Below are 144,179 nucleotides of genomic sequence, written 5' to 3'. Positions count from 1 at the left end.
ATTGTAGAAAAATGGCAAGATACGCTATGTAATGGAAAACTATTTTTTATGTTAGACCTGTGCTTGTGGTTTGAATCATGCGACCCATGTATTGCAATCACCAACTACAGCTCAGAAGATATACAGCAAATTGTGTGTCACAGCTTACTCTATATTCAATAGAAAATGTTCGATTCGTCTGGGTGGATTGAAAAGTAAATTTGAGAGTATCAATCATGGAACAACATAAACAACGTGCTCTATTACAAGGAAAAGAACCCAGTGTTGATTTAAGAGGAATTTGAATTTCAATATTGCCATTTTTAAATCTATTGGGGGCTATTAGACTCTGCAAATTTCTAGACCGTTGAAATGTCACACCTGGATTAGTAGATATAATATTTTGCAAGATCGGGTCACCACAAAGAATAGGCCAATTATGTTGTAAAATGTTTTCAATTTCACTAGTCCGACAATTATAATTAGTAATAAAATAATATTTTAATTTATTTTAATCTTTAGTTTTGGTCTTGTTTTTTTCTTTGTCCTTTTCTTTTATTATTATAGTTGTGTTTTTCTGAGGAGTAACCAATTCTGACTGTTTCATATCTTTTACCTTTAAGTATTCCTTCTTAAGTAGACCTTGAGGATATCCCCTGGCTGAGAAGCGGTCCCTAAGGATAGCTGACTGCTGAACAAAGTCAGCATCTGAGGTACAATTCTTTCGTATTCTCAGATACTGACCATAGGGGATGGCTCTCAGCCAGGCAGCATAATGGGCGCTTTCATACTGTAAAAAACTGTTTACATCTACGGACTTGATATACATCCTGCTACCTTCAGAATTTCCAAGTCCAAGAATTGGATAGCCTCAGAAAAATTAAAGGAGAACTACGGGATTGAAAAATTGATCCCCTATCCTAAGGATAGGGGATAAGTTTCAGATCGCGGGGGTCCGACCGCTGGTGCCCCCGCGATCTCCCGTACGGGGCCCCGGCTCTCTGGTTAGAGAAGGCGTGTTGACCACCGCACGAAGCAGCGGCCGACAGTCCCCCTTCATACACTGCTATGGGAGAGCCGGAAATTGCCGAATGCAGTGCTTCAGCTCTCCCATAGAAGTAAATGGAGGGCGCGTGTCAGCGGCCTCTATGAAGAGAGCCGGGGCCCTGTACGGGAGATCGCGGGGGGCACCAGCGGTCAGACCCCCCGCGATCTGAAACTTATCCCCTATCCTTAAGATAGGGGATACATTTTTCAATACCATAGTTCTCATTTAAGGGATAATTTCAATCCCCAAGAATTAGAATTCAAATGTTCAACAAAATCCAATGCTTGTGTATAGGTCCCTGCCCAAATAAAAGTTAAATCATCAATGAATCATCAAATAAATGCAATATGAGGGGAGTAGACCAGGGACTGTGCTTTGTGGAGCGCCTCAAAACTACCCGTAAACAAATTTTCATAACTGGGTGTGAAGCGCGTCCCCATAGCACAGCCCCTGGTCTGCCTATGAATTATATCAGAAAAGGAAAAAACATTATGTTCCAAAATGAATGAGACTGACTGCAAAAGAAAATTGGCTTGATCCATATTCATAAGAGGATCTTGAAGAAAATATTCCTGTAGGGCTGACAAACCTAAATTAGTATTAATATTAGAATAAAGGGAAAAGACATCGAGTGTTAAAAAAGAAAAAGTGGATGATAATGTAATATTATTTAATTCAAAAATGTATTGCGTTGAATAAACATTATAGATTTCTCAGTTAAATTACTGAATTTTTTCATAACTAAAGTATAAAAAGTACCTATAAAATTACCACGATGGTAGATAGAGTTGGAAAGAGGAATGAGGTCTGACGTTGACACGTTTCACTGGGGTGGAATTTACACTACTGATGGATTGGTCTGATAGATTAGATAGGGTAGAGAAATGTTGTGCAAGTGTTAGTTTTCTAACATAGTGAATTGAAAATCATTGGGGTATGTGACTGGGCAGAAAGAAAGACCTTTGGTTAGTAGAGTAATTTCATTTCCGAGTAATAAGTAGGAAGATAAGTTAAATAATTAATTTTTTTCTTTTTTATCCATCGTTTTTTCTATTTCAATTCCTGGTTGTGAGGAGGCTTTAAATGTTTTGTTTTTTCCTTCTCTACAACCCCGGGATTTTCTTTTCTTTTTAATGTGGTTCTGGTCAGTGGGGTGAAATATTGAGTGAAGGGTAGGGGCAGTGGCACAGGTGGGGATAGGCAAGGATGAGTGGTTGCAGTGTGAACAGAGACCGGTGTTAAACATAAAAAAGAAGGAGAAGTAGGTGAAGAAAAAGACTTAGGCACAAGTGTGGAATTAGAAGACATATTAGTACTATTGAAACAGGATGGAGACACTTGTGAATGGACAGTAAAAATAGATGTATTTATGTTAAATGATGAGTCAGATGAGCAGACAGGAGTAGATGAAGATGATAATGTGGTTAATGAATGGGATGTAACTAAGGGTGGTAGTAGCGGACAAATCATGTTCTTGTCCGGTGGGCATTTAGATAGATCCAATCTTAAATCTAAATGTTCTATATTGTTAGGTGCATGTAACAAGCTATTCCTGGTAGTAACATGCAGAGGTTTCCAGGATTGTGAATCCTCTGATGTCAGCAAGGTAGTTAGTGTCTTATTCAAACTGGTCATTTTGTCAGCTATCGCTGCGTTTTCCATCATTTCCCTAGGTTTTTGGAGTGCTGGAGTGGAAATTTTAGTAGATTTATTGCGAGAAGAGTTTCTAATAACCCGAGAGGTTATAAAATTAGGGGTTTTCCCCCGATTCGTGGTAGTATCAACTCTAATAGGACTGGAAATAGGTACATTTTAATATTTGAGAAGTTTCACCCAATTTTATTGAAGTATATTGTGCATAGTTTGTATTATTTTTCATATTACCAAGAATACCTTTTGGCCACTTGTGTATTTGGCCGCATGCATGATCATGTTTGTCTCTGTTAAATTGATGAATATATATATATATATATATATATATATATATATATATATATACTGAATTATGTCCCCGAGGACACATAAAACGCCAGATAGCCAAAAGAAAATCCCTTGCCAGTGTTCACACAGAGCAGGCGTTGGCGATCAGGCATTCCTTGACCCGCTTTTCAAATATATCTGAATATAGGAAATTAGATAGTATCATATAATAGATTACACAAACTTGAAATTGAGAAGATAAATAAAAAAGTTCATAAATTTAACAAAGACAAACATGATTACTGTCTGTTCCATGATGGGGATAGTAGTTCAAACACTAATGTAGCCTCCCCAGCCACCGGCAGACTCCCCCAGGGAACTACTAATCCCATCATAGAAACAAGTCTGTTCCATGATGGGAGTAGTAGTAGTCCCGGCTGCGGAAGTGTGTAAGCAGAGGTGTTAAAACGGCCATAAAATAATGGTACATGATGGATGTTATAATGGGTCTTAACGGATGAATATGCCAGTTATTTTTACAGACTTTATTCAACCGTTAGCACCCGTTATTTCATCCATTATTATACATAAGTCTTTTAATTATACAATACAGAAACCGGATGTTCAATAACAGAAGAACAATCTTTAGTGTGAAAGAAGCCTTAGATTGAATTCACTGTGCAATGCTGTGCTATTGCATAACATTGTGCAGTGTGACCGACATTCTGTTGATATAGCCTGGCTCTGGCTTTTAAATCACTACATTTGTGGTGAGTGCCCAACTACTGATAGTAGCTGTCACAGTCACCACCTATCAATATAGACACTAAACACTTCATGTTGTACAGGAATGTCCTGAGGCATTAAGTCCCATATGGCAAGAGAGTACAGGTGCGCCGTGTGTTATCTAGGGGTTACGGTCTATTCAATAATTCTGATCGCCAATAGTCAAGGTCTATTTATTTTTTTTGCTGCCCTATTCAGGTTGAGTGTTTGACAATCACTTTCTTCATTTTTTCCATGTACTTCAGCATCGAGTTACAGGACAAAGAAGGAAAAGTGAGAGAAGCCGCTCAACATGTCGCAAAATGTAACCTCGAGAAAGAAAATATAATGGATCCGGTGATCTTACCACCAGCAGATTGTATCATCAGCGCTTGGCTCCTAGATGCTATCTGCAAAGACCAAGATGACTACAGGAGATATATCAGGAAGTTCTCACAGTTACTGAAACCTGGAGGACACATTATATTAGTTGGAAATGTAGATATGACATATTACACTGTAGGGAAAGACAAGTTCCATGCTATCGCATATGATGAGGATTTTGTCAGGAAAACTCTAGTTGGAGAAGGATTCGTTATAGATTACTGTGTGAGTAAGAAGGCAACAGGTGTGAGTCCCCTTGTTGACCATAAGGGTATCCTATTCATTTCAGCTCACAAGGAGAAATAAGTCTCAGCAAAACCTGAAAGTTAAGTCTTCATGTCCAGAGTTTATATATAAAGTTATAACTAAAGAAATAATAATTATTATAACAGGGCTCCCTACATGACTTTATTTACCTACAATTATTTATTCATTTGTGTCTAGTGCAATATTTATGTGTATGGGAATATAATTGTTCAGTCTTTAATATAAAAAAATATTGTGTATCATGATCCCAGGAGATATATATATATATATATATATATATATATATATATATATATATATATATATATATATATATAGGATCCCCTTTGATTATAGGACTTATTGTGGACCAATAATGACCCCTAAATCCTGATCATTTTGGTCTCTGAAGAGCCTGATATTAGCATAAGTTGCTTTGTTTTGTTCCCTGTTTGCTTTATATTACTAATACAAATAAAGTGAATCTGATCACATTTAACTGTTTGTTTTCTTTATTGGGGGTGGGGTCTTTATCTATCTAAGCTCTTAAGGACCTAGGGCGTACCTGAATGCCCTACGCCTGGTCCCGGTATTTAATACCGGGTCGGTCCAGGCAGCTGATGATAACCGGGATCCTGGGCTAATAGCGTGCGGCACCGATCATTGTGACGCGTGCTATTAACCCTTTAGACGCGGCAATCAAAGTTGATTGTCGCGTCTAAAAGGAAAGTGAAAGCTTCCCAGCAGCTCAGTCAGGCTGATTGGGACTATCGTGATAAAATCAGCTAGCACGCGAGCGGAGGTCTCCTTTCCTTGCTCCGTTGCGTCCAATCGGCAATTGATTGCTCCAAGCCTGAGATACAGGCTTGAGCAATCGACCGCCTATAACACTGATCCATGCAAAGCTATGGCTTTGCATGGATCAGTGTAAATGATTAGTGTGTGCAGTGTTATAGCCCTTATGGGAACTATAACTGCAAAAAAAAGGGGGAGAAAGTTAATAAAGATCATTTAACCCCTTCCCTAATAAAAGTTTAAATCCCCCCTTTTCCCATTAAAAAACTGTGTAACTAAAAACAAAAATAAACATATGTGGTATCGCCATGTGCGGAAATGTCCAATTTATAAACATATATTGTTAATTAAACCACACGGTCAATGGCGCACATGGCAAAAATTTCCAAAATAGCGTATTTTTGGTCACTTTTTATACCATAAAAAAATGAATAAAAAGTTATCAAAAAGTCTGATCAATACAAAAAGGGTACCAATAAAAACTTCAGATCACAGCACAAAAAATGATTCCTCATATAGCCCCATACACGGAAAAATAAAAAAGTTATAGGGGTCAGAAGATGATAACTTTTTATGTATACATTTTCCTGCATGTAGTTATGATTTTTTTCAGAAGTACGACAACATCAAACCTATATAAGTAGGGGATCATTATAACTGTATGGACCTACAGAATAAAGATAAGGTGTCATTTTTACCAAAAAAAATGCACTGTGTAGAAACAGAAGACCCCCAACATTTTCAAAATGGCATTTTTTCTTCAATTTTGTCGCACAATAATTTTTTTTTCCATTTCGCCATGGATTTTTGGGTAAAATGACTAATATCACTGCAAAGTAGAATTGGTGGTGCAAAAAATAAGTCATAATATGGAATTGTATGTGCAAAATGGAAAGCGTTATGATTTTTAGAAGGTGATGAGGAAAAATGAAAATGCAAAAATGGAAAAACCCTGCATCCTTAAAGGGGTACTCCGCCCCTAGACATCTTATCCCCTATCCAAAGAATAGGGGATAAGATGTCAGATCACCGGGGTCCCACTGCTGGGGACCAACAGGATCGCTGCTGGATAGGGGATGAGATGTCTAGGGGCGGAGTACCCCTTTAAGGGGTTAAGATGCCTTGTATTTTTTTTTTTATCAACCTTGCTTTATGCACAGTAATAATATTGGGTGGGGTGTATCATACAGTGTTTAAAGGGGTACTTCGGTGTATTTTTTTTTTTTAATCAACTGGTGCCAGAAAGTAAAACAGATTCTTAAATTACTTCTTTTTAAATATCTTAACTAGAGATGAGCGAATCGAATCTGATGAATCAAAATGTGTTACGAATTTCATGAAAAATTAGCTTTGCAACAAATGGGAATATCACCATGATTCTGTGGCAGAAATCGCTTCATTTAACTCCATTAAGTGCGGTCCATGCTCCAGGGCATCTAAAATGACCCACATGTGAGGACATGGGGCAAGGAATCCTGGGAAGGCAGGAGCAAGGGTAGGAGGGATGACCCTGAATCACATGTAGGATGCATCTTATAAGCAGCCAGTCACCTCTGTGATGTCACAGCCCTATATAATCGGCAGCCATATTGCGGCAAATCACTTCAGCCTTTCACTGCAGAGAGACAGAAAGGGACAGACAGCGCTGTGTGTTGCACAGACAAGCTTTTTCCAGCAGCGTTTCACCTTATAGTTACATCAGCATTCTGGTGGACAGAGAGCAGTGCATTTTTCACAGAAAATATTTTTTTCTGCAGCCATTAACCTCCCAGTCACTTTCTACAGCATTGTATTACAGAGAGGGGCAGAGAGCTGTATGTTGCCTCATACATTTTAACAAGCTGACTCAGCTTGAGAAACAGCAGAGGATGGTGGAATAATTTTTCAGCGCAACTATGTGTCTTTGTTTCACAACAAATGGTTTGCTGGTTATACTAGTCTGTAGATGGTATAATACCCAGCAGTCCATTCCTAATAGTCTTAGAGAGAGTGAAATGTTGGGTTTAGTACACAGCGACTGTGTGCTGCAGCACTGTTGTGTACTGTTGGCGTTGCATACTGTAGCGCATTTTTCTGCCCTCATCTAAGTAGTGTACTATTTTGTACCTGTTAATCAGTCAAGGGCCTAGATACTGTTAAAGGCCAGGCAAAAGTAATTACCGGCTGGTGTTTTACTCCAATAAGTTTTTTAAGCGCACTGTAGCGCATTTTACTGCCCTCAAAAGTGAACACCTCATATGTACCATCTAAGTAGTGTACTATTTTGTACCTGTTAATCTGTCAAGGGCCTAGATATTGTTTTTAAGCGTACTGTACCACATTTTTCTGCCCTCATAAGTGCATACAATATACCTACATCTAAATAGTGTACTATGTTGTACCTGTTAACCTGTCAAGGGGCTAAATACTGTGAAAGGACAGGCAAAAGTAATCACCAGCTGGTGTTTTACTCCAATACATTTTTTGAGCATACTGTAGCGCATTTTTCTGCCCTCATAAGTGCATACCACCTACCTAATAGAGATGAGCAAACTTTTCAAAAATTTGATTTAGGCCGAAAAATGTGTTTCGATCTGAATTTTTTGCGGCAAAACTATATTAAAATATGGCCTACATCTGGCCTACATAGAGCCTCAATAGGGGTATAGAACCCAAATAGGTTTGCTGTGTTCTAACATGCATATGGAGTGTGCTGGGGTAGTGAAATAATACTGTTATTCAGAATAACATGCAGATTACCGGCATCACTTTTAGAATCACTGCCGCAGAGTGGCACAATGACAGAGCCTGGAGGTTGCATCAGTATGAGGAGACCATATAGTGGCTGAATGACACAGCATGGAGGTTTTGGCAGCAAGAAGAGACCATATAGTGGCTGAATGACAGCGTGGAGGTGTTGGCAGCATGAGGAGACCATATAGTGGCTGAATGACACAGCATGGAGGTGTTGGCAGCATGGGGAGACCATATAGTGGCTGAATGACAGCGTGGAGGTGTTGGCAGCATGAGGAGACCATATAGTGGCTGAATGACACAGCATGGAGGTGTTGGCAGCATGGGGAGACCATATAGTGGCTGAATGACACAGCGTGGAGGTGTTGGCAGCATGAGGAGACCATATAGTGGCTGAATAACACAGCTTGAATGAGGCTGAAGCATGAGGAGACCATATAGTGGCTGAATGACACAACGTGGAGGTGTTGGCAGCCTGAGGAGACCATAAAGTGGCTGAATGAAACAGTGTGGAGGTGTTTGCAGAAGGAGGAGACCATATAGTGGCTGAATGGCACAACCAGGAGTTGGCAGCAACATGAGTAGACACTAGGCCTTCACAATCCCTAAGATTAAAAGAGGAATTTAGAAATTTTAATTTCCAGACCCAGGCCCAGCAGCGGCATCAGTAAACCATATATTGCCTTAATGACACACCCTGGAGTTGGCTGAAGCATGAGTACACTCCAGGGCTTCACAATCCCCAAGAAAAAACACAACAATTTTTTTTTTATTTTAAATGAAGATTTTGGATAGCTGGTGCTTCCTACCATAACAACATTTTTATTCCCAGACCCAGGCCCAGCAGCAGTATCAGTAAACCATATATTGCCTGAATGACACAGCCTGGAGTTGGCTGAAGCATGAGTACACACTAGGGCTTCACAATCCCCAGGAAAAAACACAAGAATTGTTTTAATTTAAAATGAAGATTTTGGATAGCTGGTGCTAGCTATCATAACAACATTTTTATTCCCAGGTCCAGGCACAGCAGCGGCATCAGTAAATCATGTATAGCCTGAATGACACAGCCTGGAGTTGGCTGAAGCATGAGTACACACTAGGGCTTCACAATCCCCAGGAAAAAACACAAGAATTGTTTTAATTTAAAATGAAGATTTTGGATAACTGGTGCTACCTATCATAAAAAAATTTGTATTCCCAGATCCAGGCACAGCAGTGGCATCAGTAAACCATATATTGCCTGAATGACACAGCCTGGAGTTGGCTGAATCATGAGTACACACCAGGGCTTCACAATCCCCAAGAAAAAACACAACAATTTTTTAGTGTCAAAAGATGTATTTATTGACAAATAGAATATATGATAATGTACAATATAAGTACAGAAATATAAGAAAGCATACAAAAATATCCAATAACAGAACAAACCATAATTCCCCAAACAAGAACAGGGTGGGGCGGGATGTGGAAAAGTGGAGTGGGAGGTGTGGGCGAGGGGATAGGGTCATCACATTGGTACTGCATAGATATAGCAAACAGAAAAGGTAGCATTTGGAAAAGGTAACTAAAATTATGTACTCAAAGAGACAGGTAATGGTGCATGTCTGGGGCATGAGGAGAGGAGATCCAAGGTTCCCTAACTTTAGAGAACAATTCCATTGCGTCCGCTCTGAGTGCATTCAGCTTTTCTGAGATGAGGATTTGGTTAACTCTAGAAATAACCATTGGTAATGAGAGAACGGCTGAGCGCCATTTAGAGGCTATGTGTATACGTGCCGCCAACAGAATAAACTGAGTCAATTTGAAATGAGTAGAAGAGAGACCTGGGGGTGTTCGGCCCAATAGGCACACATCAGAGGATAATGGTACATTAGCACCAAGGACTGACGAGACGAGATCCACGACTCCACCCCAAAAGGTAGCTACTAATGGGCAAGACTACCATGTGTGGAGCATGGACCCCACCTCCAAACAGCCCCAAAAACATAAGGGAGAGACCACCAGGTAAATAGCATGGAGGCGTGCAGGTACATAATAGGTGCGATGTAGGATTTTGAGAGCAGTTTCAGCAAGGGATACTTGCCAGCTGCCCTTGCTAAGTTGACAGCAACATCTATGCCAATCGGACAGGGACATAGATACCCGGAGATCCTCCTCCCACTGAGACATAAACTGCAATTAAGTATTGCCTGGTGGGCTATTGAGGAGGGAATAAAGGAGAGAGAAAGACCCTGATTGAGCAGGTGTGTAGAGAGCCATCGCTTCAACAGGAGTAGGGGTAATCGGAGTAGATTGGCGGAGAAGAGAAGTCAGAAAGGAAAAGATTTGGGAAATACGGAAAATTTCTGAAATTGGAGGTCGGAACTGGGATAGAAAGGCATCTTTAGTAATAAGCTTCCCCCTCAACAGGAATCGGTTGACATTTGTAAGTTTATCAGAGATCCACCAGCCAAAAGAGGTAGAAGAAAGACCTGGCCGGAAGGAAGGGTTATGGAAGAGGGGACGGGGGAGAGAGGGGAAGACTTTGCGAATATAATCAGGGGCCTGGAGTCCCAATATGAACCCTACTTGGTCCCTATGAATTAAATCGTGAAGAAGAGAATTCAATCTGCGGGCTAGAATGGATGTAAAAATGTTCATATCGAGGTTAATTAGTGAAATGGGGCGGTAGTTGGAGGGGAGGAGAGGGTCCTTATTAGGTTTAGGGATAACTACAATGGTGGCCATAATAAATTCTGAAGGCATAGGGGAGCCAAACATTAGTTTGTTACAGAAGGAGACTATATAGGGGAGAAGGGTAGAGCTCATCTTTTTATAGTATAGGGCTGAGAGGCCATCCGGACCTGGTGCTTTACCTGATTTCAGTTCGGACAAAGCCCGATCAACCTCCTCGAGCGACACAGGATCATTCAGGGAATTTCTAGCAGAGGGAGAGAGAGAGGGCAAGGAAGCAGAGGCAAGAAAAGCATCGAGAACAGCAGCAGAAGGGGGCGAGGAACATTCTTTCTAGAGAGAGAAGAAGAAAGAGTGGAAAGTGTTGTAAATACTGGAAGGGTTAGAAGAAGGTACACCAGGTTTCATCTAGATGGTGTGGACTCTATTGAGGCGTTGTCTCTGGTGTAACATAGAGGCTAATAATCTATCCAGCTTATTAGCCCATTTATAATAGGTAGCTTGGGTCCAGCGAAGAGCTTTTTCCATGCGGTCTGTGAGAGCAGCATCTAATTGTAATCTCATATTTTTAATAGTGTGCAGAAGGTAAGGTTGTGGGTTTAGCTGGTGGGCGGTAACCAACCTAGCCAATTTATTTTCTAGGGAGGATTGGGTTCTAGTCTGTTCCCTCTTCAAGGTAGAGGCCAGTTTAATAAACTGGCCTTGAATAAAGGCCTTATGGGTCAGCCAAGTCCAGTGAATGTCAGAGATACAGATAGAGTAAGGGTGTGTTCACAGGGAGTAAATCAAGAGTAATTCACGCCCAAAAAATTTACTGGCGGAAAAAAGAATTGTATTTTCGCGCAAAATTTGCGCGCAATTTGCACGGAATTTTGCGAGGAATTGCAAGTGGAATTGCGTGCGGAAATGGGGGAGAAAGAAGTGAAGGGTTTTTCAGCCATTTCTGTGTGAATTATGCGTGAATTATGCGCAAATTACACGCAAATTGCGCGCGGATTCCACACGAAAACGTCGGGCGGAATTTTTTTTTACCATTGACTTCTATTGATTTCTGCTAGCAGATTCCGCTTGAAGAATGAACATGCTCATTGTTCAAGCGGAACAGAATTCAATGTCGGAATTCCACTAGCAGAAATTCCGCAGTGTGAACAGGACTGCGGAAAAAAACATTAAAGTCAATGGGCAGAGGAGATGTGCATTAATTTGGAGCAGAGAATTCAAGAGGAATTACTCAAGTAAATTCCTCTTGAATTACTCCGTGTGAACGCACCCTTAGAGGAAAAGAAAGAGCCTCCTCAATAGCCGTACAGACATGTGGACGTGATAGAAAAGATTCATTAAGTATCCATGAATAGGGAGTGGAACATCTTGTGCCAAAAGCAAACTGGGTATATACCATATCGTGGTCTGACCACGCACATGAGATGTGCCTAGAATAAAGCAAATGTGGGAGAGAGGGGGTAGACGCAAGGATCCAATCAATCCTGGTATATAGTTTATGAGGTAGAGAATAGTACGTATAGCCCCTCTGTGCCAGATTGTGCTCTCTCCAGGTGTCAGCTAGGTCATGTGTGGCAAAAGTATCTAGGAGGAGTCGCTGCTGTGCACCGGAATGTCAAAACATAGAGGTATGAGACCTATCAAGTACCCCATTAAGCACCATATTAAAGTTTTCACACCATATAAGGTGGTCATAGGTCAGGGTCGGCAATTTAGCAGCTATGGAGACAAAAAAATCCAGTGGATTATCGTTAGGTGCATATGAATTAACGATACACAGCCGCGAGTCCCGGTAGAGACCCTTTAGAATGAGATATCTGCCTTCCAAGTCAACATGAGTTTGTTCCACTGTATATGGGAATGAATTATGCAGTAAGACTACAACACCCCTAGACTTAGTGGTGTATGAGGCCATAAAGAAACGGGAATACATAGTGTGGATATGTTTGGGGAAAGACGTAGTGGTGAAAAGAGATTCCTGGAGACAAATTACATCAGGGTTATGCCGTAGGTAATCTATCATAGCCTTCTTGCATTTTAGTGTGGAATTAAGTCCCCGGACATTATGGGACATTACAGGACACATGGGGGAAAAGAGAGAAAGGCTGAGATAGGCACATATAGGACAGGTAAAGCATAATAGTTACCAAGGAGACAAGTAAAGAGGGAGGGGAAGGTAGAGTACCAAAGGGAGTAGCGTACCAAGGGGAGGGGAACAAATTAACAAATCCAAACAATAGGAACACAAAAAAAAAATACAAGATAGACAATGGTTTCCAGAGGAAGGTCGACACGGGTACACCAATGGGTACACAGTCCCCCCCCCCCCCCCCCGTCCACCAATACCCCATTAGAGTAGGGCAACAAGGTAATCCATCCTCGGGATCGCCTGGTAGTCAGGTGAACCCTCACACAATAGGATGAGCAAAGTGTACCTCATGAGCAAGATGAATAAACCCATTATGGAAGGACAACCCAAATAATACAACAAGGTATAGCAATAACATCAGAGCACTCATAGGACCAAAAAAGAGAGATCTTCCAGGTCCTGCGATGGCATAGGGATCACGGGAGAGAAAATACCCAAAGATCAGGATGAGAGTCAATAACAGGATAGCGTCCCGAGAACAAGAAAAAATATTAAATCAAATCAAACAGTAAAGTAGGAGGACAAGTGGAGTAAATACCGCACAAAGTACCGCATACTGTCCTTCATCCAGGTGTTTGAGGTGTTTGTTTGACGGAGCCTCTTGTAGGGAGATTCCACTCTCTGCCATGTCTTCCTAGCAAGGCGCTGGGGTAGTGGCACTGGGTCCTCAAAAGGCACATTCTCCCGGCAAAGAATTTCCAAGGCTTCTTGAGGGGTACGGGCTGTGAATAATGGAGATCGTAAATGAAACTGCAAACTGAACGGGAAACCCCAAAGGTATTTTATCTGTGCCTTCTGTAGAGCTAGAGTGAAAGGTCTCATGTGCCTCCTCCGTTCCAATGTGGAAGGGGCTCGGTCGGCATACAGGTGAATCGAGGTCGGCATACCCGACAGGGGTCGACATTTCTCATTGCCTGCAGGAGACGGTCCCGTGCTTCGATATAATGAAAACGGAGTACCACATCATGTGGAGTTTCAGGGTTCTTCGGGCGGGCCGGAAGAGGAGCGGGTCGGCCTGAGGCATGAGGGCCTTTAACAGTCCTGTGACCACCAGCTGAAGGTCGGAGTGGGATTCAGGTAAGCCCCGGATTCTAAGATTGGCCCGGCGGGACCTGTTCTCAAGGTCCTCTATCTTAAGCTCCAACATGTCCAGGCGGTCGGTATGATCCGCACTGGTCAGGCAGTCAGCTTCAAGGGTCCCCGCCAAATCATCTGTTTTCAATTCTAGGTCCGCAACTCTCTGGCCCAGGTATCCTATTTGTTTAGTAAAGTCAGCCACCGTCCTCACCAGCTCAGTTTAAACATATCCTGGATAGTGCGGAAGAGGTCAGCAGGGGTAAGCGGAAGGTTGAGCAGTGGGTCTAGAGGGGATGAGTCTGTAATGTCTTCCTCTGCGTCTTGCCCCTTACTCGGAGCGCAGGAGGGAGTCGGCACCATCTTGGATTTCGGCCCCGTCCGAAAAATCTCGGGAATAGTTTGTGATATCGACCTCTGAGAGGAGCCAGGTTGAGTCAGGTCCTGGTTAGCAATGAGGACTGCCTGTGAGCGAGGTTTCAGAGCTAAGGAGCTGATATACCAGCGCTAATTAGGCAGATTTCCTGCAGGTGGCACAGAGATCACAGGAGATGCGTCCTCACCAGCGAGCCGCACGCATATGCCCCCCCCCCCACTATCATTTTTTTAATTACCTATCATAACAACATTTTTATTCCCAGACTCAGGCCCAGCAGCGGCAGCCCAGAAGCAGCATCAGTAAACCATATATTGCCTGAATGACACAGACTGGAGTTGGCTGAAGCATGAGGAGACCATTGAAATGTATGATTTTTTTATTTGAAATTTAACCCCTTAAGGACCGAGCCCTTTTTCACTTTAAGGACCAGAGCATTTTTTGAACATCTGACCACTGTCACTTTAAACATTAATAACTCTGGAATGCTTTTAGTTATCATTCTGATTCCGAGATTGTTTTTTCGTGACATATTCTACTTTAACTTAGTGGTAAAAAATTTATGGTAACTTGCATCCTTTATTGGTGAAAAATCCCCAAATTTGATGAAAAAAATGAAAATTTTGCATTTTTTTTAACTTTGAAGCTCTCTGCTTGTAAGGAAAATGGATATTCAAAATAATTTTTTTTTGGGTTCACATATAAAATATGTCTACTTTATGTTTGCATCATAAAATTTATTTAGTTTTTACTTTTGGAAGACACCAGAGGGCTTCAAAGTTCAGCAGCAATTTTGAAATTTTTCACAAAATTTTCAAACTCACTATTTTTCAGGGACCAGTTCAGTTTTGAAGTGGATTTGAAGAGTCTTCATATTAGAAATACCCCATAAAAGACCCCATTATAACAACTGCACCCCCCAAAGTATTCAAAATGACATTCAGTAAGTGTATTAACCCTTTAGGTGTTTCACAGGAATAGCAGCAAAGTGAAGGAGAAAATACAAAATCTTAATTTTTTACACTCGCATGTTCTTGTAGACCCAATTTTTTAATTTTTGCAAGGGGTAAAAAGGAGAAAATTTTTACTTGTATTTGAAACCCAATTTCTCTCGAGTAAGCACATACCTCATATGTCTATGTTAATTGTTCAGTGGGCGCAGTAGAGGGCTCAGAAGGGAAGGAGCGACAAATGGTTTTTGGGGGGCATGTCACCTTTAGGAAGCCCCTATGGTGCCAAGACAGCAAAAAATAAACACATAGCATACCATTTTGGAAACTAGACCCCTCAGGGAACGTAACAAGGGGTAAAGTGAACCTTAATACCCTACAGGTGACTCACAACTTTTGCATATGTGAAAACATTTTTTTTTTACCTAAAATGCTTGGTTTCCCAAAATGTATACATTTTTAAAAAGGGTAATAGCAGAAAACACCTCCCAAAATTTGAAGCCCAATTTCTCCCAATTCAGAAAACACCCCATATGGGGCTGAAAAGTGCTCTGCTGGCGCACTACAGGTCTCAGAAGAGAAGGAGTCACATTTGGCTTTTTGAAAGCAAATTTTGCTCTGGGGGCATGCCGCATTTAGGAAGCCCCTATGGTGCCAGGACAGCAAAAAAAACAAACACATGGCATACCATTTTAATAAACTAGACCCCCTCGGGGAACGTAACAAGGGGTTAAGTGAACCTTTATACTCCACAGGTGTTTCACGACTTTTGTATGTGTAAAAAAAAAAATTTTTTTTTTACCTAAAATGCTTGTTTTCCCCAAAATTTTACATTTTAAAAAGGGTAATAGCAGAAAATACCCCCCAAAATTTGGAACACAATTTCTCCTGAGTACGGCGATACCCCATATGTGGCCCTTAACTGTTGCCTTGAAATACGACAGGGCTCCAAAGTGAGAGCGCCATGCGCATTTGAGGCCTAAATTAGGGACTTGCATAGGGGTGGACATAGGGGTATTCTATGCCAGTGATTCCCAAACAGGGTGCCTCCAGCTGTTGTAAAACTCCCAGCATGCATAGATAGTCAGTGGCTATCTGGCAATACTGGGAGTAGTTGTTTTGCAACAGCTAGAGGCTTTATTCTGGAAACAGTGGCGTACCAGACGTTTTTCATTTTTATTGGGGAGAGGAGGGGGGCTGTGTAGGGGTATGTGTATATGTAGTGTTTTTTTATTTTTATTTTATTTTGTTAGTGTAGTGTAGTGTTTTTAGGGTACAGTCACATGGGCGGGGGTTCACAGTAGTTTCTCGCTGGCAGCTTGAGCTGCGGCAGAAAATTTGCCGCAGCTCAAACTTGCAGCCGGATACTTACTGTAAACCTTCGCCCATGTGATTGTACCCTGTACGTTCACATTGGGGGGGGGGGGGGACATCCAGCTGTTGCAAAACTACAACTCCCAGCATGTACGGTCTATTAGTGCATGCTGGGAGTTGTAGTTTTGCAACAGCTGGAGACACACAGGTTGTCAAACACCGAGTTTGGTAACAAACTCAGTGTTTTGCAACCAGTGTGCCTTCAGCTGTTGCAAAAGCTACAACCCCCAGCATGTACGGACAGCGGAAGGGCATGCTGGGTCTTGTAGTTATGCAACTGCCGGAGGCATACTACTTTGGCTGGGGATGCTGGGGATTGTAGTTATGCAACAGCTGGAGACACACTGGTTTGCTACTTAACTCAGTGTGCCTTCAGCTGTTGCAAAACTACAACTCTCAGCAGTCACCGACAGCCAACGGGCATGCTGGGAGTTGTAGTTATGCAACCACCAGATGCACCACTACAACTCCCAGCATGCACTTTAGCTGATTGTGCAAGCTGGGAGTTGTAGTTATACAACAGCTGAAGGTACACTTTTCCATAGAAAAATGTGCCTCCAGCTGTTGCAAAACTACAAGTCCCAGCATGCCCATAAGGGCATGCTGGGAGTTGTGGTGGCCTGCCTCCTGCTGTTGTATAACTACAGCTCCCAGCATGCCCTTTTTGCAAGCTGGGAGCTGTTGCTAAGCAACAGCAGGAGGCTCTCACTCACTTCCTGCTGCTCCACGATGCCGCCGCACAGGTCAGTCCCTCGCCGCCGTCGCTCCTGAGACCCCGATCCCAACAGGGACGCCGGGGATCGGGGTCCCTAGCACCCGGGGTCTTCTGCCCGCACCCGCTCACGTCCTCTGGAAGAGGGGCGGAGCGGGTTGCGGGAGTGACACCGGCAGCAGGCGCCCTGATTGGTCGGCCGGGAAACCGGCCGACGAATCAGGGTGATCGTGAGGTGGCACCAGTGCCACTTCACCCCTGCTGGCAATGGCTGTTCGGAGCCGTCTCTGACGGCCCCGATCAGCCAGTAATTCCGGGTCATTGGGTCACTGGAGACCCGATTGACCCGGAATCCGCCGCAGATCGCTGGACTGAATTGTCCAGCGATCTGCAGCAATCGCCAACATGGGGGGACATAATGACCCCCCTGGGCGATATGCCGGGATGCCTGCTGAACGATTTCAGCAGGCATCCGGCCCCGGCTCTCCTCCGGCTAGCGGCGGGGGCCGCAAATGTTCAGGGCGTATCCATACCCCCTCGGTCCTTAAGGACTTGGAAACGGGGGCCTATGTCCTTAAGGGGTTAAATCAATTATTTTGAAATTGAACTTTTGACTCCCAAGTTTTAGTGTCGCGGACCCCGACGTGTGGGTACAAAGGACCTAATCTAACTTGCCCCCACAGGGCTCATGTGGCCGTGAGATGTAGGCGCAATGTCTCCATTGCACTGACCGGACATTGTTTCCAACACTTTTTGCCAAGGCAAACCATGTGAAGAACAGCGTGACACTGCAGTGCCCTGCACACATGGTATGCTGAAGGGTCACTGAGACTTGTCCGGGCAGTGGAGGCTGAGGACATGGAGGATGTAGAGGTGGAGTCGCACACTGTCACAGGACCAACGGGCTGACAGAGTGGAACAGAAAGCAGCATTAGTACACAAGAGGGGTTCACAACCCCTAAAATTAAAAGATGAACATTGAAATCTGTAATGAACATGCATAGTAGTTAGTGGTACCATCAAAAATGTAAGGCCCAAGCCCAGAAGCATCAGTAAGCCAAGTAGTTCCTGAAAGACACAGTCAGGAAAAGGTATCAGCAGTACACAAGAGGATTTCATAACACCTAAGATTGAAAGATTAATGTTGAAATCTCAATTAAGCAAGTATGTAAGCTAGTGCAAAACATCCACATTTAAGGCCCAATCCCAGAAGCATCAATAAGCCAAGTAGTTCCTGAAACACACAGTCAGGAGTAGGCATCATCATAACACAAGAGGGTATCACAACCCTTTACATCGAAAGATCAAAGTTGAAATTTCTATTAAGCATGTATTTAGATTGTGATAAACATCCAAAAATGTAAGGCCCAAGCCCAGAAGCATCAGTAAGCCAAGTAATTCCTGAAAGACACAGGAGCAGGCTTCAGCAGTACCCAAGAGGGTTTCATAACCCCTTACATTAAAAGATTAAAGTTGAAATTTCTATTAAGCATGTATTTATCTCGTGCTAAACATCCAAAAATTGAAGGCCCAAGCCCAGAAGCATCAGTAAGCCAAGTAATTCCTGAAAAACACAGGAGCAGTCAGGAGCAGGCATCAGCAGTACACCCGAGGGTTTCATAACCCCTTTACATTGCAAGATCAATGTTGAAATTTCAATTAAGCATGTATTTAGCTAGCGCTAAATATCCCAAAAATTGAGGGCCAAGCCCAGAAGCAGCATTAAGTAAATTAGTTCCTGAAACAAACAGTCAGGAAAAGGCATCTGCAGTTCACCGGGGGATTTAATAAGCAATAAGATTGAAATATTAATGTTGAAATTTCTATTAAGCACTCATGTTAGGTAGTGCTAACATCCAAACATATTAAGCACAGGCCCAGCTGCATCTCAAAACAATCTAGTTGCTGAAAGACACAGTCTGGATCTGGGAGGAGGATGCGTACATAAGAGGGCTTTAATTTAAAAATGTCAAGTTTAAGTGTCCCAGGACCCAGCGTGTGGCTACGAAGGACAAAATCGAACAAGGAGCCATATGTCACATGGTGGCACAATGACAGAGCCTGGAGGTGGCATCAGTATGAGGAGACTATATGGTGTCTGAAAGGCACAGCCTGGAGGTGGCAGAAGCAATGTGAAGCCAATATGGATCACACAAATAGGAAATTGGTCCATCCAAAGAAGCAACATGTAATTCATTTGAGGATTTTATTATTTTACTCAAGATTCGAAATGTCGCAAATTGTTCGCCGGCGAACTGGTCCCTGCGAGAATAGCTTGTTTGCGTTCGCTGCGCCGTGCGAACATATGCGATTTTCATCATCATTGCAGAAAACTTTGACCCTGTGTGTCACAGTCAGCAGACACATTACAGCCAATCAGCAGCAGACCCTCCCTTCCAGACCCTACCACCTCCTGCAAGGACTTTTTTTTTTTTACTGTGAAATAATAAATAATATCAGTCACTTTCCATCTCACAAGTGCGTTTCAGTGCCTGCAAGGGCACAGTGTTACACCAGTACTACTCATATCTGGTGTAACAGTAGTGTACATTTAAAAAAAAAAAAAACTTTTTTGACTGTGAAATAATATCAGTTACTTTCCATCACACAAGTGCATTTCAGAGCCTGCAAGGGCACAGTGTTACACCAGTGCTACTCGTGTAATAGTAGTGTATTTTTTCCACAAGAAATCATCTGCTGCTTATACTAGTCTGTAGACGGTATAAAAACCAAATAACCAGCAGTTCACACCATTTTTAATACTCTGTCACAGAGTGCAATTTTGGGTTTAATACACTTTTTTTTTTTTTGTGGTACTGCACTGTTGTGTCCTGCTGCTGTGCAAAAATAAGTTTTTTCAGCGGACTGTAGTGCATTTTTCTGCCCTCATACGTGCATTTGTATCTGTAAATCTGTAACAAGTCTAGATACTGGGAAAGTCCAGGCAAAAGTAATCACCAGCTGGTGTTTTACGAAAGTATGTTTTCCAAGTGTACTGTAGCGCATTTTTTTTGCCCTCATAGGTGCAAACCACATACCTACATCTAAGTAGAGCACTTTTTTGTACCTGTTAATCTCTAACAAGCCTACATACAGTGAAAGGCCAGGGAAAACTAATCACTGGCTGTTGTTTTATGAAAATATGTTTTCCAAGTGTACTGTAGCACATTTTTTTGCCCTCATCCATGCATATCGCATACGTACATCTAAGTAGTGTACCATTTTTACCTGTTAATATGTCAAGGGCCTACATACTGTGAAAGCCCAAGCACTAGTACTCACCGGCTGATGTTTTAAAAAAAAGTACAGAGTTTTAAATGGTATTGTAGCGCATTTTTGTGCCCTCATCAGTGCATACCGCATACGTACATCTAAGTAGTGTACCATTTTGTACCTATTAATCTGTCAAGGGACCAACATACTGTGAAAGTCCAAGCAATAGTACTCACTGGCTGGTGTTTTACAAAACTTACAGAGTTTTTAGGCTCACTGTAGCGCATTTTTCTGCCCTCATAAGTGCATACCACATACGTACATCAAAGCAGTCTACTATTTTGTATCTGTAAATCTGTAACAAGTCTAGATACTGGGAAGGTCCAGGCAAAAGTAATCACTGGCTGGTGTTTTACAAAAATATGTTTTCCAAGTGTACTGTAGATAATTTTTTTTACCCTCATACGTGCATACCACACACCTAAATCTAACTATTGTACAATTTTGTACCTGTTAATCCGTCAAGGGCATACATACTGTGAAAGTCCAAGCAATAGTACTCACCGGCTGGTGTTTTACAAAAATAAAGAGTTTTTAGGCATATTGTAGCACATTTTTCTGCCCTCATTAGTGCATACCGCATACCTACATCGCAGTAGTGTACTATTTTGTACCGGTTAATCTGTCAAGGGACTACATATTGTTAAAGTTCAAGCAATAGTACTCATCGGTTGGTGTTTTACAAAAATACAGATTTTTTAATGCATATTGTATCACATTTTTCTGCTCTCATCAGTGCATACCGCATACCTACATCTAAGTAATGTACTATTTTGTACCTGTTAATATGTCAAGGGCCTACATACTGTGAAAGTCCAGCCAAAAGTATTCATCAACTAGTGTTGTACTCAGATACTTTTTTAAGTGTACTGTAGAGCATTTTTCTACCCTTATCAGTGCATACCACATACCTACATCTAAGTAGTGTACTATTTTGTTCCTGTTAATCTGTCAATGGCCTATATACTGTGAAAGGACAAATACTGTTTTAAGAGTAGTGAAGCATATTGTACTCCCCTCATATACGCACTAATATACGATCTAATAGAGGACAGTCAGCAGCTGCTGCCCAGCAAAGAAGGGGAGGAGACATGCGCTGCTTCCTCTGCTAGGCGGCCAAGTAGTGATGAGGAGAGTGACGTGGGAGGTGGTGTTGCCAGGGTTCAGAGTCCTGAAGCAGACACTGTTGAGGAACCTGAGGAGGACATCAGTGACATGCAGACCCCTGTTGATGATGATGAAGCTGATCGCAATTGGGAGCCGGGTGCAGAAGGGACTTCATCATCATCAGGAGAAGAGAGTTGCAGGTTGCCCTTGAGGCAGCAGCTGAGCCAGCAAGGCGGTAGCATGGTTGGCAGTCAGCGTGGTGGCAGAAGTGGAAATTCTGGAGCCAAACTTGCCTGGGGAGACCACCTGCTTCGCGGCAGCCAACCTTTCCAGGAGGTAGTGGAACAGGGGTTCCTGGAGACGACGGCAGTAGCAGTCAATTTGTTCAGACTGTGGTGGGAAAATCAGCTACTCGGTGCTGTGGCAGTTTTTCATCAAGCATCCAGAGGAGCTTCAGGTAGCCATATGCAAGATATGTTGGCAGAAGGTGAAGCATGGCCAGGGTCCCATTGTTGGCACCACGGCCCTGCATCAACACATGCTTCACCACCATAAAGTGACCTGGGAGAACCGTGGCTCTGATGTAGTGGTCCAGCTTGCTGCATCACCCAGTGACTAGCTGCTCCGTCCTTCAGTTAGCCAAGGATCCACCATCTCAGCCGAAGGGAGCTGTGTGTCATACCCTCCTTCTGTCGCTCCAGATGCTCCTGCTTCTCCCACTTTTAGTCAGCCATTCTGCCAACAATCCATCCACGAAGCCATGTCCAAGAGACAACAGTATGCACCCCTTCATCCAACGGTGCAGAAGTTGAATGTGCTCCTGTCTAAGTTGCTGGTGCTGCAGTCCCTCCCTTTTCAAGTGGTGGACTATGCACCTTTCAGAGAACTGAAGGCTTCTGCCGAGCCAAGGTGGAGCGTACCAAGCCATCATTTCTTTGCGAATAAAGCATTACCAGCCCTGCACCATTTTATGGAAGAGAAGGTGGGCCGGTCCTTGCGCCTGTCGGTGTGTACCAAAGTGCACGGCAGCACCGACGTCTGGAGCTGCAACTACGGTCAGGGACAATACATGTCCTTTACGGCTCACTAGGTGAATATGGTTCCTGCACAGCCACAACCCCAACTTGGACAGGTCACGCCGATTCCTCCTCCACGCTGTCAGCCCGTTGGTCCTGTGACAGTGTGCAACTCCTCATCCTCCACCGTGTCCTCAGCCTCCACTGTCCGGACAAATCTCAGTGGTCCTTGAGCATACCATGTGTGCAGGGCACGGCAGTGTCACGCTGTTCTTCACATGGTTCGGTTCTTCACATGGTTTGCCTTGGCGAAAAGAGTCACACAGACGTGTCTTACTCAACGAAAACTGGAAATGGGAAACATGGGAAAACATCTTGTTCGGGCTACTACAAGGAAGGGTGAAACATGCGCCCTTCATGGCCCACGTGTCAAATCTGGTTGTCAATCAGTTCCTGAAGTGTTCCCTCCATTTGCAAGACATCCTAACAATGGGAAGGAAACTTTGTATGCACTTCATTCACTTGTACACCGAAAAACACACCCTCCGTGAGCTGCAGCATCAGAATGGTATCCCCCAACATAGTCTGATTTGTGACATTGCCACACGTTGGAATTCCAACCTGCATATGTTGGACCATCTGTACGGACATAGAAAAGTCATCACTGATTTCTTGATGATCCAAGCTGATAGGGGTAATCTCGTGTGTAACTTCAATGTGAACCAGTGGCAGCTCATATGTGACACCTGCCGTTTGCTTAGGCCCTTTGAGGAAGCCACATTATACGTAAGTCGCCAGGATTATGGGATGAACAACGTAATTCCACTGCTTCTTATCCTACAACGAGTGTTGGAAAGGATGGCTGCTCAGGGCAATGGAGACATTTCGCCTACATCTCATGGCGACATGAGCCCTGTGGGGGCTGAACTGGAGGAGGATGAGGGGCACAGTGAAGCACAGTTTAGGTTTGATGAGATGGGCGGTGTTTCTAGTCATCTGACAGGAGAGGAGGAGCATGATGAACTAGAGGAGCTAGAGGGTTATGAGGAAGGCAAGACAGAGGACCCAGACACACCGTGGCAGTATGCAGTGGAGATGGAGGCTGGGAGTTCCTCTGAGTTACTTGCACAAATGGCACAATGCATGCTCACTTGCTTGCGTAGTGTCAGCTGAATTGTCACCATTCAGCAGCGGGATGACTTCTGGATGTCCACCTTATTGGACCCTCACTACCGGCACAAAATGGTGGACTTTTTGACACCCACTGAGAGGGAGGACAAACTGACCTACTACAGAGAGATCCTACATAGTCAGTTGGCCGATGCCTATCGGCGCCATCGACCACACACTAGCAGGTCTTACTTGGGGGGCCCTCTGCGCTCACCTTCCACTGCCATGGCTGCTGGGGAAGGGTGGGGTGGCAGGAGAAGTGCCAGCTCAATCAGCAGCAGCCTGAGTCTACAGTCACTGATGAGTACCTTTCTTCACCCGCATAGTGAAGTAACTCATCAGCAGCAGGAAGACATGGAGCAGGATCTGAACCAGCAGCTGATGGCATACCTTGACATGCCCATGCCAACACACCTTGAAGATCTGCTGGACTTCTGGGCAGCCAAACTTGATTTGTGGCCACAACTTGCAGAGTTTGCCCTGGAAAAGCTGTCCTGTTTAGTGTGGCAGGGGCCATAGTCACCCCAAGGATAACTCGCCTGTCCACGAAAATGTGGAGAAACTGACCTTTGTGAAGATGAATCAGACGTGAATCAGCCAGGATTTCCCCCCACCAATGCCACATGCATCAGAGTAGATTTACCATGGTGCTACACCAACACTGCACAAATATGGATAGTGCCAAACAGATTTAAGTTACTGCTTCCCAGTTACAAACAATCCAGCCACCTTCATCACTTGGCACTGGTATTGCCACCCACTGTACGACTCTGACACCGGGTCACTTTCAGGACTCCTGATGCTGCTACTGCTACCTCCAGGCTGTTTCATTCAGCCACTATTTTGTCTCCTTATGCTTCTGCCAACTCTAGGCTGTGCCATTCAGCCACTATATGGTCTCCTCATGCTTCGGCCAACTCCAGGCTGTACCATTCAGACATTATATGGGCTCCTTATGCTTTCCCCACCTCCAGGCTGTGTCATTCAGCCAATTTATTGATTTCGAATGCTGCTGGGACGGTCTTGAATATTACAATTTTTTATGTTACCACTAGCAAACATACATGCTCAATTGAGATTTCAACATTGATCTTTTAATGTTAGGGGTTGTGAAACCCTCTTATGTACGCATCCTGCTGCCTGCTCCAGGCTATGGGTTTCAGCAACTATATGGTTTAGTGATGCTGCTGGGCCTGTGCTTAAAATTTTTTGAGGTTAGCACTAGCTAGCAAACATCTTGTATACAGATTTCAACATTAACATTTTAATGTTAGCAGTTGTGAAGCCCTCTTGTAAACTCATGCTGATGCCACCTCCAGGCTCTGTCATTGTGCTTCCATGTGACATGTGACTCCTTGTTAGATTTGGCCCTTTTTTACCACACACCGGGGCCCGGGACACTAAAACTTGGGAGTTAAAACTTCACTTTCAAAATCCTTAATTAAATCTTAAATTTACATAAAAAATCATACATTTCAATGGTCTCCTCATGCTTCTGCCAACTCCCAGCTGTTCCATTCAACACCATATGGTCTCCTCATGCGTCAGCCACCTACAGGCTGTGCCATTCAGCCACTATATGGTCTCCTCCTACTGATGCCACCTCCAGGCTCTGTCATTGTGCTTCCATGTAACATGTGACTCCTTGTTAGATTTGTCCCTTTGTATCCACACACCGGGACTCGGGACACTAAAACACGGGAGTTAAAATTTCAGTTTCAAAATCCTTAATTTAAATTTCAAAATCTGAAATTTAAATAAAAAAATCATACATTTCAATGGTCTCAACATGCTTATGCCAGCTCCAGGCTGTGTCATTCAGGCAATATATGGTTTATTGATTCTGCTTCTGGGCCGGGTGTCTGGGAATAAACATTTTGCTATGGGAGCACTAGCTATCCAAAATCTTCATTTTAAATAAAAAAAATTCTTCTGTTTTTTGGGGGTAATGTGAAGCCCTGCTGTGTACTCATGCTACAGACAACTCCAGGCTGTGTCATTCAGGCAATATATGGTTTACTGATACTGCTGCTGGGCCTGGGTCTGGGAATAAAAATGTTGTTATGGTAGCACTAGCTACCAAAAATCTTTGGTTTAAATTTCTGAATTCATCTTTTAATCTTAGGCATTGTGAAGGCCTAGTGTCTGCTCATGCTGTTTCCAACTTTTGGCTGTGCCATTCAGCCACTATATGGTCTCCTCATGCTGCCAACACCTCCACACTGTGTCATTCAGCCACTATATGGTCTCCTCATGCTGCCAACACCTCCACGCTGTGTCATTCAGCCACTATATGGTCTCCTCATGCTTCAGCCACCTTCAGGATTTACCATTCAGACACTATATGGACTCCTTATGCTTTCCCCAACTCCAGGCTGTGTAATTCAGCCAATATATTGTTTTCTGATGCTGCTGGGATTGGGATATTAACTCCAAATATGTTATGGTAGCACTAGCTAACATAAATGCTTGATTGAGATTTCAACATTGATCTTTCAATGTAAGGGGTTATGAAACCCTCTTGGGTACTACTGATGTCTGCTCCTGACTGTGTGTTTCAGGAACTACTTGACTTACTGATGCTTCTGGCCTTGGGCCTCAAATATTTTGGATGTTTAGCACTAGCTTAATACATGCTTAATAGAAATCTCAACATTGATCTTTCAATGTAAGGGGTTGTGAAACCCTCAAGTGTACTGCTGATGCCTGCACCTGACTGCCCATGTGTCATTCAGGAACTACTTGGCTTACTGATGCTTCTGGGCTTGAGCCTTACATTTTTGGATGGTAGCACTAGCTAACATGCATCTTCAATAGAGATTTCAAAATTCACCTTTTAATGTTAGGGGTTGTAAACCCCTCTTGTGTATTCATGCTGCTTCCTGCTCCACTTTGTGTGTTTCAGGAACTACTTGGCTTATTGATGCTGCTAGGCCTGGGCCAAAAAACTTTTGATGGTAGCACTTGCTAACATACATCTTCAATAAAGATTTCAGCATTCCTCTTTTAATCCTAGGGGTTGTAATCTTTTCAAGACTGAGGCCCATTGGCCGTCGATGTCATATTACCTGTGGAATTATCACAAGAATCCAATTAAACATGTTGGAGCAATAGCAATGAACCATAACTGATTAAATGAAACATTCATACTTTCATAATCAGGGGGGCACTGAGAGGCAGGGATTGGAACAGGTAATATCTCCCCTGGCAGAGGACCACCAGTTCGATGCTCACCAGAATGGGTAACATAAAAATGTAATTTTCAAATCAAATTACATTAAATATGACATAAAATATCGAGCTGCAGATATTTCCCAGATGTTTTAAACATCAGGCTGCCCAACCAACTTCAAGGTAAAGTATTATTTACTTGGCAGGCTGGTGCAGAGAAGAGTTAGTGGGGGGGAGGACAGGGGAGTGAAGATTTATTGAGGGCTGAGAAAAGAGTAAGGATGGAGAGAAGACATTAGTGCGGAGGCAGGGAGAGGACTTGGCGGCGCTGCAGTGCAGGGAGGACAAGCAGCCTATCATTGCTGGGGCTTAGGGAGACTAGAAAAGCTGAGTGACATGCATACTGTGTGTATCCCAGCTTTCTCAGTCTCCTGAAGAGCTCCCATATGGCTGCTTTACCAGATAGATATTCTCTTCAGGAGATTGGAAATGCTGGGAAATACTGTGAGTCCAGAATGGTTTTGCTTTTCCAGTCTCCTGAACAGCTCTAATATGGCAAAGAGTGATTAAACTGTCCAGCAGGCAAGTGCAGAGAATAGTTGGTGCAAGTTAAGGGGGGAGGAGCAGACAGGGGAGAAAAGATTTATTGTAGGCTGAGAGAAGAGTGAGGAGGGAGAAAACAGAAAACATGGAAAGCTTGTTGGCAAGCATACCGAGTGCCACAAAGTGTGCCCAGCTTTCCCAGGCTCCTGAAGAGCTCCCATATGGCAGATATACTGTTCAGGTGACTGGTAAAGTTGAGGAAATATAGTGAGTCCTGCATTCTGCACTGCATGCCACCAAGCTTCCCCAGTTTCCTGAAGACAAATATTCTCTTAACTGGTTAAGGACCATGGACGTCCATACTCGTCCATTGGCCGTTAACTGGGTATGACGCTGGCTCCCGACTCAAGCCCGTGTCATACCGGCTGGCCCCTAGCTGATTCTTGTAGCTGGGGGCCGGCGTTAATAGCCAACATGCGGCGATCGCCGTGGCCCGCAATTAACTCTTTATATTGCTGTTGTCAAAGCTGACAGCGGCATCCGAAGGTGCCGGTATCCCGTACCTGGTGGTCCAGTGGGGTGGATCACCACCCCCCCGCAGCGCGATCGTGGGGGGAGGGGGGGGCGATCCACTATGGAGGTAGCCTGAGGGCTTACCTCTCTTTCTATGCTGGCTCTGAAGCTCCGAATGATAAAGCCTGGCAGGACCAGGCTTTATCAATCGAGCGTGGAGCACACAGATGAATGTGGTTTTATAGAACCACATTCATCTATATGAGGAATCAAATTATTCCTTCTAAAAGTCCCCTAGAGGGACTAAAAGTGTTAAAAAAAAAAGTTTAAAAAAAGTTAAAAAACACACACATTAACCCCTTCCTTATTAAAAGTTTAAATCACCCCCCTTTTCCCAAATTCCATATAAAAAATATATAAACATAATAAAAATAAACATATATGGTGTCGCAGCGTGCATAAATGTCCGAACTATAAAAAATATATCATAAATTAAACTGCACAGTCAATGGCGTACGCACAAAAAATTTGTTCAATTTTTATACTAAGAAAAAAGTAATAAAAAGGGATCAAAAATTCAGATCAAAACAAAATTAAATTAGTTAAAACTTCAGATCACAGAACAAAAAATGAGCCCTCATACCACCCCATACGCAGATAATTAAAAAAAGTTGTAGGGGTCAGAATATAACAATTTTAAATGTATTAATTTTCGTGCATGTAGTCATGATTTTTTCCTAAAGTATGACAAAATCAAACCTATATAAGTAGGGGATCATTTTAATTGTATTGTATTGTATTGTATGACCTACAGAATAAAGATAAAGTTTCATTTTTACCGAAAAATTTATTCCGTAGGAACGGAAGCCCCCAAAAATGACAAAATTGTGTTTTTTTTTTAAATATGATCACACAACAATATTTCACAATTGTGTTTCTTTTTTTCAATATCAACCCCCAAATCATTGTTTAGAGATGGATTAAAAAATGTTATGTTAGAAAGAGAGAGGGGTAAAACATTTAATTCATCAGGTCAGGAAGGGATTAAACACTAACACACTGTGGGGGAGATTTACTAATCTAGTCTATTCTGGGTATGCTTATAGACCAGCGTATGTGGTAGTCTCCTGTCTATTGTGCTCCTAATTTATCAAGGTCTCACAGCCCTTGATAAATTCTGTGCTCAGACTTCAGGGTCTACAGCTTACACTGCATTTAGACCTGCTCCAACATGGTCTGACATTTCAGCATATTTTGGGCAGATGCGACTTGTCGCACAAAAGTCGCACTTGATAAATTCAGCACCAATGCATTTTCCAATGCATTTCCGTCTAAAATAGACTTGCATGCATCATGTTCTAAAAATCCTCTACAGCAAAAGTCACAGAAAAGTCACACATATTTAGACTGCGACTTTCTGTGCGACAAATTTAGACAGGAAAAAACAGTCTAAATCCTTTGATAAATCTCCCCCTGTATGTCTGTCCTAAAATAATGTGTGGAGATTAGTTTTCCTGAAGATCATTAATGCTCCATGGGAATCTCTATCACATATTCACATATTCCCATGACTTTCACATGAAGACAATAGCACATGATGTGATAAATGATAATATAACCTGTATGCTGATTCCTGGTAATTATATAAAGACCTGTAGCTCCGGTGTAGAGACAGTCACTTGTCTGTGATAGAAGATTACACAATGGATTCCGGCTCCCGTAAGCTCTATCATGTACATGGATTTGATTCCAGACAATTCCTGGAGCATTATGTTTCAGATAAACCTGATATGGTCTTTGAAGAGGACTTCTTAATATTTCCAATTGAAAATTTTGTGAAAACTTTCAGGCCTGGTATGTATGCTTCTGTGCTTTTATTTATTTTTTACACTTTTATTACAATGTTTTTCTTTTTTTTTCTTTTCTTTGCACTTAAAATGGTTGTAAACAATTGTAAATAACTAAATGAAGAACTTGTTTTTTAGTTGTTAAGGAGCAGACAACCATGCTCCTCTATATAATTCTCCTATCATTTAAAGGGAGCAGAGCAAGCCTAGTCATTAAAGTGCTACTCTAATTGAGGTCCCGGAGGCAGGATATGAGCTTAGATTTTTCTGCCGCTTCTGATTCAGTGACTTGCTGGAGACTATTACAATCCGTTGACACATTTGCCAGAATTCCCTTGAAAGTCTGCATTTGTCTTGTATTTTTTGGTTATTGGTTTGTTCTACTGTCATTTCCTGATTTATTCTAAATCGTTTTTTGATCAAGTAGACAGTTGTTTCCGGGTTCTAGATTTTAGTGAAATGTATCAGTTCTTAGAAACACAATGCATCAACAACTGTTCTATGCTCAGATTAATAGTTATAGAATAAAGACACATAGTACTCACCCTTGAGTTTCCCATTGATTCATCTTGGCTTATTGTAGCGTTCTCATTTCATAGATTCATATTCTAATGCTTCTTCCGGTTGCAAGAGTGTGCAACACAGTCTGTAGTCTCAGTTACTGTCCCTGCACCCCCTCCCAGCGTGCCCACCAGTACTGTGTTGTCTATGGAATGAGAACGCTACAATAAACCAAAACAAAGATTTAAGAAAAACAAGGCTGAGTGCTATCTGTCTTTATTCTAAATCTATTAATCTATTGGAAAGTCTGACACAGAGTAATGTTTGAGCACCCCCTAGGAAGGTTTGGTGTGAGTAGATTCAGGATTGTGAGCTGTCAGCCAACTGGACCATGGTCTGACTATTTGTTTGCCTCAACACTTTATTATATGTTCAGGTTATCACTTATGATAGAAATATTGGCCAGATTGAAAGAGGATTACAGAGAATATTGTTTACTTTGTAGAGCCTGTCCTATTCTGTATTACACAGACACTACTAATGGGGATTCTACAATGATAAATGTTCCCTTTGGTGACACTGTAGGAAAATGAAACTCATACTGCTAGATTCCCCCATTGACTAGAGCAGATAACTGCCATGACAGTAGGATATTTAGGTGTGAAAATTTGTTCCAAAAGGCTTCACTTAAAACTGATGTCAAATGTATTTAGTTGTATTTTGATGGCCAATTTGGATTCAGCCCTACACTCAATGGGACAGGTACAACAGAAGGAGTGTAAGGAGCTAAGTAGAAATGCAAAGCATCGCTACCTAGCTCCATGAGACAGACAGGAAGCAGCAATACATAGTGTATCACTGCTTACTGTAGAGTAAGCAGGACTTCTGTCAAAACTACAGGAGTCCCTATTCTCTAAATGGTTTCCTTAGTGCTATGCTAGTACAACATAAAAACTACCCACTGAGCATTTAGGCATATTTTGAATGTCTTTCTGCTCAGTTAAAAGTTTGGGGAGAGATCAATTAACCCCTTAAGGACAATGGATGTACTCCTACGACCCCGTTTCCGAGTCCTTAAGGACCGAGGACGTAGGAGTACGTCCTGTCCTTTCCCGGCCCCCCGCCGCTAGCCGGAGGGGAGCCGGTGCCCGATGCCTGCTGAAATCGTTCAGCAGGCATCGCGGCATATCGCCCAGGGGGGTCATTATGTCCCCCTATGTCGGCGATGGCCGCAGATCGCTGGACAATTCAGTCCAGCGATCTGCGGCGATTCAGGGTCAATCGGTTCTCCAGTGACCCGGTGACCCGGAATTACTGGCTGTTCTCTGACGGCCTCGAATAGCCAGAGCCTGTAGGGGTGAGGTGGCACTGGTGCCACCTCACGATCGCCCTGATTCGTCGGCCCCTCTTCCGGAGGACGTGAGCGGGTGCGGGACGTGCACCCCTGGTGCTGGGGACCCCGATCCCCGGCGTTAATGTTGGGATCGGGGCCCCAGGAGCGACGACGGCGGCGGCAGCGGGACTGACCTGTGCGGCGATCAAGCAGCAGCAGGAGGTGAGTGACAGCCTCCTGCTGTTGCTTAGCAACAGCTCCCAGCATGCAAAAAGGGCATGCTGGGAGCTGTAGTTATGCAACAGGAGGAGGCAGACCACCACAACTCCCAGCATGCACTTATGGGCATGCTGGGACTTATGGTTTTGCAACAGCTGGAGGCACATTCTTTCTATGGAAAAGTGTACCTTCAGCTGTTGTGTAACTACAACTCCCAGCTTGCACAAACAATTTAAGTGCATGCTGGGAGTTGTAGTGGTGCATCTGCTGGTTGCATAACTATAACTCCCAGCATGCCCGTTGGCTGTCGGTGACTGCTGAGAGTTGTAGTTTTGCAACAGCTGAAGGCACACTGAGTTAAGTAGCAAACCAGTGTGTCTCCAGCTGTTGCATAACTACAATCCCCAGCATCCCCAGCCAAAGTAGTATGCCTCCGGCAGTTGCATAACTACAAGACCCAGCATGCCCTTCCGCTGTCCGTACATGCTGGGGGTTGTAGCTTTTGCAACAGCTGAAGGCACACTGGTTGCAAAACACCGAGTTTGTTGCCAAACTCGGTGTTTCACAACCTGTGTGTCTCCAGCTGTTGCAAAACTACAACACCCTGCATGCACTGATAGACCGTACATGCTGGGAGTTGTAGTTTTGCAACAGCTGGATGTTCCCCCCCCAATGTGAATGTAAAGGGTACACTCACATGGGCGGAGGATTACAGTAAGTATCCGGCTGCAAGTTTGAGCTGCAGCAAATTTTCTGCTGCAGCTCAAGCTGCCAGCGAGAAACTACTGTGAACCCCCCGCCCATGTGACTGTACCCTAAAAACACTACACTAACACAAAATAAAATAAAAAGTAAAAAAACACTACATATACATATACCCCTACAATAAAAATGAAAAACGTCTGGTACGCCACCGTTTCCAAAACGGAGCCTCCAGCTGTTGCAAAACTACAACTCCCAGCATGCACTTATAGACCCTACATGCTGGGAGTTGTAGTTTTGCAACAGCTGGATGTTCCCCCCCCCCCAATGTGAACGTACAGGGTACACTCACATGGGCGGAGGATTACAGTAAGTATCCGGCTGCAAGTTTGAGCTGAGGCAAATTTTCTGCCGCTGCTCAAACTGCCAGCGAGAAACTACTGTGAACCCCCCGCCCGTGCGACTGTACCCTAAAAACACTACACTACACTAACACAAAATAAAATAAAAAGTAAAAAACACTACATTTACACATACCCCTACACAGCCCCCCTCCCCTCCCCAATAAAAATGAAAAACGTCTGGTACGCCACTGTTTCCAAAACGGAGCCTCCAGCTGTTGTAAAACAACTACTCCCAGTATTACCAGATAGCCATTGACTGTCCAGGCATGCTGGGACTTTTACAACAGCTGGAGGCACCCTATTTGGGAATCACTGGAGTAAAATACCCCTATGTCCACCCCTATGCATGGCGCTCTCACTTTGGAGACCTGTCGTATTTCAAGGCAACAGTTTAGGGTCAAATATGGGGTATCACCGTACTCGGGAGAAATTGTGTTACAAATTATGGGGGGTATTTTCTGCTATTACCCTTTTTAAAAATCTAAAATTTTTGGGAAACCAACATTTTAGGTAATTTTTTTTTTTTTTTTTTTTACATATGCAAAAGTTGTGAATCACCTGTGGGGTATTAAGGTTCACATTACCCCTTGTTACGTTCCCCGAGGGGTCTAGTTTCCAAAATGGTATGCCATGTGGTTTTTTTTTTTGCTGTCCTGGCACCATAGGGGCTTCCTAAATGCGGCATGCCCCCAGAGCAAAATTTGCTTTCAAAAAGCCAAATGTGACTCCTCCTCTTCTGAGACCTGTAGTGCGCCAGCAGAGCACTTCTCACCCCCATATGGGGTGTTTTCTGAATCGGGAGAAATTGAGCTTCAAATTTTGGGGGGTATTTTCTGCTATTACCCTTTTAAAAAAATGTAAAAATTTTGGGAAACCAAGCATTTTAGGTAAAAAAAAAATGTTTTTTTTTTACATATGCAAAAGTCGTGAAACACCTGTGGGGTATTAAGGTTGACATTACCCCTTGTTACGTTCCACGAGGGGTCTAGTTTCCAAAATGGTATGCCATGTGTTTTTTTTTTTTTTGCTGTTCTGGCACCATAGGGGCTTCCTAAATGAGGCATGCCCCCAGAGCAAAATTTGCTTTCAAAAAGCCAAATGTGACTCCTTCTCTTCTGAGACCTGTAGTGCGCCAGCAGAGCACTTTTCAGCCCCATATGGGGTGTTTTATGAATCGGGAGAAATTGGGCTTCAAATTTTGGGGGGTATTTTCTGCTATTACCCTTTTTAAAAATGTAAAAATTTTGGGAAACCAAGCATTTTAGGTTAAAAATTTTTTTTTTTAACATATGCAAAAGTCGTGAAACACCTGTAGGGTATTAAGGTTCACTTTACCCCTTTTTACGTTCCCCGAGGGGTCTGGTTTCCAAAATGGTATGCCATGTGGGTTTTTTTTTGCGATTCTGGCACCATAAGGCCTTCCTAAATGTGGCATGCCCCCAGAGCAAAATTTGCTTTCAAAAAGCCAAATGTGACTCCTTCTCTTCTGAGACCTGTAGTGCGCCAGCAGAGCACTTTTCACCCCCATATGGGGTGTTTTCTGAATCGGGAGAAATTAGGCTTCAAATTTTGGGGGGTGTTTTCTGCTATTATCCTTTTTAAAAATGTAACATTTTTGGGAAACCAAGCATTTTAGGTAAAACATTTTTTTTTACATATGCAAAAGTCGTGAATCACCTGTGGGGTATTAAGGTTCACTTTACCCCTTGTTACGTTCCCTGAGGGGTCTAGTTTCCAAAATGGTATGCCATGTGGTTTTTTTTTTGCTGTCCTGGCACCATAGGGGCTTCCTAAAGGTGACATGCCCCCCAAAAACCATTTGACGCTCCTTCCCTTCTGAGCCCTCTACTGCGCCCGCCGAACAATTAACATAGACATATGAGGTATGTGCTTACTCGAGAGAAATTGGGTTTCAAATACAAGTAAAAATTTTCTCCTTTTTACCCCTTGCAAAAATTCAAAAATTGGGTCTACAAGAACATGCGAGTGTAAAAAATGAAGATTGTGAATTTTCTCCTTCACTTTTCTGCTATTCCTGTGAAACACCTAAAGGGTGAATACACTTATTGAATGTCATTTTGAATACTTTGGGGCGGTGTAGTTTTTATAATGGGGTCATTTATGGGGTATTTCTAATATGAAGACCCTTCAAATCCACTTCAAACCTGAACTGGTCCATGAAAAATAGCGAGTTTGAAAATTTTGTGAAAAATTTCCAAATTGCTGCTGAACTTTGAAGCCCTCTGGTGTCTTCCAAAAGTAAAAACTCATCAATTTTATGATGCAAACATAAAGTAGACATATTGTATATGTGAACCCAAAAAAAATATATTTTGAATATCCATTTTCCTTACAAGCAGAGAGCTTCAAAGTTAGAAAAATGCAAAATTTTTATTTTTTTCATCAAATTTTGGGATTTTTCACCAAGAAAGGATGCAAGTTACCATAAAATTTTACCACTAACTTAAAGTAGAATATGTCACGAAAAAACAATCTCGGAATCAGAATGATAACTAAAAGCATTCCAGAGTTATTAATGTTTAAAGTGACAGTGGTCAGAATTGCAAAAAACGCTCTGGTCCTTAAGGTGTAAAATGGCCTGGTCCTTAAGGGGTTAAAGAAGCACTAATGGTTATGATAGCATAAAATATAGCTGCCCTCTCCAACCAAGTAAGGGCTCAGCCACAGCTCCATTCATATGGTTAATAATTACATAACCAGTAGTCAAAGAAGCTTAACAGAGCTGTAGCTGAGCTGTCAGGTGACTAGAAAGGACAGCTATATTGTACATAATTGCAGCTATTAGTATTTCCAGTATACAGGAACAAGGATTTTTGTTAAACTAAGAGGAGTCCCTGCTCCACTATGAAGTGTCCATGGTGATCTAAGTTAGGGTGCTCTAGTAACTATTTACTATGAAGGAGGTATACACTCTCAGCTCGGCACAGAGTTCAATACATTTCCACAAGTTTGTACATTTGTGTTTCTGAATGTGTTCACTCTGCTTCTGGCTCTAGGGAGTCAAATTTATTTACCTTTTCCAATTCTTTGTATTTACTATGATGCATGACATGAATATCTTGTATGGTGTTAGAATTGACCTATAATTAAGGAGGGAGCCCCCCCCCCCCCCCCCCCACACACACACACACACCACCCAATACATGTCAGGACAAGCCTATTCTGCAATATACTGTAGGCTCTTATAAAGTTCTATTTACCTGAAAGTAGTATTCTTAACAAGTTCTGTTCAAAGAATCCTTTTAACGTGATACTAAAAGTTATTGTATTAAAGGGGTACTCCGCTGCCTTGTGTCGTAAGCTCCGCTCCCCAGTGTCCAGAAGTTTATTGTTCCGGATGCTGTGTGCGGGCTTCCGTGTTCAGGGCCGCCCGTCGTGACGTGACGCCGTCCCCCTTTGGGACATCACGCCCGCTCCCTAAGCGAAATTCTATGGGAAGGGGGCGCGATTCCCATAGACTTTCATTGAGGGGGCGGGCGTGACGTCACGAGGGGCAGCTCTGAACACGGAAGCCCGCAAACAGCGTCCAAAACAATAAACTTCCGGACGCTGGGGAGCAGAGTACCCCTTTAATGCCACCAAATTCAATAAACAAAACATATCAGGGTTAATTGTACATTTAGTTATTGTTTTTTTTTTTTTTTTTTTTACAACATATATAATAGTTCATCATATTTGATGTTTTATTATACTGAATTTCTCTCTACAGGTCATATAAGAGGAGATGTCCTGATTGACCTCAGCATTGGTTCCATGATTCACTATCTCTATGCACCCAGTGAGTTTTTCAAACACATCATAATACTGAAGGTCCGAAACAGATGTATCCTGGAGCTAAAAAGATGGCTGAACACACGTACTGGAGCATTTGAATGGGGGCATGCCACAAAGATTCATGTAGACATAGAAGGAAAGAGGTAAATTATTTGTCCAAGTTATTGGGGAAACCCATTGCCATAGTCATTATTGTAGACAACACATTGTAGAAAGTAGATCAAGGACATGTTTAGGCATGAGATCATTCAAGAAACACTAAATTTGACCTCATATCCTGTCCTCATATTTTGATTTCATATCATGTCCTTTTATCTTGTCCTCATATCCCGACCTCATATCCTGTCCTCATATTTCATATCACTAATAGTGTTGAGCGGCATAGGCCATATTCAAATTCGCGATATTTCGCGAATATATGGACGAATATTCGTCATATATTCGCTAAATTCTCATATTCGTAATATTCGCGTTTCATTTTCGCATATGCGAAAAGTCGCGCATGCGAAAATTTGCATATGCGAAAATTAGCATATATAAAAATTTGCATAAATGAAAATTTGCAAATGCAAAATTCACACGCCAGTCTCACAAAGTAGTATTAGAGCCTTCTTTACACCACACAAGCTGGAAGCAGAGAGGGGTGATCACTGTGATGTGTACTGTGAAAAAAAAACAAAAAAACAATATTCGCAATTACGAATATACAGTGCTATATTCGCGAATATTCGCGAATAAAATTCGCATTGCGAATATTCGCAAACAACACTAATCACTAAATATTCTCTGCACCTATCTGCCTGGTAGTTAGCAGGATAATTAAGAGTCCCGGGCAATCTCTGCAGCCCGAGAGCAACACAATGTCAACAACAACAACGAGAGCACCAGAAGTCCCATAGACTCGCACAAGAGGGTGGGTTAGTGGTAATTTAACTATTCAATATTTATTTAGCTGACATATACAGTTATTAACATATCTACAAAGTTTAATTTCGAAATTATGCTAGAGAATACATACATACATACACATGTGGAATTTTATATTTATAAATAAGTTTATGGGGCCGTCCTCTAAAGCAAGACAGAGATTGTTACAAGCCGGAGAGTGAAGCGTCCTATGGTGTGATTCCTTTGACTCATTCCAATGGCCGACAGATCAGAACCTTTAACATATCTCTGTAACATGTTGTCTAAGTGAATTGGAACCTGTCAGCAGATTTCTTATTGTAAAATCTTCTTCCTCACCATGCCGAGAGTTTTCCTGTCTGCAGGGATGGTGAGGAGATGAAATTAGAAAGTTTCCCCAGTCCTTGAAAAAAATTCAAAAGTGTGTTAGGTTTCTCTTGAGGTGAGTATGGTTTCCATTTTATTTCTATACAACCCTGACCCACCTAAAGGGGTACTCTGCTTCTAGACATCTTATCCCCTATCAAAAGGATAGGTGATTAGATGTCTGATCGTGGGAAGGTCTAAAGAACAGATATCTCTGATTAATTGAGTTGAATCCTTCAAATAAGAAAGAATTTGTAAAACTTAATATTGTAAAAACAAATCAATATAATGTGATAGATTACAAGTAAGAGAACCAACCCCAGAGATAATAGGATGTCCCGGTGGGTGAGTAATAGATTTGTGTAATTTAGGAACATGATAAAAACTGGGAAGAGTATAGTGCTTAATGTTCAAAAAATCCTATTTTTTTTATTTAACAAAGAATAATCAGCTGATTTTTTAATGATAATTTTATACTCAGCAAAATATGAAGGGGAGTATAAAATTGTGTTGAGTATAAAATTCTCATTAAAAAAGCGGCTGAGAGAGCGAGAGTAGGAACTTAGATGACAGGACTATTAAAAAAACTATTCAAATATAATTTTATTACTGATTTAAATTGTGCTGCAGACAACATTAGGAAGACCCTAGATAGGCACTTGAGCATTCTCAAAGATGACCCGATTTTAAGTAAAGTATTACCTTATCACCCTAAGTTAACCTTCCGTAGATCAAGTAACTTGCAAAATGTGGTTGTACCGAGTGGGTTAAAATCAAATTCCCCCATAAGTGAGCCAATACAATCTGCCCACAGGAATACATTAGTGGGTACCTATTTGTGCTTCCATACTAAATGTTTGTGTTGTTCTATGGTTGTGGTTGATACTAAGGTTTTTTCCTCTAATAATTTGAATAAAGAATACACGATCAAAGAAAATAACAGTTGCGACAGCTCCTATGCCATCTGTTTATTAACCTGTATCTGTGGTTTGCAGTAGGTGGGCCGCATGGTTCAGACCGTGCGGTTCTGCATGAACACAGAACAAATATTAATCATAAATTCATGCTCTATAGTGTATCACGTCATCTTTCCTTAAAACTTAACAGCGATATTAGGGTACTAAAATTCATCATTATTGAGATAATCCCTTTACAAACCAGAAATAGATTCCAGAAACTCATTAATAGGGAATCATTTTGGATTTTTATTTTAGGGACTTTATTTCCAGGGGGTTTAAATTAAACAATTGAGAATGCTTGTTGATCTATTGTGGGTACGGCAATATCTTTAATTAATTTTACATATAATTGTTGTATAGTTAGCTGGGGTTTCATATTAATATTAATTTTAACATTAACCCCTTAAGGACTCAGCGTTTTGCAGTTTTTGCATTTTTTTTCTCCTTTCATTTTAAAAATCATAACCTTTCAGTTTTGCAGCTAGAAAATCCATATGATGATTTTGGCCAATTCTACTTTGTAATGGCATAAGTCATTTTACCCAAATATGTACGGAGAAACGGGAAAAAAAGCCATTTTGTAAATTACGTTTCTTCCATTTCTACGCAGTAAATTTTTCGGTAAAAATGACACCTTATCTTTATTATGTAGGTCCATATTAATAAAATGATCCCCTTCTTATATAGGTTTGATTTTGTTGTACTTCTGGAAAAAATCATAACTACATGCATGAAAATTAATACGTTTAAAATCGTCATATTCTGACCCCTGTAACTTTTTTATTTTTCCACGAACAGGGTGGTATGAGGGTTCATTTTTGTTAATTTCAGCAATTCTGGAGAGGAGGCCTCCGTTTCTGGCGTAAACATCAGCCATATTGTTCAAGGGCAACATTTCCCCTCAGAGGTCCCCTCAACAGAGAAGCAAAAGAGACCACAGAAGAGGTGTCAGAGTGTGCCCGTAGAGGGATAAGAAAAGATGTTACATATCAGTATAACACGTGTCCCTCCAAACCTGGCCTTTGCATGAAAGAATGCTTCTAAATTTACCATACATCCTTAGAATACATTTTTTCCCCTTCTTTTTAGTATTTTATACCCCATTGGCCATTTAAAATTCTTTTTCTGTGTTTTAACTTGTACACCCCACTGAAATTTTTATTAATCCCCCCCAAGCTAAATTTCAAAATCTCACTTTACCCCCAGATGAATACATCCCTTCCAATTGGTCACACTAAATTATAATATGTGTAAAACAACGTACACATTAGGAACTCTCACTATACCCCTAGATGAATACATAGAGGGATGTTCCTTTCCAATTGGTCACACTAAATTACAACATGTGTAAAACAACCGTGAGACTGACAGACGGAGTTGTTGAGGAAGTGTATATTTCCACTACAATGCTCTCCTATGTGGCTTTAGGCAGTTTGTTAACAGATATGTGTCACCGAAAGCCCTGGGTTCGGCGAAGGAAATCCGAAGGTTTTGTGTGTCAGTAATACTATGTTACTGTCCAAGTTGTTTTATAAGCGGTCCCAACACGCTTAGTCAGGGTGAGTCTTCTTGGAGTGGCCAAATGATGGGTGGGAGGTCACTCCCACGTACCAGGTGAGGCTGAGTTTAGGCTCTATAAAGCCTGGGTCTGTAGGCCTGTGTGGGCAGCTGGTGGAATGCTAAAAAGTAGTGTTGTGAGTAGCCCGTGTTGCTTCTGTTTGTTTCATGTACAGGGGCACTCAGTGTGTCTCTGGTGTAGTGAGGGTCGCTCGTTGTTTAGGTAGAGCTCAGCAACGTGGTCATAAGCAACTTTTTGGGAAACTTTCGTGGGTAAGCAAAAAATACCAGTCAGCCCTACCTAAGCAGTTTTCACTTTGCAGTGTCCGGAAATGTATCAAGTACGAAAGTTGCACGTAAGCAAAACTCCCTTCAAAAAGTCCCAAGTGTAAGCCAGGTCAGACCTGGCTTGCAAAACTTGCTTTTGACAGCATATTCAAAAAGTCACACAAAAAGTCGCTCCCGACACTCGCTCACATCTACCACCCGTCCACAAGCTGTTGGGACTACAACTTCCAGCATGTCCTCACTGTAAGGGCATGCTGGGAGTTGTAGTCATGCAGTAGCTAGCAGGTGGGTGGTAGGTGTGGGCGGGTGGGCGGGTGGCCAGAGAGCTGTTTTGCAAATAGTTGCACAAAAAGTCACAAGTAAGACTTTTCGTGCAACTTTTTGTAAAGCCCAATTCCCCGGCCACCCGTCCGCATTTACCACCCACCCGCTAGCTACTGCAGGACTACAGCTCCCAGCATGCCCTTACAGTGAGGGAATGCTGGGAGTTGTAGTCCCAACAGCTTGTGGGCAGGTGGCCGGGGAGTGGAGCCGGCTGACAGGAATATGAAATTACAGTACTGTAATTTCATATTTCCTGCGCAGACCTGTGATTGGTGCAGACCTCCTGCCAGAGGGAAACATGAAGTTACAGTGCAGGAACTTCATTATCCCCACTGGGAAGCAAGAGAGCAAAGCACAAGCCGCCTGCTTCCCTCGCTTCCTTGTCACCCGTGCCGCACTACTTCAGCTCCCTGCATGCCCTTACAGTAAGGACATGCTGAGAGTTGTATTCCTGCGGTGTGGGTGGGAGATGTGCGGGCGGATGACAAGCTTGTTACCCGCCCGCACATCTTCTGCCCGCCCGCGCTGCACCACTAGAACTCCCAGCATGTCCTTACTGTAATGACATGCTGAGAGTTGTAGTAATGTGGCGGTTGGGAGGAAGATGTGCGGGCAGTTGACAAGCTTGTAACCTGCCCGCACATCTCCCGCCCCTGCAACATGACTACAACTCCCAGCATGCCCTTAAAGTAAGGACATGCTAGGAGTTGTAGTCCTGCAGTGAGGGCGGGTGACAAGTTTGTCACCTGCCCCGCTACTTTTCTACAACTCCCAGCATGTCCTTACTGTAAAGGCATGCTGGGAGTTGTAGTTATGCGGCGGGGCAGGTGACAAGCTGTCACCCGTCTGGCCATCTCCCGCCCATGCTGCACGACTACAACTCCCAGCATGTCCTTAATGCAAGGGCATGCTGAGAGTTGTAATCATGGAGAGTGGGCAGCAGGAGATGTGCGAGCAGTTGACAAGCTTCCCTGACTTGCTGGTCACCCGCCTGCACATCTCCCACTAGCCCATTGTTGCATGACTACAACTCCCAGCATGCCCTTACAGTGAGGACATGCTGGAAGTTGTAGTCGTGCAGCACGGGTGACAATAAATGTACTAACCTATTTCCCGTGTTTTTTTATTCTCATTTAAGTTTTGTGTATTCTGTGGATTACTTTGGATTTGGTGGACTACTTCGATGACCATGACCAGCGTTTTTTTTTGTTTGTTTGTTTAATGTTAGTAAAATGGTTAATGAGGTCTTGTTGGGGAGTGTTTTTTATTTTATTAACAAAAAAGTTGTTTTAAACATGTTGTGTTTTTTTTTTTTTTTCATTTACTTTACAGGCTTAGTAGTGGAAGCTGTCTTATAGATGTTACCTGGTGGGTGAGGACCATTATTACTCCCCAGCATAAATAACATCAGCCTGTTACCGCGTAGGCCCAGGAGCGCCATTTTTGACGCTCCGGCCTGTTAGTACCAAGTCTTCCCGACACCCCTGTGGCGGTGGGGAACCAGGGAAATAAAATGTTTAAAAACCCCACCGGGAGCCCTGAATGGCTTCTCCGTACCGTCCATTAAGGGCTCCCTGCGGGGAATTTAAAAATGAAAGTAAAAATACATCGTACATTGCAGGGGAGTGGAGCATGCCGCCCGCTCCCCTGTTTAATACTTCTGATCGCATCGGGTCTCAGAAGTGCAATCAATCCCTCAGCCCCTGTACTACAACTTCCATGATGGGGGTATTAGTAAAAACGCTAATGTAACCTCCCCAGCCACTGGTAGATTCCCGCAGCTGGGGAACTACTACTCCCATCATGGAAACAAGTATGTTCCATGATGGGAGTAGTAGTAGTCCCGGCTGCAGTAGTCTGTAGGCAGAGGTGTTAAAACGGCCATAAAATAACGGTACATGATGGATGTTATAACGGGTCTTATTGGATGAATATGCCGGTTATTTTGACTGACGTTATTCAGCCGTTAGCATCCGTTATTTCATCCGTTATTATACATTCGTCTTTTAATTATACAATACAGAAACCGGATGTTTAATAACAGAAGAATAATCTATAGTGTGAAAGAAGCCTTATATTGTATTCACTGTGGAATGCTGTGCTAATGCATAACATTGTGCAGTTTGACCGACATTCTGTTGATATAGCATGGCTCTGGCTTTTATATCACTACATATGTGGTGAGTGCCCAACTACTGATAGTAACTGTCACAGTCACCACCTATCAATATAGACACTAAACACTTCAGGTTATACAGGAATGTCCTGAGGCATTAAGTCCCATATTGCAAGAGCGTACAGGTGCGCCCTATGTTATCTAGGGTTTGCGATTAATCCAATAATTCTGGTCGCCAATAGTCAAGGTCTAACTATTTTTTCTTGCTGCCCTATTAAAGTTGAGTGTTTAACAATCAATTTTTTTCCATGTACTTCAGCATCGAGTTACAGGACAAAGAAGGAAAAGTGAAAGAAGCCGCTCAACATGTAGCAAAATGTGACCTCGAGAAAGAAAATATAATGGATCCGGTGATCTTACCACTGGCAGATTGTATCATCAGCGCTTGGCTCCTAGATGCTATCTCCAAAGATAAAGATGACTATGTCAGATATATCAGGAAGTTCTCACAGTTACTGAAACCTGGAGGACACCTTATATTAGTTGGAAATGTAGATATGTCATATTACACAGTCGGGAAAGACAAGCTCCATGCTATCACATATGATGAGGATTTTGTCAGGAAAACTCTAGTTGGAGAAGGATTTGTTATTGATATCTGTGTGAGTAAGAAGGCCACAGGTATAAGTCCCCTTGTTGACCATAAGGGTATCCTATTCATTTCTGCTCACAAGGAGAAATAAGTCTCAGTAAAAATCTGAAAGTTAAGTCATGTCCAGAGTTTATATATAAAGCTGTAATTCAAGAAATAATAATTATTATAACAGGGCTCCCTATATGACTTTATTCACCTACACTGATTTATTCATTTGTGTCTAGTGCATGATATATGTGTATGGGAATATAATTGTTCAGTCTTTGCTATAAAAAAATATTGTGTATCATGATCCCAGGAGATATATATATATATATATATATATATATATATATATATATATACCCTATTTATCGGCGTATAACAAGCATTTTTTAGGCAAAAATGTTTTGCCTAAAGTCTATCTGCGTGTTATACACCGATAAGCTGCTGCAGTTCGATGATTTAAAGCGGGTGCTTTAAATCAATGAACTGCAGCGGCTTTTGCAGTTCCAGGGACCTGCCATCGCTGCCCGCTTCTCTGCCCCTGCCTATCCTGGGGTCCAGAGACTGCCGCCGCCACTGCCCCATTGCCTCCCCCATCTCCGGTTTTATAATTACCTGTTCCCGTGGTGCGCGCTGCTTCTGGCTCAGGCGATCTCCTGCGTTGTTGCTATGCGCTGCGCAATGACGAGTGACGTCTTCAACGCTACGTCACCGTCAGTGGCCCGACGCACAGTGACAGCAAAGGACGCCTCCGGAGCAAGAAGCAGCGTGGACCCCAGAAACAGGTAATTATAAAACCGGGGATGGGGGAGGTAATGGGGCAGTAGCGGCGGCAGTCTCTAGACCCCAGGAAAGGCAGGGGGAGAGAAGCAGGCAGTGAAACAGACTATCAGGGTATACACATGCACACACACGCACCCTCATTTTACCAAGGATATTTGGGTAAAAAAATGAGGGTGCGTGTTATAGGCCGGTGCGTAGTATACCCCGATAAATACGGTATATATATATATATATATTTTCTTTTGATAAATATCTCCAAGAATCCTTATTATTTCAATATTTTACCTTAGTTAATATGTTACAAATATATTAGGACCCTCTTTGATCATAGGACTTATTGTGGACCAATAATGACCCCTAAATCATGATCATTTTGGTATCTGAAGAGCCTGATCTTAGCAATAGTTGCTTTGTTTTGCTTCATTTGCTTTATATTACTAATGCAAATAAAGGGAATCTGATCACATTTAACTTTTTGTTCTCTTTATTGGGGTTGGGGTCTTTATCACTTATATGCCTTGCATTTTTTTTATCAACCTTGCTTTATGCACAGTAATACTATTTTATTAACCTTGCTTTATGCACAGTAATAATATTTTATTAATCTTGCTTTATGTATAGTAATAATATTGGGTGGGGTGTATCATACACCCCTGACTGCTAGAACCTTACTCCTGGGACCCCCGTGATCTCCTGGCCCACATTCTGAATCCGGGTTCGGGTGGCTGTAATCATGTCATCACGCAGCGTTCTCTCCATTCATGTCTATGATGCCAGGACGTCAGGATCATGGCCGTAAGAACACTGGGGTGCTGTCCGAGAGATCACGGGGGTCCCGGGGGTCAGATTTTAGTGGTCAGACCCCAGCGCAGCAATCAGACATCTTATCCAAAGGATAGGGGATAAGATTTTTCACAGCAGCAAAGAACTGTCAGGTAAAAGGTTCCTCTCTATGTATCACAGCAACTGAAAATAACCTTTTTCTAAAACATATATACTTTAATGATATGCCTTAAAATACGAATAACTAAAGCAAAGAAAATTAATAAACTATAATTAGTGACCTATAGGTGAATAAATAAGTCAAAAAACGGGAGACACAGGTCCTATTAATAAATGGGCAGCCCCCTATGAGAGAGACAATGTACCACAAGCATCGATCACTAAGGATATATCAGTGGCCTAATTAGATACATTCTCATATATGTACAATGGTGCTGCTCATTACTTAGGACCTCTCCCCACACCACGTGAGAAAAGTGATAAGATAAATATTACAATTTGGTATCCGTTCCGACGCGTTTCCCCCCAACTTGTGGGGTTTCTCAAGGAACTAATGGGATACAATCATCAGTCATAAAAATCGTCTCTGGTGTTTTAGATTGTCTCTGATGCAATAGGTGCCTGAATAAAAGAATACATGAACATACTGTTTGCATCTCTCTCAAACCAGCTTAAAAACTGCTAAATATGTACATGAAAGAAATGAAAAAACAAGGATATTTAAATAGAAACTCTCCCCAGGAGGGGTACATACCATAACTTGATTGACACCACTCTCAAGGCAGATAACTTATGGACAATGTATTGTACTGCATCTCCAAAGTAGAAACACTAGATAAACAAGCAGCAGTACATGTCCGTCAGTTTTTAAACTACATTGCATTAACAGAATAAAGCAGGGGGGGGGGGGGGGGGGGGGGGCATGGTATAATAAAGTACCCAGTAATGATACATACCTATCTTATGCCCGCCTTGTACCAACGATGGATACCTAGCGCCAAGATGAGCGCATTGTTTAAACACAGGCGGCATGTATATGGCTCAGTATCCTGCCATTATATACACACGCCGGCATACATTTCCGGGGTAGCGCCGATTCACTTCCGGCGTCTACCCGGCTGTGTAATGCGCATGCGTGACTTCCCTGCTTCTAAAGGTGTATACTATGATGTGACTCCGAACAGGCGCAGGCGCACTCGGATAACACTAAGATCGCAATAGTGTCTCCGTGTGCGCCTATTGCGCATGACCAATAGGCGCACACGGAGACACTATTGCGATCTTAGTGTTATCCGAGTGCGCCTGCGCCTGTTCGGAGTCACATCATAGTATACACCTTTAGAAGCAGGGAAGTCACGCATGCGCATTACACAGCCGGGTAGACGCCGGAAGTGAATCGGCGCTACCCCGGAAATGTATGCCGGCGTGTGTATATAATGGCAGGATACTGAGCCATATACATGCCGCCTGTGTTTAAACAATGCGCTCATCTTGGCGCTAGGTATCCATCGTTGGTACAAGGCGGGCATAAGATAGGTATGTATCATTACTGGGTACTTTATTATACCATGCCCCCCCCCCCCCCCCCCCCCCTGCTTTATTCTGTTAATGCAATGTAGTTTAAAAACTGACGGACATGTACTGCTGCTTGTTTATCTAGTGTTTCTACTTTGGAGATGCAGTACAATACATTGTCCATAAGTTATCTGCCTTGAGAGTGGTGTCAATCAAGTTATGGTATGTACCCCTCCTGGGGAGAGTTTCTATTTAAATATCCTTGTTTTTTCATTTCTTTCATGTACATATTTAGCAGTTTTTAAGCTGGTTTGAGAGAGATGCAAACAGTATGTTCATGTATTCTTTTATTCAGGCACCTATTGCATCAGAGACAATCTAAAACACCAGAGACGATTTTTATGACTGATGATTGTATCCCATTAGTTCCTTGAGAAACCCCACAAGTTGGGGGGAAACGCGTCGGAACGGATACCAAATTGTAATATTTATCTTATCACTTTTCTCACGTGGTGTGGGGAGAGGTCCTAAGTAATGAGCAGCACCATTGTACATATATGAGAATGTATCTAATTAGGCCACTGATATATCCTTAGTGATCGATGCTTGTGGTACATTGTCTCTCTCATAGGGGGCTGCCCATTTATTAATAGGACCTGTGTCTCCCGTTTTTTGACTTATTTATTCACCTATAGGTCACTAATTATAGTTTATTAATTTTCTTTGCTTTAGTTATTCGTATTTTAAGGCATATCATTAAAGTATATATGTTTTAGAAAAAGGTTATTTTCAGTTGCTGTGATACAGATAGGGGATAAGATGTCTAAGGGTGGAGTACCCCTTTAATTTGGGATTTTACTAGACATGTTGACGGAAAATAGTATGAAGTGAGTGCATATTCTTTCTTTACTGGATCAAACAGCAGCAAAAGAGTTAACAAATAAAGAAGAATAAACTTTACAGGTAGTAACGGGTATGTCATTAGGTAATGAGTCCTCCAATCAGCAGGCAGTAGAGGTGATAGAAGGAATGCATGTCTCATTCAGACCCTCTTTCTTTGGTGTGAAGGGAGAAAAGGTAAGCTTGTCAACACCAGAACGTGGGAAGAAGAATAACCGGAACTAATAAACATCCTTACAAACTATCAAGGAAAGATAAAAAAAGACAAGATTAAGTACAAGGGATGGGAATATGGAGGGATAATACTTGCCTCTTGTCATTAATAAAATCCACATTTTCCGTCAACAAGTCTAGGATAAACCCAAATTATTTTGCAAGACAAGAGACTCCTATTATAGTGCAAGTTTAAAGGATTTCAGAGAGAGAACCCCCTGCCTGAAATACCTTTAGTGGGCATCGCTCCTCTAGTGGAATAAGCACCAAATTGTCTATTCCAAATGTCTATACCGGCCAAATGTATCGTAGATTTACCCATCTGGCTAAGGTGGGGGGGAAAACTGGAAGGTGAGGTTTGTAATAAGATATAATTAGTTGGAATGCCTTACGAGGTCTAATATCAGCAGTTTTTAATTTGTAAGCTTTTAGGCAACGTAATATGCATAATTTTTCCTATTGAGGGAAATCTGGATAGAAATAAGGGCAAATATTAATTTTAGTGTGTCGGCCAACTGTGAAATGGACACCTTGAGGGGAGAATGACCTGTGAGAAATGTCTAATGCTCTAACATCTGACACTCTCTCGAAAGAGATGAGGCGAAGCAAAACTGTGAGTTTAAAGGAGAGGAATTTCAACGATAAAGAATCATTGTTTTCTCAAGAATTGAACAAATGACATGTCAAAGAGACGTCCCATGTAGAATGATATCCAGGACAAGGAGGTCTCTTGAAACAAATTCCTTTTAACAGTTTACAAACTAAAGGGTGTTTACCTACTGGAAAGTAGTCAATAGGAGAGTATACAGCGGTATACATTAAGGGTGCAATATGCTTTACCTTCTTGAAAAGAGGAAGAAAGGAAATTTAAGATATGGGGGAGAGGTGCCCAGGCTTAAATTTCCTGGAGCCCAGGCTTCAGAGAGGATGTCTTTAGTGTCCTGTGAAAGTTCTGAATCAGGTCCTGTTGCCTTAAGATTAACCAAGCCACCAAAGAGAGAAGTCCTGATAGAATTAAAGGATGGGGATTCCCTAATGGGTCCCGAAGGAGATGAGTTGAATGAGGAAGGATTCGTGGATAATCTATGGTCATCCCCAAAATCTGGGGAAACCATGATTGAGTCGGCCATCATGGTGTTATTATTACTAAATTTGATTGTTGATTGATGGAATGAAGTAGAACTCTCGGAAAGGAGGGAAAGCATATAGGGTTGTCGATGGCCAAAACTGGAGTAAGGCATCTATCCTTTGAGCCTCTGGATCCGGATGCCAACTGAAGAACTGAGGAAGTTGACGGTTGAGATCTATGGTGAGAGGAACCCATAAGGAATTTATCTGATGGAAAATTTCCGGATCAAGTTTCCAATCACTGGAATCGGTTAGGAACCGGGAGTTCCAATGATCCACCGTGTTGGATAACCCTTGTAAGTATTCCGCTTTGAGGTCAATATTTTTGTCCAGGCAGAAATGCCAAAATTCCTTGGCTCTTTTTGCCAGAAGTTTTTAATTTATTACCTCCTAGATGATTGATATATTGCACTGCCGAAATATTGTCCATCCTTAAAGGATGCAGCAGTGAGATTTGTCCTTCACGAAACTCTTGAGAGCAAAAGAACCTGCTAACAATTCCAGACAATTGATGTGGAGAGAAGACTCTTCCATTGGCCATTTGCCTCCAGTGGATGAGGATCCACAATGAGCAACTCATCCAAGGTGACTCGCATCCGATTCTATGATAAGATCTGGAGTAAAATTGAAGATAGCTTTCCCATTCCATTCTTGAATGTGGTGTAACCACTAGAGATGAGTGAATCGAGGCTGACAAACCTGAATTCGTTATGAATTTCAGGAAATATTCGATTTACAATGAATGCAAATATCGCCTCGATTCTATCTCGCGAATCACTTCATTAAACTCCATTTTACAGCTTTCCAGGCTCCAGGGCATCTAAAATGGCAGATTGACATGTCAGTACATGGGGCAAGAGATGCTGAGAAGGCAAGGCGTGAAGGGAAGTATGCGATATGACCCTTAATCACATTCAGGATGCAGCCTCTCAGCAGCCAGTCACCCCTGTGATGTCACAGCCCTATATAATCCCCATAATGCAGACAGCCACTTCATTCATTACACTGCAGAGAGATAGGACGGAAACCCTGTGTGTGTGTGTGTAACAGCAGAGAAAAGCGCATTCCAGCAACGTTTAACATCCTCCTAGTCACATCAGCGTTCTCGTGGACGGAGAGTATTGTTTTTTTCACTGAAAAGGATTTTTACTGCAGCTGCAGGCATTAACCTCCCAGTCACTTTCTTTGGCATAGTATTACGGGGAGGGGCAGATACCCAACAGTCCATTCCTAATAGTCTGTGACAGAGTTTAATTTTGTGTTTAGTACACAGCTTTTTTTGGCTGATGCACTGTTGTGTACTGCTGGTGTTTTACAAAAATATATTTTTTAAGAGTACTGTAGCGCATTTTTCTGCCCTCTTCAGTGCATACCGCATATGTACATCTAAGTAGTGTACTATTTTGTACCTGTTAATCTCTCAATGGCCTGCATAATGTGAAAGGACAGCCAAAAGTACACACCTGCTGCTGTTCTAGACAAATACTGTTTTAAGCATGGTGAAGTGTAATGTACTCCCCTCATATATGCACTAAGTATGTCAAGCAGAGAAGTGCCAGGATGTGCACAGAGGAGTGTCAGAGGCCGAAATCCTTCAGGTAGAGGTTGAAGCAGACTAGAGGCAAGTGGCAGCAGGAGTCGCTGAGCTCCCATTATCAGCTAGCGGTCGTGTCTCCACCAGCAACCCATCTGCAGTTGTCGATTGGTTAACATTGTCATCAACTTCATCACAAGTGACATCTGACACCCCCAGTCAACAGTCGGTGAGTTCCTCAGACACAACCCTCAGTTGGCATGGCCCGGAAGCAGTCCCTGTCCTGCCATTGCCTCTGCCCTATGCTGTTCCCTCTCCTACAGAAGTATCTAATGCTGTGGGTTCAGCTCCATTATTCCCTGATGACGATCTAATAGAGGATAGACTGCAGTTACTGTGCAGCCAAGAAGTGGAGGCAACATCTGCCACTTCCTCCACTAGGTGAAGTGATGAGGAGAGTGACGTGGGAGGAGATGTTGCCAGGGTTCAGGGTCCTGAAGCAGACACTGTTGAGAAACCTGAGGAGGACATCAGTGACGTGCAGACACTTGTTGATGATGAGATGAAACCGGTCGCAATTGGGAAGCGGGTGCAGAAGGGGCTTCATCATAATCAGGAGAAGAGAGTTGCAGGTTGCCTGTGAGGCAGTAGCTGAACCAGCAAGGCGGTAGAATGGTTGGCAGTCAGCATGGTGGCAGAAGTGGAAATTCTGGAGCCAAACGTGCTCTGGGGAGACCACCTGCTTTGCGGCAGCCTACCTTCCCGAGAGGTAGAGGAACAGGGGTTCCTGGAGATGGTGGTAGTAGCAGTCAATTAGACTCTTTTCTTGGGAAAATCAGCTACTCGGTGGTGTGGCAGTTTTTCATCAAGCATCTGGAGGAGGTTCACATAGCCACATGCAAGATATGTCGGCAGAAGGTGAAGCGTGGCCAGGGTCCCAATGTTGGAATCACGACCCTGCTTCAAAATATGCTTTGCCACCATCAAGCGGCCTGGGAGAACCGTGGCTCCGATGTAGTGGTCCAGGCTGCTACATCACCCAGTGGCCATCCGATCCCTCTTTCAGTCAGCCAAGGCTCCACCACCTCAGCCGAAGGGAGCTATGTGTCATACCCTCCTTCTGTCTCTACAGATGCTCCTGCTCCTCCTACTTTTAGTCAGCCATTCTGCCAACAATCAATCGGTGAAGCCATGTCTAAGAGACAACAGTATGCGCCCACTCATCCAATGGTGCAGAAGCTAAATGGTGTGGTGGACTCTGCACCTTTCAGAGAACCGATGGCTTGTGCCGAGCCAATGTGGAGAGTGCCAAGCCGTCATTTATTTGCAAAGAATGCAGTACCAGCCCTGCAGAATTTTTGGAAGTGAAGGTTGGCCAGTTCTTGAGCCTGTCGATGTGTACTAAAGTGCACGGCAGCGCCGACGTGTGGATCTGTAACTATGGTCAGGAACAATACATGTCCTTTACGGCTCACTGGGTGAATGTGGTTCCTGCACAGCCACAACACCAACTTGGACAGGTCACGCCTCTTCCTCCACGCTCTCAGGCCATTGGTCTTATGACAGTGTGCGACTCGGCCTCCTCATCCTTCACCATGTCCTCATCTTCCATTGCTCAGACAATTCTCGGTAGTCCTCCAGCATACCATGTGTACAGGGCACGGCAGAGTCACGCTGTTCTTCACATGGTTTGCCCTGGCTAACGTAGTCACACAGGGGAGGAACTGCTAAAAGTAATTCGTAAAGAAATCAGAGCATAGCTTACTCCAAAAAAACTGGAAATGGGAACCATGGTGACTGACAAAGGAAAGAACATCTTGTCTTCGCTGAGACTGGGAAGCCTGAGACATACGCCCTATATGGCACACATGTTCAATCTGGTTGAGAAGCAGTTCCTGAAGTGTTCACCCCATTTGCAAGACATCCTAACAATGGGAAGGAAAAGTTGAATACACTTCAGCTACTCATACACCGTAAAGCACACCCTGCTTGATCTGCAGAGTCAGAACGGCATCCCCCATCTGATTAGTCTGATTTGTGACATTGCCACATGTTGGAATTCCACCCTCCATATGTTTGACCCACTGTATGAAAAGAGAAAAGCCATCACCGATTTCTTGATGGTCCAAGCGAATAGGGGTACTGCCCTGTGTAACTCCAATGTGAACCAGTGGCAGCCGTCTGCTCAGGCCCTTTGAAGAAGCCACATTATTAGTAAGTCGCCTGGATTACGGGAGGAACGACATCATTCCACTGCTTAATTTCTTACAACACATGCTGGAAATGATGGGTGGCACTAAAGACATGGCACCTACATCTCATGGCCACATGAGCCCTGTGGGGGCTGAACTGGAGGAGGAGGAAGAGGGGAAGGGGCACTGTGGAGCACAGTTTAGGTTTTACCATATGGGTGGTTTTTCTAGTAATCTGACAGGAGAGGAGAAGCAGGAGCAGCCAGAGGAGCTAGAGGGTTATGAGGAAGGCGAAACAGAGGAACCAGACACACAATAGCAGTATGCAGTGGAGATGGAGGCAGAGAGTCCCTCCGAGTCACTTGCACAAATGGCACAATGCATGCTCACTTGCTTGCGTAGTAACAGCCGAATTGTCACCATTTGGCAGCAGGATGTTTTCTGGATCTCCACCTTATTGGACCCCCGCTACGGCTACAAAATAGGGGCCTTTTTTATACCCACTGAGAGGGAGGACAAAGTGACATACTACAGAGGCATCTTATGTAGTCAATTGGCCAATGCCTATCGTAGCCATCGTCCATCCTCACGCAGGCCTGAATTGGGGGGCCCTCTGAGCTCAGCTTCCACTGCCATGGCTGCTGGGGAGTGGTGGAGTGGCAGGAGCAGCACCAGCTCCATTAGCAGCAGCCTGAGTCTACAGTCGCTGATGAGTAGCTTTCTTCACCCGCATTGTGAAGCAACTCATCAGCAGCAGGTACACCTGGAGCAGGAGCTGAACCAGCAGGTGGTGACATACCTTGAACATACTTTGAAGATCCGCTGGACTTCTGGGCAGCCAAATTTGATTTGTGGCCTCAACTAGCAGAGTTTGCACTGGAAAAGCTGTCTTGCCCAGCCAGTAGTGTGTCATCAGAGCAGGTGTTTAGTGCGGCGGGGGCCATAGTCACCCCAAGAAGCGCTTGTCTGTCCATGAAAAATGTGGAGAGACTGACCTTTGTGAAGATGAATCAGGCATGGTTCAGCCAGAATTTCCCCCAACCAATGCCTGATGCATCAGAGTAGATTGACCATGGTGCCACACCAACACTTCACAAATATGGATAGTGCCAAACAGATTTAAGGCACTGTTCCCCAGTTACAAACATTCCTCCACATTAGACCTTTTTTCACCCACCTTCATCACCGGGTACTGGTATTGCCACCCACCGCACCACACTGTCATCGGGTTACTTTCAGGACTCCTGATGCTGCTGCCACCTCCAGGCTGTCTCATTCAGCCACTATATGGTCTCTTCTCATGCTTCGGACAACTCTAGGCTGTGTTATTCAGCCACTATATGGTCTACTTATGCTTCAGCCACCTCCAGGCTGTACCATTCATCCAATATGTGGTTTACTGATGCTTCAGCCAGCTCCAGTCTGTGTCATTCAGCAACTACATGGTTTAGTGATGCTGCTGGGCCTAGGACTTTACCTATATATGTTTATGGTAGCACTAGGTACCATACATCTTCAATGGAAATTTCAAAGTTCCTATTTCATTCTTAGAGATTGTGAGGCCCTATTGTCTCCTCATCTACCGCCAACTCCTGTGCCATTCAGACACTATATGCTCTCCCCATGCTGCCAGAAACTCCAGGCAGTCATTCAGCCACTATGTGGTCTCCTCATACTGATGCAACCTCCAGGCTGTCTCATTTAGCCACTATATGGTCTCTTTTCATGCTTCAGCCAACTCCAGGCTCTGCCATTCAGACACTTTATATTCTCCTCATACTGATGCCACCTCCAGGCTCTGTCATTGTGCCACCATGTGACTCCTTGTTAGATTTGGTCTTGTGTACCCACACACCGGGGCCCGGGACACTAAAACTTAGGAGTTAAAATTTTAATTTAAAAGTCCTCAATTTCAAGTAAAAAATTTCAATGGTCTCCTCATGCTTCTACCAACTCCAGGCTGTGCCATTCAGACACCATATGGTCTCCTCATGCTTTAGCCAACTCCAGGCTGTGTCATTCAGCCAACATATGTTTTACTGATGCTGCCTGGCCTGGGCCTAAAAATTTTTTATGGTAGCACTAGCTACCCTAAATCTTCAATTTAAATTTCGAAATTTGTCTTTTAATCTTCGCTATTATGAAACCCTAGTGTCTCCTCATGCTGCTGCTACTGCATGGTCTTCTTATGCTGCCAACACCTCCCCGCTGTGTCATTCAGCCACTATATGGTCTCCTCATACTGATGCCACCTTCAGGCTCTGTTATTGTGCCATTCTGCAGCAATCTGCATGTTTTTCTCAATAGCAGTATTATTTCACTACCCCAGCACACTCCATATGCGTGTTAGAACAAAGCAAATGTTCTACAGCCCTTTTGAGGCTCTCTGTAGTCCAGAAATAGCCATTTTTAATATAGATTTGCCACAAATTAAATGGGTATTCCAGGAGAAAACTTTTTTTCTTATATCAACTGGCTCCAGAAAGTTAAAAAGATTTGTAAATTATTTCTATTAAAAAATCTTAATTCTTTAGATAATTATCAGCTGCTGAATTTGAGTTGTTGTTTTTTGTTTGACAATAGTGCTCTCTGCTGACATCTCTGCTTGTCTAGGGAACTGCACAGAGTAGAAGAGGTTTGCTATGGGGATTTGCTTCTAAACCAGGCAGTTCCTGCACTTAGAAAAAAAAAACAACTTCAGCAGCTCATAAATACTGAAAGGATTAAGATTTTTTAATAGAAGTAATTTACAAATCTGTTTAACTTTCTGGAGTTAGTTGATATATATATAAAAAAGTTTTTTTCCTGGATAACCCCTTTAATTTGGATCAAACTAATTGTTTTTTAAAAAAATTTGATGAATCAGTCGAATCAAATTTTTCGAAAGTTCGCTCATCTCTAGTAATTAGGGAGATAAAAAAAGAAAATAAAGATGGAGATTCCTCGCATGGTTGTATCTATTTTAAAGGGGGTAAGAGAAGGAGTAGAGAAATACTACGCAAGGTTAGTGATATTAAGAAATTGGGTGAATCCCAAGGGACCACTAATTGAGGAGTGGAGGAATGAGGTGAATGCGTTTAAAAACAAAGAATTAATGTAGATAAAGGGAAGAAGAAGGCTAAAGAATTGGGATAAGATCTGAAGATACTGGTAGGGAACCCCGGAGCACGACCATTATAATGTTATAGTTACAAATATTAATTTTTCTTTTCATTTTTTTTCCCTTTTTCTCCACCCAGGCTCGAAGAAGGGGTGGGAGGGCTTTAATCAGTTTTGTTGATAATATGATGCATGGATTTTTAATGCGAAACAATGTAAGGATTGTCATTTATAACTAATCAGAGATGCATCATGTTTTTTGGAAAAACTGTTGTTTTTTTGTATTCTGAATTGTAATAAAAAAAAATTAAGAACTAAAAAAAATCTGTTGAATGGAAAATAAACAGGTTTAGAGTAACTTTCCAACAATACAATATTGTATTTTCAGGCCCATCAGAGATTCTCTCTCTCTCCCTTCTGCCTGTGCTGATCAGTGGACCTTAGTAAAAGCCTGCATTTGTATTCTGGGTATTCCATGGTGGAGGTTGATGCCTCAGAAGATAGGGTAGGAACAGTGTTGTCACAGGGAACACTGACCCATACTCACTTATGTCCTTGTGCCTTTTTCTCAGGTAAGTTCCCTGCTGCAGAAAGGAACTATGACATGGGTAATCGTGAGTTGTTAGCCATCAAATGTGCATTTGAAGAATGGAGACCTTATCTAGAAGGGGCCGTGCATCAGATTTCAGTCATCACTGATCACAAAAATGTAACTTTTTTAGAGTCTGCCAAACAACTTAACCCATGTCAAGCTCGTTGGGCTTTGTTCTTTACAAGGTTCAATTTCACTATTACTTACAGACCAGGGTCTAAGAATATAAGAGTGGATGCTCTATCTAGGAGTTTCAGTGTCTGTGAAGGCCTTGGATTCTGACCATGACACTATTCTGCCAAAAGGTAATGTGGTATCAACCATCTTCTCAGATTTGACATGTGAGATCCAAGCCAATTAAAGTTTGGTACTTCCTGATGCTCCTCAGGACAAAATATTTGTGCCTAGTCAATTTCACCTTCGTATAATTGAAGAGGGGCATAGTTCTCCCTTTGCAGGTCACCCAGGTATCATAGGCCAAAAGAAATTAATTCAAATGAGTTTTTGGCCCACTCTCAGCACAGATGTTAATGCCTTTGTGTCAGCTTATGAGACTTGTGCCTAGGCAAAGTCTCCCTGATCATGCGCTGCTGGTGAATTATGTCTACTTCCTATCACAGAGAAACCTTGGACCCATATTTTCATGGATTTCATGATTGATTTACCCAATTCCAAGCGTAAAACTGCTCTGTGGGTAATAGTGGGCAGATTCCGCAAACAAGGCCATTTGGTACCACCCAAGAAACTTCCCTCTGCTCAAGTGTTAGCGGACTTGTTTGTCTGACACGTTGTCCATTACCATGGGTTACCTGTTAACCCCTTAAGGACCCGGGCTTTTTCCATTTTTTCATTTTACATTTTTCCTCCTTAACTTTAAAAAATCATAACTCTTAAAAATTTTCACCTAAAATTATATATAATGGCTTAATTTTTGCATCACTAATTCTACTTTGTAATGACATTAGTCATTTTACCCAAAAATCTACGGTGAAACGGGAAAAAAAATCAATGTGCGACAAAATTGATGAAAAAACACTATTTTGTGAGTTTTGGGGGCTTCTATTTTTACGCAGTACATTTTTTTTTATCAAAAATGATACCTTATCTTTATTCTGTAGGTCCATACGGTTAAAATGATACCCTACTTGTATAGGTTTGAATTTGTATCACTTCCGAAAAAAATCATGAATACATGCAGGAAAATTTATACGTTTAAAATGGTCATCTTTTGACCCCTATAACTTTTTTATTTTTCTGTGTTCAGGGCGCTTTGAGGACTCATTTTTTGCGTCGTCATCTGAAGTTTTTAGCGGTACCATTTTTGTTCTGATCAGACTTTTTGATCACTTTTTATTCACTTTTTTGTGGTATAAAAAGTGATCAAAAATGCGCTATTTTGGACTTTGGAATTTTTTTGCTCGTACGCCATTGAACGAGCGGTTTAAAAAGCGGTATATTTTTATAAATCGGACATTTCCGCACGCGGTGATACCACATATGTTTATTTTTATTATTATTTACATAATGTTTTTTTTTATTTTTGGATTTTTGCCGGGTGATTTAAACTTTTATTAGGGGGAAGGGATAATTGAAAGGGTTAATGATTTTTTTACACTTTTCTTATGCAACATTATAGCTCCCATAAGGGGCTATAACATTGCATTTACTGATCTTTTACACTGATTGATCCATCTCCATAGGAATGGATCAATCAGTGTTTTCGGCGATTGAATGCTCAAGCCTGGATCTCAGGCTTGAAGCATTCATTCGGCGATCGGACAGCACAGGAGAAGGTAAGAGACCTTCCTCCTGTGCTACAGCTGTTCGGGATGCCGCGATTATACCGCGGCGATCCCGAACAGCTCCCTGAGCTAGCCGGGCACTTTTACTTTCGTTTTTAGCCGCGCGGCTCAGCTTTGAGCGCGCGGCTAAAGGGTTAATAGCGCGCGGCACAGCGATCAGTGCCGCGCGCTATTAGAGGCGGGTCCCGGCTTCACTATGACGCTGGGCCTGCCGCGATATGATGCGAGGTCACCGTGTGACCCCGCGTTATATCGCAGGAGCGGGACCCATGACGTATGCATACGTCATGGGTCCTTAAGAGGTTAATGTTGTTTCTGATAGAGGGGTACAATTTGTGTCCAATTTCTGACAGGCGTTTTGTAAAAGACTGGGGCATTTTGTAAAAGACTGTGTTTCACCCTCAGTCCGAACGGCCAAACAGAAAGAATGAACCAGAGTATTGAGCAATATCTTCAGTGTTATGTTAATCACAAGCAAAATTAGTAGGTTTCATACTTGGCACTGGCCGAATTTGCGATCAATAATCAAGAAAACTTCTAACGGTATGTCATCATTCTTTTGTGTTCAATCCTCAGTTCACCTCTTGTCCAGAAGCTTCTAGTAACAACCCAGAGGTGGATAACTCAATAAACAAGCTGTGCACATTTTGGGCAGAGGTTCAGAAGAACCTGGAAAAAGCCCAAGAAAAACAGAAGAGGTTTGCCAACAAGAGACACACTTGTGGCAGAGGGTTTAGCCTCTTAAGGACACAGGGTGTACATGTACACCCTGCACCCGCTCCCCTGCTATGATGCAGGGTCAGCTCGTGAGCCGCCAGGACCCATGTCTAATTCCATCCATCACCGATCGCAGTAATGCCTGCCATTAAACCCTTAGACGCGACAAAGTTTGACAAAACTAATCCCTCATAAACCCATGCTGATATAGGGTCATACATTTATTTTTATCAAGATACTCCAAAATAGCATCTCTTAGAAAACCCTCAAACAATTTATATACAATGGAGGTTAAACTAACAGGACTATAATTCCCAGGGTCACCTTTTAAACCCTTTTTAATTATTGGCACCACATTTGCCATGTGCCAGTCCTGGGGAACAGTCCCTGTTACTATAGAGTCCCTGAATATAAAAAATATGGGTCTATCTATTACATTACTTAATCCCTTTAGAACACGGGGTAAATTCCATCTGGGCCTGTTAGACTGAAATGGTTATGGTCCAGAGGAGAGGTCATGGGTTCCATGTTCTGCTATACACGCTCCTAGGCTTATCAGAAGCTTTCACTCCTTTCATCCGGACAAACCTGCACCCGATCTTAATGGTCCAGTGGCCCCTCGTAAAAGGGGGGTGGGGGTACTGTAACGTCTGGCTCTGGCCTTACACGAAGAGTTAAATTACTCTAGTTGGGCTGGAGCTACTTGGAGCTCACCTGTGTCGTCTGGGTGTGCTTCTCAGCTCTGCTACCTATCAAGGAGGTGTATCCCTGATCACCTGCCTATATAAGCTAGGAGCAGCAATCAGTTCATTGTCTGTGAAAGGTTATACCTTAGCTGACACCTCCTGCTTACTAGATACCTGCTTGTTTATTGATCTTTGGCTGTTCCTTTGACTGTTCTCTGGCTCTGCCTTCCTGTACTCCGCTATTTCCTGGTACTGACCTTGGCTAGCACTTGTAAGAACTTGCAGCTTTTACCTGTTTGTATCCTCATGTTGATGAATAAAAGCTGCAAGTTCTTTCAAGTGCTGGATCGGATGTGTGATTTGTCTTGGAAGTTTTAGCACTGGGCCGGGTGCGGATCCGTGCACTTACTAAGGTGGAGGTGAGCTGAACATTCATTTATTTGCTGTTTACCGACCTTGGCTAGTCTGACTTCGACTTGACTGTATGTGTCTCTTAATGTATCTCTGTTAGTTTGTGTGCCTTTAGCTATTCCCCGACTCCTTCTGTTTTTTGTATTTTATTATTTTGACAAGCCTGCCCTAGCACTTAGCAGAGAGGGTTTATCGTTGTGGTTGTCGATCCATCACTTAGGGCGGATAGGCAATAGGTTTGGACAGTGGCTGTGGGTGAGTTAGGGCTTCACTGTTCCTTGCAAATACGTGACAGCAACAGTTTTTTAAGATCCTGTATAACTAGTACAGTGCTACAGGTAATAATCTTTGACACACTCAGAAATATTATGTTATTATGTAATACAACAGGACCCTATATTATGTTTAATGTTCCCTCTTATCACCCCTTACTTATTCAAAGATATGTGTTATTAATTAGAGAACATTGCCAATATTTAACAAACAAATCACTGTGTTAGTTAATAAGCCCCTTGAAGACTACTAACTTAATACACAGAAAAATATTCCTTAATATAAACGTTTCATAAATTATTAATTATAATTGTTAGGAAAATGTGTTAATTTGGTTATTAATATTCATAACACCTGCAAAATCCCATTCTTGTCACCATTTGTTGTGGTTTGTGGCTTGGGGTAGAATTAGCTTTGGGGCACCCTTTTGGGAACTAGAAATGAAGAAGGAGTCCAGCACTGCAGTGAAGGCAGCTTTATTATGTGAGGAGCAAGCATTAAAAGCACACTAGTCAGACATGTTTCAAGCGCGAACGCTCTTCCTCGGTGACATCAGTGTGAGCACAGGTGAGCCATTATATACCCAATTCAAAGGGTGGGGCAAGGTGAAACAACGCCCATGTACCTGACATCACACTGATAGACAGGGATCGAGGTATACAGGTAAAATGCACATGCAGGATACAAAATACAAAAGAAGTATATATATAAAAGTGTATCAAAATACATAAATAAAATGTATAATACCACATACCAAAAAGGCTAAAAACTAACAAAGGGTAACAGGACTAACAGGACAAAATATGTGAAATTAATAACGGAACAACAGTTCCCGTCGGATATTTAACCCTGTGGGACTGCGTGTTTCTAAAGTGAACTGCCAGAAAGCTTCTCTGTCAGCTAATTTTTTCCTGATACATCCTCCTCTAATGTTAGATTTAACAAGTTCAATAGCATAGATGGTAAAGCCACTCGTATTACCATGATGCACAGTTTGAAAGTGAGCAGATGCAGCTGATCTGTGTCTGCTCGATGTAGTGGTACTGTCATTCAAATGCTCTAACGCTCTGGTTTTTAACTTTCTGGTTGTGTAACCCACATACTTAAGTTGACAAAGTGAGCATTCTATGATGTACACCACATTGGTATAATTACAATTAATATATGACTTTATGGAAAAAGTCCTGGTGCCATCGGCAGAGGTGAAAGTTTTTGTGGGTCCTTTTGGGAGTCTAATTACATCTTCACTACTGATAATCCATTTGCCAACTGCATACAGTGGTACGGTCGCTTCATTGACGACCTCCTCCTCATTTGGAAGGGGGACGCCGCGACCGTACCACTGTTTGCTGCATATCTGAATGATAATCCATATAATCTTAAATTTACATACCAGTTTGATTCACAGACCATGGCATTTTTGGATTTAACCTTCACCACCAACTCATCAAGTCAAATTTCCACCTCAACTCACCGCAAGCCCATCTCCGGTAACACTGTCCTCAGAGCTGACAGCAATCATCCATTACACACCACCAGATTCATACCAGTAGGGGAGTTCACTAGACTCAAGAGAAATTGCTCCGATATGACCACATACAAATCTCAGGCCGAGGATTTAAAGAATAGGTTGTCTAATAGGGGTTATTCCCATCATACCTTAAATAGGGCTGAAGGTATTGTAGCCAACAAGGATAGAAATGCTTTTGTTAATCCACAACACGCACCAACAAAACAAAGTAAAAAACCCATTGTGGCACTCACTTATTCACCCTATTTCAATAACATCAAACAAATTATTAATAGACACCTTCACTTCCTCAGGAGGGATGAAACGCTATCATCCCTTCTGAGTGAGGGATGCCAAGTAGTGTCCAAAAGAGCCCCCACACTTGGTGATCAGCTATCGCCAAGTGTGGTGGTGAGTGAAAGATCCAGTCACTCACACTGGTTAGCCCAAAAGGGTTTTTTCAAGTGCGGACAGAGAATATGCCGCACTTGTAATTATGCAAAACCCACAAAAACTTTCACCTCTGCCGATGGCACCAGGACTTTTTCCATAAAGTCATATATTAATTGTAATTATACCAATGTGGTGTACATCATAGAATGCTCACTCTGTCAACTTAAGTATGTGGGTTACACAACCAGAAAGTTAAAAACCAGAGCGTTAGAGCATTTGAATGACAGTACCACTACATCGAGCAGACACAGATCAGCTGCATCTGCTCACTTTCAAACTGTGCATCATGGTAATACGAGTGGCTTTACCATCTATGCTATTGAACTTGTTAAATCTAACATTAGAGGAGGATGTATCAGGAAAAAATTAGCTGACAGAGAAGCTTTCTGGCAGTTCACTTTAGGAACACGCAGTCCCACAGGGTTAAATATACGACGGGAACTGTTGTTCCATTATTAATTTCACATATTTTGTCCTGTTAGTCCTGTTACCCTTTGTTAGTTTTTAGCCTTTTTGGTATGTGGTATTATACATTTTATTTATGTATTTTGATACACTTTTATATATATACTTCTTTTGTATTTTGTATCCTGCATGTGCATTTTACCTGTATACCTCGATCCCTGTCTATCAGTGTGATGTCAGGTACATGGGCGTTGTTTCACCTTGCCCCACCATTTGAATTGGGTATATAATGGCTCACCTGTGCTCACACTGATGTCACCGAGGAAGAGCGTTCGTGCTTGAAACATGTCTGACTAGTGTGCTTTTAATGCTTGCTCCTCACATAATAAAGCTGCCTTCACTGCAGTGCTGGACTCCTTCTTAATTTCTAGTATCCGGGGCGCCTGGCCGGGCACCGGTCCGTGCATAGCACGACACGGGAGGTGAGCTGGACTCTCTTCACCCTTTTGGGAAGTATTAAACTGGAACAAAGGCAGACATGGAGAAATAGCTTCATTTCTTTGTTTGATAATCAGGTCCCACCAGGAAGTTGAAAGGAAGTTTGTGTGATTGTTGGCCGGAGGAGGAAGAGAGTTTGGATCTCTTTTAAACTCCCCCCACCCTCCCTTTCCCATAGGTATATGCAGAGCACCCCCCTCTCCCTCTCTTTACCCTAAGGTATATGCAGAGCACCCCCCCTCTCCCTCCCTTTCCCATAGGTATATGCAGAGCACCCCCCCCTCTCCCTTCCTTTCCCATAGGTATATGCAGAACACCCCCTCTCCCTCCCTTTCCCATAGGTATATGCAGAGCACCCCCCTCTCCCTCCCTTTCCCATAGGTATATGCAGAACACCCCCTCTCCCTCCCTTTCCCATAGGTATATGCAGAGCACCCCCCCCTCTCCCTCCCTTTCCCATAGGTATATGCAGAGCACCCCCCTTCGCTGTAGGTATAGGCAGGGTTAAAAAAAAAAAAAAAAAAAGGATGCTCACCTGATATCCCACGCAGCGATCTCCTCAGCAGGGGACCGCATCTTCTCCCCTCCACAGTACAGGCGCCGGATGAGTGACTTCATCATCGCCTGTACTGCGTGCTGTGTGGGGGCGGAGGTCACGTCTCCTCTGTGTAGCTGCAGATGTGGCTCACACAGAGGGGACGCCTTCTCCTGTATGTGCATGTATCGTGCATACAGGAGAATGTAGCGCTGTCTGCTGGGGATCTGGGACGAGTGTCCCAGATCCTCAGTAGTTGCGGCGTCAGGTCAGTCCCTTGAGAGTGGCACCCGGGGCGAGCCCCCCCCCCCCTTGGTACGCCACTGCCTATAGGTGGTCTTTTGTAAACAAAGCCAACACACAGGTGGTCTTGGAAAAGGCCAGAGGGGGGGAAGAGGGGGGTGTAGCTCTGCATATACCTATGGGCAAGGGGGAGGTGTAGATCTGCATATACCTATGGGGAAGGGGGTTGTAGCTCTGCATATACCTATGGGAAAGAGGGGGGGTAACCCTGCATATACCTATGGGAAAGATGGGGGTTGTAGCTCTGCATATACCTATGGGAAAAAGGGGTAGTGTAACTCTGCATATACCTATGGGAAAGAGGGGGGGGGGTGTAACTCTGCATATACCTATGGGAAATAGGGGGTTACCTGGCTACCTACCTACCTGCCCTTTTACTGTGCAGGACACCAAGGAGGGCATTATTACAGTTTGTGGGCCTATAGATGGAAAGATTGTGTAGAGGAAGGGAGGGCACTGAAAAAAATGCTGACATGTCTGACATGTTTTTCCTGCAGTTGTTAAGAGATCCACGTGGCGGTCTTATCTGGATGGAGAAGAAAAGGAAAGAGGATGCCGCTGATCAGAAAAGACGTAATTGTGAGTCCCAAAATGTAACTGTAATCACTTATATGGTATACACATCCTGTGTACAGCTGATATCTACCACCATATGGTCCTGTATATAATCCCTTATATTGTATACAGATCCTGTATAGTATTCTGGTCTGTGTATAGTGGTTTAATTCAGTACAGTATGGTGGTATTATCCAGTTATTGTGTGGTGGTATATAGTTGCTCCTTGTATACCAGTATTATTGGTCATGGAAATTTACCTACATTAAAGTGTTTCTTACATATATAAATTTTAATTTATTGTGTGTGGGATTTGGGTAGAATAAAAGCGTGGCAGAAGATTGACGAGCTGCAGAGCCTAGCAGGGGCCCTTGCCTTTTTTTTGATCCGGGGGCCCTGAGTGTTGTCAGTCCGCCCCTGGGGGGAGGGGAGGGAGGGGGTGTAATTAAGTGTGTGTGTGGGGGGGGGGGGGGTACCAAACAAAGGGTCCGCCCCGGGTGCCAAATGCTCTAGGCACGCCCCTGCCTATAGGTCCCTGCAAACTTGCCTGAGGAACCCCATTCAGGAAAGATAGACTCTATTTGGCCTTTGTTTAAACTCACTCCATGCAGCTTTCTAATCTAGGAACACAAAAGTAGACATTCCATAACATCCTGTCTCCGGAAAAGCTTCAATATATCCATACATCCAGACAAAAATTCTCTTGACCTCCCCCGTCTCCTATATCTATTCTCTGCAATCCCTCTGCACGCTCCCAGCTCCTTTTTTCGTGACACCACTAGACTGTTCACAGGCTTCGTTTGGTCCCATAAGCACCCCAGAGTTGCCAGACATATCCTGATCCGTAGGAAGACGGAGGGCGGACTCGCCCTGCCAGACTGCCTGTCGTACTACCTGGCCGCGGTCCTTACATGTGTGCTAGATGGCTTTCATCACCAATAGTATAAACAATGGATACACCTTGAGATCTCTACCGCTGGTTTGGATCCAAGGTCCATCCTCTGGCTTCCTACCCAGGATCTTCCCAAATCAACCGTCTCTGGCCTACCCCCGATTCTACACTCCATTGTTACTGCCCGTAACTCCTACTTAAGGAGGAGTTACTGATCTTGCCAATGGGTCCCCTGACACCTGTCTTTGGTCTGAAGGTTTTCACGCCGGCTTACACGTCTCCTACCTTTTTGGGTCATGATAGAAGAGATGGACTGACGTTCTCAGCTCTTCTTAGCGATACGTCCCTGAGGCCCCTACCGGACCTACTACCATCCACCCCTCCCTCTGCCTCCAACCATCTTCAATACCTTCAGTTAGGCCACTTCTACTCCAAACACAAATCTGAACTCAATCTGCATCGCCCAATGACGGCCTTTGAAGCATTGTGCACTTCTGCGTCGCCAGTGCCTTGCCCGGTGAGTGTCCTGTATGGTCTCCTCATAGAACAATTCCGCGACTCCCCCTTACCATATAGGCAGGGCTGGGAACGTGAATTAAGGAGCCCGATCACTGACCGTGAGTGGTCCATGGCAACAACCCTGTGCCATAAAAACTCCCTCTCCTGTAAGGCTCAAGAGACTAATTATAAAATCCTTACGAGGTGGTACAGGGTCCCGGCCCTTCTCTCCCGCATTTATCTGACCCTCCCGGACAGGTTCTGGCGATGCGGAACTAGTGGGGGGAACATGACCCATATCTGGGTGACTTGCCCTGCGCTGACGACCTTCTGGACGCAAGTCCTGGACGTGATTTGCCAGCTGACGTCGGTAACCTTGCCCTTGGACCCGCGCCCTTTACTTCTTAGTATTCTCCCGGGCTCCCCGACCAAATGGTCCAAATCTGTACTGCGCTTTCTCCTACTGGCCGCTAGGGCTGTCCTCCCCCTTTTATGGAAATCCACCCCCCCCCCTTTCCCTCTCGTCTTGGCTTCGGGAGGTGTCCCACATACATAGAATGGAGGAACTAGTTGCTGACTCCAGGGGAAGAATGGATGCTCACTTCGCCCTTTGGCGCCCGTGGACAGAGTTCATTTCTTCCCCTGAATTCACTGTTCTCCATACACCCCTCTCCTCACAACCCTCTTGACGCCCACTCCCCATTGGGCCCACGTCCGTTTTTGCTTATGTCGATACAGCTGCTAGCATTTCCCATTACATGGTGTCACGGCTCGTTAATCGGAGATCCGGACTTGTCCTGCAAGGTAATCTTCCACCTCCCTAGACCTCTGCCTCCCTGGCTCCTGCTCTCCCTCCTTTGCTCTCCCTTCCATTCCCTCTTCTTTTGCCCCCCTCCTTCTCCCTCTCCTCTCTTCCTGGTTTTCCCTCCTTTCTTTTTTTTTTTCTCCCTCTCCTTTCGGTTATAACATATTATTGCCACGACCTTCTCTCAGATATAGTTGCCTACATGGCATTTGTCCTCTACAATAGTTGCCATGGTTGTACAATTACTTTTTAGACTTCAATGTGTGTGTGGCTTCCATGGCGATTTATGCACCCATTATTATGTGGGCCTACATACACTGTTCTATTGGGTCTATGGACTCATGCCATGCTGTTATGCTTCATTTGATTGTTTTTGTTGATTTGTTTTCTGACATCCTGAAAACTGAATAAAATTCTACTTAAAAAAAAAATTCTCTTGACTTCAACTAGTAATAAAAGAAAACAAAAAGTATGCAAACTTATCATATCCTTATCATACTGACCCCAAGAATAGCCATTTTTACTATACAATGAAATAAGAGAAAATGATCACAACAAAATATTGAACAATTTAGATTTTTTTTACATAAACCCACAAAAAATAGTGTGGATAAATAATAACATTATGAGTTTTAAAAAGAAAGTAGGAAAAGAACTCAAGAAAAAAACATTTGAATTCACTAGGTCGGGAAGGGGTTAAACACAAATGGACAGTATTTTTTATCCTAAAATTATGTGTGGAGATTTGTTTTTCTGAAGATCATTAATGTTCCAGTGAATTTCTAGCACATGTTCCCATGACTGTCTCATGATGACAATAACACATGATGTGATAAATGATTCTTACTAATGTAACCTGCAAATACATTCCTGTAATTATATATACAGAACTTTAGCTCCGGTGTAGAGATAGTCATCTGGCTGTGATAGAAGATTACACAATGGATTCCGTCTCCCGTAAGATCTATCATGAACATGGATTTGATTCCAGAGAACATCTAGAACTTTACCTGTCAAATAAACCTGATGTGGTCTTTGAAGAAGATTTCTTGATCTTTCCCATGGAAAATCTTACAAAGATTTTCATGCCTGGTATGTGTGATTCCACTCTTCTTCTTTTTTTTTTTTTTTACAGTTTTATAACAATGTTTATAGTTACAGTTATAAACTAACACTAAATACCATCGGTGATGTCCTGTATTAGCGGCTGGTCCCGGCCGTTGATGGCCGCAGGTATTCGCCGTATAAGATGCACCGACTTTTCCCCCCAGTTTTGGGGAAGAAAAAGTGCGTCTTATACGGCGAAAAATACGGTAGTTTTTAGTGAAATGTATCAGTTCTTAGAAACAAAATGCATCAACAATTATTTTATGCTTTGGTTATCACTAATGATAGACATATTGGTCAGATTAAAGGAGGATGACAGCGTCTTTCTTGCTTTGGAGAGCTTTTCCTATTCTGTATTACACAGACACTACAAATGGGGATTCTACAATGATAAATGTTCTTCTGTGGTGACACTATAGAAAAATTCAGCTCTTACTGCTAGATTAAACCATAGATTATAGAAGATAACTGGGGACCATGGCAGGGGGACATATATCAAGGGGCAGAAATTTTTTAAAGCATCAAACAACCTCCCTGACTTTTCGCCAGTATTTGGCTTTGTCAAGGGTTTTGAGGTAGCGAGCATCCATTGTGGGGAATAGACAAAACACTGGTAGGTAGGCAGTTAAGTGACACTGGGTTTTTAACTTTTTAAATTGAGTTAATTGGAGGAAAGTTTCCTCATGTTAAAGGATGGTAATAAAAGTAAATTTTTAGAGGGTCCCTAGATATAGTTTTTTTTTCTTTTTTCTGGAGGGGCTGTAGTTACTTAATGTATGCTCTGGGACTCATCATGGATTTCTGCCTTTGGTGAATGGTAGCTTCTGTATTTGGCTCACAAATCCCTATGTCCTGCTGCTCACTCATTCTGACATCCATTGCTCAGAAAAGGCTGTATCCAAGGCAGCCCTTTGCCCGCCCTCACTCACCATGCATTCACTTCCTCCCTGACTCCACTGTTCTGTGCTGGGTCTCTTTAGCCAATCACTGCAGGCTGCTTTGTAACCCCTCCTCTTTTGGCATATGATTAAGGGGATAATCCCCCCCCCCCCCAAGCCTGTTCTGTATCTGCAATGTACTGTAGGCTTTTATGAAGTATTAATTTACCTGGAACTACAAGCGCTGAAAAATGCTTGTTTTCATTTTTATGTGTCACAAAAAACATTTAAAGGTTATGTGTGCTTTTTCTTCTAGTTATTATTTATGCCCTATACAATAGTTTATCACATGATGTTCTAATATTCAGAATTTCTCGCTACAGGTCATATAAGAGGAGATGTCATGATTGACCTCAGCATTGGTTCTATGATTCACCATCTCTATGCACCCAGTGAGTTCTTTAAACACATCATAGTGCTGAAGGTCCAAGACAGATGTATCCTGGAACTAAAAAGATGGCTGAACACACGTACTGGAGCATTTGAATGGGGACATGCCACAAAGATCCATGTAGACATAGAAGGAAAGAGGTAAAATATTTGTCCAAGTTATAGGGGAAACCCATTGTCATTATCATAGGCAGAAGCACTAGAAAATGCTTAACCTGTTAACGACACAGGTCGTACCTGTACGCCCTTGGGAATTTCAGTCCCCGCTGTCCGCCGGGTGGGGACTGGACCGGGATGCCTGCTGAAATCATTCAGCAGGCCCCCCCGAGCAAAACCCCTGGGGAGGTCCTAAGACCCCCCCCTTCATGTCAATTCAGATTGGCGATTTGCAGCGATTCTGGGTCAATCAGGTCCCCGGTGACTGGGAAAAAAAGGTGGTAGGTGCCGTCTGACACAGCACCTATAACCCTTTAGCAGCAGGAGTGAGGTGGCACTAGATAGACCATACATGCTGGGAGTTGTAGTTTTGCAACAGCTGGAGGCATACTGGTTGTGAAACACTGAGTTAAGCAACACATTCTGTGTTTTGCAACCAGTGTGCCTCCAGCTATTGCATAACTACAACCCCCAGCATGCATGGGATGCCAAAGGGCATGCTGGGAGTATTAATAGAATGCCTCCAGCTGTTGCATAACTACAAGTCCTAGAATGCCCTTCTGCATGCTGGGGGTTGTAGCTATTGCAACAGCTGAAGGCCATCTGGTTGCAAAACAAGGGTCTGTTACCTAACTCAGTGTTTTGCAACCATTGTGCCTCCAGCTGTTGCATAACTATAACTCCCAGCATGCCCTTTGGCTGTCTGTGCATGATGGGGGTTATAGTTATGCAGTTATTTTAGTCTTGCAAGAGCTGGAGGTTTGCAGTGAATTTCTCGCTGCAAGTTTGAGATGTAGCAAATTTTCCGCCGAAGCTCAAACTCCCAGCAGGAAACTCGCTGTGAACCCCCACCCATGTGAATGTACCTAAAAACACTACACTAACCTACACCTACACAAAATAAAGGGTAAAACACTACATATTTGTATACCCCTACACAGTTACCCCCCCCCCCCCCAATAAAAACGTCTGGTACAGCAGTGTTTCCAAAATGGAGCCTCCAGCTGTTGCAAAACAACTCCCAGAATTGCCGGACAACCACTGACTGACCAGGCATGCTTGGAGTTTTGCAACAGCTGGATACACCCTGTTTGGGAAACACTGCTGTAGGGTAATTTTGGTATCGGAGGCAAGTGTAATTGTTGCATCCGGGTCTGTCCCTATGCAAATCCCTCATTTAGGCCACAGATGAGCATGGCACTCTCTCAGTTTGGAGCCCTGTTGTATTTGGAGGCAACGGTTTAGGGTCACATATGGGGTGTATCTGTACTCGGGAGAAATTGACTAACAAATTTTGGGGGGCTTTTTCTCCTTTCACTTCTTCTGAAAAGGTAAAGTAGGGGTCTACTCCAGCATGTTATTGTAAAAAAAATTAAAATATTTTTGTTACACTAACATGCTGGTGTTGCCCCATACTTTTCATTTTCACAAGAGGTAGAAGGAAAAAATTACCCCCAAAATTTGTAAGACAAATACCCCATATGTGGATGTAAAGTGCTCTTTGGGCGCATGACAGGGCTCAGGAGTGAGAGATTGCCATGTACATTTGAGGTGATTTGCACAGGGGTGGCTGATCGTTACATCGGTTCTGACATAAATGGAAATAAATAAAAAAACTCCCACATGTGACCCCATTTTGTAACTACACCCCTCACGGAAGGGGTAACAAGGGGTATAGTGAGCCTTAACACCCCACAGGTGTTTGAAGAATTTTCGTTAAAGTTGGACGTGAACATTTTTTTTTCACTAAAATGCTGGTGTTATCCCAAATTTTTTATTTTTACAAAGGGTAATAGGAAAAAATCCCCGCAAAATTTGTAACACCATTTCTTCTGAGTATGTAAATACCCCATGTGTGGACGTAAAGTGCTCTGCATGTACACTACAATGCTCAGAAGAGAAGGAGCGCCATTGGGCTTTTGGAGAGAGAATGTGTCTGAAATTGAAGGCCATTTACGTTTACAAAGCACCCCTTAGTGCCAGAACAGTGGACCTCCCTGCCACATGTGACCCGATTTTGGAAACTATGTTCCTCAAGGAATGTAACAAGGGGTGCAGTGAGCATTTAAACCCCCCTGGTGTCTGACAGATTCTTTGAACAGTGTCCATAAAAATGAAAAATTTACATTTTCATTTGCATATCCCACTGTTCCAAAGATCTGTCAAAGGCCAGTGGGGTGTAAATGCTCACTGCACCCCTTATTACATGCTGTAATGCGTTTAGTTTTCAAAATGGGGTCACATGTTGGGGGATTCACTGTTCTGGCACCATGGGGGCTTTGTAAATGCACATGGCCCCAGATTTCCATTCCCAAAAAATTATCTCTCCAAAAGTCCATGTTACGCCTAGCGCTCCGGGTCCCCGCTCCTCCCCGGAGCGCTCACGGCGTCTTTCTCCCTGCAGCGCTCCGGTCGGTCCCGCTGACCGGGAGCGCCGCACTGTCATGGCCGTTGGGGATGCGATTCGCACAGCGGGACGCGCCCGCTCGCGAATCGCATCCCAGGTCACTTACCCGTCCCGGTCCCCTGCTGTCATGTGCTGGCGCGCGCGGCTCCGCTCTCTAGGGCGCGCGCGCGCCAGCTCTCTGAGACTTAAAGGGCCAGTGCACCAATGATTGGTGCCTGGCCCAATTAGCTTAATTGGCTCCCACCTGTTCCCTGGCTATATCTAGTCTCCTCCCTTGCACTCCCTTGCCGGATCTTGTTGCCTTGTGCCAGTGAAAGCGTTTAGTGTGTCCAAAGCCTGTGTCCTGAACTTCTGCTACCCATTCTGACTACGAACCTTGCCGCCTGCCCCCGACCTTCTGCTACGTCTGACCTTGCCTCTGCCTAGTCCTTCTGTCCCACGCCTTCTCAGCAGTCAGCGAGGTAGAGCCGTTGCTAGTGGATACGACCTGGTTGCTACTGCCGCAGCAAGACCATCCCGCTTTGCGGCGGGCTCTGGTGAAAACCAGTAGCCTCTTAGAACCGGTCCACTAGCACGGTCCCCGCCAATCCCTCGCTGACACAGAGGATCCACTACCTGCCAGCCGGAATCGTGACAGTAGATCCGGCCATGGATCCTGCTGAGGTGCCGCTGCCAAGTCTCGCTGATCTTCCCACGGTGGTCGCTCAGCAATCGCAGCAGATTGCCCAACAAGGACAGCAGCTGTCGCAGTTGACCGCCATGTTACAGCAAATTCTGCCTCTGCTACAGCAGCAACCATCTCCTCCGCCAGCTCCTGCACCTCCTCCGCAGCGAGTGGCCGCTCCTAACCTCCGCTTGTCCCTGCCGGACAAATTTGATGGGGACTCCAGACTCTGCCGTGGATTTTTGTCTCAGTGTTCCCTGCATATGGAGATGTTGTCAGACTTGTTTCCTACAGAACGGTCTAAGGTGGCGTTCGTAGTGAGCCTTCTTTCAGGAAAGGCCTTGTCTTGGGCCACACCGCTCTGGGACCGCAATGATCCTGCCACAGCCACAGTCCAGTCCTTCTTTGCTGAAGTCCGAAGTGTCTTTGAGGAACCTGCCCGAGCTTCTTCTGCCGAGACTGCCCTGCTGAACCTGGTCCAGGGTAATTCTTCCGTTGGCGAGTACGCCATACAATTCCGTACTTTTGCTTCTGAACTATCCTGGAATAATGAGGCTCTCTGCGCGACCTTTAAAAAAGGCCTATCCAGTCGCATCAAGGATGTGCTGGCCGCACGAGAGATTCCTGCCAACCTCCAAGAACTCATCCATCTAGCTACCCGCATTGACATGCGTTTTTCTGAGCGACACCAAGAGCTCCGCCAGGAAAAAGACTTAGATCTCTGGGCACCTCTCCCACAGCATCCTTTGCAGTCTATGCCTGGGCCTCCCGCCGAGGAGGCCATGCAAGTGGATCGGTCTCGCCTGACCCAGGAAGAGAGGAATCGCCGTAGAGAAGAAAATCTCTGTCTGTACTGTGCCAGTACCGAGCATTTCTTGGTGGATTGCCCTATCCGTCCTCCACGCCTGGGAAACGCATGCACACACCCAGCTCACGTGGGTGTGGCATCTCTTGGTTCTAAGTCTTCTTCTCCACGTCTCACGGTGCCCGTGCGGATTTCTCCTACAGCCAACTCCTCCCTCTCAGCCGTGGCCTGCTTGGACTCTGGTGCCTCCGGGAATTTTATTGTGGAGTCCTTTGTTAATAAATTCAGCATCCCGGTGTCCCGTCTCGCCAAACCGCTCTACATTTCCGCGGTCAACGGAGCCAGATTGGACTGCACCGTGCGTTACCGCACAGAACCCCTCCTGATGTCTATCGGACCCCACCACGAAAGGATTGAGTTCTTCATTCTCCCCAGTTGTACCTCTGAGGTCCTCCTCGGTCTGCCATGGCTCCGGCTTCATTCCCCCACCCTTGATTGGACCACCGGGGAGATAAAGAACTGGGACTCTGCCTGCCATAGGAAGTGCCTCTCCCCCCCTCCCAGTCCCGTCAGGCAAACCTCTGTGCCTCCTCATGGCCCCCGTCCTGGTGTCACACTGCCCCGTGCCAGGCTTCGCCCTCTGCCCTCCCTCCCCATTCCCACTCCTGCTGTACTGCCTGCCGTTGAGGAAACCCTCCATTTTTTCCCGGTGTCCTCATCCCAGGGGAGGCAGTTGCCGGTCAAAGAAAAGGGGAGACCTAAGGGGGGGGTACTGTTACGCCTAGCGCTCCGGGTCCCCGCTCCTCCCCGGAGCGCTCACGGCGTCTTTCTCCCTGCAGCGCTCCGGTCGGTCCCGCTGACCGGGAGCGCCGCACTGTCATGGCCGTTGGGGATGCGATTCGCACAGCGGGACGCGCCCGCTCGCGAATCGCATCCCAGGTCACTTACCCGTCCCGGTCCCCTGCTGTCATGTGCTGGCGCGCGCGGCTCCGCTCTCTAGGGCGCGCGCGCGCCAGCTCTCTGAGACTTAAAAGGCCAGTGCACCAATGATTGGTGCCTGGCCCAATTAGCTTAATTGGCTCCCACCTGTTCCCTGGCTATATCTAGTCTCCTCCCTTGCACTCCCTTGCCGGATCTTGTTGCCTTGTGCCAGTGAAAGCGTTTAGTGTGTCCAAAGCCTGTGTCCTGAACTTCTGCTACCCATTCTGACTACGAACCTTGCCGCCTGCCCCCGACCTTCTGCTACGTCTGACCTTGCCTCTGCCTAGTCCTTCTGTCCCACGCCTTCTCAGCAGTCAGCGAGGTAGAGCCGTTGCTAGTGGATACGACCTGGTTGCTACTGCCGCAGCAAGACCATCCCGCTTTGCGGCGGGCTCTGGTGAAAACCAGTAGCCTCTTAGAACCGGTCCACTAGCACGGTCCCCGCCAATCCCTCGCTGACACAGAGGATCCACTACCTGCCAGCCGGAATCGTGACAGTCCAATGGGGCTCCTTCTCTTCTGAACATTGTAGTTCGCCCACAGAGCACTTTATTGGGTATTTCCCTACTCAGAAGAAATGGAGTTAAAAATGTTGATGTCTTCCAAAAGTAAAAACATGTCAACTTTACAATGAAAATATAAAGTAGAGAGTTTCAAAGTGAAAAAAAATGCTAAATTTTTAAATTTATAATCAAATTTTGGAATTTTTCACCAAGAAATGATACAAGTATTGTCAAAAATGTACCACTGACATAAAGTGGAACATGTCATGAAAAAACAATCTTGGAATTAGACTGAAAAGTAAAAGCATCCCAGAGTTATTGGTCAGTGGTCATATTTGCAAAAAAAAATGCTCTGGTCCTTAAATAGGCACTGTCAGATATAAAAACTTTTGATATGTTGTAAAGCATGCAAAAACAATTGGTTTTGCATTTGCTTTCATTAGAAAATTTTCAGTATTTCATACTGAAAAAGCCAGTCAAACAACTGCCCCCTCTGCCTCCTGGAATGCATTCAGTGCTTCTGTCTACACTGCTTCGTCCTGGACTCCGGGATGTTTTGGAGGGGGGAGGGGCTGTACACACTGCAGAGACTCATGTGAAGAGAAGGGGAAGGGGAGGGGCAGGAAGTCTGCTGCCGGCTCTCACACAGCAGACATCAATGAGAGAGGCAGAAACATGCATTGCAGATGAAAAAGTGAGTGTCTAAGCATGTATGTATATGTGTGTGTGTGGATATATATATATATATATATATATATATATATATATGTGTGTGTGTGTGTATCAGTGTGTCTATCTAATGTGTATGTGTAAGAATATATGAACCCAGTGTGTGTGTGTGTGTGTGTGTGTGTGTGTGTGTGTAATAAAGGGGGACTACAATCATATCCTCATGCTGTTTCAAAACTAAAACTCCCAGCATGCCTGCACAGCCAAATGATGTGAGGGCATGCTGGGAGCTGTAGTTTTGCAACAGCTGGAGGCACCCTGGTTGGGAAGCACTGGACTGAAGAGAGGGAGGGGGAGTGGTTATCACATTGAGTACCCGCCCCCTGCTTCTGGTAGATAAAATTAAGGTATTTCAGAAATAAAGCTAATTCTGAGAGAAATGTTGGTCACAGACACATACAAAGTACATGTGCATGATCAGGATGAGATACTGCGCAACATATAACAGTTTTGTTTTTTTGAGTGATCTGACGGGTACGCTTTAAAGGGGTTCTCCGGTGGAAAAACAATTTTTTTTTTTTTTTTTTTTAAATCAGCTGGTGCCAGAAAGTTAAACATATTTGTAAATTACTTTTGAACCCAAGGCCTCAGCACTGCAAGTCAGCAGTGCTAACCACTAAGCCACCATGCTGCCCTTAGCATATATCTGCTATGCACGGTTGCTAAAATGGACAGAGATGTCAGCAGAGAGCACTGTGGCCGTGATGTCATCAGTGTTCCAAAAAGAAAGGAATTTCCTCTGTAGCATTCAGCAGCTAATAAGTACTGGAAGGATAAAGATTTTTTAATAGAAGTAATTTACAAATATGTTTAACTTTCTACCACCAGTTGATTTAAAAAAAAAAAAAAAAAAATTCCACCGGAGTACCCCTTTAAGGTGAAAATGGACTGTATACATGTATACCTACATCTTTTACCTACATTACTTTTTCAGTGCTTGATTGTTCAAGAATCATTTAATTACACCTTATATCCCATTCTCATACCCCGACATTATATCATGTCCTCACATCCTGACCTCATATATGGTTGACATATTCTACCCTTAAATCCCATCCTCCACACTAACTATTCTCAGCACCTGACAGACAGCAGGATGAATAAAAGTCTCAGGCAATTAAAAGTATCGGGCAATTTCTGCAGCCCGAGAGTAAATTTAATTTTTGATTTGCACAGCCCACTGTTCCAAAGATCTGTCAAACGCCTGTGGGCTGCACCCCTTATTAAATTCTGTGAGGGGTGTAGTTTTCAAAATGAGGCACCACGGGGGGGGGGGGGGGGGTTGTAACCGCACATGGCCCCAGACTTCTATTCCAACCAAATTCTCTCACCAAATGCTCAATGGCACTCTTCCTCTTCTGAGCATTGTAGCTTGCCCGCAGAGCACTTTACATCCACAGATGGGGTATTTCCACATTTACACATTTTGGGAGGCTTTTTCTCCAATTACCTATTGTGAAAATGAAAAAATTGGGGTAAATTTTCCTGTCCAACTTTTGTGGAAATTTGTCAAACACCTGTGGGGTGTAAAGGCTCATTGTACCCCTTGTTACATTCCTTGAGGGGTGTAGTTTCCAAAATAGTATGCCATGTTGTGTTTTTTTTTTTTTTTGCTGTTCTGGCACCATGCGGCATGCCCCTTCAAAAACCATTTCAGCAAGATTTGCTTTCCAAAAGCCAAATGTGACTTCTTCTCTTCTGAGCAATGTAGTGCACCAGCAGTGCACTTGACGTCCACACATGGGGTATTTCCATACTCAGAAGAGATGGCATTTTCTCCTATAACCCCTTGCAAACATGTAAAATTTGGGGGAAAAACCAGCATTTTAGTGAAAAAAAATTCATTTACACATCCGACTTTAACGAAAAGTCGTCAAACACCTGTGGGGTGTTAAGGCTCACGTGACCCCTGGTTACATTCCTTGAAGGGTGTAGTTTCCAAAATAGTATGCCATGTTGTTGTTTTTTTTGCTGTTCAGGCACCATAGGGGCTTCCTTAATGTGACATGCCCCCCAAAAACCATTTCAGAAAAACTTACTCTCCAAAATCCCATTGGTGCTCCTTCCCTTCTGAGCCTTGTAGTGCACCTACAGAGCACTTGACATCCACCTATGAGGTATTTCCTTACTCGAGAGAAATTGGGTTATAGATTTTGGGGGGCTTTTTCTCTCTCAAAAACTGGGTCTACAATAACATGAGAGTGTAAAAAATGAAGATTTTGAACTTTCTCCTTCATGTTGCTGGTATTCCTATGAAACACCTAAAGGGTAAACACACTTTCTGAATGTCATTTTGAATACTTTGAGGGGTGCAGTTTTTATAATGGGGTCATTTATGGGGTATTTCTAATATGAAGACCCCTCAAATCGACTTCAAATCTGAACTGGTCCCTGAAAAATTCCGATTTTGAAAATTTTGTGAAAAATTGGAAAATTGCTGCTGAACTTTGAAGCCCTCTGATGTCTTCCAAAAGTATAAACATGTCAACTTTATGATGTGAATATAAAGTAGACATATTGCATTTGTGAATCAATATATAATTTATTTGGAATATCCATTTTCCTTACAAGCAGAGAGTTTCAAAATTAGAAAAATGCTAAATTTAAAAAATTTACATGAAATTTTGGGATTTTTCACCAAGAAAGGATGCAAGTAACGACGAAAATTTACCACTGTGTTAAAGTAGAATACTGTATGTCACAAAAAAAAACTCAGAATCTGAATAATCGGTAAAAGCATCCCAAAGTTATCAATGCATAAAGTGATAGTGGTCAGAATTGCAAAAAAGGGCTGCGTCCTTAAGGTGAAAAAGGGTTCAGTCCTTAAAGAGGTTATTAAGGAAAAAACGTTTTTTATATATCAACTCGCTCCAGAAAGTTAAACAAATTTGTAAATTACTTCTATTAAAAAATCTTATTCCTTTTAGTACTTATGAGCTTCTGAAGGTGAGTTGTTCTTTTCTGTCTAAGTCCTCTCTGATGACCAAGCTTTGTAGCACGGTACAGTCTATAGAGGATGTGCATAAGTTACAAGATGACTTGGATAGACTAAGTGTCTGGGCATCCACTTGGCAAATGAGGTTCAATGTGGATAAATGTAAAGTTATGCATCTGGGTACTAATAACCTGCATGCGTCGTATGTCTTAGGGGGGATTAAACTGGCATAGTCACTGGTAGAGAAGGATCTGGGTGACTTGTAGATCACAGACTACAGAATAGCAGGCAATGTCAGTCAATACTACCCCTTTATAAAGCATTGGTACGGCCTCACCTGGAATATGCTGTTCAGTTTTGGTCGCCTGTACATAAAAGGGACACTGTGGAGCTGGAAAGGGTGCAGAGACGCGCGACTAAACTAATATGGGGCATGGAACATCTTAGCTATGAGGAGCGATTAAAGGAGTTACAATTGTTTAGTCATGAGAAGAGACGTTTAAGGGGGGATATGATAAACGTATATAAGTATATAAATGGCCCATGCAAAAAATATGGAGAAAAACTGTTCCAGGTTAAACCCCCCCAAAGGACGAGGGGGTACTCCCTCCTTCTGGAGAAAAAAAAGTTTAGTCTCAAGGGGCGAAACACCTTCTTTACCATGAGAACTGTGAACTTATGGAACAGTCTACATCAGGAACTGGTCACAGCAGGAAAAATTAACAGCTTTAAAACAGGATTGGATACATTCCTGGAACAAAATAACATTAATGCTTATGAAGAAATATAAAATCCCATCCCTTCCCCAATATCGCGCCACACCCCTACCCCTTAATTCCCTGGTTGAACTTGATGGACATATGTCTTTTTTCGACCGTACTAACTATGTAACTATGTAACTATGACACCTGTCTCGGGAACCGCCCAGTTTAGAAACAAATCCCCATAGCAAACCTCTTCTACTCTGTGCAGTTCCCGAGACAAGCAGAGATGTCAGCAGAGAGCACTGTTGTCAGACAGAAAACAACAACTCAACTTCAGCAGCTGATAATTATTTAAAGGATTGAGATTTTTTAATAGAAGTTATTTACAAATCTGTTTAACTTTCTGGCACCAGTTGATATTAAAAAAAAAAATTTTTTTCCTGGAATATCTCTTTTCCGTTTTTGCACTTTCGTTTTTTTTGCTCCTTGCCTTAAAAAAATCATAACTCTTTCAATTTTGCACCTAAAAATCCATATGATTGCTTATATTTTGCGCCACCAGTTCTACGTTGTAATGACGTCAGTCATTTTGCCCAAAAATCTACGGTGAAACAGAAAAAAAAATCATTGTGAGACAAAATTGAAAAAAAAAAGCGCTGTTTTGTAACTTTTGGGGGCTTCCGTTTCTACGTAGTACATTTTTTGGTAAAAATGACACCTTATCTTTATTCTGTAGGTCCATACGATTTAAATGATCCCCTACTTATATAGGTTTGATTTTGTCGCACTTCTGGAAAAAATCATAACTACATGCAGGAAAATTTATATGTTTAAAATTGTCATCTTCTGACTCCTATAACTTTTTTATTTTTCCGCGTATTTGACAATATGAGGGCTCATTTTTTGCGCCGTGATCTGAAGTTTTTAAAGGTACCATTTTTGCAATGATTGGACTTTTTGATCTTTTTATTCATTTTTCCATGATATAAAAAGTGACCAAAAATGCACTATTTTGGACTTCTGAATTTTTTTGCGCTTACACCATTGACAGTGCGGTTTAATTAATGATATATTTTTATAATTCAGACATTTCTGCACGCAGTGATACCATATATGTTTATTTTTATTTACACTGTGTTTTTTTAATGGGAAAAGGGGGGTGATTCAAACTTTTAATAGGGGAGGGGTTAAATGATCATTATTCACTTGTTTTCACTTTTTTTTGCAGTGTTATAGCTCCCATAGGGACCTATAACACTGCGTACACTGATCTTTTACATTGATCACTGGTTTCTCATAGGAAACCAGTGATCAATGATTCTGCTGCTTGACTGCTCATGCCTGGATCTCAGGCACTGAGTAGTCATTCGGCGATCGGACAGCGAGGAGGCAGGTAGGGACCCTCCGGCTGTCCTGTAAGCTGTTCAGGATGCCGCCATTATGACGCCGAGCCCGCCGTGATATGATGCTGGGTTACCGTGGGACCCCGCGTTATATCATGGGAGCGGGACCAAGGACGCACTCATACGTCCTTGGTCCTTAAGGTGTTAAGGACCCTTGACGTACGCGTACGTCATGACACCTTGGTACTTAAGGACCCATGATGTACGCATACGTCATGGAGAATTCCGGCCCCCGCCGTGCACCGGGCGGGGATCGGACCGGGATGCCTGCTGAAATCATTCAGCAGGCATCCCGTGCAAACGCCCAAGGGGGTCATCAGAACCCTCATGTCGGTGATCACGGCAAATCGCAAGTGAACTCACAATTGCAATTTGCGCGATTCCGGGTCATTACGGGTCTATGGTGACCCGGAATATAAGGGGGATTGCGGTTGTCTAAGACACCCATGATCCCCCTGAAGGGATAGGAGTGAGGTGGCAGAGTTGCCACCCCTCCTATCCCTGCTATTGGTGTTCTAGACGAGACCACCAATAGCAGATCGGGGGCGGGGGGTTAACTTTCGTTTTCCCCATACTACCCACCCACAATAGGTGGGGCAGGATGGGGAAACCGGCGGGGACGAAGATCCACTTACCCATCTGAGCGGGCATTGGAGGCAGCGGGTGATGGAGATCGGCGGGCGGCGATGTCGTGCGGCTGGATCATATGGAAGCCGGTGAGTTTCCTAGCAACATCTGGAGGGTACAGTTTGAGACCACTATACAGTGGTCTCTAACTGTAGCCCTCCAGATGTTGCAAAACTACAACTCCCAGCATGCCCAGACAGCTTTTTGGGCATGCTGGAATATGTAGTTTTGCAACAGCTGGAGGGCTACAGTTAGAGACCACTATACAGTGGTTTCTAACTGTAGCCCTCCAGATCTCCCAAAACTACAACTCCTAGCATGCCCAAACAGCTGTTTGCTGTCTGGGCATGCTGGGATTTGTAGGTTTGCAACAGCTGGAGGACCACAGTTTGGAGATCCCTGTGGCCCTACAGATGTTGCAAAACTGCAAATCCCAGCATGCTCAAACAGCAAACAGCTGTCTCGGCATGCTGGGAGTTGTAGTTGTGTACCTTAAGCTATTGCATAACTGCATCTCCCAGCATGCCCTTCGGCGATCAGTACATGCTGGGAGTTGTAGTTTTGCAACAGCTGGAGGCACACTGGTTGGAAAATACTGTTAGGTAACAGAACCTAACTGAAGGTTTTCCAACCAGTGTACCTCCAGCTGTTGCAAAACTGCAACTCCCAGCATGCACGGTCTGTCAGTACATGCTGGGAGTTGAAGTTTTGAAACAGCTAGAGGTTTGCCCCCCCAGGTGAACGTACAGGGTACATTCACACGGGCAGGTTTACAGTAAGTTTCCTGCTTCAAGTTTGGGCTGCGGCAAATTTTTCGCAACAGCGCAAACTCCTAGCCGGAAACTCACCGTAACACGCCAGTGTTACCCTAAAAACACTACACTACACTAACACATAATAAAGGGTAAAACACAAAATATACACCCCCTTACACTGCCCCCCCCCCCCCGCCCCCACAATAAAAATTAAAAACATATTGTTTTGGCAGTTTTTCCAAAATGGAGCCTCCAGCTGTTGCAAAACAACAACTCTCAGCATTTCTGGACAGCCATTGACTGTCCAGGCATGCAGGGAATTTAGCAACAGCTGGAGGCACCCTGTTTGGGAATCACTGGTGTAGAATACCTCTGTGTCCACCCCTATGCAATCCCTAATTTAGTCCTCAAATGCGCATGGCGGAGCTGTGCTCTCTCACTTCGGAGCCCTGTCGTTTTTCAAGGAAACAGTTTAAGGCCACATATGGGGTATTTCCGTACTTCCGGAGAAATTACACTACAACTATTGGGGGGCGTTTTCTCCTTTTATCCCTTATGAAAAGGAAAAGTGTGGGGCTACACCAGCCTGTTAGTGTAAAAAAAAATTACATTTTACACTAACATGCCCAAAATTAGTAACGCAATTTCTCCTGAGTACGGAAATACCCCAGATGTGGGCGTAAAATGCTCTGCGGGCCTTGTAAAAATTTAAAATTTGGGGGAAAACCAGCATTTTAGGGAATTTTTTTTTCATTTACACATCCGACTTTAACAAAAAGTAATCAAACACCTGTGAGGTGTTGAGGATCACTGTACCCCTTGTTGCGTTCCTTGAGGGGTGTCGTTTCCAAAATAGTATGCCATGTGTTTTTTTTTTTTTGCTGTCCTGGCACCATAGGGGCTTTGTAAATGTGACATGCCCTCCAAAAAACATTTTAGCAAAATTTGCTTTTCAAAAGCCAAATGTGACTCCTTCTCTTCTGAGCATTGTAGTGCGCCAGCAGAGCACTTCACGTCCACACATGGAGTATTTCCATACTCAGAAAAGATGGGGTTACAAATTTTTGGGGGCATTTTGTCCTTTTATCCCTTGTAAAAATTTAAAATTTGGGGGAAAACTAGCATTTTAGTGAAAAAAATATCATTTACACATCCAACTTTAACGAAAAGTCGTCAAACACCTGTGGGGTGTTAAGGATCACTGGACCCCTTGTTAACTCTAGCCTTTGACAGCTCATCAAAATCCTCCCCAAAATCCCTAAAATCCAATTTTTAAATGTTACATATACATGTTTATATACCCATCCTACTTCTTAGTCTCTGTTAGTTTCCTGACTACCCGATCTTTGCAATGGTCCTCTTCTCTGCTGTCTATGTTCTCTATGCATGTCAGTGGAAGTTTTGAAGAAGACTGTGGCACAGACCAGGCAGTATGGATCCGCTGTCATTGGGAGAGTTTGACAGGTACGTGTTTGTTCTGTTCCTGCAGACCCAGAGGCACATTAAAACTGAGTGGGCGTGGTGTGATGTCACAAGGGGGTGTGGTCATGATATAACGACCACTGCCGCTGCCGGAACCCAACATTTATTTAGAACGCCAAGTGCTTCGGGAGATCACGGGGGCCGAGTAGGCAGGACAATTTTTTATTTATTTTTTTAAACGTAACTTTTATCTTTTCATCCACAGATCCATATGAAGGCTCGTTTTTTGTTCCACCATTTTACTTTGTAATGACACTTTTCATTTTACCATGAAATGTATGGTGAACCCCAAAAATGTTAATTCATGGTATGATGTGTCTAAAAACACTGTGTGGAATCATGAAAAATGTTTTTTCAATAGTGGCAACAATTCTGCATGCGGCAATCACATTTAATAACATTTTTGTAAAATGAAAAACGGAGGGTGGTGGGGGGTTTGACACGTTATCTTTTTTAAGGGAACATGTTTTCAAATAATTAAAATATAGGACTATTAAATGCAATTATTAGATTACATTCACTACACAATGCTATGCTACTGAATACTGCATGTTCAGTGTGATCGGTGTTCTGTTGATACAGTCTGGCTCTGGCTCTGATGCCTGACATTATCAGTGAGTGCCTGAATAATGATAGTAGCTTTCACTCACTACCTATGAAGCAAGTGTGGTTCTTGTGTGCGTTTATTAGACACTAAACTTTCCAGGGTGTCCCAGATGGAAAGGATGTACAGGTACCAATATCCACCTCTTACTACTTAGTTTTCTTGCTGCCCTATTCAGGTTGACTGTAGGACAATCACTTTCTTCATTTTTTCCCTTGTCATTTAGCACTGAGTTACAGGATAAAGAAGGAAAAGTGAGAGAAGCCGCTCAACATGTCGCAAAATGTGACCTAGACAAAGAAAATATAATGGATCCCATAGTCTTACCACCAGCAGATTGTATCACCAGCGCTTGGCTCCTGGATGTTATCTGCAAAGACCAAGATGACTACAGGAGATATCTCAGGAAGTTCTCACAGTTACTGAAACCTGGAGGACACCTGATATTAATTGGGTGTTTAGGTATGACATATTACATAATCGGTAAAGACAAGTTCCATGGTTTCTCATATGATGAGGATTTTGCCAGGAAAGCTCTAGTTGGAGAAGGATTTGTTATTGATATCTGTGTGTGTAAGAAGGCAACAGGTATAAGTCCCCTCATTGACCATAAGGCCGTCATATTCATTTCAGCTCACAAGGAGAAATAAGTCTGAAAAAAAACGTAAAGGGTTACTCCGGCGCTAAGACATCTTATCCCCTATCCAAAGGATAGGGGATAAGATGCCTGTTCGCGGGGGTCCCGCCACCGGGGACCCCCGTGTTCTTGTATGCAGCACCCCGTTACAATCAGTCCCCGGCGCATGTTCGCTCCGAGTCTGATTACTGGCGATCACTGGGCCAGAGCATTGTGACGTCATGGCCCGCCCCCATGTGACGTCATGCTCCGCCCCCTCAATGCAAGCCTATGGGAGGGGGCGTGTCAGCTGTGCTGCACGCAACATCACGGGGGTCCCCAGCGGCGAGACCCCCGCAATCAGGCATCTTAGCACCGGAGTACCCCTTTAAAACTTATAGGGTAAACATTGTAGTGAAATAAAGTCATAAAGAGAGCCTTGTTTTAATTATTATTTATTGATAGATAGCACTACATATAAACTCTGGGCATGTACACTTAAAGGGGTACTCCTGCGGGGGGGGGGGGAATTCAGATCAACTGGTAACAGAAAGTTGTTGTGGTTCGTGGCTTGGGGCAGAATTAGATTTGGCTGAAAACATTATACAGTAACTGCTTAGTCAATATATGTAGAGTAGACCATATGCCTCAGGGGTTAACAAAATGGCTGCCAACCTCCTGGTGAGTGTAGTCCTAAAATGTCTGACTAAACCATGTGGTCAGTGAATACAATTTACTCACAAAGACACTTTAACTAAACAGAATTAGTGGAGCCTGAATGTATTCATGAGCACCCAAAGCCAACCTATTAGTATGAGGAATTCTGGCAGAGTTATATCCCAGCAGTCAACAAACAATATTGACAATCACTCAGAATGCAGCAAAAGATGATAATGTTTAAGAAAACAATAAACATATTCTAGTTAAACACTTGTAATACTAACTAGATAATTATCTATGCAGTACTAAGTGCATATCACATGATGGCCATAAAGGCATATCAAGGCAATCCAAGTGATTTCATCTAGACAAATAAAGTTTTATACTTAGCATTCCAGGATCTTAGATGAAAAATCTAGATGGAAGTTTCAGCTGTTCTGGTAGATGGATCGGCCTTTGGTGACCCATGAAGCCTTGTAACCTGGAGGCCTACATCTTGGAAAATGTTCCAGCAACAGCCACAGCCAAAGGTGAAAAAAGAGAGAGACCCCCAACAATGATCAGGAAAGTCTTTTATTTAAAAGAAGCCCCTCCCAGATTCTACACCCTTCAGGTTATTCCCTATCCATAAATCACCTCCTAGAAGCAGCCAGGCCAGTCATCAACAAAGACAGGATATTCCATTGAAATGAACCCTTCCATGCTGAAACGGTGACAATTCACATGTACAGTATTCTGCACCGACTTGATGCGCAGGATTTCAAGTTGTGTTTAGTCATTCAGTTTACATTGAAATCTGCAGCAGAAAATCCTGCGCATCAAATCTGTGCAGAATACTGTATGTGTGAATAGACACTTAATCTGTTAAGCAATAACTCTGTGAAGCTTATGGTCATAAAAACCACAAATATAGCAAATGCAATGTATGTCATATTCATAGCCATAACAAAAGTTTAACAGATTTGTAAATTACTTCTATTTAAAAATCCTTAATCCTTTCAGTACTGTCACGATGCCGGCTGGCAGGTAGTGGATCCTCTGTGCCAGAGAGGGATTGGCGTGGACCGTGCTAGTGGACCGGTTCTAAGCCACTACTGGTTTTCACCAGAGCCCGCCGCAAAGCGGGATGGTCTTGCTGCGGCGGTAGTGACCAGGTCGTATCCACTAGCAACGGCTCACCTCTCTGGCTGCTGAAGATAGGCGCGGTACAAGGGAGTAGGCAAAAGCAAGGTCGGACGTAGCAGAAGGTCGGGGCAGGCAGCAAGGATCGTAGTCAGGGGCAACGGCAGAAGGTCTGGAAACACAGGCAAGGAACACACAAGGAACGCTTTCACTGGCACTAAGGCAACAAGATCCGGCAAGGGAGTGCAGGGGAAGTGAGGTGATATAGGGAAGTGCACAGGTGAATACAATAATTGGAACCACTGCGCCAATCAGCGGCGCAGTGGCCCTTTAAATCGCAGAGACCCGGCGCGCGCGCGCCCTAGGGAGCGGGGCCGCGCGCGCCGGGACAGAACAGACGGAGAGCGAGTCAGGTAGGGGAGCCGGGGTGCGCATCGCGAGCGGGCGTTACCCGCATCGCGAATCGCATCCCGGCTGGCAGCGGAATCGCAGCGCCCCGGGTCAGAGGACGTGACCGGAGCGCTGCCGCGGGGAGAGTGAAGCGAGCGCTCCGGGGAGGAGCGGGGACCCGGAGCGCTCGGCGTAACAGTACCCCCCCCCTTGGGTCTCCCCCTCTTCTTAGAGCCTGAGAACCTGAGGAGCAGACTTTTGTCTAGGATGTTGTCCTCAGGTTCCCAGGATCTCTCTTCAGGGCCACAACCCTCCCAGTCCACTAAAAAAAAATTTTTCCCTCTGACCTTTTTGGCAGCTAAAATTTCTTTGACCGAGAAGATGTCCGAGGAGCCGGAAACAGGAGTGGGAGGAACAGATTTGGGAGAAAAACGGTTGAGGATGAGTGGTTTGAGAAGAGAGACGTGAAAGGCATTAGGGATACGAAGAGAGGGAGGAAGAAGAAGTTTATAAGAGACAGGATTAATTTGACACAAAATTTTGAAAGGACCAAGATAGCGTGGTCCCAACTTGTAGCTAGGGACACGGAAGCGGACATATTTAGCGGAGAGCCATACCTTGTCTCCAGGGGAAAAAACGGGGGGAGCTCTTCTTTTCTTATCCGCGAACTTCTTCATGCGTGATGAAGCCTGTAAGAGAGAATTTTGGGTCTCTCTCCATATGATGGAAAGGTCACGAGAAATTTCATCCACAGCGGGCAGACCAGAGGGCAAGGGAGTAGGGAGGGGGGGAAGAGGGTGACGGCCGTACACCACGAAAAATGGGGATTTGGAGGAAGACTCAGAGACCCTGAAGTTATACGAGAATTCGGCCCATGGGAGGAGATCTGCCCAGTCATCCTGGCGGGAGGAAACAAAATGTCGCAAATAATCACCCAAGATCTGGTTAATCCTTTCTACTTGTCCATTGGACTGGGGATGATATGCAGAAGAAAAATTTAATTTAATCTTGAGTTGTTTACAGAGAGCCCTCCAGAATTTAGACACGAATTGGACGCCTCTATCCGAGACAATCTGCGTAGGCAACCCGTGAAGACGAAAAATGTGTACAAAAAATTGTTTAGCCAACTGAGGCGCAGAAGGAAGACCAGGAAGAGGGATGAAATGTGCCATTTTGGAGAATCGATCAACGACCACCCAAATAACAGTGTTGCCACGGGAAGGGGGTAAATCAGTAATAAAATCCATACCAATCAGAGACCAAGGCTGTTCGGGGACAGGCAGGGGATGAAGAAAACCAGCGGGCTTCTGGCGAGGAGTCTTATCCCGGGCACAGATAGTGCAGGCTCGCACAAAGTCCACAACATCCGTCTCCAGAGTCGGCCACCAATAGAAGCGGGAGATGAGTTGCACAGATTTCTTGATACCCGCATGACCTGCGAGATGGGAGGAGTGACCCCATTTGAGGATTCCGAGGCGTTGGCGAGGAGAAACAAAGGTCTTTCCTGGAGGAGTCTGCCTGATGGAGGCAGGAGAAGTGGAGATCAGGCAGTCAGGTGGAATGATGTGTTGCGGAGAGAGTTCAACTTCTGAGGCATCCGAGGAACGAGAGAGAGCATCGGCCCTAATGTTCTTATCGGCAGGACGAAAGTGAATCTCAAAATTAAATCGGGCAAAGAACAGAGACCACCGGGCCTGGCGAGGATTCAGCCGTTGGGCAGACTGGAGGTAGGAGAGGTTCTTGTGGTCGATGTAGATAATAACAGGAGAACTTGATCCCTCCAGCAGATGCCTCCATTCCTCAAGTGCTAATTTAATGGCTAGAAGCTCTCGATCCCCGATGGAGTAGTTCCTCTCCGCTGGAGAGAAGGTCCTAGAGAAAAAACCACAAGTGACAGCATGCCCGGAAGAATTTTTTTGTAGAAGAACAGCTCCAGCTCCCACTGAGGAGGCATCAACCTCCAATAGGAAGGGTTTGGAAGGGTCAGGTCTGGAGAGGACGGGAGCCGAAGAAAAGGCAGACTTGAGTCGTTTAAAGGCGTCTTCTGCTAGAGGAGGCCAGGACTTGGGATCAGCATTTTTTTTGGTTAAAGCCACGATAGGAGCCACAATGGTAGAAAAATGAGGAATAAATTGCCTGTAATAATTGGCGAACCCCAAAAAGCGTTGGATAGCACGGAGTCCGGAGGGGCGTGGCCAATCTAAGACGGCAGAGAGTTTGTCTGGATCCATCTGTAGTCCCTGGCCAGAGACCAAATATCCTAGAAAAGGAAGAGATTGGCATTCAAACAGACATTTCTCAATTTTGGCATAGAGTTGGTTGTCACGAAGTCTCTGAAGAACCATGCGGACATGCTGGCGGTGTTCTTCTAGATTGGCAGAAAAAATTAGGATATCGTCCAGATATACAACAACACAGGAGTATAACAGATCACGAAAAATTTCATTGACAAAGTCTTGGAAGACGGCAGGGGCGTTGCACAGTCCAAAGGGCATGACCAGATACTCAAAGTGTCCATCTCTGGTGTTAAATGCCGTTTTCCACTCGTCCCCCTCTCTGATGCGGATGAGGTTATAGGCGCCTCTTAAGTCCAATTTAGTGAAGATGTGGGCACCTTGGAGGCGATCAAAGAGTTCAGAGATGAGGGGTAAGGGGTAGCGGTTCTTAACCGTGATTTTATTAAGACCGCGGTAGTCAATGCAAGGACGTAGGGAGCCATCTTTTTTGGACACAAAGAAAAATCCGGCTCCGGCAGGAGAGGAGGATTTACGGATAAAGCCCTTTTTTAGATTCTCCTGGACGTATTCGGACATGGCAAGAGTCTCTGGGGCAGAGAGAGGATAAATTCTGCCCCGGGGTGGAGTAGTGCCCGGGAGGAGGTCGATAGGGCAATCATAAGGCCTGTGAGGAGGTAGAGTCTCAGCTTGTTTTTTGCAGAAAACATCCGCGAAGTCCATATAGGCCTTAGGGAGACCGGTTACTGGAGGAACCACAGAGTTACGGCAAGGGTTACTGGGAACCGGTTTTAGACAGTTCTTGGAACAAGAGGACCCCCAACTCTTGATCTCCCCAGTGGACCAATCCAGGGTAGGGGAATGAAGTTGAAGCCAGGGAAGTCCAAGGAGAATTTCCGAGGTGCAATTGGGGAGGACCAAAAGTTCAATCCTCTCATGATGAGATCCGATGCTCATAAGAAGGGGCTCCGTGCGGAAACGTATGGTACAGTCCAATCTTTCATTATTTACACAATTGATGTAGAGGGGTCTGGCGAGACTGGTCACCGGGATGTTGAACCTTTTGACGAGAGAGGCCAAAATAAAATTTCCTGCAGATCCAGAGTCCAAGAAGGCCACTGTAGAGAAGGAGAAGGCAGAGGCAGACATCCGCACAGGCACAGTAAGACGTGGAGAAGCAGAGTAGACATCAAGGACTGTCTCACCTTTGTGCGGAGTCAGCGTACGTCTTTCCAGGCGGGGAGGACGGATAGGACAATCTCTCAGGAAGTGTTCGGTACTAGCACAGTACAGGCAGAGGTTCTCCATGCGGCGTCGTGTCCTCTCTTGAGGTGTCAGGCGAGACCGGTCGACCTGCATAGCCTCCACGGCTGGAGGCACAGGAACAGATTGCAGGGGACCAGAGGAGAGAGGAGCCGAGGAGGAGAAACGCCTCGTGCGAACAGAGTCCATATCTTGGCGGAGTTCCTGACGCCTTTCGGAAAAACGCATGTCAATGCGAGTGGCTAGGTGAATAAGTTCATGTAGATTAGCAGGAATTTCTCGTGCGGCCAGAACATCTTTAATGTTGCTGGATAGGCCTTTTTTGAAGGTCGCGCAGAGGGCCTCATTATTCCAGGACAATTCTGAAGCAAGAGTACGGAATTGTACGGCATACTCGCCAACGGAAGAATTACCCTGGACCAGGTTCAACAGGGCAGTCTCAGCAGAAGAGGCTCGGGCAGGTTCCTCAAAGACACTTCGGATTTCCGAGAAGAAGGAGTGTACAGAGGCAGTGACGGGGTCATTGCGGTCCCAGAGCGGTGTGGCCCATGACAGGGCTTTTCCGGACAGAAGGCTGACTACGAAAGCCACCTTAGACCTTTCAGTGGGAAACAGGTCCGACATCATCTCCAGATGCAGGGAACATTGGGAAAGAAAGCCACGGCAAAACTTAGAGTCCCCATGAAATTTATCCGGCAAGGATAAGCGTATCCCAGGAGCGGCCACTCGCTGCGGAGGAGGTGCAGGAGCTGGCGGAGGAGATGATTGCTGAAGCTGTGGTAGAAACTGTTGTAGCATAACGGTCAGTTGAGACAGCTGTTGGCCTTGTTGCGCTATCTGTTGTGACTGCTGGGCGACCACCGTGGTGAGGTCAGCGACAACTGGCAGAGGAACTTCAGCAGGATCCATGGCCGGATCTACTGTCACGATGCCGGCTGGCAGGTAGTGGATCCTCTGTGCCAGAGAGGGATTGGCGTGGACCGTGCTAGTGGACCGGTTCTAAGCCACTACTGGTTTTCACCAGAGCCCGCCGCAAAGCGGGATGGTCTTGCTGCGGCGGTAGTGACCAGGTCGTATCCACTAGCAACGGCTCACCTCTCTGGCTGCTGAAGATAGGCGCGGTACAAGGGAGTAGGCAAAAGCAAGGTCGGACGTAGCAGAAGGTCGGGGCAGGCAGCAAGGATCGTAGTCAGGGGCAACGGCAGAAGGTCTGGAAACACAGGCAAGGAACACACAAGGAACGCTTTCACTGGCACTAAGGCAACAAGATCCGGCAAGGGAGTGCAGGGGAAGTGAGGTGATATAGGGAAGTGCACAGGTGAATACAATAATTGGAACCACTGCGCCAATCAGCGGCGCAGTGGCCCTTTAAATCGCAGAGACCCGGCGCGCGCGCGCCCTAGGGAGCGGGGCCGCGCGCGCCGGGACAGAACAGACGGAGAGCGAGTCAGGTAGGGGAGCCGGGGTGCGCATCGCGAGCGGGCGTTACCCGCATCGCGAATCGCATCCCGGCTGGCAGCGGAATCGCAGCGCCCCGGGTCAGAGGACGTGACCGGAGCGCTGCCGCGGGGAGAGTGAAGCGAGCGCTCCGGGGAGGAGCGGGGACCCGGAGCGCTCGGCGTAACAAGTACTTATCAGCTGCTGTATGCTCCACAGGAAGTTGAGTTGTTATTTTCAGTTTGACCACAGTGCTCTCTGCTGACATTCTTTTAATATAAATATATAAAACTTAACAAAACAGAAAAAACAAGCTTAGCTAGCAATAACAGAAAATAACAAACCCAAACTTTCCCCATTTTTAAACACAACAAAACCTGCCTAATCTTAACAAAGCCAGCCCATCTTAACTAAACTAACAATATTCCTGTATATATATATATATATATATATATATATATATATATATATATATATATATATATATATAGAAAGTCCATTGAAAGCGGCACATCCAGTGTAGTGAAATGGGTGCAGGCCAATTGAACCTTGGTGCTCCGGTTCTACTGGATAAGTAATGGATAAAGGCAGTGTTACGCCTAGCGCTCCGGGTCCCCGCTCCTCCCCGGAGCGCGTACGGCGTCTCTCTCTCCGCAGCGCCCCGGTCGGTCCCGCTGACCGGGAGCGCTGCCCTGTCATGGCCGTTGGGGATGCGATTCGCACAGCGGGACGCGCCCGCTCGCGAATCGCATCCCAGGTCACTTACCCGTTCCCGTCTCCTGCTGTCATGTGCTGGCACGCGCGGCTCCGCTCTCTAGGGCGCGCGCGCGCCAGCTCCCTGAGACTTAAAGGGCCAGTGTACCAATGATTGGTGCCTGGCCCAATTAGCTTAATTGGCTCCCACCTGTTCCCTGGCTATATCTAGTCTCCTCCCTTGCACTCCCTTGCCGGATCTTGTTGCCCTTGTGCCTAGTGAAAGCGTTTTGTGTGTTTAAAGCCTGTGTACCAGAACTTCTGCTATCTCCCCTGACTACGAATCTTGCCGCCTGCCCCCGACCTTCTGCTACGTCCGACTTTGCTTCTGCCTACTCCCTTGTACCGCGCCTATCTTCAGCAGCCAGAGAGGTGAGCCGTTGCTAGTGGATACGACCTGGTCACTACCGCCGCAGCAAGACCATCCCGCTTTGCGGCGGGCTCTGGTGAAAACCTGTAGTGGCTTAGAACCGGTCCACTAGCACGGTCCACGCCTATCCCTCTCTGGCACAGAGGATCCACTACCTGCCAGCCGGCATCGTGACAGTAGATCCGGCCATGGATCCCGCTGAGGTCCCTCTGCCTTATATCTCGGATATCACCACGGTGATCGCCCAGCAATCCCGACAGATCGCCCATCTATCCCACCAGCTGTCGGAAATGTCCACCATTGTGCGCCAACTTCAGTCGCAACTTCAGCAGCAATCATCTCCTCCGCCAGCTCCTGCACCCCCTCCGCAGCGAGTGGCCACTCCTAGCCTCCGCCTGTCCTTGCCGGACAAATTTAATGGGGACTCTAAGTTTTGCCGTGGCTTTCTTTCGCAATGTTCCCTGCACTTGGAGATGATGTCGGACCAGTTTCCCACTGAAAGGTCTAAGGTGGCTTTCGTAGTCAGCCTTCTCTCTGGAAAAGCCCTGTCATGGGCCACACCGCTCTGGGACCGCAATGACCCCGTCACCGCCTCTGTACACTCCTTCTTCTCGGAAATTCGAAGTGTCTTTGAGGAACCTGCCCGAGCCTCTTCTGCTGAGACTGCCCTGCTGAACCTGGTCCAGGGTAATTCCTCCGTTGGCGAGTACGCCATACAATTCCGTACCCTTGCTTCTGAACTTTCCTGGAATAATGAGGCTCTCTGCGCGACCTTTAAAAAAGGCCTATCCAGCAACATTAAAGATGTTCTGGCCGCACGAGAGACTCCTGCTAACCTGCATGAACTCATTCATCTAGCCACTCGCATTGACATGCGTTTTTCTGAGAGGCATCAAGAGCTCCGCCAGGAAAAAGACTTAGATCTCTGGACACCTCTCCCACAGTCTCCACTGCAATCTGCGCCTAGGCCTTCCGCCGAGGAGGCCATGCAAGTGGATCGGTCTCGCCTGACCCTGGAAGAGAGGAATCGCCGTAAGGAAGAGAATCTTTGTCTGTACTGTGCCAGTACTGAACATTTTTTGGTGGAGTGCCCAATCCGTCCTCCACGTCTGGGAAACGCACGCTCGCACCCAGCTCTCGTGGGTGTGGCGTCTCTTGATGCTAAGTCGACTTCTCCACGTCTCACGGTGCCTGTTCGGATTTCTACGTCAGCCAGCTCTCCCCTCTCAGCCGTGGCCTGCCTGGACTCTGGAGCTTCTGGGAATTTTATTCGGGAGTCCTTAGTGAATAAATTCCGCATTCCGGTGACCCGTCTTGTCAAGCCACTCCACATTTCCGCGGTCAACGGAGCCAGATTGGACTGCACCGTGCGTTATCGCACGGAGCCCCTCCTAATGTGCATCGGACCTCATCACGAGGAAATTGTATTTTTTGTCCTTCCTAATTGCACTTCTGAAGTTCTCCTTGGACTACCCTGGCTTCAACACCATTCCCCAACCCTGGATTGGTCCACTGGGGAGATCAAGAGTTGGGGTCCCTCTTGTTCCAAGGACTGCCTTCAACCGGTCCCCAGTACTCCCTGCCGTGACCCTGTGGTTCCTCCTGTATCCGGTCCCCCTAAGGTCATTAAGGACTCTGCCTGCCACAAGAAATGCCTCTCCCCCCCTCCCAGTCCCATCAGGCAAGCCTCTGTGTCCCCTCATGGCCCTCGTCCTGGTGTCACACTGCCCCGTGCCAAGTCCTGCCCTCTGCCCTCCCTCCCCATCCCTACTCCTGCTGTTCTGCCTGCCGTTGAGGAATCCCTCCATCCTTTCCCGGTGTCCTCATCCCAGGGGAGGCAGTTACCGGACAAAGAGAAGGGGAGACCTAAGGGGGGGGGGTACTGTTACGCCTAGCGCTCCGGGTCCCCGCTCCTCCCCGGAGCGCGTACGGCGTCTCTCTCTCCGCAGCGCCCCGGTCGGTCCCGCTGACCGGGAGCGCTGCCCTGTCATGGCCGTTGGGGATGCGATTCGCACAGCGGGACGCGCCCGCTCGCGAATCGCATCCCAGGTCACTTACCCGTTCCCGTCTCCTGCTGTCATGTGCTGGCGCGCGCGGCTCCGCTCTCTAGGGCGCGCGCGCGCCAGCTCCCTGAGACTTAAAGGGCCAGTGCACCAATGATTGGTGCCTGGCCCAATTAGCTTAATTGGCTCCCACCTGTTCCCTGGCTATATCTAGTCTCCTCCCTTGCACTCCCTTGCCGGATCTTGTTGCCCTTGTGCCTAGTGAAAGCGTTTTGTGTGTTTAAAGCCTGTGTACCAGAACTTCTGCTATCTCCCCTGACTACGAATCTTGCCGCCTGCCCCCGACCTTCTGCTACGTCCGACTTTGCTTCTGCCTACTCCCTTGTACCGCGCCTATCTTCAGCAGCCAGAGAGGTGAGCCGTTGCTAGTGGATACGACCTGGTCACTACCGCCGCAGCAAGACCATCCCGCTTTGCGGCGGGCTCTGGTGAAAACCTGTAGTGGCTTAGAACCGGTCCACTAGCACGGTCCACGCCTATCCCTCTCTGGCACAGAGGATCCACTACCTGCCAGCCGGCATCGTGACAGGCAGTACACCACAATAGTAGAATCCAAAAAGCTGTGAATTTATTCCATGATGTGAATAACAACATTATGAAATATTATGAAAGTACTAACACAACACAAACACACATACACACATTCTTTACATAAAGAAAAAAAATATATATATATAGGTTTACTTAGCTGTAACTAAATACAACCAGACTTGGTAAAACTCAACTGCACATTACATTCACAACTAATACATCACCCCCTTTAAAAAAAAAAAAAAAAAAAATTATTTTATTTTTAAAAAATAGTTTCCTCTACTACACACATATATACATATGTATATACACCTCTTTTTTCCTCTCTACACTACTATCATATAACCAATATTAAAGTAAATAATATGAAAATGCTAACTAAATCTCATTTGACTGCCAATTTTCTCTTTTTTATCCCCATCCCCTCAAAAAATAAAACAAACAATCCATACTTTATAATAATCTATACCATACAAATATATGCAAATATATACATAAACTATATACACCAACAAACCAAACTATACACCTACAAAACACATGACATCCTACACTAGACTAACCCATCACCCGCACAACCACCCACCTTGACATGGGTCTGATTCCACAGTCCATGGATATCCAGTCCAGTCCATAACTGACCCATGCCAGCCCCTCCAAACATCCACCAACCCACCAATTCCCCCACCCAACCTAATCTATACAGAAACCAACTATACAAATACAACTTAATAACATAACATAACATCATATACAAATTCAAAACAATACAATCCACCTTAGGCCCAAGTTTGGTCGCCTGTAAGCCATTTACGCAACACATATTCTGAAAACAAAACAAAAAGACTAGAGTGTACATGCATAGCCCACCACCAGGAAGAAGGATGACAAACCTGATATTAAATTTTTTAAACATTCTCCACTAACTTTTCCCTATGACTCACCCTGCTGTTATCCCTTCAACAAACTGACCCTGCACTCACCCTCTCTCTGTCCCTACATCACTGTCCCTTACCAGAAACAGGGGTACTCTACCCAAGAGATCTAGTACCTAGGGCACATCAAATGAAAACCCTCTCCACAGGAGAGAAGCCCTACTGGTACCAAGACTGCCATACTCCAAAGACCTGATCTTCCCGAGGTCACCGGTGATGTTCCTACAGACCTCAACTTCAGAGAGGACTTTCCGCTGTGTAGACACTAGACACCATGCGTTCTACGTGTGTTACCTAACTACTAAACTGACTACAAATAAAGTGCCCCGGTCTCGGCCACCCAGGGTCCTGAATGCCCCATAAGCCCATTCTGGATAGGTAAGGCCGGCAAATTGACTCCAGCCAATGGAAGCGCCCACCTGGTTGTAGAACCCTATATTAAAAGGACAATGAAGCAGGAAGTGGTCCATGCTTTCCAGTGTGTCCCCGCACTTTTCTTGGGGACATCCCAAGTCATCAGAGCTCCTAGTGCTTCAAGTTGTCCTTTACATATAGCTTCCCCTGAAAGCAGTGCCAGGCCACATCCCAAAACTTCTGGGGGATGCTTTTCATGTTTAAAAAGTACAACCCCACCCTCAGATCCTGACCTTGGCAGTCCCTGAGCGCCAGAGGCTTCTGGAAGTGGGTCAACAGAAGACATTTGCCAAGGAACTGCCTTGACTGGGTCCCAGACCCCACCGACTTATCTCCTTCAGAGTCGAGGTAGCATAAGCCGGAAGATATCCATGGGGTGTACGAAGGTCCTTTACTCGCCCTCCTGTCTCCCATTCCTGGAAGAAAGGCCGAAACCATTCCCTGCAGGAGAGTACTGTCACGATGCCGGCTGGCAGGAGGTGGATCCTCTGTGCCAGAGAGGGATTGGCGTGGACCGTGCTAGTGGACCGGTTCTAAGTCACTACTGGTATTCACCAGAGCCCGCCGCAAAGCGGGATGGTCTTGCTGCGGCGGTAGTGACCAGGTCGTATCCACTAGCAACGGCTCAACCTCTCTGACTGCTGAAGATAGGCGCGGTACAAGGGAGTAGACAGAAGCAAGGTCGGACGTAGCAGAAGGTCGGGGCAGGCAGCAAGGATCGTAGTCAGGGGCAACGGCAGGAGGTCTGGAACACAGGCTAGGAACACACAAGGGAACGCTTTCACTAGGCACAAGGGCAACAAGATCCGGCGAGGGAGTGCAGGGGAAGTGAGGTATATATATGGAGTGCACAGGTGAACACACTAATTAGAACCACTGCTCCAATGAGCGGCGCAGTGGCCCTTTAAATCGCAGAGACCCGGCGCGCGCGCGCCCTAGGGAGCGGGGCCGCGCGCGCCGGGACAGGACCGACGGAGAGCGAGTCAGGTACGGGAGCCGGGGTGCGCATCGCGAGCGGGCGCCACCCGCATCGCGAATCGCATCCCGGCTGGAGGCGGTACCGCAGCGCACCCGGTCAGTGGATCTGACCGGGGCGCTGCAGCAACGAGGATGAGGCGAGCGCTCCGGGGAGGAACGGGGACCCGGAGCGCTCGGCGTAACAGTACCCCCCCCCCCTTGGGTCTCCCCCTCTTCTTGGGGCCAAAGAACCTGAGGAACAAAAACTCTATTTTTTCGTGATGAGGTCCGATGCACATTAGGAGGGGTTCCGTGCGGTAACGCACGGCACAGTCCAATCTTTCATTGTTAACACAATTGATGTAGAGGGGTCTGGCGAGACTGGTCACAGGGACGTTGAACCTGTTGATAAGAGAGGCCAAAAAAAAATTTCCTGCAGATCCGGAATCCAAGAAGGCCATAGTAGAGAAGGAGAAGGTAGAGGCAGATATCCGCACAGGCACAGTAAGGCGTGGAGAAGCAGAGTTGACATCAAGAACTGTGTCACCTTTGTGCGGAGTCAGCGTACGTCTTTCCAGGCGGGGAGGACGGATAGGACAATCCTTCAGGAAATGTTCGGTACCGGCATAGTACAGGCAAAGATTCTCCATGCGGCGTCGTGTCCTCTCTTGAGGTGTCAAGCGAGACCGGTCAACTTGCATAGCCTCCACGGCAGGAGGCACAGGAACGGATTGCAGAGGACCAGAGGAGAGAGGAGCCGGGGGGAAAAAACGCCTCGTGCGAACAAAGTCCATATCCAGGCGGAGCTCCAGACGCCATCCGGAAGAACGCATGTCAATGCGAGTGGCAAGATGAATGAGTTCATGTAGGTTAGCAGGAGTTTCTCGTGCGGCCAGAACATCTTTAATGTTGCTGGATAGGCCTTTTTTAAAGGTCGCGCAGAGGACCTCACTATTCCAGGACAACTCGGAAGCAAGAGCACGGAACTGAATGGCGTACTCGCCAACGGAAGAAACACCCTGGGCCAGGTTCAGCAGGGCAGTCTCGGCAGAAGAAGCTCGGGCAGGCTCCTCGAAGACACCACGGACCTCAGCGAAGAAGGACTGGACTGTGGCTGTGACAGGATCATTGCGGTCCCAGAGCGGTGTGGCCCAAGACAAGGCCTTTCCAGAAAGGAGACCACGGCAGAGTCTAGAGTCCCCATCAAATTTGTCCGGCAGGGACAAGCAGGGGTTAGGAGCGGACGGACGCTGGGGAGGAGTTGCAGGAGCCGGCGGAGGAGATGGTTGTTCCAGTTGCAGCTGCTGTGTCAGTGACAGCAGCTGCTGTAACTGTGACTTCAGTTGCTGTGTCACGGTGGTCAAGCATGCCAGCTGGTGATTTCGTTGGGTGATCATCGTGGAAATGTCGGCAAGACTTGACAGCGGCACCTCAGCGGAATCCATGGCCGGATCTACTGTCACGATGCCGGCTGGCAGGAGGTGGATCCTCTGTGCCAGAGAGGGATTGGCGTGGACCGTGCTAGTGGACCGGTTCTAAGTCACTACTGGTATTCACCAGAGCCCGCCGCAAAGCGGGATGGTCTTGCTGCGGCGGTAGTGACCAGGTTGTATCCACTAGCAACGGCTCAACCTCTCTGATTGCTGAAGATAGGCGCGGTACAAGGGAGTAGACAGAAGCAAGGTCGGACGTAGCAGAAGGTCGGGGCAGGCAGCAAGGATCGTAGTCAGGGGCAACGGCAGGAGGTCTGGAACACAGGCTAGGAACACACAAGGGAACGCTTTCACTAGGCACAAGGGCAACAAGATCCGGCGAGGGAGTGCAGGGGAAGTGAGGTATATATATGGAGTGCACAGGTGAACACACTAATTAGAACCACTGCTCCAATGAGCGGCGCAGTGGCCCTTTAAATCGCAGAGACCCGGCGCGCGCGCGCCCTAGGGAGCGGGGCCGCGCGCGCCGGGACAGGACCGACGGAGAGCGAGTCAGGTACGGGAGCCGGGGTGCGCATCGCGAGCGGGCGCCACCCGCATCGCGAATCGCATCCCGGCTGGAGGCGGTACCGCAGCGCACCCGGTCAGTGGATCTGACCGGGGCGCTGCAGCAACGAGGATGAGGCGAGCGCTCCGGGGAGGAACGGGGACCCGGAGCGCTCGGCGTAACAAGTACCCACGGAGGAGCCCTCTCTGACAAGAGGTTTGAGATGTTAGCTTTCAAGAAGGTGTTCGTTAAACACCACAGGGTTTACCAAAGATAAACCCCCTAGTATCCTCGTGCGATACGTAACCTCCCTCTTGAATAGGTTCATCCTGTTCCCCCATAACAGCTGGAAAAACAGGCTGTAGATCCTAGTATAGTAAGCCTCTGGCAAGATACATACACTGTTGAGATAAATAAACAAGGAGAGCAGGTAGGATTTGATCAGGTGTACCCTTTCCCTGAGGGTCATAGACCAACCCTTCCACTGGTCAACCTTCTGAGTGGCATCCTGGAGCTTACCATCCCAGTTTTTGGTGGGATAATAATCTTGGCCGAATGTCATGCCCAAAACTTTTGCTGACTCTTGGGGCCCTGGAAGGGTGTCCGGGAGATCAAACATGGGATCTCCCCCTCCCAGCCAGAGACTCTCACACTTATCCCGGTTGATCATAGACCCGGATGCCTCCGAGAAGAGGTCCACCTCCGACATCACCACATCGATCTCCTCTCTCTCTAGGACACGAAAATGGTGACATCGTCAGCATACGCCACTACTTTCTGGGCGACATCCAGCTCCGCCAGACTCATCCCGACTCCCACCAACGGCCCACAATCTACCCTCCTTAAGAAGGGATCTATTGCAAACACGTATATAAGCGGGCTCAAAGGACAACCCTGACGGACTTACGGACTCCACCACTAAAGAGCGGCCAGACCAACCATTCACCAGCAGGAAATTCTCTGCCCCTGCATACAAAATCTTAAGCCAATTAACAAAAGTACTCAGTAAGCCATATCTTAGGAGGACGGACCAGAGGTACTTGTGGTTCACCCTATCAAATGCTTTGGCCTGATCCAGGGACAGCAAGTACCCCTTCCAGAAACCCGCACTACTCCGCTCCACTGCCTCCCTGACACTAAAGGTGCTTCGGCCAGGAACAGAGCAGTGCTGAGCCCCCGAAAGGAGCCTGGGTGCAAACTTCACCAACCTATTAAACAGTACCTTAGCCAGAAGCTTCCTGTCCGTATTGAGAAGAGCTATGGGTCTCCAATTCTCAATACGGCTTTACCCTTTGAGAGAAGAATCAGAGCTGACCTCCTCATTGACTTCGGCAGAGTGCCCGAGGAGAGACACTCATTGAATACCTCAGTCAAGAGGGAAGCTAAGGACTCCTTAAAGGTCCTGTACCACTCGGATGTTAAGCCATCCGGACCTGGCGACTTCTTAGGGGCAAGCCCCTCGATCGCCAGTCTCACTTCCTCTTCCCTGATTTCTTCTGCCAAAACATCAATGCAGGAATGATTTCAGCCAGGAAAACTGACATATTTTCTCGATCTAGATCCTTCCTTCCCATGAGGTGCTAGTAGAAGGATCTGACGACCTCCAAGATCCCTGCTCTGGACCGATTCAGAGATCATGTACTATCAATCAGTCCTGAAATTACTTTACTACTCACTGACATCTTACAGTTTCTGTAAGGGTCGGGCAAGCGGTACCTCCCAAAATCCCTCTTAAAAAACAAAGATGCGTGCCTAGCATACTGACACCTCATCAGCAAGGACTTCACTCTGGAGATATCCTCTCGGCTACCTCCAGTTGAGACAAGAAGTTCGAGTTTCCTCCTCAGACTCTGATACAAGCCGTTCCTGTTCAGGGACCTGAAGCTCGAGAGCTGACGGAAGAACCCTGTTGCCCGCTTCTTGAATATCTCCCACCACTCCAGCTTATTACTGCAAAGATCCAGTAAAGGTACCTGACTCTGAAGAAAATCCTCAAAGGACTGTCTTACCTCTGCTTCCTCCAGGAGGGATGAATTCAGCTTCCAGTAACCATTACCCATCGGGGGGGGTCGCTGAAACATTCAGGGAAAACAAAATCATACAGTGATCGGAGAATTCCACCTCAACCACGGACACTGCGGAAGAGACGGCTTCCTCCTTCAAATAAAACCTGTCTATCCTAGACCTGCGGCTACCTTGATGATAGGTGAAACCTGCGTGGCCCAAGGAGCTCCGGATGTGGGCGTCCTCTAGGCGAGCTTCTCTAGCTATGTTAATCAGTGCCACACTATCGCAAGTCAGCGGACCATTGGAGCCTCTCCTATCTTGGGACCTCATGAAATTATTGAAGTCCCCTCCAAAGATCACCTGCCGACTCGTAAAAAGAAAGGGCTTAATCCTCATAAAGAGATCTTTACGGCCCTGCTTAGTTTGGGGGGTGTAGATGTTAATGAGCCAGAGCTGTTGTCCCTTCATGAAGACATCAATGATCAGGCACCTCCCCATTTCTAGCTCAATAACCCGTCTGCATCCATCCCAGGATCTTTACCTCCGCCATCTGGTGTTACCTCCCCCCCTGAATAAACTGCCCCAGAGGATGGAGGCTAGGCACCTCCTGGAGACCGCACCGCCTCCTGACCATCGAGAGGAGGAGGGGAGACAGTGTCCCCGAGGGCCTCATACCGATTCGAAAGGACGATCAGAGGGTTGGAGACTGAGTTGTTCCTTCTATAGTCTGAGGCAACAACTGAAGAGGAGGGGGGCGCCACCTTACTCTTTCCCTTCTTCCTCCTCTTCTTTTTCTGGCCACCATTTACTGTCTGCCCCTCCTCCTCCTCATCCACAGTTTTGGATTCAGAGGCATTACTGGAGGAAGGAGCATCTTTACCTTCTTCCCTAAGCAGTCTTCCTATCTCCTCGTCCAGTTCAGCCTCACCCAAAGCCTCAGAGTTATTCTGACCTCCTTCTTAACCAGTGTCTGGAGTGGGACCCCGAGCTACCCCTGGCACCTTGGCATTCTCAAGGGCCCTCTCCTACCTGCGCTTCTCCTCTCGCCTCCGCATAGAGGGGGTCTTTTGTTTTACCTTAACTAACTTTGGTGCCCCCTATCCTCCACTGGTCCCCTCCCCCGCCGGGGAAACCGTTAGGCTTTCCCCAGCCGGAGCAGTTACAGCGTTAGAGAACGAGCACGGACACTGGCTGAACGGTTGACCTAAGTCACCACACAAGTTACACCGAATCACAGCAGGTGACCCACCCTACAGCAGAGGATATATATCTGCTGAGTGCAGTTGGCACTGAAGTGGTTTGGGTCACTACACCTGTGATACAGCTTTGCTGCCCCTGGTAGAAGATCTGAATCCTGTCGCGCCCCAGGAAGGCGGCCAAAGGGATTTGGGTGACCGTATTTCCTGCACGTCTCTGAGACGGACGGAAAGCGTCCAGGTCCCAGACCATATATTGTGCTCATCAAAGTTCTTCGGGGGGGACGTCTGTCACCTCCCCGTACCTGCCCAGCCAGGTCATAATGTCATAACAAGAAAGGGACTTGTTACAGGTTAAAACGGTCACTTTTCTTACCATACTCTGGCAAGATACCACTTTTACAATAAAATCTCGCCATCCGGGCTCATTTTTCACCAGCTTATAATTAGACCAGAAGAGATCTAGTCCCTCCGGCCTAACAAAGCTGATGTCAAATTCAGAAGAGCCGAAAGGGTGGATCAGGGCAAAGATGTCCCCAGCCCTGAAACCCATCTGGAAGAGAAGCTCCACCACCTTGCCCCTTTGGGAGCACGCATCTTCGCCTTTCCAGACCAGATGGGCCACATTCCTGCTACCTACCTCCTGCCAGGGTTTCTGGAGGGACCATAAGGTCTCCCCATTTCTCTCTTGGAATGCTTCCAGACCATGCCTCTCCGCCCAGAAAGATAGGTCCATCTCCTTTCTCCTCTCTTTAGTGCCTCCAGGGGGCACCTTTGCAACTGACTGTCATCAGATTCAAGATGTAAAGATCCCACTGAACAACCAGCCGCCATGCTGGCATAACTCCTGGCGACCGAGGGGGCAGCCGGACCAGACCCTGTCCCTACGGCCCCGGCTAAACCAACTGTACTGCCACAAAATGTCACTTTTATCCACACCACTACTACTCCTCTCATTCACTCCACTATCACCCCTCCCATCTGCACCACTCCTACTCCTCCCATCTACACCACCACCACTCCTCCCCTTCAATCCACCACCACTCCTCCCATTCAATCCACCACCACTCTCACTCACTCCACTGCCACTCCTCCCATCTGCACCACTGCCACCCAACCCATTCACTCCACTACCACTCCTCCCATTCACTCCATTACCACTCCTCCCATTCACTCCACCATCATTCCCACATACACCCGTCTCATCCACAGCACTACCACTCCCATCATTCACACACCCTGTAATGACATTGATTTTGGTTTTATTAGCAGTGTTATTGGAATCAGCAGCTGCTTCACCCACTACCTCTGGGCTAGCCAGGACGTGCTTTAGCTGGAACTTCTTTGTCGGCGATGCTGATTCCTCCTCCATTTGGGACGTCACAACAGACGTCACATTCCGAGGCTGAGGCTGCCCCTCAAGGCGCACCTCTGCCCCTCCTCCTGCCACTGACTTGCAGGGACCCCCCCTTCCTCACAGGGGAAATCCCTACAGCGTCCACGCCACACACTGCGTCTGACCGCACGGGCTCAGCAGCATGTCCCGGTGCCCAGATACCCCCTCTAAGGGGAATGCCCTGCAGAGCTGATAACAATGCCAGAGACACCCACCATTAGACCATCCTGCTCTTCCCTACCAGCAGGATGGGTGACTGTAGCACCTGCGGCCATGTTGGATGCAGCACTATACCCCCGTGCTGATCCCGTTCCACAGCAGAAGCGGCATCTGGCAGGGTAGGGGCCCAGCAGCCTGAACCAACTTTCCAGGTGGCCCAGACTGCTGGATAGGGGAGAAGACAAACATGACTTGCTCCTCAGCCTTTTTCTTCTTCCTGTTCTTTTTCTTCTTCTTGCTCTCCTCAGGGCCCAGGCCAAAGCTGAAATTCTCCAGATGGGTGGGTGACTCCTGCATCACTATAGCCCGCAGGAGCCCCCCACCGACCGGGCTGCTGTCACCGCCATCACTACTGTCACTTTCCTCTGAGGTGGTTGATAAGGCGACTTGGGCAGGGTTGATATATTCCACACTCGGGGTGACAGAGGTCTCACATACATCTCCCTCACTCTCATCTCCCTCACTGCTGCCATCTCCCTCACCATCTTCTCCTCTGTATCACACAGGCATTCTTCCTCTTCCTCCTTCACAGGGGTCCGCATGATTTTAAAGCGGTCCTCGTTTTTTAATTTCTTTTAAAACATGCCCGCTCCCTCTGTGATCAGCTTTCGGGCTCTCACCACCTCCTGCTCCTCTGCCTTCAGCTCGCACAATCTAGCAGCAAACTTAGCCCTCATGGCCTTGGCAGAGTGATCTTTCTGGTAGCAGGCAAACTTCAGATATTTCCTTAGAACTTTCAGCTTCTTTCCCAGCTGCTTATATTCCACCAGCTTTGCCTGCATGCGGGAACAGAAAGTGGCTAGCGACTCCCTGGGTCCCTTCACCCCCCATTGCTGGGGTTCCATAACATTAGACACAGTTCCCGAAGACATAACAGTTATTTTCCTACCGGATGCCTTGTGGTTTCCAGCAACGGACGCGGGAGTGGGCTCCACATTATTGTGGAGCCTGCTGGATCTTCTTACCCCGTCCTGGGAATCGTCCGTAACTCTCTCACTCCCACCCCCACCGGCCTAGTACGGGAGGTGGAAGCCCGGGGCTCCATAGCAGGAGGATCTTCCCAGGAGGCTGCCACACTCCTGGGGAAAAGGCTGTTGGAAACACTGCTTCTCTCCTCTCTCTCTGGACAACTGAGGAAGTCAGACACACCCAACTGCTCTTGGCTGCTGTGTTCCACAGGAAGTGCTCTCTGCTGACATCACTGTCTGTGTCAGGAACTGTTCAGAGTAGGAGCAAATCCCCATAGCAAATCTCACCTGCTTTGGACAGTTCCTGACATGGACAGAGGTGTCAGCAGAGATCACTGTGGTCAGACTGGAAAGAAGTACACACCTTCCTCTGGCACATATAGCAGCTGATAAGCACTGTAAGGATTAAGATTTTTATATAGAAGTCATTTGCAAATCTGTATTACTTTCTGGCACCAGTTGATTTGAAAACCTTTTTTTTTTTTCTTACCAGAGTACCCCTTTAAGTGTACATGTCTCAAGTTTATATGTAATCATATATATTAATAAATAATAATTTAAACAAAGCTCTCTTAATAACTTTACTAACCTACAAGATTTGTGGTCAATCCTGATGATTTATTAGTTTATGGCTAGTAAATTATATATGTATATGCTAATATAATTGTTCAGTTTTTTAATCTAAAAGATGCTGTGTATTCTTATGAATATTAAAGGAAATCTGTCATCAGTGTCACCTAGACTAACCTGATGACCAACTGATGACAATAATACTTACCTTGTCCCGTTCTGTGCTGTCGTTCTCCAGCAATCCTCTTCAGTATCTTCAGCTCTGGGCCTGACTTGAAGCATGGGCGGCGCTTAGTGATGTCACCGCTGCTGTTCTCTGCTGGGTCCCACTGCTAGCAAACAGCAGTGGTGACGTCACTTAGCTCCACCTATGCTCCAGGTCAGCCTGGAGCTGAAGATACCAAAGAGGATTACTGAAGAATGAAAGCACAGAATGGGACAAGGTAAGTATTGTTGCCCTCAATGTCACCTGTGCTACCTGTCTGTACTGACAGATTAGTGCAGGTGACAGATTTCCTTTAAAATGGATGCTTATTCTTTTAAAACTTAATTTTATTTAACCTTAGGTTATATGCTATAAATATATAGGACCTTATTATAAACTAATAATGGCACCTCAATCTCATGATTATTTTGTCATCAAAAGAGTTGCTTTGTTTTGTTCCCCAATTTTCTTTATATTATTAATGCAAATAAAGTAAATCTGTTCACTTTTAACTGTTTGTTCTCTTTATTGGGTGGGGACTTTATCACTGATATGCCTTGTATTTTTTTTATAAACTTTGCTTTATGTACAGTATTGGGTGCAATGTTTTTGTGGTGCGCCACTGGGTATGAAGGTGAGGTGTATTGTCGTACTTACTGTGGGCTTCAAAAATGAATCACTATGTTTAATAGAATAATAGCATGATGTGTATGCCATGTTGTATGTTCTAAATAGACCACAGTGTATTGTAAAGTTCTCTACAAGTGCCAGTCTGGGAGAAAAATACTTCTTGTCTCCTTAGACATTTATGGCTGTTTAGATAAGACAGATAAGAGGGCTAGTTAGCCAGTCTTGTGAATGTTATTCTGACTAACAATTAATTACCCAATTGACTAAACACAGAGAGATTCACACTTCTATGTTATTCTTATCTCTCCAATAAATTTGGATGTCTAGGTAGGCTCCAAAATGTCTATGAGAGTCCAGGTTTTAATTACTTATGTATGTCAAAAATAATCCCTGAATTTTTTATTATGGCTCCATACTTCAAGTATGGAATGTGGGTTTGAGACCAGTTATTGACAGTTAACACTTAATGGTAATGATGCTTATTGTTTATACAATAGCACCCCTAGCGTATGGGTAATTGACATTATACCGTTCTGCCCACCGACGGTAATCCGGGCAGAATGAGGGAACTGTAGCGTGACCAGCGGCGGTGGAGGTCCCTTACCTGACCGGTGGCGGCGAGCGACGATGACGTTTGGCTCCCTCGTGCGGCTCCCTGGCGAAGACTACGGAAGCCAGTGAGTGGTTGCCTAGCAACATCTGGGGGGCTAAAGTTTGGATACCACTACACAGACAGCCGTTTGGGCATGCTGGGATTTGTAGTTTTGCAAGATTTAGTTTTAGAGTTCACTGTGCAGTGGTCTCTAAACTGTGGCCCTCCAGATCTTGCAAAACTACAACTCCCAGCATGCCCACACAGCAGTTTGCTGTCTAGGCATGCTGGGCTTTGTAGTTTTGCAACATCTGGAGGGCCACAGTCCACTGTTCCAAAGATCTATCAAACGCCAGTGGGGTGTAAATGCTCACTGCACCACTTATTAAATTCTGTGGGGGGTGTAGTTTCCAAAGTGGGGTCACATGTGGGGGATCCACTGTTCTGGCACCACGTGGGGCTTTGTAAACGCACAAGGCCCCTGACTTCTATTCCAACCAAATTCTCTCTCCATAGGCTCAATGGTGCTCCTTCTCTTCTGAGCATTGTAGTTCGCCCGCAGAGCACTTGACGTCCACAAATGGGGTATTTCCATACTCAGAAGAAATTGGGTTACAAATTTTGGGGGGCATTTTCTCCTATTACCCCATGCAGAAATGTAAAACTTGGGGAAAAAACAGCATTTTAGTGAAAAAAAAATATTCATTTACGCATCAAACTTTTACTAAACGTCGTCAAACACCTGTGGGGTATTAAGGCTCGCTGGACCCCTTGATATGTTCCTTGAGGGGTGTAGTCTCCAAAATAGTATGTCATGTGTATTTTTTGTTGTTGCTGTTCTGGCACCACAGGGGCTTCCTAAATGTGACATGCCCCCAAAAAACATTTCAGCAAAATTTGCTTTGCAAAAGCTAAATGTGACTCCTTCTCTTCTGAGCATTGTAGTGCGCCCGCAGTGCACTTGACATCCACACATGGGGTATTTCCATACTCAGAAGAGATGTGGTTACAAATTTTGGGGACATTTTCTCCTATTACTCCTTGTAGAAATGTAAAATTTGGGAAAAAACTGAATTTTAGTGAAAAAATTTCATTTACACGTCCAAATTTAAGGAAAATTCGTCAAACACATGTGGGGTGTTAAGGCTCACTTGACCCCTTGTTACGTTCCCAGAGGGGTGTAGTTTCCAAAATAGTATGCCATGTGGGGGTTTTCTTGCTGTTCTGGCACCATGAGGGCTTCCTAAATGTGACAAAAACCATTTCAGAAAAACTCACTCTCAAATATCCCATTGCCGCTCCTTCCCTTCGGAGCCGTCTAGTGCACCCACAGAACACTTCACATACACATATGAGATATTTCCTTACTTGAGAGAAACTGGGTTACACATTTTAGGGAGATTTTTCTCCTTTTACCCCTTGTAAAAATTCCAAAACTGGGTCTACAAGAACATGCGAGTGTAAATAATGAAGATTTTGAATTTTCTCCTTCACTTTGTTGCTATTCCCGTGAAACACCTAAAGGGTTAACACACTTACTGAATGTTATTTTGGATACTTTTAGGGGTGCAGTTTTTATAATGGGGTCATTTGTGGGGTATTTCATATATGAATCCCCCTCAAATACACTTCAAAACTGAACTGGTCCCTGAAGAATTCAGATTTTGAAAATTTCGTGAAAAATTTGAAAATTGCTGCTATACTTTGAAGCCCGCTGATGTCTTCCAAAAGTAAAACATGTCAACTTTATGAAGCAATCATAAAGTAGGCATATTGTATATGTGAATCAATATATAATTTATTTGGGATGTCCATTTTTCTTATAAGCAGATTGTTTCAAAGTTAAAAAAAATGGAAAATTTTCACATTTTTCATCAAATTTAGGAATTTTTCACCAAGTAATGATGCAAGTATCGACAAAATTTTACTAAAAACGTAAAGTAGAATATTTCAAGAAAAAACATTCTCGGAATCAGAATGAAAAGCAAAAGTATCCCAGAGTTATTAAAGGGGTACTCCGGCGCTAAGACATGTTATCCCCTATCAAATGGATAGGAGATAAGATGCCTGATCTCGGTGGTACTGCCGCACCCCGTTATAATCAGTCCCTGGAGCATGTTTGCTCCGGGTCTGATTACTGGCGATCACGGGGGCCGGAGCATTGTGACGTCATGGCCCCGCCCCCGTGTGATGTCACAATGCTCTGGCCCCCATGATCACCAGTAATCAGACCCGGAGCAAACATGCTCCAGGGACTGATTATAACGGGGTGCTGTGTGCAAGGTCACAAGGGTCCCCAGCGGCGGGAGCCCCACGATCAGGTATCTTATCCCCTATCCTTTGGATAGGGTATAAGATGTCTTAGAGCCGGAGTACCCCTTTAATGCTTAAAGTGACAGTGGTCAGATTTGCAAACAAGGCCTGCGTCCTTAAGGTGAAAATGAGCTGCGTCCTTAAGGGGTTAAAGGGGTATTCCACGAAAAAAAAACAAAAAAAAAACATGCAGTTCTATTTTTCCTTTGAAAATAACATAATTGATGTTACAGAAAATAACTGTTTGTGAAGGCTCCTATTCTGATGTGTTTCAAGAATACCACATTTCTCCTATGTATTTAACAGTGGCTACATAGAAATTATCAGCCAAGTGTCAAGTAGGTGCAGCTGTGTAGCTCTAATACCAGAGCCTGTCACACCTCCTTACTTGCTCTCATACACCAGCCTCTCCTAGACATATAGGACTCTTTACATCAATCAAGGCGGGGCTAGGAGGTGAGGATAAAGGAGGAGATATCCCAGGCTGTGTGACTTGAGCAACTCATCTCTGCCACCTTTACACTTGGCTGAGAAATAAAAAAGCTATTTTATACATTTGGCAACCACGGTCAGCTTCAGGAAAAATGCTATCCAATGATGTCTGCAACTCTTAGCAGCAAATAGAGTTGATCCCCTTTAAGGACTTTAACCCCTTCCCATAAATGGACGTAATTGTACGTCCATTTTTTCGCTGACTTTCGACAAATGGACATACAATCATGTCCATTCACGATCACTGCGCCGCGGGTGTGCGGGCGGTGATCGCTGGGCACCCGCTGCAACTGTCAGGAGGGGAGCGGGGCTCCGATCCTGACAGTTAACCCCTTCAGTGCTGTGGACAGCAACAACGAGGGTGCTCCCTCTGTTCTCCTGTGAGACCACGCAATGCGATTGCGGGGTCTCATTGGTAGCCATGGAAATCAGAGACCTCCGAACGGCCTCTGATTACCTAGGTACAGAAGCCGATCAGGCTCTGCCCGAGGCAGTTACACTGATAGGCATAATGCATTGCAGTACAGATCTGTACTGCAATATATTATAAGTGTCAAGTCCCCTAGTGGGACAGTAAAAAAAAAAAAGAAAAGTTATTATAAAGGAAAAAAAAAGGTATAAATATGAAGTAAACAATAAATATAAAATAAATAAATAAATAAACACACACAATCCCCCTTTCCCCCATGATGCATTTTTTTGCCCCCCCCCCCAAACAAAAAAAACTACATTTAAAAAAAAATGATATATGCATATATATATATATATATATATATATATATATATATATATATATACATTTGGTATCGCCCTGTCCATAATAACCCAAGTAATAAAACAATCACATTTTTTCACCCGTACAATGTACGCCTTAAAAAAAAAATAGAAAACTCGCCAAATTTACTGCTTTATGTTAATGCTGCGTCTGCAAAAGGAAATTAAAAAGTGATTAAAATGTTGCATGTACCCCCAAATGGTACCACAAAAAATGCCAACTCATCCCCAAAATAATGTGCCCTCACACAACGTTGTCAGAAAATGGTGACGTACAAACATGATTTTTTTTTAAACGTTTTTCAAAAGTTTCTATAGTATAAATATAATAAAAAATAATTATAAAAGAATACCGGTGCTACAATAATGTAAATATTTATTGGATAAATAATGAACAATTAGCTAAAAAAGGAATAAAATTGGATATGATAAAATAGGTTGTTACTCAAATAAGCGCTAATATCCTAAAACTCCAGTGATGTCCTCCTAAGGTCAAGGTGGAGGAACGGAGGTGCTGGAGAGACAGAAAGAACGTAATAGGTATAAAAGGAAAAAGTGATGTATTGAGATTTAAAGGCTCCTTTTTTGTCATCTCTCACACTTGTAGTGACGTCACTGTAGCAGCACAAATTCAAGATTACCCATCATTTACCGTGCAGCTGGAATGGGATCTGGTAGAGACGCCATTGGCCGGGGCTGTCTTCCTGTCTTCAAATCAACGCACTGGAGCTCACAGGACACATCAAAGGAGGGTGCTGACATCCCAGGATCAAACACAAGGTACCCCCTTTTTTCAATAGGATCCCCGCCTAAAGAAACCCCGAGTTAATATACATGGTGGAGCTCCTCTCTATTACATTATTTTTTCCTTGCAAGCACGAGCGCAGGTGCAGAGCATCGCACCAGCGCATCGGCATCCCAAACCTAGTACTAAACTGCATGTACATTGTTTATTAGCAATTACACAAAGAAGACAGTATACCGGTATAATAATTATTTGACAGTTACAGGATCTAAGAAACAGACATGTTTATGTGACCCATTGTGTATCTCGGAGCCGTAAAAACTGCAGAGGATCACACCTACACAATTGACTCTACTCATACTTTACTGTATCCAACGTTTTTTTCAGCCTTCTAAGCTGTGTAAGTAGGAGATCCATTATACAGCCATTCAGTTTTTTTGTTATTTGCTGTTTTCTCATTAGAAAGCAAAGACCATTTTCCAATATACTAACCAACAAGTGTTCCTACTCCCCCCTTTCCTTCCATATTTTTTGATATTCTAGAATACTCACTAACAGAAGTGTTATATGGAATTTGCAATCTCAACCAAAAGCATATAAGTCTCAGATAGACTACATGCCGGAGAAGCAGTACGCCCTGTATACACTAAGTATGTCTCTTTGCTTTTTTCCCCTCATCAAACCCTATGACAATTGTCTAAATACTCAATACATCTTTCAAATATATATTCACCATTTTTACGGGTCCTATTTTTACAACCCATTTCAAATACACCTCATGTTTTGCTGATGTACAGTCCACATCACTAGCAGGTAATATGTCACATGCCCATTGATACTATTTATAAATACACAGTGTATAATAATAATATAAGAAGTATCTCATTTAACCTCTTAAGGACGCAGGGCGTGACCCCACATCCCACCGGGTCAGTCCCGTCTGCTATTCATAGCCGGGACCCTGGGCTAATAGCGTGCGGCACCAATCGTGCCACGCACTATTAACCCTTCAGACGCGGCGATCAAAGTTGATCGCCGTGCTGAAAATGAAAGTAAACACTTCCCGGAAACTCAGTGGGGCTGATCGGGACTATTGAGATAAAATCGCAATGTCCCGATCAGCTAGAACGCGAGCGGAGGCCCCCTTAAGTTGCTCCGTCATGTCCGATCTAGGTTTGATTACTCCAAGCCTGAGCTACTGGCTTGAGCAATCGAGCCCCTATCTCGCTGATCCATGCCAAGCTATGGCTTTGCAGGGATCAGTATAAAAAAATCAGTGTGTGCAGTGCTATAACCCCCTATGGGAGGAAAAGTAAAAAATAATTAACAAAGGTCATTTAACCCCTTCCCTAATAAAAGTTTGAATCACCCCCCTTTTCCCATAAAAAAAACTGTGTAAAAAAAAAAAAACATATGTGGTATTGCCACGTGCGTAAATGTCCGAGCTATAAAAATATATCATTAATTAAACTCCAAAATAGCATATTTTTTGGTCACTTTTTATATCATAAAAAATGAATAAAAGCGATCAAAAAGTCCGATCAATGCAAAAATGGTACCGATAAAAATTTCAGAACACGGCGCAAAAAATTAGCCATCATACCGGCCCGTACGCGGGAAAATAAAAAAGTTATAGGGGTCAGAAGATGACAATTTTAAACGTATAAATTTTCCTGCATGTAGTTATGATTTTTTCCGAAGTCCGACAATATCCAACCTATCTAAGTAGGGTATCATTTTAACCGTATGGACCTACAGAATAAAGATAAAGGGTTATTTTTACCAAAAAATGCACTGCGGGGAAAAGGAAGCCCCCAAATTTACGAAATGAAAATTTTTCGTCAATTTTGTCGCACAATTTATTTTTTTTCTGTTTCGCCGTGGATTTTTTGGTGAAATGACTAATGTCACTGCAAACTAGAAATGATGGCGGAAAAAATATGCTATCATATGGAATTTTATGTGCAAAATTGAAAGTGTTATGATTTTTAGAAGGTGATGAGGAAAAAATGAAAATGCAAAAACGGAAAAACGTCCTTAAGAGGTTAAATACCTACAGGTTCTAATCGCTGCCACTGTTACTCACATCGATACTTTCATTTCCCCAAGATACAGCTGCGAATCTCCTCTGCTATAATCCTGCTGCTAGGTACGAGCAGCACATAGACTTTTTGCCTCACAGTTATTTAAATCTCAATACATCACTTTTTCCTCTTATACCTATTACGTTCTTTCTGTCTCCCCAGCTCCTCCGTTCCTCCACCTTGACCTCAGGAGGACATCACTGGAGTTTTAGAATATTACCGCTTATTTGAGTGACAACCTATTTTATCATATCCAATTTTATTGCTTTTTTATCTAATTGTTCATTATTTATCCAATAAATATTTACATTATTATAGTGCCAGTATTCTTTTGTAATTATGTTTATCTAACTTGAAATACCTTTATGGAACACAGGAATCCATAATTAATACCTGGCAGTTTTACACTATTGCAATTTTTGGAAGCGCTGATATATATATATATATATATATATATATATATATATATATATAAACATATATTTTTTGATAATAAAAAATAAAAAAGGATAGTGTAGCTCACTATAGCAGAATTCGTCCCCAAGGTTACTGGTGTTGCCTATACCCCAAATAGGTCTGATAATGTATCAAGAAAATATCATGTAATGAAAATGATACAAACCAGTCCTCAAAGGTGCGTAGAAAGGAGTGTTAGAAAAATAATTATATATCATATAGCAATAAAACAATTAATTATAACAATTTATTAAATACATGTATATGGAGCTGAGATCTAGCGCAGGGCCCCTGCGCAGACTCAACAATGACAATAGTAAACCATGCTAGAAATGGATAAAAATATAAAATAGATAGTATAAGTAGTAATAATTAGGACCACTTAATATTGGAAGTATTCCCCAATGGCTATATAATGTTCCTCTGTTCCATAGATCTTTAGATAGCTATGTAAAAAAATTTCTTAACAAGTCCCACAGTTAGTAATAGTAGTCAGATTGTGGGGTGCATAGCAAATCCAACCTCCCGGTCAACCTAGTGTAGTTATACTCACTCCTGTGCTTTGTCCTATTGGCCTGGGGTCATGTGATCAGTGGCGTTGCTAGGGTTGGTGTCACCCGGTGCGGTAGAAAATGGTGTCACCCCCACACCTCCCCCCAGTAAGTTTTTAGCCTGTTGTGACAGACACCACTGTTGTAGCGCATTGTGAGAAATTCCAGTATAATAATCAGATATATCAGCTGCCACAGAATAGGAAAGTGTTAAAGAAGTTTTCACCATTTAAATATACAGCTCCCAGAATTACTTAAAGGGGTACTCCACTGGAAAACATTTTCTTTTATATCAAATGGTGCCAGAAAGTTAAACAGATTTTTAAATTACTTCTATTTAAAATCTTAATCCTTACAGTACTTATAAGCTGTTGTATTCTCCACAGGAAGTTGTGTAGTTCTTTCCAGTCTGTCCACAGTGCTCTGTCTGTCCATGTTAGGAACTGTCCAGAGCAGGATTGGTTTGCTATGGGCATTTGCTCCTACTATGGACAGTTCTTGACATGGACAGAGGTGTCGGCACAGAGCACTGTGGTCAGACAGAAAATAAATTAAACAAGAAAAGAACTTCCTGTGAATCACTTATACAGCAGCTAATAAGTACTGGAAGGATTACAATTTTTAAGTAGAAGTCATTTATAAATCTGTTTAACTTTGTAGCACCAGTTGACTAAATTTTTTTTTTCCAGTAGAGTACTCCTTTATGCAGTGGTGAGGTTATGCTGGGAGTTGTAGTTTCACTCATCATAACTGTAGAACTGACAAGTGACTACAGCTCTGATAGGACACAGAGAGGAGAATGTACAATGATATCAGTGACTACAGGTGACGTCTTCTCTATAGTGAGGAGAATGTACAATGATATCAGTGACTACAGGTGACGTCTTCTCTATAGTGAGGAGAATACACAATGATATCAGTGATTACAGGTGACGTCTTCTATAGTGAGGAGAATACACAATGATATCAGTGACTACAGGTGACGTCTTCTCTACAGTGAGGAGAATACACAATGATATCAGTGACTACAGGTGACGTCTTCTCTATAGTGAGGAGAATGTACAATGATATATGTGACTACAGGTGACGTCTTCTCTATAGTGAGGAGAATACAGAATGATATCAGTGACTACAGGTGGCGTCTTCTCTATAGTGAGGAGAATGTACAATGATATCAGTGATTACAGGTGACGTCTTTTCTATAATGAGGAGAATACACAATGATATCAGTGACTACAGGTGACATCTTCTCTATAGTGAGGAGAATACACAATCACATCAGTGACTACAGGTGATTTCTTTACTATAGGGAGGAGAATACACAATTATATCAGTGATTACAGGTGACGTCTTCTCTATAGTGAGGAGAATACACAATTATATCAGTGATTACAGGTGACGTCTTCTCTATAGTGAGGAGAATACACAATGATATCAGTGACTACAGGTGACGTCTTCTCTATAGTCTTCACTTATCTAATTCAGAAGAAACATACCGCCTGGTCCAGCTAAAACTTCTCTCTGCAGAATGTGACGCCCAGACGTCTCCTCACTAAGTCAGCGCATTCTCATCCTCTATATGAAAACAAGTGTCACGATGCCGGCTGGCAGGAGGTGGATCCTCTGTGCCAGAGAGGGATTGGCGTGGACCGTGCTAGTGGACCGGTTCTAAGTTACTACTGGTGTTCACCAGAGCCCGCCGCAAAGCGGGATGGTCTTGCTGCGGCGGTAGTAACCAGGTCGTATCCACTAGCAACGGCTCAACCTCTCTGACTGCTGAAGATAGGCGCGGTACAAGGGAGTAGACAAAAGCAAGGTCGGACGTAGCAGAAGGTCGGGGCAGGCAGCAAGGATCGTAGTCAGGGGCAACGGCAGGAGGTCTGGAACACAGGCTAGGAACACACAAGGGAACGCTTTCACTAGGCACAAGGGCAACAAGATCCGGCGAGGGAGTGCAGGGAAAGTGAGGTATACATAGGGAGTGCACAGGTGAAGACACTAATTGGAACCACTGCGCCAATCAGTGGCGCAGTGGCCCTTTAAATCGCAAAGACCCGGCGCGCGCGCGCCCTAGGGAGCGGGGCCGCGCGCGCCGGGACAGGACCGAGGGAGAGCGAGTCAGGTACGGAAGCCGGGGTGCGCATCGCGAGCGGGCGCCACCCGCATCGCGAATCGCATCCCGGCTGGAGGCGGTATCGCAGCGCACCCGGTCAGTGGATCTGACCGGGGCGCTGCCGTAGCGAGGATGTTGCGAGCGCTCCGGGGAGGAGCGGGGACCCGGAGCGCTCGGCGTAACAGTACCCCCCCCCTTGGGTCTCCCCCTCTTCTTAGAGCCTGAGAACCTGAGGACCAGACTTTTATCTAGGATATTGTCCTCAGGTTCCCAGGATCTCTCTTCAGGACCACAGCCCTCCCAGTCCACTAAAAAAAAAGTTTTTCCTCTGACCTTTTTGGAGGCCAGTATCTCCTTTACGGTGAAGATGTCTGAAGAACCGGAGACAGGAGTAGGAGAAATAAGTTTGGGAGAGAAACGGTTGATGATGAGTGGTTTAAGAAGAGAGACATGAAAGGCATTAGGAATACGAAGAGAAGGAGGAAGAAGAAGTTTGTAAGAGACAGGATTAATTTGGCACAAGATTTTGAAAGGACCAAGATAGCGTGGTCCCAATTTGTAGCTGGGAACACGGAAGCGGACATATTTAGCGGAGAGCCATACCTTGTCTCTGGGAGAAAAAATGGGGGGAGCTCTTCTTTTCTTATCAGCAAACTTCTTCATGCGTGATGAAGCCTGTAAGAGAGAATTTTGGGTCTCTTTCCATATGGTGAAAAGATCACTGTTACGCCGAGCGCTCCGGGTCCCCGCTCCTCCCCGGAGCGCTCGCTACACTCTCCTCACTGCAGCGCTCCGGTCAGTTCCACTGACCCGGGGCGCTGCGATACCGCCTCCAGCCGGGATGCGATTCGCGATGCGGGTAGCGCCCGCTCGCGATGCGCACCCCGGCTCCCGTACCTGACTCGCTCTCCGTCAGTCCTGTCCCGGCGCGCGCGGCCCCGCTCCCGTCACCCTCTTCCTCCCCTCCCTACCCCCTTGCCCTCTGGTCTGCCCGCTGTGGATGAAATTTCTCGTGATCTTTCCATCATATGGAGAGAGACCCAAAATTCTCTCTTACAGGCTTCTTCACGCATGAAGAAATTCGCGGATAAGAAAAGAAGAGCTCCTCCCATTTTTTCCCCTGGAGACAAGGTATGGCTCTCCGCTAAATATGTCCGCTTCCGTGTCCCTAGCTATAAGTTGGGACCACGCTATCTTGGTCCTTTCAAAATTTTGCGCCAGATTAATCCTGTCTCTTACAAACTTCTTCTTCCTCCTTCTCTTCGTATTCCTAATGCCTTTCACGTTTCTCTTCTTAAACCACTTATCATTAACCGTTTCTCTCCCAAATCTGTTCCTCCCACTCCTGTCTCCAGCTCCTCGGACATCTTCTCCGTCAAAGAGATTTTAGCATCAAAAAAGGTCAGAGGGAAAACCTTCTTTTTAGTGGATTGGGAGGGTTGTGGTCCAGAAGAGAGGTCCTGGGAACCTGAGGACAATATCCTGGACAAAAGTCTGGTCCTCAGGTTCTCAGGCTCCAAGAAGAGGGGGAGACCCAAGGGGGGGGGGTACTGTTACGCCGAGCGCTCCGGGTCCCCGCTCCTCCCCGGAGCGCTCGCTACACTCTCCTCACTGCAGCGCTCCGGTCAGTTCCACTGACCCGGGGCGCTGCGATACCGCCTCCAGCCGGGATGCGATTCGCGATGCGGGTAGCGCCCGCTCGCGATGCGCACCCCGGCTCCCGTACCTGACTCGCTCTCCGTCAGTCCTGTCCCGGCGCGCGGCCCCGCTCCCTAGGGCGCGCGCGCGCCGGGTCTTTGCGATTTAAAGGGCCACTGCGCCGCTGATTGGCGCAGTGGTTCCAATTAGTGTTATCACCTGTGCACTTCCCTATATCACCTCACTTCCCCTTCACTCCCTCGCCGGATCTTGTTGCCATCGTGCCAGTGAAAGCGTTTCCTTGTGTGTTCCTAGCCTGTGTTCCAGACCTCCTGCCGTTGCCCCTGACTACGATCCTTGCTGCCTGCCCCGACCTTCTGCTACGTCCGACCTTGCTTCTGTCTACTCCCTTGTACCGCGCCTATCTTCAGCAGCCAGAGAGGTTGAGCCGTTGCTAGTGGATACGACCTGGTCATTACCGCCGCAGCAAGACCATCCCGCTTTGCGGCGGGCTCTGGTGAAAACCAGTAGTGACTTAGAACCGATCCACTAGCACGGTCCACGCCAATCCCTCTCTGGCACAGAGGATCCACTACCTGCCAGCCGGCATCGTGACAGTAGATCCGGCCATGGATCCCGCTGAAGTTCCTCTGCCAGTTGTCGCTGACCTCACCACGGTGGTCGCCCAGCAGTCACAACAGATAGCGCAACAAGGCCAACAGCTGTCTCAACTGACTGTTATGCTACAACAGTTACTACCACAGCTCCAGCAATCATCTCCTCCGCCAGCTCCTGCACCTCCTCCGCAGCGAGTGGCCGCTTCTGGACTACGACTATCCTTGCCGGATAAATTTGATGGGGACTCTAAGTTTTGCCGTGGCTTTCTTTCCCAATGTTCATTGCACTTGGAGATGATGTCGGACCAGTTCCCCACTGAAAGGTCTAAGGTGGCTTTCGTAGTCAGCCTTCTGTCTGGAAAAGCCCTGTCTTGGGCCACACCGCTCTGGGACCGCAATGACCCCGTCACTGCCTCTGTACACTCCTTCTTCTCGGAAATTCGAAGTGTCTTTGAGGAACCTGCCCGAGCCTCTTCTGCTGAGACTGCCCTGTTGAACCTGGTCCAGGGTAATTCTTCCGTTGGCGAGTATGCCGTACAATTCCGTACTCTTGCTTCAGAATTATCCTGGAATAATGAGGCACTCTGCGCGACCTTTAAAAAAGGCCTATCCAGCAACATTAAAGATGTTCTGGCCGCACGAGAAATCCCTGCTAATCTACATGAACTCATTCACCTAGCCACTCGCATTGACATGCGTTTTTCCGAAAGGCGTCAGGAGCTCCGCCAGGATATGGACTCTGTTCGCACGAGGCGTTTCTTCTCCCCGGCTCCTCTCTCCTCTGGTCCCCTGCAATCTGTTCCTGTGCCTCCCGCCGTGGAGGCTATGCAGGTCGACCGGTCTCGCCTGACACCTCAAGAGAGGACACGACGCCGCATGGAGAATCTCTGCCTGTACTGTGCTAGTACCGAACACTTCCTGAAGGATTGTACTATCCGTCCTCCCCGCCTGGAAAGACGTACGCTGACTCCGCACAAAGGTGAGACAGTCCTTGATGTCTACTCTGCTTCTCCACGTCTTACTGTGCCTGTGCGGATGTCTGCCTCTGCCTTCTCCTTCTCTGCTGTGGCCTTCTTGAACTCCGGATCTGCAGGAAATTTTATTTTGGCCTCTCTCGTCAACAGGTTCAACATCCCGGTGACCAGTCTCGCCAGACCCCTCTACATCAATTGTGTAAACAATGAAAGATTGGACTGTACCATACGTTTCCGCACGGAGCCCCTTCTAATGTGCATCGGATCTCATCACGAGAGGATTGAACTTTTGGTCCTCCCCAATTGCACTTCTGAAATTCTCCTTGGACTTCCCTGGCTTCAACTCCATTCCCCAACCCTGGATTGGTCCACTGGGGAGATCAGGAGTTGGGGGCCCTCTTGTTCCAAGGACTGCCTAAAACCGGTTCCCAGTAACCCTTGCCGTGACTCTGTGGTTCCTCCTGTAACCGGTCTCCCTAAGGCCTATATGGACTTTGCGGACGTTTTTTGCAAAAAACAAGCTGAAACTCTACCTCCTCACAGGCCTTATGATTGTCCTATTGACCTTCTCCCAGGCACTACTCCACCCCGGGGCAGAATCTATCCTCTGTCCGTCCCAGAGACTCTTGCCATGTCTGAATACGTCCAGGAAAATTTAAAAAAGGGCTTTATCCGTAAATCCTCCTCTCCTGCCGGAGCCGGATTTTTCTTTGTGTCCAAAAAAGATGGCTCTCTACGTCCTTGCATTGACTACCGCGGTCTTAATAAAATCACGGTTAAGAACCGCTACCCCCTACCCCTCATCTCTGAACTCTTTGATCGCCTCCAAGGTGCCCACATTTTTACCAAACTGGACTTAAGAGGTGCTTATAATCTCATCCGCATCAGAGAGGGGGATGAATGGAAAACGGCATTTAACACCAGAGATGGACACTTTGAGTATCTGGTCATGCCCTTTGGCCTGTGCAACGCCCCTGCCGTCTTCCAAGACTTTGTTAATGAAATTTTTCGTGATCTCCTATACTCCTGTGTTGTTGTATATCTGGACGATATCCTGATTTTTTCTGCCAATCTAGAAGAACACCGCCAGCATGTCCGTATGGTTCTTCAGAGACTTCGTGACAATCAACTCTATGCCAAAATAGAGAAATGTCTGTTTGAATGTCAATCTCTTCCTTTCCTAGGATACTTGGTCTCTGGCCAGGGACTACAAATGGATCCAGACAAACTCTCTGCCGTCTTAGATTGGCCACGCCCCTCCGGACTCCGTGCCATCCAACGTTTTTTGGGGTTCGCCAATTATTACAGGCAATTTATTCCACATTTTTCTACCGTTGTGGCTCCTATTGTGGCTTTAACCAAAAAAAATGCCGATCCCAAGTCTTGGCCTCCTCAAGCGGAAGACGCCTTTAAACGGCTCAAGTCTGCCTTTTCTTCGGCTCCCGTGCTCTCCAGACCTGACCCATCTAAACCCTTCCTATTGGAGGTTGATGCCTCCTCAGTGGGAGCTGGAGCTGTCCTTCTACAAAAAAACTCTTCCGGGCATGCTGTTACTTGTGGTTTTTTTTCTAGGACCTTCTCTCCGGCGGAGAGGAACTACTCCATCGGGGATCGAGAGCTTCTAGCCATTAAATTAGCACTTGAGGAATGGAGGCATCTGCTGGAGGGATCAAGATTTCCAGTTATTATTTACACCGATCACAAAAACCTCTCCTACCTCCAGTCTGCCCAACGGCTGAATCCTCGTCAGGCCAGGTGGTCTCTGTTCTTTGCCCGATTTAATTTTGAAATTCACTTTCGGCCTGCCGATAAGAACATTAGGGCCGATGCTCTCTCTCGTTCCTCAGATGCTTCTGAAGTTGAACTCTCTCCTCAACACATCATTCCTCCTGACTGCCTGATTTCCACTTCTCCAGCCTCCATCAGGCAAACTCCTCCAGGAAAGACCTTTGTTTCTCCACGCCAACGCCTCGGAATCCTCAAATGGGGTCACTCCTCCCATCTCGCAGGTCATGCGGGCATCAAGAAATCTGTGCAACTCATCTCTCGCTTCTATTGGTGGCCGACTCTAGAGACTGATGTGGTGGACTTTGTGCGAGCCTGCACTATCTGTGCCCAGGATAAGACTCCTCGCCAGAAGCCCGCTGGTTTTCTTCATCCTCTGCCTGTCCCCGAACAGCCTTGGTCTCTGATTGGTATGGATTTTATTACTGACTTACCCCCATCCCATGGCAACACTGTTATTTGGGTGGTCGTTGATCGATTCTCCAAAATGGCACATTTCATCCCTCTTCCTGGTCTTCCTTCAGCGCCTCAGTTGGCTAAACAATTTTTTGTACACATTTTTCGTCTTCACGGGTTGCCTACGCAGATCGTCTCGGATAGAGGCGTCCAATTCGTGTCTAAATTCTGGAGGGCTCTCTGTAAACAACTCAAGATTAAATTAAATTTTTCTTCTGCATATCATCCTCAATCCAATGGACAAGTAGAAAGAATTAACCAGGTCTTGGGTGATTATTTACGACATTTTGTTTCCTCCCGCCAGGATGACTGGGCAGATCTTCTACCTTGGGCCGAATTCTCGTATAATTTCAGAGTCTCTGAATCTTCCTCCAAATCCCCATTTTTCGTGGTGTACGGCCGTCACCCTCTTCCTCCCCTCCCTACCCCCTTGCCCTCTGGTCTGCCCGCTGTGGATGAAATTTCTCGTGATCTTTCCATCATATGGAGAGAGACCCAAAATTCTCTCTTACAGGCTTCTTCACGCATGAAGAAATTCGCGGATAAGAAAAGAAGAGCTCCTCCCATTTTTTCCCCTGGAGACAAGGTATGGCTCTCCGCTAAATATGTCCGCTTCCGTGTCCCTAGCTATAAGTTGGGACCACGCTATCTTGGTCCTTTCAAAATTTTGCGCCAGATTAATCCTGTCTCTTACAAACTTCTTCTTCCTCCTTCTCTTCGTATTCCTAATGCCTTTCACGTTTCTCTTCTTAAACCACTTATCATTAACCGTTTCTCTCCCAAATCTGTTCCTCCCACTCCTGTCTCCGGCTCCTCGGACATCTTCTCCGTCAAAGAGATTTTAGCATCAAAAAAGGTCAGAGGGAAAACCTTCTTTTTAGTGGATTGGGAGGGTTGTGGTCCAGAAGAGAGGTCCTGGGAACCTGAGGACAATATCCTGGACAAAAGTCTGGTCCTCAGGTTCTCAGGCTCCAAGAAGAGGGGGAGACCCAAGGGGGGGGGTACTGTTACGCCGAGCGCTCCGGGTCCCCGCTCCTCCCCGGAGCGCTCGCTACACTCTCCTCACTGCAGCGCTCCGGTCAGTTCCACTGACCCGGGGCGCTGCGATACCGCCTCCAGCCGGGATGCGATTCGCGATGCGGGTAGCGCCCGCTCGCGATGCGCACCCCGGCTCCCGTACCTGACTCGCTCTCCGTCAGTCCTGTCCCGGCGCGCGCGGCCCCGCTCCCTAGGGCGCGCGCACGCCGGGTCTTTGCGATTTAAAGGGCCACTGCGCCGCTGATTGGCGCAGTGGTTCCAATTAGTGTTATCACCTGTGCACTTCCCTATATCACCTCACTTCCCCTTCACTCCCTCGCCGGATCTTGTTGCCATCGTGCCAGTGAAAGCGTTTCCTTGTGTGTTCCTAGCCTGTGTTCCAGACCTCCTGCCGTTGCCCCTGACTACGATCCTTGCTGCCTGCCCCGACCTTCTGCTACGTCCGACCTTGCTTCTGTCTACTCCCTTGTACCGCGCCTATCTTCAGCAGCCAGAGAGGTTGAGCCGTTGCTAGTGGATACGACCTGGTCACTACCGCCGCAGCAAGACCATCCCGCTTTGCGGCGGGCTCTGGTGAAAACCAGTAGTGACTTAGAACCGATCCACTAGCACGGTCCACGCCAATCCCTCTCTGGCACAGAGGATCCACTACCTGCCAGCCGGCATCGTGACAATCACGAGTTATTTCATCCACAGCGGGCAAACCAGAGGGCAAGGGAGTAGGGAGGGGGGGAAGAGGGTGACGGCCGTACACCACGAAAAATGGGGATTTGGAAGAAGATTCAGAGACTCTGAAGTTGTACGAGAATTCGGCCCATGGAAGAAGATCTGCCCAGTCATCCTGGCGGGAGGAAACAAAATGCCGTAAATAATCACCCAGGACCTGGTTAATTCTTTCTACTTGCCCATTGGATTGAGGATGATAAGCAGAAGAAAAGTTTAATTTAATCTTGAGTTGTTTACAGAGAGCCCTCCAGAATTTTGACACGAATTGGACGCCTCTATCCGAGACGATCTGCGTGGGCAACCCGTGAAGACGAAAAATGTGTACAAAAAATTGTTTTGCCAACTGAGGCGCTGAAGGAAGACCAGGAAGAGGAATAAAATGTGCCATCTTGGAAAATCGATCAACGACCACCCAAACAACAGTGTTGCCACGGGATGGGGGTAAGTCTGTAATAAAGTCCATACCAATCAGAGACCAAGGCTGTTCGGGGACAGGCAGAGGATGAAGAAGACCAGCAGGCTTCTGGCGAGGAGTCTTATCCCGGGCACAGACAGTGCAGGCCCGCACAAAATCAACAACATCCGTTTCCAGAGTCGGCCACCAATAGAAACGAGAGATGAGTTGCAAGGATTTCTTGATGCCCGCATGGCCTGCGAGATAGGAGGAGTGACCCCATTTGAGGATTCCGAGGCGTTGGCGTGGAGAGACGAAGGTCTTCCCTGGAGGAGTTTGCCTGATGGAGGCTGGAGAAGTGGAGATCAGGCAGTCAGGAGGAATGATGTGTTGCGGAGAGAGCTCTACTTCCGAGGCATCCGAGGAACGAGAGAGAGCATCGGCCCTAATGTTCTTATCGCCTTGGCGAAAGTGAATTTCAAAATTAAACCGGGCAAAGAACAGAGACCACCTGGCCTGGCGAGGGTTCAGCCGTTGGGCAGACTGGAGATAGGAGAGATTCTTGTGATCGGTGTAAATAATAACTGGAAATTTTGATCCCTCCAGCAGATGCCTCCATTCCTCAAGTGCTAATTTAATGGCCAGTAGCTCTCGATCCCCGATGGAGTAGTTCCTCTCCGCCGGAGAGAAGGTCCTAGAAAAAAAACCACAAGTAACAGCATGCCCAGAAGAATTTTTTTGTAGAAGAACCGCTCCAGCTCCTACTGAGGAGGCATCAACCTCCAATAGGAAGGGTTTAGATGGGTCAGGTCTGGAGAGCACGGGAGCAGAAGAAAAGGCAGACTTGAGCCGTTTAACCCCTTAAGGACGCAGGACGTAAATGTACGTCCTGGTGAGGTGGTACTTAACGCACCAGGACGTACATTTACGTCCTAAGCATAACCGCGGGCATCGGAGCGATGCCCGTGTCATGCGCGGCTGATCCCGGCTGCTGATCGCAGCCAGGGATCCGCCGGCAATGGCCGACGCCCGCGATCTCGCGGGCGTCCGCCATTAACCCCTCAGGTGCCGGGATCAATACAGATCCCGGCATCTGCGGGAGTTCGCGATTAAAATGAACGATCGGATCGCCCGCAGCGCTGCTGCGGGGATCCGATCATTCATAACGCCGCACGGAGGTCCCCTCTCCTTCCTCCGTGCGGCTCCCGGCGTCTCCTGCTCTGGTCTGTGATCGAGCAGACCAGAGCAGAAGATGACCGAAAATACTGATCTGTTCTATGTCCTATACATAGAACAGATCAGTATTAGCAATCATGGTATTGCTATGAATAGTAACCTATGGGGATTATTCAAGTGTAAAAAAAAATGTAAAAAAATGTAAAAGTAAAAGTAAAAAAAAAGTGAAAAATCCCCTCCCCCAATAAAAAAGTAAAACGTCCGTTTTTTCCTATTTTACCCCCAAAAAGCGTAAAAAACATTTTTTATAGACATATTTGGTATCGCCGCGTGCGTAAATGTCCGAACTATTAAAATAAAATGTTAATGATCCCGTACGGTGAACGGCGTGAATGAAAAAAAATTAAAAAAGTCCAAAATTCCTACTTTTTTAATACATTTTATTAAAAAAAAAATTATAAAAAATGTATTAAAAGTTTTTTATATACAAATGTGGTATCAAAAAAAAGTACAGATCATGGCGCAAAAAATGAGCCCCCATACCGCCGCTTATACGGAAAAATAAAAAAGTTATAGGTCATCAAAATAAAGGGATTATAAACGTACTAATTTGGTTAAAAAGTTTGTGATTTTTTTTAAGCGCAACAATAATATAAAAGTATATAATAATGGGTATCATTTTAATCGTATTGACCCTCAGAATAAAGAACACATGTCATTTTTACCAGAAATTGTACGGCGTGAAAACAAAACCTTCCAAAATTAGCAAAATTGCGTTTTTTGTTTTAATTTCCCCACAAAAATAGTGTTTTTTGGTTGCGCCATACATTTTATGATATAATGAGTGATGTCATTACAAAGGACAACTGGTCGCGCAAAAAACAAGCCCTCATACTAGTCTGTGGATGAAAATATAAAAGAGTTATGATTTTTAGAAGGCGAGGAGGAAAAAATGAAAACGTAAAAATGAAATTGTCTGAGTCCTTAAGGCCAAAATGGGCTGAGTCCTTAAGGGGTTAAAGGCGTCTTCCGCTTGAGGAGGCCATGACTTAGGATTGGCATTCTTCTTGGTTAAAGCCACGATAGGAGCCACAATGGTGGAAAAATGTGGAATAAATTGTCTGTAATAATTGGCGAACCCCAAAAAACGTTGGATAGCACGGAGTCCGGAGGGGCGTGGCCAATCTAAGACGGCAGAGAGTTTGTCTGGGTCCATTTGTAGTCCCTGGCCAGAGACCAAGTATCCTAGGAAAGGAAGAGATTGACATTCAAACAGACATTTCTCCATTTTGGCATAGAGTTGATTGTCTCGAAGTCTCTGAAGAACCATGCGGACATGCTGGCGGTGTTCTTCTAGGTTGGCAGAAAAAATCAGAATATCGTCCAGATACACAACAACACAGGAATATAAGAGATCACGAAAAATTTCATTAACAAAGTCTTGGAAGACGGCAGGGGCGTTGCACAGGCCAAAGGGCATGACCAGATACTCAAAGTGTCCATCTCTAGTGTTAAATGCCGTTTTCCATTCGTCCCCCTCCCTGATGCGGATGAGATTATAAGCACCTCTTAAGTCCAGTTTGGTAAAGATGTGGGCACCTTGGAGGCGATCAAAGAGTTCAGAGATAAGAGGTAGAGGGTAGCGGTTCTTTACCGTGATTTTATTAAGTCCGCGGTAGTCAATGCAAGGACGTAGGGAGCCATCTTTTTTGGACACAAAGAAAAATCCAGCTCCGGCAGGAGAGGAGGATTTGCGGATAAACCCCTTTTTTAAATTTTCCTGGATGTACTCGGACATAGCAAGAGTCTCTGGGGCGGACAGAGGATAAATTCTGCCCCGGGGTGGAGTAGTGCCCGGGAGGAGGTCAATAGGACAGTCATAAGGCCTGTGAGGAGGTAGAGTCTCAGCTTGTTTCTTGCAAAATACGTCAGCATAGTCCATATAGGCCTTAGGGAGACCGGTTACAGGGGGAACCACAGAGTCACGGCAGGGAGTACTGGGAACCGGTTTAAGGCAGTCCTTGAAACAAGAGGTACCCCAGCTCTTGATCTCCCCTGTGGACCAATCCAGGGTTGGGGAATGGCGTTGAAGCCACGGTAGTCCAAGGAGAATTTCGGAAGTGCAATTGGGGAGGACCAAAAACTCAATTTTTTCATGATGAGGTCCGATGCACATTAGGAGGGACTCCGTGCGGTAACGTATGGTACAGTCCAATCTTTCATTGTTAACACAATTGATGTAGAGGGGTCTGGCGAGACTGGTCACCGGGATGTTGAACCTGTTGATGAGAGAGGCCAAAATAAAGTTTCCTGCAGATCCGGAATCCAAGAAGGCCATAGTAGAGAAGGAGAAGGTAGATGCAGATATCCGCACAGGCACAGTAAGACGTGGAGAAGCAGAGTTGACATCAAGGACTGTCTCACCTTTGTGCGGAGTGAGCGTACGTCTTTCCAGGCGGGGAGGACGGATAGGACAATCCTTCAGGAAGTGTTCGGTACCGGCACAGTACAGGCAGAGATTCTCCATGCGGCGTCGTGTCCTCTCTTGAGGTGTCAGGCGAGACCGGTCAACTTGCATAGCCTCCACGGCGGGAGGCACAGGAACGGATTGCAGAGGACCAGAGGAGAGAGGAGCCGGGGAGAAAAAACGCCTCGTGCGAACAAAGTCCATATCCTGGCGGAGCTCCTGACGCCTTTCGGAAAAACGCATGTCAATGCGAGTGGCAAGATGAATGAGTTCATGTAGATTAGCAGGAATTTCTCGTGCGGCCAGAACATCTTTAATGTTGCTGGATAGGCCTTTTTTAAAGGTCGCGCAGAGGGCCTCATTATTCCAGGATAGTTCAGAAGCAAGAGTACGGAATTGTATGGCGTACTCGCCAACGGAAGAATTACCCTGGACCAGGTTCAGCAGGGCAGTCTCAGCAGAAGAGGCTCGGGCAGGTTCCTCAAAGACACTACGAATTTCCGAGAAGAAGGAGTGTACAGAGGCAGTGACGGGTCATTGCGGTCCCAGAGCGGTGTGGCCCATGACAGAGCTTTTCCAGACAGAAGGCTGACTACGAGAGCCACCTTAGACCTTTCAGTAGGAAACTGGTCCGACATCATCTCCAAGTGCAGGGAACATTGTGAAAGAAAGCCACGGCAAAACTTAGAGTCCCCATCAAATTTATCCGGCAAGGATAGTCGTAGGCCTGAAGCGGCCACTCGCTGCGGAGGAGGTGCAGGAGCTGGCGGAGGAGATGATTGCTGAAGCTGTGGTAGTAGCTGCTGTAGCATCACGGTCAGTTGAGACAGCTGGTGGCCTTGTTGCGCTATCTGTTGTGACTGCTGGGCGACCACCGTGGTGAGGTCGGCGACAACTGGCAGAGGTACTTCAGCGGGATCCATGGCCGGATCTACTGTCACGATGCCGGCTGGCAGGAGGTGGATCCTCTGTGCCAGAGAGGGATTGGCGTGGACCGTGCTAGTGGACCGGTTCTAAGTTACTACTGGTGTTCACCAGAGCCCGCCGCAAAGCGGGATGGTCTTGCTGCGGCGGTAGTAACCAGGTCGTATCCACTAGCAACGGCTCAACCTCTCTGACTGCTGAAGATAGGCGCGGTACAAGGGAGTAGACAAAAGCAAGGTCGGACGTAGCAGAAGGTCGGGGCAGGCAGCAAGGATCGTAGTCAGGGGCAACGGCAGGAGGTCTGGAACACAGGCTAGGAACACACAAGGGAACGCTTTCACTAGGCACAAGGGCAACAAGATCCGGCGAGGGAGTGCAGGGGAAGTGAGGTATACATAGGGAGTGCACAGGTGAAGACACTAATTGGAACCACTGCGCCAATCAGTGGCGCAGTTGCCCTTTAAATCGCAGAGACCCGGCGCGCGCGCGCCCTAGGGAGCGGGGCCGCGCGCGCCGGGACAGGACCGAGGGAGAGCGAGTCAGGTACGGAAGCCGGGGTGCGCATCGCGAGCGGGCACCACTCGCATCGCGAATCGCATCCCGGCTGGAGGCGGTATCGCAGCGCACCCGGTCAGTGGATCTGACCGGGGCGCTGCCGTAGCGAGGATGTTGCGAGCACTCCGGGGAGGAGCGGGGACCCGGAGCGCTCGGCGTAACAACAAGTATTATTATAAACCTGCCAGACACTGTATCCTCTAAATATAATACTACAATACACTATTCTCTTTGATTATAAACCTTCCATACACCATACCCACTGAATATAATACTACCACACACTGTACATTCTGAATATAATACCAACACATACTGTACCCTCTGAATATAAATCTGCCACATACGGTACCCTCTGAATATACCGCCACACACTGTACCCTCTGAATATAAATCTGCCACATACTGTACCCTCTGAATATAAATCTGCCACACACTGTACCATCTGAATATAAATCTGGTGGTGTTGCTAGTGGATGATGGGGGTGCTAGTACTGGGGAGGTGTTGCTGAAGGATGATGAGGGTGCTACTGGCCATCCCCCCTGGCAGTATCACCCCCATCATCCATCAGCAGGATCATCCTCCTGGCAGGAGCACCCCCATCATCCACCATCAGGATCTGCTGATGGAGGTGCTGCTGCTGGGGGTGTTTGCTGGTGGATGATGAGGGTGCTACTGCCAGGGAGGAGCATTAGGTAGGCAGCAGTTCCCCCACTTAAGGTAGGTAGCAGTTCCCCCACATTAGGTAGGTAGCAGTTCCCCACATTAGGTAGGTAGCAGTTCCCACACATTAGGTAGGTAGCAGTTTCCCCACATTAGGTAGCATAGATTCCCCACATTTGGTAGTAATTTCCCCACATTAGGTAGCACAGATTCCCCACATTAGGTAGCACAGATTCCACACATTAGGTAGCATAGATTCCACACATTAGGTAGCAGTTTCCCCACATTAGGTAGCACAGATTCCGCACATTAGGTAGCAGTTTTCCCACATTATGTAGCAGCCTTCGCACATTAGGTAGCAGTTTCCCCACATTAGGTAGCATAGATTCCCCACATTTGGTAGTAGTTTCCCCCCATTAGGCCGCAGGTTCCCCACAATAGGTCAAAGTCTCCCCACATTAGATCGCTGGTTCAAACAAACTCCCCCCCCCCTCCCCACACACAAAAAAAAAACCCACACACACACAACACAGAGACACACACAGATAGAGAGAGACACACACAGTCAGAGAGACACACACTCACAGAGAGACACATACACACAGTCACACACACACAGTCACACAAAGACAGAGATAGCGACAGACACACACACAAACACACACATAGAGACACACACTCACAGACACACACACACACAGTCACACACAGACCGAGACACACAAACAGAGAGAGTGAGACAGTCACACACTCACTTACTCACCCATCCAGCGCAGCACTCCTTCTCTCTGGGCGCTCTGCGAGTGACGTCACGTCCTCCTGCGCCGGCCCTACGGAGGGACGTCGGACCGGCGCAACAGAAGACGTGGGGGCGCAGGCCGGTTCACTGTGCAGGTGACGGGGGGGGGGGTGCTAGTACGGAGGCGCAACAAGTGAGGACCGGGTGGGGGGGGGGATTTGGTGCTATTACAGAGACAGCGCAAGTGGGGGCCGGGGGGGTGCTGCTAGTACGGAGACAGGCAGCGCAACTGAGGACCGGCGGGGTTCCTGGTGTCACCCCATCAGGATGGTGTCACCCGGTGCGGGCCGCACCCCCCGCACCCCGGTCGCAACGCCACTGCATGTGATCTTGCTGATAGCTGTAGTGTATGATGGGCTACCCTGACATCATCTCACTGTTCCCAGCAAATCCTCCTTTAATTTAGGCATCAGAACCCCATGTGTTCCTTATCTCTTCTGCTATTATTACCGCAGTTGTTAGGCTCCCTTGAGCTGAACTTGACAATGTTTAAAAGTTTGTTGGGCCATTGTCACTCAGACAACACCAGGTTTCAACACCAGGGCCCGGGTCACTCCTCCTTAGTGCCAAATTAATTGGACTATTAAAGGGGTACAAACTGTTCCAAACGCTGGAGCTGGAAGCTCGTGATGTCATAGCCCCGTCCCCTTATGACGTCACACCCCGCCCCCTCAATGCAAGTCTATGGGAGGGGGCGTGACAGCCGTCATGAGGGGGGCAGGGCTATGACATCACGAGCTCCTGGCGCTGGCTCCTGCGTTCGGAACAGTTTGTTCCAAACGTTGAGCAGCGGAGTACCCCTTTAGGAACATGACCTCCTCCACTCACCTAATTGCAGAAGCCAAAACCCTAGCTCTGCCCTTCTCCTTCTACTTGTTCTATACCCCCTTATGCATCTTTTATTTCATCTCCTAGAATCCTCATTTCAAACCATTGATCTATTGTTATATGTTCCCTTATTATATGTAGTAATTTATCAGATGGACGAGCCTCCAGCTGTATGAATTTTATTTTATCATTTTGAGAGGAAAGTTGATAAACAAAACATAATGACTTCAACTATACACTCTATGTAACGGAGCTGGATGTGGATCCTCTACCTGTGTGGCTGATGACACGAACCGTATCGGGGAGCTGAGTCTAAGGTGCCGCTGGTCTTCATCAGAGCCCGCCGCAAGGCAGGATTGGCTTGCTGCGGCAGGCGACATCAAGGTCGCTACCCCCGACATGGCTCGATCACACAGGTTACTGGGCAAGGCGAGGTACCGAAGGAAGAAGCAGTAGCGTAGTCAACGTAGCAAAAGGTCAAGGCATAAGGCAAAGGTTTGTAGTCAAAAAACTTAGCAGGAAGGTCTGGATACATGGGTATGGCAAACAGGCAATAGGAATGCTTTCTCTCAGGCAATAGGCACTGAAGATCCGGCAGGGAAGTGTGGGATGTGCAAACAACTTATAATGTGGTGTCAGGTGTATTCACTAATTATGGGCATACTGGCCGTTTCAATTTCAGAGCTCGTGTCTCCGTCCCCTAGGGCGGAGGTAGCGAGGTAAGAGACGGGCCAGGATTTGCATGTGGGCGTGTCCTGCTATGCGAATCCCGGCCCCGCTGGCAGTCGGGGACACAGGGACACTGCGCTCACAGCCGGTGCTTGCGGCCGGAGCGCAGTGTGGGACACTCTATAGGAAATCATTGCAGATAGACAAAGTCTCTTTAGCAATAAAACTGTTTTGTTTATTTTAAGACATGAATCTATTATAGACATTATCCCATGACTGGTTTATGTTATGTTTACTAATGATATGATAATTAATTCTTACTAACATGCTTTGTAAATTAATATATAAAGGCCTGTAGCTCCAGTGTAGAGATAGTCACCTGTGTATTATAGAAGATTAGACGATGGATTCCGGCTCACATAAGATCTATCATAAACATGGATTTGATTCCAGACAATTCCTGGAAGATTATTGTTCAGATAAACCTGAAATGGTCTTTGAAGATGATTCCTTGATATTTCCCATTGAAAATCTAAAGAAAACTTTCATTGAGGGTATGTATCTAGAATTTTCTGTTTGATCGATTTTAATCATTCAAGAAACTAAATAGAATTATGCAGACATGTATTTTGTACTGTAACACATTTGTTACGCCCACTTCTGTATACATCTTGTATGGTTCCTCACTGCACAAAAATCTGCGACTTTTTAAAAATGTTGTCCACAGCCAGTTTCATGAGCCAAGTCTGGGCTGGTGCAAAAAAATACGGGACTTTTAATCTAGAAAACGGACGAGCACACATAGGAAGGGGACATGAGCCCCTGCCCTTTTGATCCCTCCTTCGTCAGGCTCCCTGGGGGCCCTAGCATGGGGCCCTAGCATGGCCTGCCTTTGTCCCCCCACCAGAACCTCATGTTTGCTATCAAGGCGGCCATTAAGGCAGGGTCTATTGCTTTTCTTCCCCTGCACTGTCTACGAGGCCTGCCTCCCCCTCTCCGTTGCTTCCTCTCCTCTGTTGTCGGAATACAGGAGATACCATATGGAAAATGGTAAAGATGGGATTTAATTATATTTTTTACAGTGTCTCACTTAAGAGTACATCCCTCTTATTATTGCACAGTGTTTAATGTTGTGTCCCCTTTAACCCCTTAAGGACCAAGCCTATTTTGACCTTAAGGACCAGGTCAATTTCATTTTAGCATTTTCATTTTTTCCTCCTTGTCTTCTAAAAATCGTAACTTTCATATTTTCATCCACTGACTAATATGAGGGCTTGTCCAGTTGTCCTGCGTAATTACATCACTCATGTAAGCGCTGCGGAATCTGTAGGCGCTATATAAATAAATAAAATAAATGAATGTAACATAAAATGTATGGCGCAAGCAAAAAATACTATTTGTGTGGGGAAATAAAAAAGAAAACAGCAATTTTACTAATTTTGGAAGGTTTCATTTTCACGCTGTACAATTTACGGTAAAAATTACATGTGTTCTTTATTCTGTGGGTCAATACGCTTAAAATAATACCAATGATAATATACTTTTCTATTATTGTTGCACTTAAAAAAAAAATCGCTAACTTTTTAACCAAATTAGTATGTTTAAAATCCTTCTATTTTGACGACCTATAACTTTTTCCTTTTTCCATATAAGCGGCGATATGGGGCTAATTTTTGTGCCATGATCTGTACTTTTTATTGATACCCCATTTGTGAATATAAAACTTTAATTATTTTTTTTATTAGAATTTTTTTAAATAAAATGCGACAAAAGAAGCAGCAATTTTGCGTTTTTTTATGATCACGCCGTTCACCATACGGAATCAATAACCTTATATTTTAATAGTTTGGACATTTATGCATGCGGTGATACCAAATATGCATATTATTTTTTTATTTATTTTTTTACACTTTAAAAGCACATTTTACATTTTTTTGGGGGGGAGGGAATTTTTCTAATTTTTCTTTACTTTTTTTTTTTTTTACTTTTCTTACTTTAATTTTGACACTTTAATAGTTTATAGCAATCCTTTGGTTGCTAGTACTGTTCTTTGCTATTCATAGGGCATAGCACTGATCAGTGTCATCGGTCATCTTCTGCTCTAGCCTGCTCCATCTCAGACCAGAGCAGAAGACCTGTGGAAGGTGGCTGAGGCAGGTGAGGGGACCCCCATGCGCAGTTCTGAATGATCGGATCACCGCGGCAGGTTTGCTATGGGGATATGCTCCCACACTGGACAGTTACTGACATGGACAGAGTTGTCAGCAGAGAGTACTGTGGTCAGACTGGAAATAACTACTCAACTTCCTCTGTAGTATACAGCAGCTAATAATTACTGGAAGGGTTAATATTTTTAAATAGAAGTAATTTACAAATCTGTTTAACTTTTTGACACAAGTTGATAAAAAAAAACTATGTTTTCCACCGGAGTACCCATTTAAGGGGTTAAGTACACAGCCAGTTTTGGCCCTGATGTTACAGCTTATTGTCATTTTTATGTTTTCATTTTTTACTCTTAGCATTTTTCGAGCCATATTTTTCGAGCCATATTTTCCATCCAGAGACCCACACGAGGACTCGCTTTTTTGTAAAAAAAATATTTCCCTTTACCATGAAGTGTACAATGAAAGCCCTGAAAATTGTCATTCATGAGGGAAATAAATAAATAAATAAAATGCTGCAGTTTTGTAAATTGAGGAAGTGTTTGTTTTTAAGCAGCGCACTTTATGGTAAAACTGATACAGTATCTTTATTCCGTGAGTCAATTTGATTAAAGCAATACCCATGTTTTCATAGTTATTCTTTTATTTTACTACTAAAAAAAGTATTTTTTTTTCCCAAAAACAAATATGCTTAAAATTGCCCTATTCTTACTCCTTTAACTGTTTTAATTTTTTGCATACGGAACTGTATAAGGGCTAATTCTTTTTGTACCAAATTATTTTATTTTTAATGGTTCTATTTTTATTTTGATGGGAATTTTTAATTACTTTTATAATTTGTTTATATATATATATATATATATATATATATATATATATATATATATATATATATAGTGACCAAAAAATAACATTTCTGGCATTTTTATATTTTTAAAAATAAATAATTAAATTTTAGGATACCCTGATCACGTATCAATTTCTTGATATGCCCTTTTGTTCCCAGGTTTTAAGGGTTTATGACGAAACATTCTGTGAATCAGTCAGATGGTTGTATTTTAAGAATGGTAGTAAAGAACAGGTGATAGGTGGGATTATACAGTCAGGCAGTGTGTATTAGGCATCCATGCCCCTCAATGTACAACATTTTTTATTGAGTTCTTCTACATTTTTGGGGGATTGACCACGGGTCCTCTTTAATGTGTTTCTCTGAAACAATTAATAAATAATACAAAATGTTGCAGTGTAAATCATATGATAACTTTTTTATCAGCATTGAGAAAAAAATGTTTCCATATTTTTAGGAAGTGATATAGACATATGTGATGTTTTAACTACAACATCTATAGGGGTTCAATATGTTTTATGTTTCAGTATCAAATTCCTTCTTTTCTTTTGCAGGTCATATTAAAGGAGATGTCCTGATTGACCTCAGCCTTGCTTCCACAGTTCATCATCTGTATTCAGCCTGTGAGTTTTTCAATCACATCATAGTCCTGAAGGTCAGTGACAGATGCATCCTGGAGCTGAAGAGATGGCTGGACTCACGGACAGGAGCATTTGATTGGGGACATGCCATAAAACTCCATAAAAAGATAACAGAAAACAGGTGAAGTATTTGTCCAAATAGAAATAGGAACCCTATCTTCTTGCAACTTTATCAGAAATATAAAGGCAAATGAAAGAAATGTTCAGGCAGTATGGGGGGTATTTATCAAAGGATTTATGTGTTTTTTTCATGTAACTTTGGCGCAATACTTTGGCTCAGTGTCTTTTTGCGCCAAAGTTTGGCACATTTTCTCCACTGTCATTTTTACAACTTTCTCAAAATCACACGGTCCGGTGTGTGATTTTAACTTTAGTCAGTAATTCATAATTTGCGCCAATTGATCTTTGGTGCAATTTTTGCGCCTTTAGTTTTTTTTTTTGGCACAATTCACCGCCAAGAAATTTTGCACATGGAAAACACACATAGCTATGTCAGAAAATGTAAAGGCATCAAAATACATTAAAACATTTTTTGTGAAAGCAGCGACGCCTCCAGGGCTGCGCAATACTATCCTGCGACATAGATGTCTCTGAGCGACCTTCATCCTCTGTTGATCCAGCATTGGACATGGCCACACAGGTTCAGGAAAATTAAGCACTAAAGTAACAAAAAAAAAAAAAAAAATGCTCAAGTTGAAAATAAAATTCATTTCACATGGTGGCTATAAACCCCACAAAAGAAAATAACTCATGTCGCTTGCTGATATACTGCAGGAGGGACTCTGAAATGGCTGCTCTACATTGTAAAATACACTGTCCTCTGTGGTGGTAAGTTCTGTGTAAAAGGCGCTGTGAACAGCTGATTTCAACATTTGAGCCAAAATTACTAACAACTTGCACCAAATGATAAATTTGGTGCATGTCCACGAAAACCAAAGTGAAAAAAAGGGTAAAAAGAAACTTTCAACAGGCAAAATTGATAAATATCCCCCTATATCTTATCCCTTCATCATTTCTGCTTTGCTAGTCAATTTGAGGTCAGATTTTGATGTCAGCAGAAAAATCTAAAATTGTTTTTTCAGAATAATATTCTCATCCATAGAGCCCCGTCCTGTATAATAATGGGAAACTTGATACTTGATAGGCTAACAATGCTGAAGGACTGAAGGGTTAAAAATTCACATATATTTAATGGCAACAGCAACAATGGTCAGTTTAGGGATTCATCAACAATTTGGTTAGATGGGTCAACAGGGGTTGGGCTGCTTTGTTGGGAGAACTCTATGTATAGGAAGATGAAATGAGTACAAATAACATAATAATTTGTACTCATCCCCACAAATAAGAACATAGAACACTAGGGGATTAGAAGATAAGCTAAGGAGGATTGCAAGATGTATCTAAGGCTTTCAATAGGGGTGAGGAACTAAGTTTGAAGTAGTACATTGATGTGGTAACTTCAGTTATGGTTAGTAAGGCAAAGAAATCTCCAGCATCTCGGAGTGCAGAAAAATCACATAGAAAGGCATAACAAACAGGAAAAAGGCCAACCTGTTTCGGATCACACAAGATCCTTGACAAACTTTTTAAAAGTTCGCTCATCTTTAATATCAACCATGATTTCTTACAATATCCCCACCATGCCTACCACCAGAAGTCCCACTAGAACTATGCTGGCAGCTGGCTCACCTCGAACGAGTCAGCCAGTCCAAAAGGGCTGTACTAACGTGCAAAAACACAGCCCATGGAGAACAGTGAGAACTTTTGCTTGCTTACATGGCTGCTACTACTACCACCGGGCACCTGGCTGCTGCTGCTACCTGTGCGGAAACTCATATTACCACCAGCATTTTTACTGAAATAGTTCATGGCAGACAGACAACAAATAGTTCATGGCAGACATGGGGACATTGCCCTGTCGCCATCCAAAAATGTCATTACTAGACATTGTCAGTTAATTTGGATCTTTTTGGGTGATATGTCACTTACTTACTAGTCAACATTCCCCTTGAATGTTTTTAACTGCATAGTTACACACAACCCTAGTGGAAATACCATATTAGATTACACCCATAAAATACACATAACTGTGCTTTAGATGGCTATGATGCATTTACTTTTAATGCTTATAACTGTGTAGTTATGCAAAACCTAGGTTGCAACATAAACCAAGAAAATACATGTACATGTAAATACATGTGCTTTAGATGGCAATGTCACATTCACTTTCAACTCTGTTTACTTTGTTGCAATGATATATCCCTTTTGAATAAAACTTTGATTACACCCCCAAAAAAAATTCATAAACAAAAAAAAATACATAAATGTGCTTTAGATGGCTATGTTGCATTCACTTCTGACACTTTTAACAGTCTTGTTATGTTAAACCCAGATAAAAAATACTTGGTTTGATTAAACACAGAAAATACACGTAACTGACACTTAGATGGCTATGTTGCATTTACAATGCTTTTAATACTTATTTCTTAAATACCAGTCAGGACATTGCTTTGCTCAGCTTGCTAGGTACGCAATGTGTAAGCTTTAATAGGCTGGTTCTCTGCTGGCTAGGATTTGTAGGGCACCAATTGTATTGCAGGTAAAAGGAAGACTATGTCTGAGGTCAGCCCACTTAACAATGATTTGCTCTGACTGTAATGTGATATTTTTTATGGGCTGTTCACTGCTGGATGGGAAAGGTAATGCACCAATGCAGTATATGGGGCTTTATGAGTGCATTACCCTGTTTTCATCTTACTGACTATGCGACAGTCACTAATTTTTTTTCCCCATCTCTTTCAGGGATCAGTTAGCAAATAAAGAAGAAAAAGTGAGATCGGCCGTTCATCATGTGATGAAATGTGACTTTGAAAAAGTAAATATGACGGATCCAATAGTCTTACCACCAGCAGATTGTATCATCAGTACTTGGCTCCTCGATTCTATCTGTGGAGATCAAGATGATTATAGGAGATATCTCAGGAAGTTCTCAGGGATGCTGAAACCTGGAGGACTTCTCATGTTATTTGGGTCTTTTGATATGACATATTACACAGTCGGGAAAGACAAGTTCCGTGCTTTCACATATGATGAAGATTTTGCCAGGAAAGCTCTAGTTGGAGAAGGATTTGTTATAGATAACTGTAAGGTTCAGAAGAGAATAGCTGTGAGTGACCTTTCTGACTATAAGGCCGTCACATTCATTGCAGCTCACAAGGAGAAGTAAAAATTTTAATTTTAGAAATGTGATTTAATAGCAAGACCAGGGCTTCTACTATGATCATATTAACCTAGAGAATTTATAGATAATCTTGTTAATTTGCTCAAATGTTCGTGTACAAAAGGTACTTTGCACAATATATCTAATAGTGATCTTGTAATAGAAGAACATACATGTAAAGATGCTCACAGTGTCAAGAATCCAGATAGCTGGTAGCTCACACCAGTGGAAAACACATGAAAGAAAATGGAGAAAGCCCAAAACTCCTAAAAACTGATTTATTGAGCTTCTATATCTGTGTTTAGGTGTAGAAAAGTTTTTCTGTTCAAGCCAATGGCTAGCTAAAATATCTGCAATATTTTACACTTTTACACCATTCATGCAAATGTTTTGTTTGTTAAGTAGAGGGGACTTAGTGTAATTGCGGCATGACCTAATCTCACACATAGTTAACACAATGGCCTTGATTTGTTAATCAGCCTGAAACCCTAATTGTCAGTTTTTTTCCCCCATAGCAACCAGCTTGTTAAGATATGAAAGCTGAGCCGTGATTGGTTGCTGTAGGTAAAAACGGACAATTAGGGTTTCAGGCTGAATGATAAATCAGGTCAAATATATTGTTCGCCAAGTGCTCCGGGTCCCTGTTCGTCCCCGGAGCGCTCGTGGCGTTTTCCTCTCTGCAGCGCCCCGGTCAGACCCGCTGACTGGGAGCGTTGCACTGACTCTGCCGGCGGGGATGCGATTCGCATAGCGGGACGCGCCCGCTCGCGAATCACATCCCAAGCTACTCACCTATCCCGGTCCCCAGCTGTTACGTCCTGGCACGCGCGGCTATGCTCTCTAGGGCGCGCACGTGCCAGGTCTCTAAGATTTAAAGGGCCAGTGCACCACTGATTGGTGCCTGGCCCAATCACTGCAATTAGCTTCCACCTGCTCCTTGCTCATATAACCTCACTTCCCCTTCCCAGCATTGCCAGATCTTGTTGCCCTTGTGCCTAGAGAAAGCGTTTCCTGTGTTTGCCATACCAGTGTTTCCAGACCTTCTGCTATCACCATTGACTACGAACCTTTCCGCCTGCCCTGACCTTCTGCTACTTCTGACCTCGCCTCTGTCTAGTCCTTCTGTCCCACGCCTTCTCAGCAGTCAGCGAGGTTGAGCCGTTGCCGGTGGATACAACCTGGTTGCTACCGCCGCAGCAAGACCATCCCGCTTTGCGGCGGGCTCTGGTGAATACCAGTAGCAACCTAGAACCGGTCCACCGGTACGGTTCACGCCAATCCCTCGCTGACACAGAGGATCCACATCCAGCCTGCCGAATCCTAACATATATCTTAGCAAGCTACAATCAAATGTAGTTGAAATTTACACCAGCAGACCAGCTGTGGTTTTTGCCGGATTCAAGAGGTATGTGCTGCTGAATGAATTGGCTGAAACCTACCGCCACGTAATTTTACTAAAGACCACCGCGTGAAACACCAATCTTAGTAAAATACCCACCTTGTACTTTATTTTTCAATTCATTCTAAAACATAGTGTATAAAGCACCATTAGTTGTTTTTTGGACCATACAAGGCCCTTGATCACTAACCTGTGAAATATGAGGAAATGTGGACATTTAAAGAGTTATCCATTGCACAAAAACATGGGGGGGGGGGAGAGATTTATCAAAACCTGTGCAAAGGAAAAATTAAGAAGTTGCTCATAGAAACCAATTAGATCACTTCTTTCATTTTTAACAAGGCCTCTGGAAAATTAAGGAAGGAATCTGATTGGTTGCTGTGGGTAACTGGTCAACTTTTCAGCACAGGTATTAATAACCCCCCATGGAATTGGAAAAGTACATAGGGGGAGATTTATCAAAACCTGTCCAGAGGAAAAGTTGCCCAGTTGCCCATAGCAACCAATCAGATTGCTTCTTTCATTTTGCAGAGGCCTTGTTAAAAATGAAAGACACAATCTGATTGGATGTTATGGGCAACTTAGCAACTCCTCCCCTGGACAGGTTTTGATAAATCTCCCCCAGAAAGGGGACAAGTACAGATGGTTAATTGATATTACACAGATGGCAAAAGTAAGTGCATAATGCGCTGATGCATTTTTTGATAAGGTTTTCACACATTTGTATTGCTTTATGTTTACTAGCATGCAGGGTAATTCATGGCTAATGCCTGACATCACCGATCAGGGTGATATTCAACAATAACTCTTTAGATGCCACAAAGTCAATCACGACATCTAAATGTGTAAAAAAAAAAAAACATTGCTGGTTAGCTCAGAGAGCTGATTGAGACCACCGTGGCAAAATGGTGATGTCCCAATCACCTCAGAGTAAAGATGTAAAATGAGCTGAAAATAGAAATTAGGAGTTTAGTAAATCTTAAAAATGGGATTTAATAATAAGACAAGGGATTCTACTATGATCTTATTTAACCTCAGAGAGAAGAGCTATTGACAAAGTTGTTTATAATGACAGTAACTTTTTAAGTTCTGAAAAAAAAGTCTTAACTAGCTCTATTAACTCTTTCCTTACTTGGCCAGCGCATAGCACTCAGCCTAGCAAAGGGTTAAAGAACAATCTGTACCTGCGGCTGTCTAGGTGGGGGCACAAATCAGCCCCGACATTCAGGGCTACCATCAGAAATTTTGCCCTTACACAGCTCAAAGCCTGGGCCCCCGACCTCCCAACCCCTTGTAGCCATCCCCAAGGCACAACTGTCACCTTCCTCATCATGCATTAAAAAATGTTTTAAACACAGGACAAGAAAAACAAGAGCCTGTGAGTTCAATGAAGAAGGAAAGAGAAAAAAATCACCATACATCTTACCATCATACTGTTACTGACCAAATCCTGTATAATACAGAGCTTAACCCCTTAATGACCAAGGACGTAAATGTATGTCCTGGTGCGGAGATACTTCACGCAGCAGGACATACATTTATGTCCTGTGTATGACCGCGAGCATCGGAGCAGTGCTAACAGCAGCCGGGGATCCGCTGGTAATGGCAGACATCAGCAATCCCACTCATGTCCGTCATTAACCCCTCAGATGCCGTGATCAATACAGATCACGGCATCTGCAGTAGTGCGGCATTTGAAATCGCCAATCTGATTGCCCGCGGCGCTGCCGTGGGGATCAGGTAGGCTAAGATGGCGGATGGAGGTTCCCTCACCTTCTTCCACCGCCTTCCCAGGGTCGTCTGCACTGAACTGCCTTCCATCAGACCAGAGTAGAAGATTGCCGATAATACTGATCAGTGCTATGCATGGCACTGAGCAGTATTGGCAATCTAATGATTGCCATGAATAGTCTTCTATGGGGAAATAATACGTTAAAAATAAAAGTTTGAAAAAAAAGGGAAAAAAATAGTAAAAAAAAAAGTGAAAGATCCCCTCCCTTAATAAAAAATGTAATCACCTCTTTTCCCCATTTTACCCCTAAAAAGCATGAAAAATTATAATTATTAAACATATGTCGTATAACATATATCAATCAATCAAAATATAATGTTAATGATCCCGTACGGTGAACGGCATAAACGTTAAAAAAAAAGGACACAATTGCTGCTTTTTAGTCACATCACATTCACAAAAAATGTATAAAAGTCACATATACGCAAAAGTGGTACTAAAAAACTACAGGTAATGCCGCGAAAAATTAATCCTCACACAGCCCCATATACCGAAAAATGAAAAAGTTATAGGTGGCCAAAATAGGGCGATTTTAACCCCTTAAGGACCAAGGACGTACCGGTACGTCCTTGGTCCTGCTCTTCTGATATAACGCGGGGTTACACAGTAACCCCGCGTCATATCATGGCGGGCCCGGCGTCATAGTGAAGCCGGGACCCGCCTCTAATAGCGCGCAGCGCCGATCGCGGCGCCGCGCGCTATTAACCCTTTAGCCGCGCGCTCAAAGCTGAGCCGCGCGGCTAAAAGTGAAAGTGAAAGTTCCCGGCTAGCTCAGTCGGGCTGTTCGGGATAGCCGCGGCTAATCGCGGCATCCCGAACAGCTGACAGGACAGCGGGAGGGCCCCTTCCTGCCTCCTCGCTGTCCGATCGCCGAATGACTGCTCAGTGCCTGAGATCCAGGCATGAGCAGTCATCCGGCAGAATCGTTGATCACTGGTTTCTTATGAGAAACCAGTGATCAACATAGAAGATCAGTGTGTGCAGTGTTATAGGTCCCTATGGGACCTATAACACTGCAAAAAAAAAGTGAAAAAAAAAGTGAATAAAGATCATTTAACTCCTCCCCTATTAAAAGTTTGAATCACCCCCCTTTTCCAATAAAAAAAAAAACACAGTGTAAATAAAAATAAAAATAAACATATGTGGTATCACCGCGTGCGGAAATGTCC

The 144,179-nt window shown here is 45.0% G+C and overlaps 3 protein-coding genes across 3 annotated transcripts; all 3 read left to right on the top strand.

The window, feature by feature from the left end:
* Positions 1 to 29,677: 29,677 nt before the first annotated feature.
* LOC130293270 (nicotinamide N-methyltransferase-like) lies at positions 29,678 to 48,804 on the top strand. The gene is made up of 4 exons (XM_056541773.1): positions 29,678 to 29,828; positions 36,711 to 36,918; positions 43,611 to 43,972; positions 48,719 to 48,804. The coding sequence occupies exons 1-4, from the start codon at positions 29,678 to 29,680 to the stop codon at positions 48,802 to 48,804; spliced, it is 807 nt and encodes a 268-aa protein (XP_056397748.1).
* Positions 48,805 to 49,391: 587 nt separating this feature from the next.
* Positions 49,392 to 84,853, top strand: LOC130293269 (indolethylamine N-methyltransferase-like). Its single transcript, XM_056541772.1, has 6 exons — positions 49,392 to 49,434; positions 56,651 to 56,787; positions 59,049 to 59,170; positions 68,005 to 68,105; positions 69,382 to 69,589; positions 84,430 to 84,853. The coding sequence occupies exons 1-6, from the start codon at positions 49,392 to 49,394 to the stop codon at positions 84,851 to 84,853; spliced, it is 1,035 nt and encodes a 344-aa protein (XP_056397747.1).
* A 48,499-nt stretch (positions 84,854 to 133,352) lies between these two features.
* Positions 133,353 to 139,825, top strand: LOC130293445 (nicotinamide N-methyltransferase-like). The gene is made up of 3 exons (XM_056542115.1): positions 133,353 to 133,503; positions 136,513 to 136,720; positions 139,402 to 139,825. The coding sequence occupies exons 1-3, from the start codon at positions 133,353 to 133,355 to the stop codon at positions 139,823 to 139,825; spliced, it is 783 nt and encodes a 260-aa protein (XP_056398090.1).
* Positions 139,826 to 144,179: the final 4,354 nt, after the last annotated feature.

This window comes from Hyla sarda, chromosome 10 (genome assembly GCF_029499605.1).
Source record: "Hyla sarda isolate aHylSar1 chromosome 10, aHylSar1.hap1, whole genome shotgun sequence".
NCBI classification, from domain to species: Eukaryota; Metazoa; Chordata; class Amphibia; order Anura; family Hylidae; genus Hyla; species Hyla sarda.
The sequence above is the reverse complement of the archived record's forward strand: the minus strand, read 5'-3'. Positions and strand labels throughout refer to the sequence as shown.

Bases quoted from the DNA above. Each gene is read 5' to 3' on its own strand.
- LOC130293270 (XM_056541773.1), top strand. From the start codon at position 29,678: ATGGATTCCGGCTCCCGTAAGCTCTATCATGTACATGGATTTGATTCC. The intron at 36,919-43,610 runs GTAAATTATTTG...CATGTACTTCAG, and splicing joins GTAGACATAGAAGGAAAGAG to CATCGAGTTACAGGACAAAG. The intron at 43,973-48,718 runs GTATAAGTCCCC...CTCTCTCGAAAG, and splicing joins TGTGAGTAAGAAGGCCACAG to AGATGAGGCGAAGCAAAACT.
- LOC130293269 (XM_056541772.1), top strand. From the start codon at position 49,392: ATGCCAACTGAAGAACTGAGGAAGTTGACGGTTGAGATCTATG. The intron at 59,171-68,004 runs GTTTGCCAACAA...ATTTGATTCCAG, and splicing joins GCCCAAGAAAAACAGAAGAG to AGAACATCTAGAACTTTACC. The intron at 68,106-69,381 runs GTATGTGTGATT...TTCTCGCTACAG, and splicing joins TACAAAGATTTTCATGCCTG to GTCATATAAGAGGAGATGTC.
- LOC130293445 (XM_056542115.1), top strand. From the start codon at position 133,353: ATGGATTCCGGCTCACATAAGATCTATCATAAACATGGATTTGATTCC. The intron at 133,504-136,512 runs GTATGTATCTAG...TTTCTTTTGCAG, and splicing joins AAAGAAAACTTTCATTGAGG to GTCATATTAAAGGAGATGTC. The intron at 136,721-139,401 runs GTGAAGTATTTG...CATCTCTTTCAG, and splicing joins AAAAAGATAACAGAAAACAG to GGATCAGTTAGCAAATAAAG.